Consider the following 114,685-nt stretch of genomic DNA (forward strand, 5'->3'; position numbering starts at 1 on the left):
GACGCTTAACCGACTGCGCCACCCAGGCGCCCCTTTAATGTGCTTTTAATTCTTACCTGGGCACTGGAGCCGTCCTCTAAACCGTGGGCCTGGCCTGAAGCGTCTCACTTTGGAACCTTTTGTCAGAAGCTGGCTGTGAGCGTCTCACCTAAGAATGTTGGTTGGCAAACCCTAACTACCTGTAACCACATCAGAACCACACCTGTATTCATGTGGCTTTCTTCCTGATGCCCGTGTGAACCCGCGATCTGGCTTATACGATGTTAGGTTTCTACCTTCTAGAGGAATAAAGCAAACCAAAACATTTAATGCAAAAAGCCCACTTTGAAAAGTCCGAGGAGTGCGACTAGCGGTGCTTTTTATCCAGCAGAAAACAGGAGCCAGAGAGCCCATTGGGAGACTGGGTGCAGGGCCCACTGTACAGCCTGTCCCTGCCGGCAGGCTCTGAGGCCTGAGGACCTGGGGGGGGCAGGCAGGGGAGCGGTGTCTGGTGCACCAGGGCAGTAACTTCCTGCCAGCTGGAGAGAGAAGTGAAGGAGGGCAGGGGAGAGGAAGAGAGGGAGATTGGGACGCCGGGGCTGCTAAGCCTTAACTGACCACCCTGAGTGTGCAAAGTTGCCTGCTAATCCAGCAGCCCCGCCAGGTTTTGGACTCCACCCCCACAGCCTCCCAGCAAATCCAGGCCCTGGAATGTGCTAATCAGCTGCCTCTGCAAAAGGGGAAAGGTACGGGTGATTCACCGCCGCTCCCAGGAGCACATGACACCGTGCTCCCGCCCGGTCCCAGCTCTCCACGCGGAGGGGCCTGGCTCTGGCGCAGTTGGGTCCACAGGGTCACCCACAGCGGTCGCTGGGGCAGGGAGCACAGGATTGGACCCCGCCTCCCCCTCCCCCGCGGCAGCCTCACTCTGTGCCTGCCGGGTTTCCTCCTCTGGAGGCTGGAGGCCGTGCGCCCCCTGGGGGAGCAGCTCCCATTTTGGAGGGCAGGGCCGCCGTCCTCCCACTGAAGCTGAACGGCGCCAGCTCACCTTTCCGCGGCTAAGCGTCTCGTTGTGCCAGCAGGACGGAGGCACCGCACACCTGAACCCGGGAGCGGACCAGCTGGAAAGCTGCCGGCACAGGCCACCCGAGACTGGAGAACGGGGGAAGGAAGCCCAGCTATGGGCAAGGCTCAGCGCGGGCTACTGAGCTGGAGAGGCAGCACAGGGGTCTGGTCGGCGCTGCCCAGAGTGCTCACACCGGGTGCTCCCTGCCCGCTGGCTGGCTGTAGACCGTTCGCCTGGGGTGGGGTGGGGGGGGGGGGCGGGAGCAGCGCCTCCACCTGGTGACCTACAGGCGGTCACCACCTCGGGCTGACGACCCAAGAGACTCCCGTGGCTCCCGTGTTGGCGCCACGTGCCAAGCAAGGCCCTGGCGAGAGGCCCCACCCGAGCCCAGGCCCCGGAGGGACCGTAGAGCAGAGACAACGAGAGGTAGTAAAATTTCAATTTTATTTGGCCAATGTGTTCAATTCCAATATTGTGGTAGAAATGCCTGAAAACTGTCAACGTTTGGTTCGGCTCAAGCACTCCTGACCGTTTCCCAGCCTGGAAATGGGAGGTTCTGCCTGGCACGGGCCTCAGGTTACCCTGGAAGTCACAGAACGGGGGGCCTGGCTCGGCCGGCACCCACCACCCCTCCGGGCACAGAAGGCCCCCCGCCTTCCCCACCGTGCCAAAGCGTCCATTTAACCAAACACCGGGAGAACCACGCTCAGCCATGGCAACACCGGCACGTGGAGAGTGGCTGTCCAGGCCGGCCGGGCCCCTCCCCGAGCAGGGGACAGGAGTCTCCGGGGAGCCACGGCCAGAGTGGAACAGACACCCTGACGTCCAAAAATGTCTAAAAATCCCACCGATGGCATGTTCAAAAGTGACAGTATAAACCTAACAGGAAGGAGGCTTCACCTGCCCGAGATCCCAAGACATTTTAACGAGCACTTTGGACAAAACCATGTACGAAAAAGTACATCACGATTTAAAAAAAAATGGCCCAGAAGATGGGCTGGCCTGGAGATAAATCCCTTTCCAAAGATTGAAAAGCAAAGGGTGATGGGTTTCGATTTACACGTGTGTTAGAATGAGTGTTGCTTCAGAAAGTTCCCTGCATTTCCGATGGACGTTCCCTCCTTCCGGGGAGGGGCCCCAGCTTCCGGAGGCCGCGCCGCTGGGTGTGCGGCCATGAGGTGCCGTGTCTGGGCGCCAGGGTCTGGCCTCCGTGTCACAGTTCATCCTTCACAGCTTTCTGATCGTCATCTTCCTCCAGGTCAGGCTCTTCCGCCTCTTCCAGGTCTTCCAGGTCCTGGGGCGCAGCAGGAAGAGGGAGGGAAGCAAGCACATGGGTCGGGAGGGGTCGGGAGGGACCGGGAGGGACCGGGAGGGAATGGGAGGGACCAGGAAGGACGGGGCGGGGCCTCGGTCAGCCAGACACTGGCTGGCCCTTTGGGCAGAAGCAGCCAACTGTCGGCTCTCAGAGCTTCTGCCCACAAAACGGTGCAAGGGGAGCCCGGGACCCCAGCCTCCGGGGTTTGTGGGGCCACCGACAACCCGCCGACCATACCCCACCGAACTGACCACTGCCCTGGCCCCCGCCCCCACACCACCCTGCCCTCTGTCCTGGGCACAGACCGGCCTCCACTCTCCCCAGCCGCCCACGGCTGCACGGACAGGCCCAAGCTGGTGTCCGGCAGGACGCCTCAGCCAGCGGCCGGGGAGGAGCGTCCGGGTCCAGCGCAGTAGGGAGCCTCACGGGACGAGTAAGTCTCTTAAGCAAATGGCAGCATTTAAAGGCCCCTCTCGGGTGCTCCGTACTGCGTGTTCATCAGGGAGGATGGCTCTGCGGGGCACGGTGAGGGCTTCCCGGCAGCCCCCCAGCCCGGGTCCCCGTGCCTGCCTCAAGTGGCGCCCACGGAAGCCTGTCCCACGGACTACAGGGTGTGACCCAGAGGCTGGCCGGGCGGAGCCAACGTGCCACTTACATCGTCGTCTCCGGCCCCGTCCTGCCCACCGCTCTCCAAGAACTTCTTAAAACCGTCTAGTGTCCGCTCCCCGTTGTAATCAATGACCTGGGGGGGGGGGGGGAGGGGGGGAGCGAGAATGTGAATCAGGGAGCCGGTCCTGCGCTCCCCGGCCCTGCCCCCCTCCTCCCCCAGCCCCCGGCCGGAGGCGCACCGCTCTGTCGGTGCCGGCTGGGAAGAACTTCAGCGTGGGGAAGCTGTGCACTTTCACGGCCTCCACCTCGTTAGCCGTCGAATCCATCTTGGCGATGACGACGTTTTCGTGGTCCTTGTACGTCTCTCCCAGCTTGTCCCAGATGGGGGCCAACTGTTTGCAGTGCCCACACCACGGGGCATCTGGAAGAGAGCAGCGGAGTCCCCCCCTTGGGCCGAGGAGCCGCTTTCTGCCCACCCCCGGCCCGCTGGCCCTCGTGGGGGACACGCGCACGAGCGGAACAGGCTCCACTTACAGAATTCCACAAAGACGTTCTTTTTCTCGTCAAAAGCAACTTCTTCGAAGTTTTTCCCGACCAGCACTTTGACGGGCTGCTTGTCCCAGTCTTCGGGCAGCTCCTGGCTCATCAGGTGGGGCTGGAGGGCAGGCAGAGCAGGGTCAGGGATGGCTCAAGACCCCACTGGCCCCCAGGACCCCCACCCCGGCCTGAGACACACAGGGACCAGAGCTGCTCACGGAGCCTCGGGAGAGGGCCGAGCCCACGGGGTCGGGGCTGCTCTGGGCTCCCCAAGCAGTGGGACCACTGCGTCTCTCCCCAAGCATCTTCACGCCATCTGGGGCCCCGTCCACAGGAGTCCACGCTCAGCTCGGACACCTTCCAGATGCAGCCGCAGGGAGCCCGGGACCCCAAAGGCCGAGAGGCCGGCGCGGGCCGGCTCCACCTCGGGATGTGGCTCCCCCACCTTGATCTTGCCCTCCAGGAAGCGGTGGCAGAACTCTTCAATCTTCGCCGCCGTCAGCTCGTCCGACTCCGGCTTGTACTTGGTCATCTCCTCCTCCAGGGTGATGAGGCGCACGGCGGGGCACTCCTCCTTCTTGAGGCCGAAGAACTCCAGGATCCGCTGGTTGTCCGTGTGGTCGCTGTCGATGAAGATGAACAGAATCTAGGGAAGAAGCGGCAGGTGAGGCGGGGGGCCGCAGGCAGCTTCCGCTCCCCTGCCTGGCTGCTTCCCGCCACGCACACTGTGCAGACTCGCACCGCCACGGCCTGGCCCTCCCAGAGGGACCCGGGAGCCGCAGAGAGCCCCGGGCCACCCTGCAGCCTGAGTCACTCGAGCCGCTCACCTTCCCCTTGAAGCGCTCGGCGGCCTTCTTGAAGTTGCTCAGTTTGCTCTCATAGTCAGACACGCTCTTGGGCAGGAATAGCAGGATGTGAGTCTTGATTTCACCTCCGAAAATCTTCGGGGCTGTCTGTGTTATAAACACAGGTTACTGGGTCTGAGCCACGAACTAAGCCATTTACACAGAACATTCTCTCAACGGCTGCAATGCCACCGCTGCAACGATCTGTACGTGGGGGTTCCCGGGGTCGGGACCCCACGACCTTCCCACACCGCCCCGCCCTCAGGGCGCAGGACCCACAGGAGAGCCGCACCTGCTCAGTGAACTCGATGACCAGCGGCAGCTGGTTGTGCTTGATGAAGTCCAACAGCTTGTCTTTGGTGATGTCCCCCTCGAAGTTGTTCCGGCCTTCGTCAAACTGTGGGCACAGAGAGGGCTGCAAGAACCTGGTCCTCCCAAAGCCTCCCATGCCCCCCCCCCCCCCCCCGCCCCCAGAGCCCAGGTTCGGCCCGGCACAGCAACCCGGAGTTGCGACAGCAGAAGCCACACGCCTCTGTCCACCGAACAGAGCCGGATGAGGGCCGCAGACAGCAGCCTCTTCCGGGCACTGAGCCACAGCGACACCAAGGGGAGAGTGTGGGGCCCTTCCAGGACAGCTGCAATTTCATGCTCTTACTCAGAACACGCGTTCTCCCGAGTGTGTTATGCCCTCAGATCAGAGTGACAAGGGACGTCCCGACAGACTGACATCAGCCAGGTCTGCCCTCCACAAGGTGGAGGCTAGAAACCAGCAGAACCCGAACACGCTCACCACTCAAATGCAGTTGTCTGGGAAAAACTAACTTTCACAAGACCTTCTGATTACACGTAACTGTCACTTAGACGGACGAGTTCTTATTTAAGTAGGCTCCATGCCCAATGTGGGGCTTGAACACACAACCCTGAGATCAAGAGTCACTCACTCTACCGACGGAACCAGCCAGACACCCTAGACAGTTAGGGTCTTGGAAACATTTCTCGGTTCTGATTCCTGACCTGGTGAAGATCAATAGATAGAATCCACAGCAACAGAATCTCTTTGGGATCCCCAGTAATATCTAAGAGTTTCAGAGGTCCTGAGGCCCCGAAGCTGGAAGGCTGTTGCTATAGACCAGAGAGGCCCACGGGCAGCTGTGCAGCGAAGCTGCAGCCCTGGCTCTGGGTGGAGCGCAGAGACCACTCCCAGCACAAAAACGATGCTGCGTCTACACCTGTTCACACGAGCATCTCATCCTTCCCTCTGAACTCTGGAATGAGTCCCACAGAGAGAAACTATTCACCTTTTCTTCCCAGTCATTTCCAGTTACACTTCCCCAAAGGAACTTCCAGAAAAGCAGGTGGCCGCTCCCTGCTCCCGCCAACATCACATTACAGCCTGACCTTCATTCAGCTCAACTATGACACCGGCTGCTAAAGTTAGACCAGATCGAGGGCCAGGTGCCAGGGGCCACGAGCACAGCACCCCCAGGAAAAGCTGAAGCCTGCTCTCTCTTCCCCAAACCCAAGAAGAGGGGAAAGGGGATGAAAAGCCAAGGCCAGGGGGCCCGGCTCCACCAGGCATGCTCCTGAGCCCCTACAGGGGCACACAAGCCCCCACTGCTCCAGAACCGTACCGCCAGCCCCTCTGAGCAGTGAGCGGTGTGCCCAGTTTCATGCCCAGAGGCCCAAAGAACAGAGTTGCCGCACGCACCTGTCTTGAGACACAATCTTTTTAGTAATGGGGTCACGTCACGCTACAGTCCCCCTCTACTTCAGTAAAAAGCACACAACCAGCCTTCATTCAACCAGGGACAGTAAGTAGTGAAGCCCAGCCCCGTCAGGCCACAATGACAAACATCCCCAAAAGGCTCAACGCTGCAGGCAGCGGAGGACAGGCCTGGCCCGACACCTACTCCTACCCCTCAGTTTCAGGAAAGAAAAGCAAAGTAACCACCAGGACGAATAAAGACACAGAATAGCTCTCAAACCAGAAGTCCAACTGCCAGTGACCCATGACCCAAGCCACCATCCGAGCCCCCATCCTTCCCAGCAAGTGGCCTGCCCTGTCCCACTAGGGAGGTGCCTGACTCAGTGAGGCTGCCCACAGCGGCCCCTGGACAGACCCAACACGCTGCAAGAAAGGGGATCGAACAACCTAGAGAAAAGGGAACAAGAAAGACTGAGGAAACGGGCATGATGGAGAAAACGGGGGCCGGCCCAACAGAGCCGGGAGGGGCCAGACTCGAGCCTCCTCCTTCTCGTCCGTACGACAGTCTGTGACTGCAGCTGGGAACCATACTGACCCACGCGGCACAAAGTCCCCGGGGTCCTGCCAGGCCTCTGCTCGAGGCTGCCCCCCAACTGGCACCAGACCCAAGGGGTCACGTCACCCAGGCCGTGCCCAGTGCCCAAGACAACGGGGAGCCGAGGCCGGAGGACGCATGAGAACTGGCGCTCTGGATTTTCAGGAGGTAGGAAAGCACGGTGTGGACGCGGGATGGCACATGGGTCTCGGCGGTCTCTGAGACACCCTCCCCCTCCGTCAGCCTCAACCTCAGGACCCAGGACTCTGGCCACCCGCAGAGGCCCATCCCACCTAGTCCCACCCAGGCCCCCCACGGGGGCCTCATAGCCCCTCCGTTCCCTCGCGGGGGGCGGGCGCTACGAGGATCTGGAATTGTTTTGAGGAAAGCAAGACTACAGAAACACTGGAGTGGCAAGGACGCTGGAACAGAGCCACCCGGAGCCACCTTGGTGTCCCCAGTCGACGGAGGCACAGCCACCTTGGCGTCCCCAGTCCTCAGGAGTACAGCCGGGAGACACCCTCACCCCTCCCTGCCAGCCCCTGGCAAGGTGCCAGATGCGGCAGTTTCTACACAAGGTTACCTGTCTTCAGTCACTCGGCCCAGATGCCCTACACGTGGGGCGCACACGCACAACGGCCTTAGACCAGAAGCCGGCGACCTTTCTGACCACAGGGTTTCCTGCTTTGCTGGAGTTCCGAACCCGCCCTCTTCCCACCAGGACAAAACAGGAGCGAAAGGCCCGATCCTCATCCCCGAAGACACGCCTCCTGCCCCCTGCCCCTCTCTCCTGATTTCTGCCCTCCTCTGCCTGCCACCCGCACGGCCTCCATTTCCAGGGATCAAAAAGCTGAGCAAACAGGAGCGTCGGCCGCACGGCACCATCAACATAACTGATGCCTCATACTAAGAATCGCGTGCTTAGAAAAGGTTAAGGCGGCAGACCTTCCCGGATATTTTGCCGTTTTCTTTTTTTCGGAAACACTAAACACTCCAGAGCAGCTCTGCCTTCGTCAAACACGGCCCTGGAGCTGCCACTCGAGCCGGAACAACGGGCCCACAGCGCAAAGTCTGAAGGCCACTGTCTGAGCGGCTCCTATGGTCTGACGTTGCCAACATGCCCCCGATAAGTCCAGCTGGCGGTCCAGCGCCGCCCGGGCAAGGTTCTCAGGGGCTGGAAGTGATAAGGAAAGCAGCCCCCCCGCGGTGTCTCCATGCCCTGGGCGGGGCTGCTGGACGGCCACTTACCTTCTTGAAGAGCACAACCCCATCCTTGTCCAGCTGGTATTTGGAGAACACGTCGCCGTTGGACGTGATCCCAAAAGGTATGTCATCGACGGCCTCCGCTGCCAGCAGGAACTGCTTGGCAAAGTCCGACTCCACATCCTACAGAGAAGCAGCAGAGGTGGCCACTCACCCAAGCACCGAGGGTCCCGCCCGGGCCGCCAGCAGCTCAGACAGGCAGTACCCAGACCACAGGGAACCCTTCCCCGACGACGGGGCGCAGTGCCGAGGCCTCTACCTTGAAGAAGCCGATGACGGTCACCTCGCTGGACTCCAGCAAGGCCTCCGCGGCGGCCCTGTCGGGCAGCGTGCTGGCGGCGGGGCCGGTGCGTTTCTTCAGCCAGTTCACGATGTCCTCAGCTTCTCTGCCAGCTGCACCCAAATACAGGCGGGTTCCGCTGAAAACCAGGGCCCACCCTCCCTGCCCGTTCTCTGAGCTCTCTGCCAAGACCGGGGCTCAACACTCTCCTTCCGGGAGGGGAACCTCGTCTACGCGCCTGTGCAAATCCTAGCGCCAACAGCACTATTCTGTCTCTCAAGAAACCGGGACTGGGTGTGAAGCAGGGGAGACGCAGCGGCTGCCCCCAGGGTAGCAGAATCACGCCGCCGCCCCCTCCTCTAAGCCCTCTGCACTTTCTAAGTCGCTTGACGCTTAAATTCATCAAACACACACTTTCCCCCGGTGGCCTCACTCTAGGCTCCGTCGTAATTAAAGATGTGATGGAATTCAAAAAAAAAATAAAATAAAAAAAGGCTGCTTGGTAAATCAGCTCGACCCCCGCCTTCCCCGAGCTCTAGCTGGCCTGGGACATGCGGGCCGCTCAGGGGTCCCTGTCCTCGGCCTGGCCCTCCCACACGCCTCCCAGACCAGCAAAACGAGAGCGATCAGGCTCCCGCACGCCACCCGGAGCTGACAAACCGAAAAGGTAGAAGCCTGCTCCTCCTAGGACTGAGGCCAAGGAGGGCCTTCCTCCCCTCAAAGCATCTGGCCACCTGGCCCGGCACGAGGAGGGTGCGAGGCTCACGCTTAGAAGGATTCTCCTAAGTGGCAACGAGATGCTGACTCATCAGTTCCAGGTGGAGTTAGGAGCAGCTGTCTCATTCACCAAACCTAAGCGCGAGCGATGGGACCGTGGGAACTCTGCACTTCCCGTCCTGAGAGCGAACCCAGGCGAACGTGTGAACAACAAAAGAGCAGCCTAGTAAGAACACCAGAGCCGCAGACGTCAGAATCAACGAGGCTGCTCGAGAGCATTCTGACAGAAGAGCCACAGAACCGGTTCTGTGGACAAAAGTCTCTCCTCTTGTCCCGGTACCTACCGGGCTACAAAGGGGCCCAGGCCCCAGGAGGCAGCCTGAGGGGCCAGGCCTTGCACTTGAGCTCTGCCAGGACAGGTGAGTGACGCCAGCCTGTCACCCAGTGGCTGTCAGCCTCAGCCCTTGCCCTGGGGAAGGCCCTGGGCACTTGGCTTGGCACACCGGACAGTCCCAAATCGCTACACCTGTTGCTCCAAGTGGGCCCGAGGGCCCCAGCCTTCCTCCTCTCACTGGTCAACCTTAGGACAAGCCTGAGCTTGCCACCCGCCCCGGGAGGATGTCCCTCTCTACCTGACGCACTCTTTAGGGATGGGAGCACTTTCCTCACGAGAGCGTCAGAGGCTGACCTCGACTGAGATTCCAGTCTGAGACCAGGTTCCCCGCCTTGCCTCTGAAAGCGGGCCTCCCCACCTCTCAGGTCTCTCCCAAAGGCTGCAGGCACACCCCTGTCTGCAGGGAAGAGAAGGGCGGTGCGGCAACCACACCTGTGTACTCTCTGGGGGCAGCGGTGTCTCCGTTCTTGAAGAACTTGATTGTAGGGTAGCCACGCACGCCGTACTGCTGAGCCAGATCGGACTCCTCGGTGGCATCTACCTTTGCCAGTCTGATCTCCGAGCCTTCCGCCTTCAGCCTGCCAGCTGCTTTGGCATACTCGGGGGCCAGAGCCTTGCAGTGGCCACACCATGGCGCATCTGGAAAAGAAACGGATGCTGGAAAGCAGCGTCGACCAAGTTCCACCGCTTCCCCCACCTTCTCCTGGCACTTCCTTCCATAAAAATCTTATCTACTCGCCAAGATAACCCCCCCGAACCCACAGGGCTGAGCTGATAGCTTGACGCTCTTAGGCAATATTGGTACAGAGGCCACGAACGACAAACTGACACCAGACCCCAAGCTGCTTGGCACGGGACAAACGATGGGTGACTTCCCATCATCTGCAGGCAGTGAGGACGGTCACGTCTCTGGGATCTCCCAGAAAAGTCAAGAAGCGAGCGCCTCGGCACCTGTACGCTCAGCAACACCTAGTCGTGAATGTGCAACGCACACCTGTGCACACCTGCCCCAAGACTCCCACTTAAAAGCGACTCTTTGCCAGCTCAGGTTAGCAGCTCTGGCGGGCTGGAGCTTTCCACCCCAGGTAGTGCTTACACACTTATAAACACAGACGGCGGGGCTGAGTCTGGGTGACAGCACTGCTAAAGCGAGCGGTATGGGGTTGAAGGTGGGGCGCTCTGGGATCAGTCCTGGGGGGCGGTCAGGGGGCTGGACCCCGGCGTGCTCCTCTGTATTGGTGGCAGCTCACACAAGGCTAACGGAGGGCCCCTGCCATGTGGACGTAAGGCACAAAGCATGTCCTGGCTGTCGGCCTGCGGCCAGCCTTGGGACCCGGCTCAAGCAGGAGGGATGCCCCCAGGACGTGGGCAGCGCGGGGACGCCGACAGCAGCTCTGCGCGCCGCACCAGCCCGGGACTGCGCCTCCTGAGGGGGGGCTGGATGCTGACAGCCCCGGAGACCCCCGCCCGTCCCGCCGGCCCCCCCGCGTCCCCGCCCCGCCACGGCGAGGCCCGGCCAGGCCGGCGGCACTCACAGAACTCCACCAGCAGGTACTTGTGGGCCGCCAGCGCCTCCTCGAAGTTGCCCTTGTGCAGCACCAGGACGTGGTCCTCCTCCTCCGGAGCGGCGGCGCCCGCGCGCGTCAGCACGGCCAGGGCCAGGCAGAGCAGAACGCGGCGCAGCATGTCGGCAGCGGGCGCGGCGCTTCGGTTGGCGCCGCCGGGACAGCGAGGCCACGAGAGCGCGCGCCGGCCGCCCCGCCCCTATAAGCCCGGCCGCCGCCGCGCGCGCGCCCGCCTGCGCCCACTCTCGATTGGCTGGCGGGCTCCGGGGCCCACCTCCAAAGCGTTCGCATTGGCTGTCCGTTCTGGCCCCCGACCCCGGATTCGAAATCGCCATGGGGGCTTCCCTCGCCCTCGCGCGAGATTGGCCGAGGAGCTCGCGCTCGCACTCTACCCGGTTTTTTCATTGGCTCCCCATGGAGAACTTTCTCTCCCTCGACTTGTGACTGGTGGCTTTCTCCTACACCTTCCGCGGGTCTGGAATGGCTGCTACCTTTGGAGGCCAGGATCTGCGGCTCCTGATTGGCCAAGAGATACGCGCACGCCCGCGCGATCCGTCGTCAAACGTGGCAGTGGGGCGGAGCTCCCGAGTGAAGGGCGGAGCTGCGTCTGCGCCTCTGAAACCCTTCGTGTTGCATTCTGATTGGACGGCTTGTCCCTAACTGACACCGCCCCCCCAGCTCCGCGAGTCGGCAGGCGACCCTACGCAACTTCCGGTGCGCGTGAGGGTCGGGCGGTGCGTGCCGCGAGCCCAGCGCCGCGGGGCTGGCGGGGTCGGCGGAGCTCGGCCGTCCCGGTCGGTGCCGGCGGCGGGTCGGGGCGCGGAGGCGGCGCGCAGGTGGCGCGGGGGACGCCGAGGCCGAACGTGATACGGCCGGAAGGCCGGCGAGGAGGCCCACCAGGACGGGCGCAGGAAGAGGGAGGTTGGGCCGCTGCAGCTGAGGGTCCAAAAGCGGGGGACTCGGGGTCCCGGGGGAGGCCGACTCGGGGGGCCGCGCACCTGCCTCCCCGCCGGCTGCCGATTCCTGCTGGCTGTCTGCGAGCCATCCCGGGCCCCCGGGCGCTGCCCTGTGCGGCGGTGACCACCTGCCACCGAGGCGACGGGAACTCCCGTAACTTTTTTATATTCAGATGTTGCGTTGGTATTTTGTATACGTTGGGCTAAATTAAAATGTTTGACTAGCTTCTAGAAATTTTAAAATATCGGTTGTGCCTCCCACCCTATTTTTGCTGGACGGCGCTGCCCTAGCCTGATCCGCCGTCCCTTTCCGTCACTGCTCAAAGCCTCTGCCAGCACGTCTGCCTTTCCCTGGCAGCCCGCCCCACCCCCACCCCTGGAACAGACCGTTTGTCTCCAGGAAACCTTCCTCTTCATTTGTATTCGCTTCCTCTGTTGCGAAACGCCACCACCAGTAGCTTTGAGACTTCTCATCAATTTAATAACATGGCAGGAAGAAGAGAAACACGCCCACGTTAAATGTACACGTTGGCTGTAATAACATCCTCATTTCAGAAATGGTAAGACAGAAAAAAACATGCTTTCGTGCTTTTGAGAGTTCACATTTGTCGAGTGGTTGCTTTTGGAGGGCAGGGCATGTGTTCCTGTCTCTCCTGTGTGGGGCTGCCTCAACGGGTGTATGCACTCCTGAAGGTCAAGGCCGTGTTCTCTGCTCTTCCCCCAGTGCCAGGGGAGCAAGGTTCACAGAGGTGCTTGTACCTGCTGGCGTCCGTGTCTTCACAGGGACGACTTGACAGGAGCTGGGACTTCGGGCATAGAAAGGCGGTGAACGTGTGCCTGGCAGGTGCCGGCCTGTGCCCCAGCTAGGGGGGCATGGGGTGGGGGAAGCCCTGGCCTGGGGCTTCAACGGGTGAATGACAGCTCTTCCTCACAATTGCGAGCGGAGTCCTCCCCCTCTGCTCTCTGGGTATGGGTGGGGATTGCCTCATTGCTGCACTATCTCCTAACGTTCTTATGATTGCCACAACCCTTATTTTACAGACCGCGGGGCCTGATATAAGGGTTATTTGTATCCTGTCTAGATTTCGGAAGCGCTCGTGAGACCAGGGTTTAGGTGCCTAAAGAGCGGGGTTTGAGTTTCTTCTGCTGGGGACAGTGAAGAGATCTAGACACCACGACGATGAGTTTGTGCCAGCACGGAGGCAGCTTCGCCCCAGAGCATACAGTCCCGACAAAGATGAGAACGTTGGGATCAAGGGGAGAGTGAAGCAGACAAGGGTGCAACGGCCGCGAATGAGCCTCACTCTGGCCGAGTCTGCCTCCATGGCTGCAGCTGAGGGCGGCCGAAACGCACCTCGAGGCGGGTGACTGGCCTCTGGCCTGACCCAGGCCCGGTATTCCGATACCTCAGCCACACCAACGTGCCTTCGCCTCAGGATGCCTTTGCTCAGCTTGAATTGGCCTCACGTACCAACCCGTGCAGGAGCAGCAGAGCGGGGGTCTCAGCTGGAAGGAGGCCTGGTTTGGGGGAGGCCCGAGACCCCCTGTTTCTGTGGGGTTGGTCCCGGAACGCAGGCTGGTTGACTGAAGGCCTCTGCAGGCCTCAGCTTTGAGGGGAGGGCCGGCTCGGTCTCATTCTTCCTAAGACCCTCTCACATACCTTCCAAAATCAGCTCCAGAGAGAGGCAGTGGGGCGTGTTCACCTTGTGCCCCAGGCCATGGGCCGGAATGTGCCCTGGGAGGTTGGTGCCCCACCTGCCCCTGTGGTTGTGTCTCTGGGGACCCACACAACTACAGGACATCCTCCAGGCGTCGCGTTCCCCGGAGAAGTTGCCCATTAAATAGCAGATGTTTTGATAAATACCGTTCTCAAAAGCAGAGTTCTCAGAATAAAACTGCCTTCCAATGCGTGATAGGGTTGGAAGGAGGGATAGGGTCGGATAGGGTGTGTGGAGGGAGTTATGGCAGGTTCACGGACACCCCAGAAGTGCTCGCTGGGCCACTGAAATCTGACTAGGTTCCCGGTCAGGCACTATCCCGCGGTCCTCTTCCTGTGCATGCTGGGGGCGAAGTGGTGAGCATGCCCCCGGGGTGGGGGCTGCAGGCGTCCTGATCGTGGAGTGGGACTGCACGGGGGCATGAAGATTATCCTAAACCACAGTATTCGGTGATCAGTCACATCAGGGGTCCTGACCTGGTGACCACGGCACCCTCCTCAGTGGAGGGGAGGGCCCATCTTGGAGTGGATGAGGAGGTGGCAGCTTGGGGATTTCTGGGGGACGTGCAAGAGGACGGAAGGGAAGAGGGCCACAGACACTGGCTCCCAGACCGTAGACAGGTTCAGGGTGGAACCAGGAGGGTCAGATTAGACTTGGGACCCAAGAGCCACGTCCTGCAGGCACCACCCTGTGTTGCCCCTCAGCGGGGGCGGGGGACAAAGTCCTGGGGATTGGCAGTGTGCCTGTACAACTGGGCACTCTGGGTCCCGAGTTCACATGTCTAGTAAAGCTGGGGAAACCCGAGAGCAAAAGTAGGCGGCCTTCTGGCCTGACAGCCTCAGAAAACCCTGGCCCAGGGCGCTGCTGACGACACAGGATTTCCCTGGGTTTAGAGGTTTGCACTGGACCTTTCAGGAAGTGTACTGGGAGAGGGGAGGTGGTGGCCCCAGCGCTATGGACTGACTGAGATGGGGCTTTCTGCCTCTGGGGGTGGGGATGAGCGCCAGAGGCAGCCGCGTCCGGTTCCGTGAGAAAGGCCTCAGAGCCCGGAACTGGTCTCACTGCGGCTCCCTGCCCGAGCCTGTCCCACCAGGCCTGTCTTGGGGCTGCGCGGCTCTGGCTCTGGGAGAGGTGGGTTAGGGTCTTTGACCCTGTGGAATCAAGAACTGGGGCCCAGGCTGCTTCCTGCCTGGGCTCTCGGGTCTGTGTCTGGGCAGGAAGTGCCATTTCCTCATGCCATCGAGCACGGGGCCCCCATAAGGAGGGTTGAGGTAGTGACCAGCCCTGTAGGAGCTGTCCTGGCACGGGCATGTGGCCCAGCCCAGCTGGCGATAAGCTGCCCGCTGAGCACACTGTGCTGGAAGCAATGGAAAGAGGGGCAGGCCGCCTTAGGTGTGGCCAGTAGAGGCTCCAGGAGAGCAGTCCCGCGTCCCCGCTGTGTGGCACCTGACCGCTTTTGTAACCCACGTGGGACAGGTAAGAGGGTGTGTGGAGCTTAGGTTGCCCACCCGCCCTTTCCTCACCCTGGGGTTGGGGAGGGGCGGCAAGGTTACTGAGTGCCCTGGGGGTGGTGCCTCTCCACTCCCCACCACCCCAGGCCCGGCAGAGGCCTCGCCGGTCCCCGGGATTGGCTGTTACTCAGGACTCTCCTCCGGGCACTTTTGCACCTTAGGCGGCACTTTTGCACCTTAGGCAGCGAGGGTCCTCTAGCCTCCTCCAGTCGACCCCCGCTTCACCCTTTCCACCCTTGGACCGCTGCTCCTGCCTGTTCCTGCAGCCCACAGCACCGACTCCCCCCCTCCCCCCCCAGCACTACCGGAGGGCAGCAGGGCCCCTCCCATCCCCCACCTGCATGTCTTGCCTGTCTTGCCTGCCGCACAGGCCTCAAACCTCCAGCGAGGCTCCCCTTCTCCAGGGTTGGGGCGGTTCCTGAGGAGCCGGTGCTCTAGACCCCGAGACGGGCCTACCGCGCCCCCTCCCACTGCCCCAAATCCGGGGGAACTTGGGCACTTTGGGGACTCCGGTTCCTCACCCACAGTGAACCCTGGCCGCTCGACATTAGTATGAAAGTGGTCACAGAAGCAGCGGCCACCACCCAGGGAAAAAGCATTCCTGCTGCCTTCCTGCCCCCGCCCGCCAGGAGACAAGCAGCGCACACCCTGGCTCCTTTGGGGGAGTTTATTTCCCGGTCAGAAAAGGAGAAGCAGGTTCAGGCTCCTGGGCGTTCTAGGCCCCGTCCTGACGGGGAGGGGGGGTGGGGCACGGGGAAGGCAGGGGAGGGGAGGCACAGGGGAGGGCTCCGACTGTGCGCGCTTGGTCCCACGGTTGTCCTGGCTGGGTGTGGGGAGGGCCTGCCGGGGACGGTGGCACCGAGCCTGGGGGCAGAGGTGGCAGGCCAGGGGGCCCAGAGGACGGCACGTATGGAGGCAATAAATACTGACGGGCCAGGCACGCGACCCCGGGCCGGCAGGCCCGGGTGGGACACATAAGGCTCGGCCGCTGGCTCTGTCCGGCGAGGGCTGTCTGCTGGGGCCGTGGGCTCCAGCGCCGCCCACCGGGACAAGGAAGGCAGAGGCGTGGGGACACCCGGCCTCCCGGATGGGAACGGAGGCAACTTCAGTTTTGGCAATTTGGCTTTCCCAGAGCCCCTGGAGCCGCCCCACAGCCCTGGCCGGGGGAGGGGGCCGGCTAGGCCCTGGCGGGCAGGGGAGCAGCGGCACATCCCACACACTTCCCGGGGCCACTGGGATCGCAGATGGGGCGGGGACCGGGAGACCACATGCTCATGCAGACACGGGGGGGGGGGGGGGGGGGGGGTTAGAGGTTAGTGACGGCCCCCACGGCACACGTTCCACATGTTAAGGCATCATGGTTAGACGGTTACTGACAGCGATGGATGAACTGACCGGGGACAGGTGAAAGCAGGAGGGTGGCCGGCCCCCAAGAGGCCTCCAATCATGCACCCCACCCCACCCCACCCCACCCCCGAAGAACAGGATTCAGGGCAACTGCCAAGGCCACGAGGTTCCCTTGGAAAAGCCGGGGCCTCAAGTCGGGTTAGGACGGGTGGGAGGGAACCTGAAGGGGTATGGAAAGGGAGGTGGAGGCCTGAGGTGCAGGCTCCCTCCCCTCTCTACCCCCCCAGCGCAGGCAGAAGCAGCAAGGCAAGGCCGCCGAGGAGGAGGAGGCCGGGGGCCCGCGGGCGGGTGGGGGGAGGGGGGCAGGCCTGTCAGCACTTTGGTAGGGGGTTGGGATGGGGTGGGGGCGGTGGGGGTGGGGCACGTCAGACAGGTCCGTCCGTCCGTCTGTCCGAAGGCCCGCCCCCCGGGGCTCAGTCCTTCCAGTCCTTCTTGATGGTGAGGCTCCACTCCCACGACAGGTGGTCGGTCTTGTCGTCGTCTGTGAAGCGGGACTTGATGTTGTAGCTGCCTCGAGCCAGCATGCCCTTGGGCGCCTCCTCCATGGGCGTCAGAAACTCGTACTCCTCTGCCCGGGGCCCGTAGCTCCCCACCATGTAGTCGGTCTTGTCAACTGCGCGTAGGAAACGCACAGGTCACCAGTGCCGCCCGCCTCCACCTGAGGCCGGGGACGCACACCGCTTCCTTCCTCTCCCTGCTGATCCCCGCGCCCTGGGCGGCCACCTCCACCTGCCCCTTCCCACGGGCCCGCCAGGTGGCGCTCGCCTCACTCACTCTTGACGCCTTTCCTGTACGTGTGCTGGATGTACTTCATGCCGGACACGATCTCCCGGTTCACCTGCAGGGACACAACCCAAACACGGCTCGGTGGGGCTCTCCAGGCCCAGCTCCTCCCAGCACCCCCCGCCCCCCAGCGTCTGCCTTACTCGGAAAGAAATTTTTATCCGGTACTCCACGCCCTCCTTCAGCACAAAGGACTGCTTCTTGAAGCTCTCCAGATCACCTGTGCCGAGGAAGAAGCTTGTACTGAAAGGCTCGGCTACAGGAAGCTGCTCTGACCTCAGCATGTCCCCCGTCTGCAGCTGCAGGGGCACCCCTTCCGCTCCCACCCTGACCCAGGCGGCCCCGGGTAGCCCCGCCCAGGACCCAGGCCTCTCCAAAGTCAGAGTCCACAAACACTTCCTGGCTGCACTTCTCCGGCCCCCCACAAGAGGGCACCAGCATTCCAAAAGACTACTTTCAGCAGAGCCGGCAAGGTGCTGGGCGGCCTGGGCCGCAGAGGACCCCCGGATGCCACTCACCTGTCAGGTCCAGCTCCAGGGGGCCGGGGGCTGTGCTACACACCAGGGTCAGGCGGGTCACAACAACATTGGGGACGTTGGGGTCTGCGGAGTGAGAGCAGGTTAAAGCTCTACCCCACTAGTGACTTGCAGGATGGGGGAGGCAGCAGAAACCCCAAAGTGACAGGTGTCCCTCTCAGCACTGCCTCAGCCCACTTACCAGCAGACACAGCTACACGGCCCAACAGGGCCTCCTTGTACTTGCGCAGACTCTCATCATCCTTGTCCAGCTCCTGGATCTCCTGGATACTCTTCTGGGCGGGGGGCTTATAGTTGACCGAGTGCTCGTCCTCCTCATTCTCGGCTGCAATCTGTGCTAGCTGCTCAGCTGTGGGCTCCTGCTCGGCCATGCTCACTTACTCTAACTGGGTCTGGCACACCTGTGGGCAGGGACAGGGCTGTGGCAGCCTGAAGGGACCCACAGTGTCCACCTCTTCTGCTCCTCAGCGAGCCCCACAGCGAGCACAAGTTCGCTGTTGAAAAACCTCTGCAGGTAACCAGACTCTATAGTTGGACCCCGGGGGATAGTTGCCTTCTGGAAGAAAGCAGCTCCTAGCAGAGCTTTGCAAAAGGCCCAGACACAGACTCCTAAGGCCCAGAGGGAACCACACTCCTTGCCCTGCCCACCTCGGGGACCCGCTGGGACAGTCTGGACAGGGCATCCAGAACTAAGTGGGGCCTGGAGCCCGCTCCTCAGGGAGACCTGGCACACCTCTCCCACCCTGGGGAAAGAGACAGACCACCAGGCCCAATTGACAGGGCCCCTGCGGGGTCACTTCTAAGGTCCTGTTGTTCTTTTGGAGCTGCCTAGACCCTCTCCCCAAGGGACACCTCCTCCTGGGTCTCCCTGACCAAGCACACTCCTTCGGCCTTGTTCTAACAGTGAAGCAAGGCCTCACCTTGCAAACGCAGGGCTCTCCTGGAGCTCAGACGACCTGGCCAGCCTGAGTCCCACAGGTGGGTCCCAAAAGTCATGAGGAACCCTAACCATCGGCTAATGTTCTTTCCAACTGTGAGGGTTTGTGACCTGCCTATGCTTTCAGGACCCTCGTTCTGGATCCTGGCCCAGAAGAGCCTGGGACAGCGCTGTGAGACCAAGGAGCAGTGCGTGAGGCTGGCTTCAGTTAGGGATCCCCATCGCACCCCGCTAGAATCTGAGAAGTAGCGGAAACCACTCAAGTCCTTCTGGGCGGTAAGGGAAGTGGGCCACAGCCCGGTCAGCGCCAGACCTCAGGTTGCCCCAGAATGATCACCAACGCCTCTCCCCACGGGACCAGCCTAGCAGCCCGGAGCTGCCCGAGCAGCAGACCTCACAAAGGGCCGCTGGGAACCCCGAGCCGGCCGGCCAGCCGGCCGCCACCGGTGGGGTGGGGCCCGCCCGCTTTTCCAGGCCTCACGGCCGCTTCCTCTTAAATTCCTCTAAAATGCTCACGCCCTAACGCCACCCAAGTGCGGCCGCGGGCGACAGGCTCCTCCGAGTGCGATGGCCGCGGCCCACACTTCCTTCCGCGGGGCCCCGCAATCTGGGCGGGCAGGCGCGCCGCGCAGGGTGGGGTACTCGGGAACCGGGCAGGGGCGCGGTGCCCACGCTTCCCTGGCCGGGTGCCGGGCCCACCACCCCCGGGGAGGGGCCGCCGGGCCCGGGTCCAGCCGGCACGCATCGGCGGGGAGGGGGCGCCGCGGGACTCGGGCGGCGGCCCCAAAGGAGGCCCGCACCGGCCCGCGCCCACCCCCGGCGGGCGGCGCGAACAAAGGCACCGCACCCCCGGCCCCCGCGGCGCCCCCTCCCCAGCCCCGCCCCGCCCCGCCCCGCCCGCCGCCGCCGCCGCCGCCGCTCACCGGAGGCTCGACCGCGCCGCTCTCACGCTCCCTCCCGCACGGAATGACGAACGTCGCCGCCCCGCCCGCGCGCGCCCGGCCCGCCACTTCCGGGGTCACGCGACTTCCGCTCGCGCCGGGCGGCGGCGGAGGGCGCATGCGCGCGCGCGGGCTGCCGGGAGCGCGCCGCCACCATCTTGTGGAGCCGGCCTCGTGGGCGCGTCCCGCGGGGGCGGGGCCGCCTGGGGGCTTCGCGCCCTTCGCTGCCGCTGTTTTCCGGCCCGGGGCGGTCCTCGGGGCTCGGCCGCTCACCGTGGGCACGGGACAGTGTCGCAGCCTCCCGTGCGCCTTCCCCCGGCGCCCGTCCGTCGTGACATGTCCACGAGGTGCCGCGCGGGGGCGAGCCGGCGCTGTCGCCCCACCCCCGGCCGTGGACGCGCGCCCCGAGCCCCCGTGCCGCACGGCCGGCGCCGCGGGAGGGGGTTCGATTCGGAGGCTCCCGGCGTGCGCGGTCCGCCGCCCCGGACGGAAGCGAGCCGGTGTCCGAGGCTGGCCGCGCGCCGGGTCGAGGGAAAGTTCGTAGCAGCGGGAGGGACCTCGTGAAGCGCGAGGCCTTCTCGCGGGGCCCGAGTCCCTGAAGGATCCCCCATCGGGGGCGCGACCCCCGCCGTCGCCCCCTCCCGACCCGCGAGGCCAGGCGGGGAACCCACGCGCGGGGCGGGGGGGCGCGGTTTCGGCCGCGAACTTAATGCAAAACACTAACCTTCGTTATCTTTTGGAGATTCTCTCCTATTTGAGGAACATTTGCGAATTTTGTGTAACTTAAGAGTCGCGCTGGCGGCTCCTTGTGCAGAGAGTTGAGCTGCCCCGAAGCAGAGCCTTCTGCGGCTCCCTGTCATTGGAGACCCAGGGTACCACAGACCACCGCCCCGCACTGCTGGGTGGCTGGGTGAGGAGAGCGCTGCCCTCAGGTCACCCAAGTGCTGAAAAACAAAAGCAGAAAACCTAGTGTGGAAAATTCCAAACGTGCATCTTGTTAGCAATCCGTGTGAGAACGTGCCCTGGAATTTAGCAGCCGCACACGCTTATTCTAGGGTTTCTGAGGATCAGGGCGCGGCTGAGCAGGTGCTCTGGCCCCCGCCTCTCAGGAGGCTGCAGTCCAGCACGTGCTGCGACCAGGAGGCCCAGTTCCTCGTGGCTTGGGGAGTTAGTGCCCTGTCACCCGCAGCTCCCGGCTGTGCACAGGGCTGCTCCCGGGTGAGGCCTCGGAGACAGACAGATGGACAGAGAGCAGGCGCAAGGGAGCCGGCAAGCACTCCAGACGCAGCCGCGGCGTCTCTTAGAAGCAAGGTCGCTTCTGCCCTATTCTGGTCACACGGGCCTGCCCTAGTGCAGTGTGGGCGGGGACCACCACATGCACCAAAGTGGAAGGAATGGGGTTGTGAACCCGGTGGGCCCGCTGCCTGGCTTCAGTCGTTTTCAGCCGATGGCCTCTCTCGTTTCACCCGTGCCCTCCCCTCCTCCCCTCACATGCAGCCAATTTGAAGCGAACCTCAGAGGTTATTTCCACCATAAATATGTCAGCACTTCTTGTGGTTTTGTTTTGAGAGAGAGCGTGAGCGAGGGGCAGAGAGAGAGGGAGAGAGAGAATCCCGAAGCAGGGCTTGGGCTCACCCGATGGGGGCCTTGAACTCACAAACTGTGAGGCCGTGACCCGAACCAAAGGTGGATGCTTAACCGCCTTGAGCCCGGCGCCCTGTTTCAGCACGTATTTACTTCGAAGGAAAAAGATCCTTGGTGGGGGCAAACAGTAGCCGTGGTGCCACTGTTTCACCTGTCCCACGTCTCTGCTGCTGTGGACGGAACCACTCCAAAGCGGAACGGTTTGGAGCCGCGGTTTACAGTTCTCTGGGTTCGGTGGGCTGGGTGAGCTCAGCGGGAGCTCTGCTGCAGCGGCAGCCGGGTCGGGTCCATGCTGGGGCCAAACAAGGCCGGGCCGCCTAAGACAGAGCCACCGTGTAGCGCCCCGCCGAGGCTGCCGGCCGAGGCCGCTCCACACGACTCCTGTGGGATTGGGGCAGCCGGACCCCAAGAACCAATGTTCTGAAAGGCCCGCCCACGAGTCTTCGTGTGAACCCACCGGGAGGTGCCAGCACCAAACTTCTGCGGCCTTCCGCCGGTCAAGCCCGAGACTTGAGCCGGCCTAGGTTCAAGGGCAGGGAGTTAGACTCCATCTCTCGCGTGGCCTCTGATCCAGCCACAGTGACCCCCACCCCCCTCTGCCAAGACACTGCCTCCCAGCACCCCCAAAAGTCTCATCCTACTCTGGCTTCAGCTCAGGGCACAGGTGAGAGGGCACAGGTGTGGTTTCTCTTCATCTGAAACCTGGGGCTCGAGACCCGGAAGACCTGCCCCACAGCGCCCCACGAACCACCCATCTCGCCCTGACCTTCGCAGTCCGCGAGCGTGAGATAAAACGGTGTTTGCTGTACGCTAAGTTCTGGGTAATCTCTCACAGAGCAGCTGGCAGCTGGAATACCAACCAGGAAAAGTTAACGACGGTCCTAAACAGAATTAAAGATCCAAACGGTATTTTCCTTGATTGCATCGTGAGTTCTTTCACGTTTTATTTGAACCTGAATCGAAGTTACGTGCGTTGCAGTTAGCGATACGTTAATGTCTCAGTCGATAGAATCATCCTCTCTCTGCTCCATGTGGTGTCGTGTTGAAGGATCCCGGGGTCCCATACAGTCTCCCGTGGCTGAGACCCGGCTGGTGGCCCCACACCACCGCCCTGACCAGTCCCTGTCCTCCGTCCTTCCTGCGGGGTGCAGTTCAAACCTGTGGGAACCAGACCTCTTCAAATGTGGTGTGGCGCATACTTCGCACCGTGACAAGGGAGCAGTGACACTATTTTGAACCTTTTATCAAGTTAGCAAAGAGAGGCGCCCGAGTGACTCGGTCGGTCGAGTGTCCGACTCTTGACTTGGCTCCGGTCATGATCTCATGGTTCATGGCATCCAGCCCCGCGTTGGGCTTTTGCTGACAACGTGGAGCATCTTTGGGATTCTCTCTCTCTCTCTCTCTCTCTCTCTCTCTCTCTCTCTCTCTCCCCACCTCCCTCAAGCTTGCTCTCGCACGCTCTCTCAAAATAAATGAACATCAAAAAAAAAAAAAAAAGACAAATTAGCAAAGGACCTAAGGGATGTGAACACCCGGTATAACAGCCTGGCCATACCTGACCCGGGGGTGGCTGGTGGGGCTGGGAGCCTGCTGTGAAAATAAACCTTCCACCTTAGCGTAACCTTCAGGTGGTTTGGCTCAGCAAACAACATTTTTTGTAATCTTAAAGTTTGCTTATTTATTTTGAGAGAGAGCGTGCGTTCATTCGAGCACGAGCAGGGGAGGGGCAGAAAAAGGAGGGAGAGAGAGAATCCTGAGCAGGCCCCGCGCCAGCAGCACCGAGTCTGACGCTGGGTTCAAACTCACGAACGAACCATGAGCTCATAACCTGAGCTGAGGTCAAGAGTCAGACACGTAGCTGACTGTGAGACACCCAGGCGCCCCAATCACATTGAAAAACCTACCCCGAGGAAATCACAGGGGGTGTGAGCAGAGGTTTGGGTACAAGACGGTTGGTTACTGCAGCATTTGTACGGCAGCAAACATTTCCGTAAAAGGGATCGAAAGGCATGGTCCAGCTGCAGAAATGTCCCTGGATGGCCACGTGTCACAGGAATATCTACGTGGTAATTCATAAATACTAATACATAGTAATTAAAAAACCCTCTGAATTAAAACTTTTCATGATTTAAATAAAAATGGTTAACATAGAAAGGTAAACCAATTTTTACAGCTTTTTAAAAATGTTTATTTACTTATTTTGAAAAAGAGAAGGAGGAGCAGAGAGAGAGAGAGAGAGAGAGAGAGAGAGAATCTCAAGCAGGTTCCACACTGTCAGCGCAGAGCCTGATATGGGGCTGGAACTCACGAACCGTGAGATCACGACCTGAGCTGAAACCAAGAGTTGGTCACTCAACTGACTGAGCCACCTAGGTGCCCCTACAGCTTTTTTTCCCCAAATGTTTATTTATTTATTTTGAGAGAGAGAGAGAGAGCAGGAGAGGGACAGAGAGAGAGGGAGAGAGCGAATTCCAAGCAGGCTTAGCGGACATTGCAGACCCAACTCTGGGGCTCGAACTCACAAACCGTGAGACCATGACCTGAGCCGAAACCAAGAGCTGGTTGCCTAACGCGCCGAACCACCCAGGTGCCTTGTTTACAACTTTATCGAGGTATAATTGACAAAATCCGCTCATGGACAGTTTATCATTCAATTATTTTTTGGTAAATTTGTCGGGTTGAATAAACATCATTACAGACTTTACCTTGAGCTCTTTGTCACTGATGCGTGCCCCCACCGTCACTCCCAGACCCTGGCACCTCTGTCCTGCTTCCTGTACCTATATATTTGCCTTTCCTGACCATTTCATGTCAGTGGTATTATACAACGAATGGTCCTACGGTGTCTTGTGATCCCGCCTAGAGCGATGTTTGTACATTCCATCTAAGGCACAGGATGTGCATGTTGTCCTGTTTATTGTGTAAGTATACCACACACATTTGTCTGCATTCCTTGGTAATTGATGGACTTTTCACTTCCGTTTGTCTGTTACGAACATTTGCATTTATCTTTGTGGGAACGTATGTTCATTTCTCTTGGCTAGATTCCCAAGAGCGGAATCCCCCCTGATTTCCAAGGTGGATGTACCATTTCACAATCCTGCCAGCAATACGAGAAGGTTCCACTCAGGCACACCCTTCACAATACGTGGCATTGTCTGTCTTTTTGATTAAAGCTGGGTGTGACGCGGTGTCTCCTTGTGGGTCTGCTTTGCAGCCCCTGATGAAGGGGCTTCTTGGTAAAACATCTACTCAAGCCTTTTGTCCATCTTTAAATTGGACTTAGGTATTCAGTTGTCACAGTACTTACACATTCTGGAGAAGAGTCTTTTCTCACGTGTATGATTTGCAAATATTGTCCGTGGCGTGACTTTCATTTTCTTTTCTTTTTTAATTTTTTTTAAATGCTTTATTTTATTTTTGAGACAGCACGAGCAGGGGAGCGGCAGAAAGAGAGACACAGAATCCGAAGCAGGCTCCAAGGCTCTGAGCTGTCAGCACAGAGCCCGATGTGGGGCTTGGACCCGTGAACCGCGAGATCACGACCTGAGCTGAAGTTGGACAGGTGCTCGACCCGCTGAGCCACCCAGGCGCCCCGACTTGCATTTTCTTGATAGTGTCTTCTGAAGACAAAACCTTTTATTTTAATGAAGTCTAACGTCATTTGTTTTGTTTTGTGTTTTGTTTTTTATTCTTGTTTTTGCTTTTTTTCGTGGCTCACGCTTTTTGTGTTGCGTCTCAGAACTCTTTGCCTGAGCCAAAATTGTAAAGATTTCCTCCTCTATTTTTTTTTTTTTTTTGGTAGTTTTAGAATTTCAGCTTCCATTTAGGCCTGTAATTCATTTAGAGTTTATTTTTGTGTATGGCATCAGTTAAGAGTCAAGGACCAATTGTTTTGTTTAGGGATATGTAATTGCTCCCATACTTATCGAAAAGACTAATAATTTCCCCCATCAAAATGTCTTTGTTGGGGCGCCCGGCTGGGTCAGTCGAAGAGCATGTGACTCTTGATCTTGGGGTCTTGAGTGCGAGCCCCGCGTTGGGTTATATAAAAATGAATATATACATAAATATATTATATAAAGAACAAATAAACTTTAAAGTACATATGACACCCAGGGAATGCTCATCCCAACAAGTGCCCTCCTTAATGCCCATCCCCCATTTAGCCCCTCCCCCTCCCCTCCAGCAGTCCTCAGTTTGTTCTCTGTATTTAAGAGTCTCGGGGCGCCTGGGTGGCGCAGTCGGTTAAGCGTCCGACTTCAGCCAGGTCACTATCTCGCGGTCCGTGAGTTCGAGCCCCGCGTCAGGCTCTGGGCTGATGGCTCAGAGCCTGGAGCCTGTTTCGGATTCTGTGTCTCCCTCTCTCTCTGCCCCTCCCCCATTCATGCTCTGTCTCTCTCTGTCCCAAAAATAAATAAACGTTGAAAAAAAAATTAAAAAAAAAATGTTTTAAAATAAAAAAAAAGAGTCTCTTATGGTTTGCCTCTCTCTCTGTTTGAATCTTATTATTCTTTCCCTTCCCTTATGTTCATTTGTTATGTTTCTTAAATTCCACATATGAGTGAAATCATATGATGCAATATTTGTCTTTCTCTGACTTATTTTGCTTAGCATAAGACACTATAGCCATCAGCATTATTCTTTTCAAAATTGTTTTGCCTGTACAAGGTCCTTAAAATGTCCATATAATTTTTTTTAATTTTTAATGTGTATTTATTTATTTTTGAGAGAGAGACAGAGTGTGAGCAGGGGAGGGGCAGAGAGAGAGAGAGGGAGACGCAGAATCCGAAGCAGCTCCAGGCTCCGAGCTGTCAGCACAGAGCCCGACGTGGGGCTCGAACCCACGAACCGTGAGATCATGGCCTGAGCCGGAGTCAGACGCTTCACCGAGCCACCAAGGTGCCCCTTTAAGATTTTATTTATTTATTTATTTATTTTAAATTCTTTTTTTTTTTTTTAACGTTTATTTATTTTTGAGACAGAGAGAGACAGAGCATGAATGGGGGAGGGTCAGAGAGAGAGGGAGACACAGAATCCGAAGCAGGCTCCAGGCTCTGAGCTGTCAGCACAGAGCCCGACGCGGGGCTCGAACCCACGGACCGTGAGATCATGACCTGAGCCGAAGTCGGATGCTTAACTGACTGAGCCACCCAGGCGCCTAAGATTTTATTTTTAAATAATCTCTGTACCCAATGTGGGGCTCCAACTCACAGCCCCGAGATACAGAGTTGCACGCTTCACCCACTGAGTGCCCCTAAAAGGGCACATTCTCCTATTTCTTTTGTGAACTGCCTGTTCACGTCCTTGTGCATTTCCCAATGTTTAGTTTTCTTAGGTATTCTTTTTATTTATATAAGTTTTTAAAAGCCCTCCCACCCTTAACTTTTCTTTTTTTTTATTTTTATTTTTTAACTTTTAATTTTAATTTTTGGGGGGCCTCCGCCTTCTCCATTTCACCTGCCAAGATAAGGACTCATTTTCAACACAACGCCACCAGTAACACACCTACCAAAATTAACAGTGCTTCTTAGTATTATCAGATACTGAATGTTCACCTTTTCCCGGTCTCAAAACCCCTGTTCAGGCTGGTCTATGTACATCAGGGTCCAGATGGAATCAACACCATGCACTTGGACAGCGTGCTGCTGTGATGTTTTTCTTACACCGACCGTCCGAAACCACCCGGGTATCCCACGGTTCAAGTAAATTCTGATGCTCTCTGGAGTCAGCCCAGACCCTGCAGGCTCAGTGCCACAGAGGGCCCGGAGTCCAGACGCCACAGGAGGGGTGCCCAGGCTGCCCACCCTCTTGCCAGCAGACTGCAAATACATGGGCTCCCATGACCCCCCTCAGGTTTGGCTACTTGCTAAAACAACTCGCAGGACTCAGGAAAACACCTTATTTGCAGTTACCGGTTTATTATAAAGGCTGTGACTCGGGAACAGCCGAATGCAAGAGATGTAGAGGACTCGGTGGGGGCGGGGGCTGGGGCGTCCGTGCCCCCTGTGGGTGCAGTGCCCTCCCAGCTCCGCCCAGTGCCCACCAACCAGAAGCTGAACCCCGTCACTTGGGGCTTTTTTTAGAGGTTTCATTAAATGACAGGATGGATTAAATCATTAGCCATTGATGATTAACTCCATCTCCAGACATCCCCCCTCCCCAGAGGTTGGGGTGGGGTGGGGCCGAAAGTCCCAGTCCCCTGATCATGGCTCAGACTTTCTGGTGACCAGCCCCCCACCCCGGAGCCATCCGGAGGCCCCTAAGAGTCATCCCGTCAACGTCGACTCTGGGACGGTGGAAAGGGGCTTGTTACAAAAACCGCTCCAATCATTGAGGAAACTCCAGGGGATTTGGGAGCTCTGTGCCAGGAACCGGGGACAAAGACCAAATGTGTATTCACTATACCTCAGTCAAGTCACTTTCGTCTCCTTTTCTGTGCCTGTGGCGCTTAGGTGCGGAGGAAACCAACACGCTTGTGGTTGAGAATTTCCCATGGCCACTTCTGGATTTGCCAGACCGATCCCTCCAGGGCTGGTCCTGCGTGCCCCAGCTGATCTTCAGAGGGCTGTGGGCTTCCCACCGCTTCCCCTCAGGGGACCCTCTGTTTGTCCCACCTGTAGTGAGGTCCAGCAGGCTCCTGGACGTCAGGCTGGCCCGCCCCTCATCAGTCGCCACATCAACCTTTCATCCAATGGCGTCAGCAGCCTCTGAGGATTATTTTTGGCGTGTATTATTGGGCATCATAAAATGGTGACTTTCTAATACTTCTGCATTTCTTAGCTAGAATTCTTAAAAAAAAATTTTTTAACCTTTATTCATTTTTGAGAGACAGAGTATGAGCAGGGCACGGGTCAGAGAGAGAGCGAGACACAGAATCGGAAGCAGGCTCCGGGCTCCGAGCTGTCAGCACAGAGCCCAACGCGGGGCTCGAACTCATGAACCGTGAAATCATGGCCTGAGCCGAAGTTGGATGCTCAACCGACTGAGCCATCCAGGCGCCCCTTAGCTGGGATTCTTAAAAAGAAACCTCGAGTCATCAGCTATTTAACCCCTTCAAAATATAATTTGTATAGAAAAAAAAGATTAAATTTTGATTTTCTCCTGTCATTTTGCACATTCTTAGAAAATATTAGAGCCCAAGTAACCTCCAAAGATGGACATTAAGTGTTTTTTTAAAATAACTTTTAGGGGCGCCTGGGTGGCTCAGTCGGTTAAGTGTCTGACTTCAGCTCGGGTCATGATTGCACGGTTCGTGAATTCGAGCCCCACATCGGGCTCTGTGCTGACAGCTCGGAGCCTGGAACCTGCTTCGGATTCTGTGTCTCCCTCTCTCTCTGCCCGTGCCCTGCTCACACTCTGTCTCTCAAAAAGTGCATAAACGTTAAAAAAAATATATTAAAAATAAATAAATAAAATAACTTTTAAATTTTATTTAAATCCAAGTTAGTTAACATATAGTGTAATAATGACTTCAGGAGTAGAATTTAGAGATTCGTCAGTTACATATGACACCCAGTGCTCATCCCAACAGTGCCCATCCCCCATTTAGCTCATCCCCCCACCCAACATCCCTCCAGCAACCCTGTTTGTTCTCCACATTTAAGAGTCGCTTATGGTTTGCCTCCCTCTCTGTTTTATTCTTATTTTTCCTTCCCTTCCCTTATGTTCATCTGTTTTGTGTCTTAAATTCCACATGAATGAAATCATATATTTATCTTTATCTGACTGACTTATTTCGCTTACCACAATACACTCTAGTTCCATCGCTTTGTTGCAAATGACAAGATTTCATTCTTTTTGATCATCGAGTAATATTCCGTGGTGTATATATATATATATATATATATATATACCACACTTTATTCATTCATCAGTCGATGGACATTTGGGTAGATGTTTTTTTCTTAAGTATGAACACTTGGTGGGGCGCCTGGGTGGCGCAGTCGGTTAAGCATCCGACTTCAGCCAGGTCACGATCTCGCGGTCCGGGAGTTCGAGCCCCGCGTCTGGCTCTGGGCTGATGGCTCAGAGCCTGGAGCCTGTTTCCGATTCTGTGTCTCCCTCTCTCTCTGCCCCTCCCCCGTTCATGCTCTGTCTCTCTCTGTCCCAAAAATAAATAAACGTTGAAAAAAAAAATTAAGTATGCACACTTGGATGTTTATATATTTGACAAGAACAACATCAAAAAGAAATGTTAAGTTTATGAAATCATTAATGGTACTTTGAATGGCTTGTTAATGATGGATATGTTCATCAAAAAACCTGGTGCGCTCACGTTAACATGCTAAACATTTTCTAGTTTCTTTTCACAACTTGCATAGGTTACATGAAGATACGACCATTAGCGTAGGCTAAATGATCACAGACAAGTTGGTACGTTTAAACATTTTTTTATTGTTTATTCATTTTTTGAGAGCGAGATGGGAAAAGAGCTTGAGCGGGGGAGGGGCAGAGAGAGCGAGGGAGACACAGGATCCGAAGCAGGCTCCAGGCTCCGAGCTGTCAGCACAGAGCCCGATGTGGGGCTTGAACCCACGAACTGGGAGATCATGACCTGAGCCGAAGTTGGATGCTCAACCGACTGAGTCACCCAGGCGCCCCACAAATTGATACGTTTTAAATTAATGAGTTGAGGGGTGCCTGGGTGGCTGAGTCAGCTGAGTGTTGACTCTTGATCTCAGCTCAGGTCTTGAGCTCAGGGTTGTGAGATCAAGTCCCATATTGGGCTCCATGCTGTGTAGCCTACTTAAGAAAAATGAAATAATAATAATTAATTAATTAATTAATGAGTTTATTTCTTGGTACTCTGAAGGTTTTATTTCTGCATTAAAATCTTTAATGACATATAACTTATCGCTATTTTCCCCCAATGCTCAGTTGATCTCAGAGTGAGTCATTAATAACAGTGAATTACTGTAAGTCAGATAAACAGTTATGAACATTACACAAACGTGTATAATTCCATAACAACTAATATGTAAAATGCCAAAAAAAAAAAGTCAACCAGGATACGTGGGGTAGCCACAGTGGGACACCAACGGTAACAAATGAACGTAACTATAGTACAAATTACACCAGAGGGGCAGAGAAGACAAGGACTCACCTGAGCGACTCTGGAAGCTGGTACTTTCACTGGATACTCTATGGCTCAACACGGAAATAACAGAACTCAATACCGTACCCTAGTTAGGAACTGTGTCTCGTGGGGGTGGGGTATGGAGCGGCAGTTCTGAAACTAAGGTAGAGGACTGGCATCATATAAGCAAACAATGAGCAGGTTCCCCCTCATCACAGAAAGAAGTTACAGGAAGGAAAGGGGAGGCAGGGCTGTTGGTGCTGGGTTGGAATCAGAGGCATCGGTAAAACTCACGGTTTTCTGCCACGTTAGCTAGATAGGGAGAAGACGGTAGGTGTGTGTGCACGAACTCATATGTACATCTCCTAGCCCCGTGCTGGGAAGGCCGAGGAGCACCAAGAGCCCGGAGGCAATGAGCACACCCAGCACCCAGATCTTGGTTGCTAAATACCCGTCTCCGTGAAAGTTGCCGGTCAAGCTGAGTCTGGAGCTCCTCCTGGTGTCAGAAAGTCAGAAACAGCTGAGGCAATGACATGGGACGTCAGAGGGCACAGGAGGGACCATGATAGGCTCCTGAGGGCCGAAGCTAAAACAGTCCGAGCAACAAAACAGCAGCTACCAGTTTATGACTCATAGAATCAAATAAATATCCACGAGTCCATCCTGATATAAATAGCTGAATAAATGGGTGGAAAGGGACTTGTCTTTCTTAGAAAAGGATCCCGATTATTGTTGAAGGAATGAGGAGAATATAAAAACTCACCGTGAAACAGCACGGCGATCATGTTTGCACAACTGGGCACAATTGGGCAGAACTTTGAGAAACGGGTATTCACTTAATCCCCAAATGTCTCCCTCAGTGGGGTGCCTGGGTGGCTCAGTTGGTTAGGGATCTGACTCTTGGTTTGTGCTCAGGTCATGATCTCACAGTTCACGAGTTCGAGCCCCGCATCGGGCTCCGCACTGACAGCACAGAACCTGCCTGGGATTCTCTCTCTCTGCCCCTCTTCCACTCTCCTTGGGTCTTCAAATAAATAAACTTAAAAAAAATGTTTTTTTAAATGTCTCCCTCAAGATAGTTGTGGGTTACAAAATGCACAGTAACTCTACAGTAGAGAAGCAGACAGCTCCCATCTGAACTAAGGCCGCCTCACCCACAATAAGACAGACAGACGGCCATCGTGCACCCCAGAGGGAGCACTGAAATGGAACAGTTCATCTGTGTATCTTACCAAGGATACATAAGCCTGGTCTAATCATAAAGAAGTGAGACCACCCCCGACGGGACCGACCTTCAAAAGTGTCGAGGTCAGGAAAGAGAAGGAAAGCACTACCGGGTTAAGACAAGTAGAGGCATCTCGAGGTCAGTGGACCAGGCATCAAAGAAAGAAGCATCTACAACACGGACTGTTAGGACAACTGGCAACGTCGAATCAGGTCTGTAGTTCAGATAATGGCACTGGGTCAATGTTAGTGTCTGACTATGTCAGAGAATATCCTTGTTTTTATTATTTATTTATTGATTGATTTTTTTTTTTAATTTTTTTTTTCAACGTTTATTTATTTTTGGGACAGAGAGAGACAGAGCATGAACGGGGGAGGAGCAGAGAGAGAGGGAGACACAGAATCGGAAACAGGCTCCAGGCTCCGAGCCATCAGCCCAGAGCCTGACGCGGGGCTCGAACTCCCGGACCGCGAGATCGTGACCTGGCTGAAGTCGGACGCTTAACCGACTGCGCCACCCAGGCACCCCAATGATTGATTGATTTTTGAGAGAGAGGGAGAGAAAGAGAGTGCACAAGTGAGCTAAGGGCAGAGAGAGAGAGAGAGAATCCCAGGAGGGGCAGAGGGAGAGAGAGAGAGAGAGAGAGAGAGAGAAGCGGGACTCACCTATTTGGGGGGCTTGTGTGAATATCCTTGTTTCAGAGAAATACGCAGAGAAAGAATCAGGGGTAAAGATGCATCGTGCCGCACTCACTCGCGATCAGTTCAGAATAACACGGACAGGTGGAATGCCAGCATCTGGGTGAGGAACACGAAGGAACTCTCTGTCCTGTTCTCACTCTTTTCCTATCAATCTGAATATCAAAATTACAAAATAACACCCAAGAACATTCACAATGAAATAGAGAAATAGGCTGACATTAAAAGAAATGATGAGGATTGGGGCGCCTGGGTGGCTCAGTCGGTTGAACGTCCGACTTCGGCTCAGGTCAGGATCTCGTGGTTTGTGAGTTCGAGCCCCGCGTCGGGCTCTGTGCTGACAGCTAGGAGCCTGGAGCCTGTTTCAGATTCTGTGTCTCCCTGTCTCTCTGCCTCTCCCCTGCTCTCTCTCTCTCTCTTTCAAAAATAAAGATTTAAAAAATTACTTACAGAAGCAGGCTCCAGCTCCGATGTGGGGCTTGGACCCACAAACCGCGAGATCGTGACCTGAGCCGAAGTTGGACACTTAACTGATTGATCCCCTCAGGCGCTCTGAGCTTACTTATTTTGAGAGAGTGAATGAGGGAGGCAGAGAGACAGAATCCCAAGCAGGCTCCTTGCTTTCACCAAAGAGCCCAGCATGGGGCTCGAACTCACAAACCATGAGATCATGACCCAAGCCCAAACCAAGAGCTGGATGCTTAACCAACGGAGCCACCCAGGAACCCTTTAAAGGTAAAATCTTAAAAATAAAAGTAAAATAAATAAACCCACTGTGGTACCAGGATTTTGTCTGGAGAATGTGGGAAGGCAGTTCTATCTGTGCCATCACACTTCTGTGCTGACTGAATGTATTATTATTTTTAATCTATTTTTAAAGTAAGCTCTACACCCAACATGGGGCTCGAACTCACAACCCTGAGATCAAGAGTCCCACTCTCCATCCATGGAGCCATCCAGGAGCCCCAAATGTGTTATTTTTTCAATTAAAAAAAAAAACAAGTTTTTTTTTTTTGTTTATTTTTGAGAGAGAGAGAGCGAGAGAGCGAGCACAAGTGAGAGAGAGGCAGAGTGAGAGAGAAAGACACAGAATCCGAAGCAGGCTCCAGGGCTGTCAGCACAGAGCCCGACGCGGGGCTCGAACTCATGAACCGTGAGATCATGACCTGAGACAAAGCCATACATTTAACCAACTGAGCCACTCAGGTGTCCCCAAAAAACAAGTTGTCTTAAAAGAGCACCTCATAGTCAGAGAAAGACAAAAATCCTATGACTTCACTCATATGAGGACTTTAAGAGGGAAAACAGCTGAACGTAAGGGAAGGGAAACAAAGAATACAAAAACAGGGAGGGGGACAAACCAGAAGAGACTCATAAATATGGAGAACAAACTGAGGGTTGCTGGAGGGGGTGTGGGAGGGGGGAGGGGCAAAATGGGGAAGTGGCATTAAGGAATCTACTCCTGAAAACATTTTTGCACCACATGCTAATTTGGAGGTAAATTTTTAAAAATGAGATTAAAAAAAAAAAAAGAGCACCTCATGTTCCATTCGCCATTAATATAAAACTACAAAACCCACTCCATGGTCTCTGCCCTTCATCCACGCTGAGCCCCCGAATTCTGGGCCCAGGCAGCCTTTCCCCACACGCTGCCTTTTGTTCAGGGTGCATCTCTGGCTGATGTCCCCCCAGGGCTCCTTCCTTCACCCCAGCAAAGAGGCCAAGTAGTGAGGCCTCACGGCACCTGCCCCCTCCACCCTGGCCACTCTGGGGTCCCCGAGCTTTCCCGTGTTCTCACCTCAGGGCCTTTGCCCTTGCTGTCCTCTCTGCCGGCAAAACTTTCCCCTAAATACCCACATGCCTCACACCTGCACCCCCTGCCTCCTCAGCAAGGCCTCTCCCTACTCCTCACACAGCCTTACCACCATCTGACACCCTTGAACTTTTTAAAAGATATTTATTTTGAGAGAGTGTGTGAGCGCTGCACACGTGTGTGAGCGGGGAGGGGCAGGGAGAGGGGTGGGGGAGACAGAGAATCCCAAGCAGGTTCCGTGGCGTCAGTGGAGTCCAATGCTCAGCTCGATCCCACACCGTGAGGTCACGACCTGAGCTGAAACCAAGGGTGGGGCCCTGAACCCACGGAGCCACCCAGATGCCCACCTATTATCTTTCTTAAAAAAATATTTTATTTCTTTTTAAGATTTTCAGGTTTTTTTAAGGTTTATTTTATTTTTCTGAGAGGGAGGGAGAGCGTGCACACCCGCGTGGGGAGGGGCAGAGAGAGACTCCCAAGCAGGCTGTGTGCCGTCAGCACGGAGCTCCGTGTGGGGCTCAATCTCACGAACTTCACGATCGCGACCCGAGCCAAAAACAAGAGTCGGACGCTTAACCGACTGAGCCACCCGGGCGCCCCTGACACCCTGTATTTCACCTTTCCCCATCTCTCCCTCATCGGAGGGGCCAGTCTGAGGGCAGGGATTTCTGTGTCTTGTTCCCCGTTTCCCCCAGCACATGAATGGTGGCTGGCGCGTGGCAGGGACCCACATACTTGTCGGAGGAGTAAGTGTGCTGTTTTCTTTAAACTCTGAAATAAAGCGATCACTTCACTGGGTTCTTGGGACGATGGGTGACACGCGCAGGGGACGCCCAGTAACGTGTGGGTCACGGGCCCTCAACAGACGCGTGGTGCACATTCCGCAGCCAGTGGCCCACGCGGGGCCTCGCTCACGCACCAGCTCCTATCGCGGTTATCGGGCCGCATTCCAGTCTCCCGGGTCGGTTTCCTGCATCGGACCGTCAGCTCCCCAAAGGCAAGAGCAAACCTGTCCTCTTCCTCAGGAGCACAGACACACAGCGGGTCCCAGGGTGCCACAGGGGTGTGCGAAGCGCGACGCTCGCTCAAGGAGTCCGCCGCCCCGGCCTCTTCGGGCTTTCCTACAGTCCGCAGGGACAGGTTGTTGCTTCCTTCTTATTCCAGATTCCTCAGGAACCACAGGGATCTTTGCTCAACCACCCGAAAGCCAAGCATATGGGTTGACTGCCTCTTCCCCACACGAGCCACCGGGTAAGGGTCAGGCTCCAGGCCCAGGGCCTGCAATCCGTGCGGGTTCACTGCCTCTCCTCCCTGGTGCCGGCTTCTGGCCAAGCGAATCACCTATGAGCTTCTGGACCCACCACTGAGCTTCCGTGCAGACTGAGGGCCAGGAAGAGGGCTACCCGGCGTCGGGTCTGGGCTAAGGGGGTGGCCTGATCCATCTGGTCGGCTGTTGACAGGCGCTGGCCAATCGCAGTTCGGCGTCTGGGCGCAGTGCAGGAGGGACATGCAAGACTGCTAAGTGTCACTTTGGCTTTGTCTCATTCGATTGGTACTCTGGGGGACGAAGGGTGCTGGCCAGTGCAGGGACGCCTGGCACTGTCCCTTAGGTGGCCAGATGCCTGGTTTGCCTCGGACCACGGATGCTGTCCTGCAAACACAACAGCCCCCCGCCCCCCGATTTTCCTCTCAAGAGCTTCCCGGCAGACACAGTGACAGAGTCCCCCAGCCCTTGAAATGAAATGTCCCCAGGGAAAGCGTCGGAGGCTTCTTCCGGCTCAGGAGTCTGGCCAGCAGACCCCCACCGGACTCACCTGCAACGTCTCGGGTCTCCTTATTTAGTCCTCCTCCCCCTCACTGGCCTCCCCGGCCCGTGACGTCACCCCCTCTTGCATCTCCTGTCACCTCCAGCCCTTCCTGGGCCACGCCACTGGCCGCGGCCTTGCTAGGGTCCATGTGCCAACAGCCGCCAAATTGACGACGTCCAACTCCAAGCACCCATGGGGTCCCAACTCCAGGCCCGACCGCGTCCGGGGTCTCTGCTCACCTCCCGGATCCAACACGGAGCGGACCCTTCCCCTGCTTTTCTCCCGGGCCTTTCTCTGCACCACGGCACCCTCGGCTACTGTTCTGATGCCTCTGGGCCGCCACCCCGCCCTCCCCGTCCCAGTGGCCGTCAGTTCCATACTTGTGGCCTCTGGCCTGGGCCTCCCCCCACCTCCACCAGGTGTTCTCTTCGGGTGGCCCACCACCTTAGCCTGGCACCACCTCCCAGGGACACTGTCCCACTGCACCTGGACGCTCCGACCTCCATCACGTCCGGGCCTCCCAGACACAACACCAGGGCCGGGCACGGGCCGGTCCTCTCCCCTGCTACGCTGGGCTCCCCCAGGGCTGAGCCGGCCAGGTGAGTCACTCTTCTGCCCAGTCCCCAGTATGACACAGGCCGTTCCGATGGCGGCCACTGGCTGCGGAGCAAGAGCTAGAACCGACAGCGAAAGGGCCGCTCCCGTACACGCTCCTTTCTCAGGACTCTGGAGCACTGTCCCGAGCGTGGAGGTTGACCTGAGCCACGGGCTGTGCTCTGGCCAGTCTTCCTGTTGCAACCGCCCCCTCCTCCCTGTCCCCACTGTGAGGCTCGGGGACAGCTCTAGGGCTGTGCTCCCCACGGCTCATCCGGGTCTCTTCTCCACGGCCGCACCTCGTCCTCCCTGCCCACAGCACCTGGGTCCGTGCCCGCAGGCCGCAGAGCCGGGGCCCTCGGGTCGCACCGGCTTTGGGGTAGAACCGGGTCATCCACAGGCGCCAGAGAGGAAGGTGGAAAATCCTGAAGACTCCAGACAGGTCTCCGTGCCCTGCCTCCCACTGGGACCCGGGCCTCTTCTGAGCCGCAAGGTATAGGGAGTAGAGGCCAGTGACGTCACCGGCTTGCTCTGTTCTGTCCCAGAGGGGGGTCCAAATGGGGCACCTGTTCTTCCAGTCCCTCCAGTTCTCTGCACGTCAAACTGGACTCTGCCACAGCTCCCCAAGCTATCTCACCAGGCACATCCCGGTCCTCTTACGAGAACGCTTTCTGGCTCGTCCCTTAACATAAAGGACAGAGAAAGCCACGGAGGGATCATGCTGCAGTCGCTGCTGAACCCAGGCTTCTGAGAACCAGAGCACCGGAAGGACGGGAACGGCCCAGCCGGGGCACGTGGAGTCTGGCAACAGCGTGGGGCCCGCGGTCCGCCCCTGACGTCCGGTGCAGGTGGCAGAGGCGGCTGCTCCCAGGTCCTCCCGCCCAGCACCCGCCTGGAGCACGGACTCTGGCGGCCGTGCCAGGGCTCCAGGTGTCCGTGGGACTGTTCCCCACACACTCTCATCCGGTCGCGACACCAAAGTTCCAGCCCGAGCAAGGAGTCCGACAGCGGGACAAATCAAATGGTTCCAGTTCTACACACGTTTCTATTTTATTATGGCAAAGGTGAAAACGCCACCTTCTCCACAACAGCAACCGGTAAAATTTATCCCAAAAATAACTCGGTACAAAACAGGTCTGTTTCAGAATTTAAAAAAAAAAAAAAAAAGAAAAAAAAAAGAAAAAAAAAGAAAAAAAAGAAAAAAAGAACAAAAAACCTTTACATGAGTTTTTAAATCCTATTTTAAAACATAAAAGAAACAAATCCGTCATTAGCCGCACAGCCCCGGTCCTCCACCCCCCTCCCGCCAGGGAGCACGGAGGGGACGTCCGGGTCCTGCTCCGCTCGAGGATCTGCCGGTCTGTTTAACTGGTGTCCATCTGAAACACACAAAAACTTCTCACTCCAACGAGCCCCTCCCACCCCCAGGCAGTCTGTGGCCCCGCCCCCCGGGCCCCGGGCCTTACTCTGGCGTTATAAGCGTCCAGCTGGGCGTCCAACTCCTCGGCGGAGAGCTGCTGCTTCGAACTCCTGCCGGTGCCTCTGCCCCTGCCCCGGCTTCCTCCGCGAGCGCCTCTCCGGGTGCCGCCACCGCCCCCGAAGCCTCCGGAACCGCGGTTTCTGGTCATCCCGCCTCTGTTTACGCTGGCAAGGAAAACGGACCTCACTCACGTGACCTGCAAAGGCCCGCGGGACGAGCGGCCACGTGCCACAGGCCCCCAACTCACCTCTGTGCGGGTCTCCGCTGTGTGTCAATCTGTGACGTGACGAGCTGAATGTTCATGGGGCGGCCTGTGGCAAAGCACACAAGAGGGCGCGCTCCAGTTAGAGGGCTCTGAGGTGCACCCGCGGGGGCACCGCACCCCGGTCTCCATGCAAGCGCTGGAAAGGGGCCGTGTGTCTCAAGTGCTGCCCGCAAGGGGAGCGGCCGAGTGACACCGGTAGGAGGGCGAGGCGGTGCCGATGTCAAGCCCGCCAGGACCTCCTCGCTCCTTCCGAGTCCAGGTCAGGTGGGTGTCTGCTCAGGTGTCCGGGGTGCTCGTGGGTGGAAAGGTGTGGGTGACCTGACGGAAGAAGGACCGGTACCTTTGTCTTTACGACTACAGCCCCGCACTCAGAGGTGTACTATGGCGGCTCTGAGAAGGCTTCACAGAAGTGAATCTTCCGGAAGGAGCTGAAGGAGGGGAGGGATGTAGCTTGCTGGATGGGGGTTCACAAGAGGTTGGTCCGGATGTGTGGGGCAGCATGAGAGGTGGCAGAATGGAAGAGAGAGACAAAGGGGCGAATGCAAAGTGTCCTCAGCCACGGGGGTAAGCCACATTCCTGCACGGACAGCTGCCAGCCCCAGACTCCACAAGTAGATGCGGCCCCTCTACCATTCTGGGTCCAACCTCGGACGCACCATCCAGGGGGACGCCGTTGTACTGCTTCATCGCTTTCAGGGCATCTGCCTTCCGTTCAAAGTGCACGTCGGCTGTTCCTAAACTGCGCCCAGAGCGGTCGTAGTGTACGGCCGCCTTCTTCAGAGTTCCGAACTCAGCGAAGAGCTCCTGGGGGCCGGAAAGTGCGGCTGTTAGCAAAGCGGCTCCCCTTCCTGGGGGGCCCAGGGCCGTCCCTGGGAGTGTGAACTTCTGGGGGGCGGGGGGGGGGGTCTTTCCCTGGGAGGCAGACACGTATGGGGGCAGGGCAGTGCAAACTGGGGGGGAAGGGAGGGGCGGACGGGACAGCAACTTCCGGGAGCAGCTGGGCCTGAGGGCTCCTGCCAGCGTGGGGACCTGACACCGGTACCAGGAGGCAGGTAAAGGACCGCAAAGCCCACCAGTGAAGGGCACGAGATTAAGTCGCTATCTTCTTCAACAGAGGAAAATTTCCAACACACCCAAGGACTGTACCAAGAAACAGCAAAGGCCAAGATCACAGAGCAAGGGACGCTATCCGTCATGTGGACCAGCTCACAGGGCCCGTTGATGCGGGAGCCCTGACCCAGCCCCTCCCCCAGGGCAGATTTCTGGCTCACCTTTCCCTCTCCTCCTACTCAAGCCTGCCGCAAAGGCTGAAGTCAAGCGCTGCCATGGAAACTGCCCTGACCTCAGGCAGGCTGGGAGTTGGAGAGGGAACCCAGAGTGTGGGGCTACTCCGGCCGCAGGCACACAGCGGGAAGTGGAGTTCACCAAAAGCGGTTTCCAGTGGATGCCAGAAACCACCTTAAAAAAAGTGTTGAGACACCGTGAGTGCTCACCGGCCTTGCTCTGTCCTCCCATGGTAGTCAAACAAACAGCGGGGCTCTGGGAAACTGAACCCAGGAAGGCCCAGCACCCTGACCCAGCCATCTCTGGGACCGATCCTCAAGGTAGCTTTACTTAACCAGAAAATAAGTTTATGCGCCTTTGGAATTCAATCAAAAAGAAAAAAAGGAAAAAGAAAGCAAACGAAAGAAAACACAGCTTCACACAAGGATGGGTTTGAAATCATGTCACTAGAAAGACGGGGGGGAAGCCGGAGGCAAGTTCCGCGAGACACGGAGCTTGCAGCTCGAGGCAAACGGAGCAGGAAAGCTGCCCGGCACCATCCTGTGTCTGTTTTGTCTACCTGTTTCCATGAAAAAAAGGTCTTCTCCTCCCAACAAATAGCTAAAACAAATACAAAAGAAACCAAAGAAACATCCCGGCTGAGTCAGTAACGCGAGACACACGGGAGAGCCGCCTCTCCGGCCTGGCTGGGAGCTCTGGCAGGGGATCCTCACTGACAGAACGTCTTAGAAGGGCGGCAGCTCCTCGCGCCGGGCTGGGGGCCTGGCTTCCAACACACTGGCCTACTTGCGGGGCTGGCGACTAGCGTGACCTCTGCTCTGCGTCCCCGCAGCTCCTCACGGGGGCCGGGGAGGGCTCACTGGTCTACGGTGCAGGAGATTCAAGACCACGTCCCGAACGGGACCGAGTCCGTGAGGGGTCAACTGCGCGCCAAGAAGCTCCCGTGCCTTACCTGAATATCAGCGTCCGATACTCCAAAATCCAGATTTGACACCAGCAGTTTCCCACCCGTCTCGACGCCTGCGCCGCCCCCGAAACCGCTGTCGAAAAGGTCGTGTTGCCACTTGTCAGGAAGTTGTTTCGGCTGAAGGGGAAAGAAAACACGAGAACGGACCCGGACCCGTGAGCGGCTCTCCAGGACTCTCCTTCGCCCTCACAGTCCGGGCACGACACTCGGGGCCCGGAGGGAAACGCACACGGACCCGCGCGGCCCTGCCCTTCCCGCCCACGCCCCGTCAGGCCGCAGCCGAGCCCCCGGGAGCCCCGGGCCCCGCAGCTCCTCGGTTCCCTCCAACTAACTTCCCGCCGCCGGCGCGGCCGCGCCCAACGCCCCCTCGGCCCCGCCGCCACGAGGTCCGGCGCCCGGCCGAGACAAAGGCCGGGAGGGTCTCCGCCTCCCGGGCCCGGCCGGCGCGCGGCCTCCCCGCCCGGTCGGCGCCCGCGCCCACCGGCCCGGCGCGGCCTGCGGCCCTCCCCGCCGCGCGCCGCCCCCGCCGGCCCGCTCCCCACCGAGGCCCGCCGCCTCCGCACTCACCCTGCTGTAGGGCGCCGGCCGGTTCCTGCCGCCGCCGCCCGCCGCGCCTCGAGCGATGGCCGCCGGTTCCGGATGGGCCCGCCGCCTCGGTTCACTCGCGCGGCGGCCTGCGCCCCGCCGCCGCGGCCGCCCTGGGAGCCGGCCCTGCCGCGGCCCCGGCCTCCGCCGCGGCCGCCTCGCTGGCTCCGGTTCAGCTTAATGATGTCGTCCAGAGACATGTCCATTTTGTCGGCCATGGCGGGCGCGGAATCGGCCTTGGCTCGAGCCCGCGCGTCAGCACGCCGGGGCGTCACTTCCGGGGCCGCGCGGTGTCTTCCGGTGCCGAGTCCTCGGAGAGGCCGGGGATTGGCTGCGGGCGGGCTGTGGGCAGGCTGCGGGGGCGGGGCGGCGCGTGCGCGCCGAGGCGCGACTTCGGCGGGCGCAGCTGTGAGGTGCCGGGCCGTGGCCGCGGTCGTTTTTATACCTTCCCGCGCGGGCGCTGCCAACGGAAGGCGGGCGGGGCAGCGCGCGGTTAGGCCGGCGGAGGTGCGACAGCGCGGGGCGGAGCGCGGCCGTTGGGGCGGGCCTGGCGCGCCGCCCCTCCCCCGCCCCTCCCCACTCCGAGCCTTGAACCCGCACCTTTCACCCCGCCCACACCCTCTCCCGGCGCTCCCGCCTCTTCCGCGCGCCCTCTCCCCGCCCCCGCACTCCTGCCCCGCACCCCTTCGCCGCGCCTCACACCTTCCGCCTGCTCCTGCCGCTTCCCTGCGCCTTGTCTCCGCACTCGACCCCCATCCCTTTCCCGCGCTCTCAACCCGCGTTCCTCCTTTTCTGCGCCCTCACCCTTTTCCCGCGCGTTCCCCTCTCCCCGCGCCCCACCGTCTCCCACGTCCGCCTCTGCGTCCTTCTCCGCGCCCCACCTTCTCACCGAGCCTGAGCCCCGGGTCCCGGCCCGCCTCCCCCTACCCAGCAACCAGGTCCCCTTTTGGTGGCGGTGGTGGCGGCGGCGGCGGGGGAGGAGGCGGCACTCAGCTTGCCTAGCTGGCGACCGGGACGCGGGCTGAGTGGTTGTTCCTTGGCATGACCTCCTCGTTAGCCGGGTCTGGGTCTTCATTTGTTAACCCCAAGTTAGTCTTATGCCTTTGGAAAGCACTGTATGGCACGTTTTTGGAAATATTGTTGAACGCCCATGCACCCTTTGGTGGACGCAGGGTAGACTGCGGATGCTCTGAAAATGTAGGGAGCCTAGCTCTTGGGGCGCTTGGTCCTCCCAAGGAGGTCCCGGTCCTGCCCCCGCCACCTTGTAGGCAGATTTGTGCTCACTCACCCCTTTGGATTTCTCAGCCTGGGCATCGGTTCCTGACCCTCTTGATCCCTGGGGGCCTAGATGCTGTAGCTGAGCAGGCTGAATGTAGCCAGCCGATCTCTTTCCTCTGCTCGCAGGCTCCACCGCCATGAAGGTGAAGATTAAGTGCTGGAATGGCGTGGCCACTTGGCTCTGGGTGGCCAACGACGAGAACTGTGGCATCTGTCGGATGGCCTTTAATGGCTGCTGCCCGGACTGTGAGTGTCCCCTGTGTTCCCTCCCTCTTGAGCTTTGCCTGCTGGCCTGGTCTTGGCGTCTCCCCGGAAATAACCCGCACAAAGTGCCTGGGTTTTGGGGCCCCTGTCCTCAAGAAGAAAAGTTGGCAGAAGAAAGCCAAGTGGTTTGGTCACATGTTTGTATAGAGATCCCATCAAAAGTTTTGTAAGAAAAAGGGTTGTAGCCCTTTATTGTGATCAAACTCAGCTATGAAATACGTGGGGCAAGGGGGCGCCTGGGTGGCTCGGTCAGTTAAGAGTCTGACTCTTGATTTGGGCTCAGGTCGTGACCTCACGGTTCATGGATTGGAGTCCCAAGTTGGGCTCCGAATTCTCAGCTTGGAGCCTGCTTGGGATTCTCGATCTCTCTCTCTCTCTCTCTCTCTCTCTCTCTCTGCCCCTCACCTGCTCATGTATTCTCTTTCTCAAAATAAGTAAACTTTAAAAATACGTATTTTTGAGAGGGAGAGAGCATGTGCATGCGTGCACATGTGCACGAGCAAGCAGGGGAGGGGCAGGGAGAGAGGGGGCAGAGGATTCCCAGCAGGCTCCGCACTGACAGCAGAGAGCCCGAGAGCCCGACGAGGGCCGACTCAGAGGTCCAACTCATGAACCAGGAGATCACAACCTGAGCTGAAGTCAGACGCTTAACCGACTGAGCCACCCAGGTCCCCTACTTAAATAATGTTTAAGGGGCGCCTGGGTGGCTCAGTCGGTTAAGCGTCCAGCTTCAGCTCAGGTCACGATCTCGCGGTCCATGAATTCGAGCCCCGTGTCGGGCTCTGGGCTGATGGCTCAGGGCCTGGAGCCTGCTTCCGACTCTGTGACTCCCTCTCTCTCTGCCCCTCGCCCGTTCATGCTCTGTCTCTCCCTGTCTCAAAAATAAATAAAAAACGTTAAAAAAAAATAATGTTTAAAAAAACAAAAATACACGGGGTACAAAGATGTGTTAAAAGTCTTTAAAGATTCTCAAGCGAACAAAAAGTGGAATATTATAAGGATACCCCTTCCCCGCATCCAGGATGCATCCGGGATGTAGGATAACAATGCCTGAGGAAAGTTTCCATGTTTGCCTCAGGGTTTTCAAGTGTGTTATGGTAACATATAAATAGGATGTTTCACTGGATTCCTGCAGAGTCTCTAGCTGTGACTTGGGTTTTTTACCGGCAGTGCTGTCGCGTCAGACGTGGGGATAAGTCCTTAGCGTTACCCCTGTGCTTAGTCCTTGCTCAGATTTTTCCTGCTGTCTGTCGTCGTCTCTGTCCTTGATGGTGTGAGCAGGATCGGTGAGTGCTTGCTTGCTTTGCTCTGCCTTGGCTGTTGAATCTGCAACAAGCCCCTGTTCCCCCCTTCTCTTAACCTTTCCGAGGCAGCTGACCCTTTAGCAAAGTCGTGTTTTTCACACTGTGTCCACTGCCAGGTTTTATCCGATTTCTTCCTTGTGGTGTTTTTTTTATTGATTTTTTTTAATGTTTATTTATTTTTGAGAGAGAGAGAGACAGAGTGTAAGCAGGGGAGGGGCAGAGAGAGAGGGACACACAGAATGGGAAGCGGGCTCCAGGCTCTGAGCTGTCAGCACAGAGCCCGACGGGGGGCTCGAACTCACGAACCGCAAGATGACCACCTGAGCTGAAGTCAGACACCTACCCACCTGAGCCACCCAGGTGCCCTTATTTCAATCATTCTTAAAGGGCTACGGGAGCCTGGAAGGGCATGCGTTTGCAGCTTCCTCCTAAGCAACAGACTTACCTTCTGAAAAGAAAAGTCTGGAACATTGCCCTCGACTGGGTGTGGCAGAGTGAGCCTGTGTCTGACAGGTGGCACTCCCACACAGCCCACAGAGGGCAGGTTCCCCTGGGCCTGTAGCCGGGCATCTCTGCGTTTAAGGGGGTGCTCCGGTTTTGTGGAAGTGGGTCTGTTGCTGCAGAGAGTAGGGGATTTAACGTTTATTTATTTTGAGAGAGAGAGCGAGAGCGCACACGAGCAAGGGAGGGGCAGACAGGGACGGAATCCTAAGCGGGCAGCGCAGAGCCTGACGTGGGGGGTAGAACCCACAGATCCTGAGACCGTGACCCAAGCATCCCAAATGACTGAGCCCCCCAGGCGCCCCAGAGTGGGGGATCTAGAGTCTGGTGTTCAGACTCGAGCTTAAGTGTGAGAGCTGGTTGTAACGTGCAGAGTGTTTGACAAGCCTATGGTGCTCTTTGTACAGATTAAGGGAGGTGGGGTTTCTCTTGCTAAAATTGAGCTCTCGTGGAGAACCCAGGGTGACTGAGGCTGTCTTAAGATCTGCTCCCTGTCCCTGAGGGCTTTGGGAGTAAAGGTCTCCTTGTGGGGGCTTTTCATTACAAAGGACACCAGCCAGCCCTTGGGTGAGTCACCGACCTTGTGCTCAGGTGCCCGTCAGGGCCTGAAGCAGGCTGCCTGCCTGTGGGGACAGGACGGAGTTCTGGAAGCGGCCCCTGCCCTCGCCCTGCCTCGCGTGGACGGCGTGGCCCGTTCCCCCCCCCCCACCCCCCCCCCGGAGAGCTAGCTCCTGCCCCCTGTCTTGGATCCTCTTTTCCAAAGCGACTCTAATTTCATAGGGGTGATTCCAAGCTGACCTCTGCTGGGCTTGGGAAGGCCTTGGGGTGGGGGTGGGGTGGGATGTAGTCTCCATCAGGTGTCATACCACATGGGCTCCTGGCACAGGGTCCTGCTCACCCCCCAGCACCTGTCCCTCCCGTGCCTGGGGGGGCAGAGTGAGTTCAATAATTCCATACTCGCTAAGGGTATGATTTTCTGGTTTTGTCATAAAAATTTCAGAAAGGGAATGATGTTTTGTTAGAAAAAGGAGTTTTTGCCCCAAACAGGTGAAAAAGGCATAGCGGTGGCTCTTTTCTGACTTGGTGGGGTGCACGCGCCACTGTGGGGCGGGGGCTGCGCAGGGACAGGGGAGCTGATGCTGACAGTAGACCTGGAAGGTTCCTGGCCTGGCACCCACACCGGCTGCCTGGCTGGGCTACTGCTCCGCAAGTGGCCGCCGCCCTGATACACCCTGTGCCCTGGCCTCCTGTCCGCCAGGGGGGGGTGACGGGCAGGCCACAGAGCACCGCCGGGCCCCCAGCCCCAGGTCAGCGGGAACAGAGCCCGGTGGGAGCGCTGTGATTTTGCAGGGTCGAGCACCTCTGTTTGGTGGCGAGAGGAAGGGCCGTGGTCACAGGAGTCCAAAGGCAGGGTCTGTGCTCAGAGAGCCCCCAGACTTGCGTTTAAGATACGCGTGGAAACAGCTGTTGCCACGACAGGATGTCTTGTGTGTCCTGGCCCCAGTGTGTCCATCTGGCCCCCTGCGTTTGTGCACCAGTGACACGTGGACACAGCATTCGGTATGCGTAGAGGACCCCCAGGGCAGTGAGGTGGGGGGACGGCCACCCCAGGAGGGGTGGGGATAAGAGGCCACAGCTCTCAAGGCCTGGGGGGGACCTCGACCCGGGCCTGCGGAGGTCGTCCTCCTCTGTTGGCACCAGCTGTGTGATGGGATTTTCTTGATTCTGGGAAATCAGAGGGACCCGTTTTTGTCCTGATTTGGGGCAGTGTGGACGTCCTCTCAGTGAAGGTAGGTGGAGGTGGCTTGTCCCGGCAAAAGCCAGCGGCTCGCGCCTGGCCTTGGAGGCGGGGCCCTTTCGGACCAGAAATGAAAAAGGGGTGGGTGGCAGCACTGTGCTCACTCCCAGGTGCTGACAGGCAGGGCGGTAAACGCCACAGGGTCCCCCCCACCCCCTCTTCCTGCACTGGGTCACTGCCGCCTGGGAGAGGAACCTCTGTCCCAGTCCCAAGGCCCCAGCTCTTCTCTTGATCGGGAGAAACAGCTCACTCTTCAGATGGGTGGCTCTGGGGGCTGGGGGGACGGGTAACCTAGACGCGTTCCTGCTGTGATCTCCTGTGGCAGGTTACGTGGCAGAACTGTGGTGCGTCTGTAGATGGTCTGCTGGCTAGGCCAGAGCGCTCCCTGGAACTGAGCCCCCGCAGGGGAGGGGAGGGTGGTTCCCGTGGGGGTCACTGCTGACCTCTGTTGGGGGACACACCGCAGAGGCGCGTTAACGCTCCTGGTTTCGGGCTTTCCTGAAACCCAGCGTGTGACAGGCTCGGGACACAGACCCCCCCCTCCCCTCCCCTGGGGCTGCCACGGTTGCCTGACATCCCTAGCCGCCCCCCCGCCCCATGTGACGTGCACGGTCCTCTTGTCCCTTCCACAGGCAAGGTGCCGGGCGACGACTGTCCCCTGGTGTGGGGCCAGTGCTCCCACTGCTTCCACATGCACTGCATCCTCAAGTGGCTCAACGCACAGCAGGTGCAGCAGCACTGCCCCATGTGCCGCCAGGAGTGGAAGTTCAAGGAGTGACGCGGCCCCTCTGGGCCGTGACAGGGTTGACGCGAGGACTGGAGCTGCGTTTGTTTTTCATCACGCGTTGACGCTTTTATCCAATAAATAAAACTCATTGAATTGCCTGAGCCTTGCTGGAGGCCTCCTGTTTGCTCGGCGCTGCTGCAGCCCCGCTGGGCATGCCTTGATAGGAAAACTCATGAATAAACATCTAGATGATGCCACCCAGGCCCTGAGTCACCACCCCGGGAGGAGAAGGAGTGCCGGACCAGCCAGAAGAGCCTGGGGCAAGAGGGACTGGGGTCTTGAAAGGCCTGGTGGTGCAAAGGCCCTGGGGTGCGCGTTGTGTGCCAGCAGGAGGGACGAAAGAACGGTGGAGTGGAGGCCTGTGGCCTGTCATCTGGCCCCTCACCCGCTCGAAGCTGCCAGCCACCCCACGGACTAGTCTGTGGGCCTCTGACTGCACAGCTGCCCGCGGTCCCTCCTGAAACGCTGTACCTGAGTAGGTGCTGGTGATCCAGTTGGAGGCCAGCTCGTCGGGGCTGTGACCCATCCAGTGTAGGTCATGTCAAGGGCATCTGTGTCCCTGGGTGTCTGAGATCCTCTATTTGAGGAAGGACAGCCTCTGGGAAGCTCCTTTGGACACCTCTGTTAGTCCACAGCTGCTGGGGAGGGAGGTGGGGGGCCCTGGGGACTGTGTCCCAGCCCTGGGAGTCTTGACCGCTTCTGGACAGAGCCTGCTGTAGGCTGCATGTCTCTGGGAGCTGCAGGGAGTCACTTGGCACTGGCTCCTTCCAGTCTGTTCTCAGTGGACCCTCCCCACCCCCCACTGGGGTCCCTGCCCTGTGCCTCGTGGGTGTCTATCTGCCTAATGGGTGGCTAGTCGCTGAGCACTTGTGACACTACTTGTTCTCAGCTCCCAGGACAGAAGACTGGTGGTTCACACAGAGGGGCTGGCCTCCTGGTCACCTGTGTGACACCCTACTTCCCATCTGGATGTTGTACCCAGAGGAAAAGAAGAGGCCCTGGGGACCACCACCCTTACCCAAGCTGAAGGTCACATGCCTCTTGTCCAGAAACCTAGCTGCCAGGACCTCCATGCTGATATCTGTCCTGGGGAGGACACGTGACCGGGATGTTTAGGGACTGAGTGGGAGGGATGCCTGGGCTCAGCCTCTTGGGTGCACCCCACAGCCCCTGCAAACAAAGTTACATCTGGCCGCTGGGGTCCGGGCAGGGGGCTTCGTGTCTACAAAGCGTCTGGATTCGTATCCGGGGAGTCAGGAGGAGGGGTGGTCTGCGGCACCGCGGAGGGCCCTCCTGGGCAGTCTCCTGACCTCGCCCTGGCTTGCCCCCAGCCCACCTCCCCTGCCTGGGGAATTTTCTCCTGTGACAGGAAGTGCACACGAGGCACGGGGACGTGTCTGTACGCTGGAGCGCCGGGCCCTGAGTGCAGCCTCCCAGGTTTCCCAACCTCGCCGCCTCCGAGGGCTTGCCAACTTGCCCAAGGTCACAGCCCCTCCTCCAGGCTGTTCCCACTGACCTGCCACTTGGGACTTTTCTGCAGTGGGCTCCAGCCTGGTTCTCCCCGGGCCCGCTGGGCCTCAGGCTGAACACGTAGCTGCCCACCAGGCCCTGCTCACATCCAGCCACGTGTCTCTGCTCAGGACTCCCTAACCTCGGGCTGCTCTCCCTCCTCCGGGAGGCACTCGCTCATCCCACCTGCCTTTGCAAACTCTCTCCCTCCAGTGAGCCACTCTGCTTGCCCTCCAGCGGCGGCGGCGGCGGCGGGGCGGCTGTTTTCCCATCTGTCTGTGGCTTGAGGCAGGGACTGGGTCTGATTCATCTCCTGTTGAACACTGGGGTTCACCGAGAGGCCTGAGGCTCCCGAGGCCACCCACGGCTGGGGCAGAGCTGGGTGGGAAGGGCCTGCGGATTCTGGTCAGCTCTCCCTGGGTCTGGTTTTCCCGAGGTCAGGCCTGGCCTTGCCGCCCACCTCTTCCTAAAGGACCTCAGTGGTAGCAGCCGTGTTAGTAGAACCTTCCCCCGTGGGTGTGGGGCACCCAGGCCCACCCAGGCTTTGATCCCCTCAGGGAGCCCTGGCCCTGGGATCAGTGCCTCTTTAGGGCAGGATAAAGTGTCTCTAGGGCACGGTGGCTCTCTCCCCAGCCTCGAGCACTGAGGACCTCCAAGGGGTAGAACTCTTAGGGCCGCGCGCCCTCCGGCTGGTTGGAGGTTCAGTGCAGTCCCGCTTGCCCCTGCCCCGGCGGAGGCTCTACCCAGGCAGGACTGTGGGCACGGGGAGCGGGCAGGGGTGGGGGAGGATGGGGCCCCGATCCCCGGCAGGCGCGGAGGCGCTGCCCAGCACCGCTGCTCGCTCTGCGAGGCGGGGCCCGCCAGGTGCTCCGCGCCCGCCCCCGCGCCCCGCCGGCCACAGATATAAGGCGGCCGCGGCTGGAGCTCCGAGCCCCGCCGCCCGCCGCCGCCCGCCGCCGCCCCGCGTCCCCATGGCCCGGTCCGCGCCGCTGGTGGCCGCCGCCCTGGCGCTGTGCCTGCTGCTGGCGCCGCCCGGCCTCGCGTGGTACAAGCAGGCGGCGGGGCCCAGCTACTACTCGGTGGGCCGCGCCGCGGGACTGCTGTCCGGCTTCCGCAGGTCCCCGTACGCGCGCCGCTCCGCGCCCCCCGTGGGCGCGGGACCCCGGGGCCGGGCCGGCGCCTTCGCGGAGCCGCGACCCAGCCTGCGGAGCCTCGTGAGTGTGGCCGCCGGAGGGGGCGCGGGCGGCGGGGGGCGTGGGGGTCGGGGGCGGGGCGCGGGCGGCGGGGGCGTCGGTCGCTCCCTCAGCCTCTTCCCGCCCCCAGACCGTGTGTGTCAAGGACGTGGCCCCGAATCTGCAGAGCTGCCAGAGGCTCCCCGACGGCCCGGCCACCTTCCAGTGCCGGGCGGACGTGTTCCTGTCGCTCCGCGCTGCTGACTGTCGCAGCGCCTAAGCCCGGACCACCGCGGAGACCTGGACCTCATCTGGCCCTGGCCGGTGCCCCCAGTGCCCCCTCCGTGCCCGCAGTAAACGGCTAAATGAATAAATGAGAAGCGCAGCCGACTCTGAGTGGGGGTAGAGGGGCGGGCGGGTGGGCTTGTGGAGCCGCCGCGCGACCTGCAGACCTGGCCCGTCTCCAGACGCTCCCGGCCCCCACCCGGCTCTGGGCCACCAGGCTGTCGTGAGATAGCCCGCACAGAGGCACCACCCCCAAATCCACACCGCCCTCCTGGGGGCACTGGAAGCCTAGCCCCACGCCCCGCTCCCGCTCCCACTCCCGCCCCCGGAGGTGGTCTCCGCGTCCTGCCTCTCCAGCCCCTTCACCTCCCTGCCTTTGTCCACACAGCTCCCGGGTTCCCCTGGGAGGTGCTGCCTGAGTCGTCTAAGCCAGTTCCAGTGTCCTGGTCAGAGAATTCCTGTGTGACCGCCCTATCCCAGGGGGGACGGGGGGGGGGGGAACCCTCCTGCTTCAGGGATGCCCACTCTGGCTCTGCCTTGCGTCCTGGCTTTCTCGAGGACAAAGCTGTCCCTTGCTGGAGGGGCGGCTCCTGGGTGGTTCCCCAAACACCTCAAAGTACTGAGCACAGGGCAGTGGGTCCTTGGGTTGAAGGAACCAGCAAACAGGCCAGGCAGCAGGGGGGAGGCCGCCAGCGGCGCAGCATCTCGGGGCTGGTCTGGGCTGCTCAGAGGCCCCCGCACCAGAGCTGCGCGCGGCCCAGGCGGCCCCTCCTGAGGCCTGGGAGCCCTGCGTTCACCTCTCCTCTGACCCACAGCGAAGCACGTGGTCCCCACCCTCGAGGAGGGTGCGGCCGGGTCTGCAGCGGCCTCCCCCACACTTGCCGGGAGTCCCGGTGGATTCCTGTCCCCCTGCCCCAGGGAAGCTGATCTGGACCTCCCTTCACAGGATTCAGCCTGAAGCATCTTGGGGTCCTAGACTGGGGAGGGGGGGAGGTTCCTCGCTGCCACATTGCCTGCTGCACCCTCAGTACGTGGATGGTGGGGCGGGGGAGCGGGGCCAAGAGCCCAACACAGAGTACCTCCCACCAGGTTTATTGGGTTGTGCGCCAGCCAGTCAGGTACAAAATCAAGAACAGTCTGTGGGGGAGCAGCGAGGCCGGCCAGGGAAGTGGGGGGCACAGTCCCCAACAGCCAGGCCCAGCGCACCAGGGACGTGCCACGGGTCAACAGGTATCCACGCAGGAGACGGCATGGTCTGCACCCTGAGACGGAAAGGGGGTGCCCCCCTTGGCTCTCTGCTCCCCTGAAGCTGGCTTCAATGATCCCAAGGGCGGAACGGGCACCGCCTCGAGCTGGGCAGCAGGGCCGTCCCGGGTCTGCGGAGCTTCGGGGGCAGGGAGAGCTGAGCTGGGCCTCCACCGGCACACAGGGCAGCGCCCCTCCAGCCGCAGGTGCCCTCTGCTCACCCTGTTCGCTGGGCCGCCCCACCCTGCTGCAGGCCCTCTCTGTGCGGCTCAGCGGGAAGGGCACCTGGCCGGAGGGGTGGGAGGCAGCGTCCTCCACTCTGGCCCTTCCGAGACGGGGCCAGTCAGAGGGAACACTGGAGGCTTTGTTAAAACCGCGGGAGCCAAGCCCTCAAGGCGCAGGGAGCAGAGCGGGGGGAGGGCCGGCACCCGGGCGCTCCGGTGACCTTCCTCTGGTCAGAAGTCACAGTCACTCTCCCTCTCGGGATGCACCTCCTGCCGACGCCTGGCCTCCAGGAAAGCCAACTCCTTGGCCTCCTTCTTCTGGTTCCGGGCCTCGTACTCTAGCCTGGGGGCCAGGCCAGGGTGAGCCGCGTGCCCGGGCCTGGGCCTGATGGCTCTCTGCGCCCCCCCCCCCGGACCCCCCCCCACCTGTTCTTGATGATGCGCTGGACGATGAGGTCCGTGGTAAGGTCGTTCCCGCTGTCGATCTGACAGAAGATGCCCCTTCTCTTGGGCTCCTGGGGGCCAGCGAGGAGGGGAGAAGATGAGGACCCTTCTCTGGAACCTGAGGACACTGCCCAGCTGCCCAGGCCCAGGGGGCCCTCAGGAAGACCAGAACGGGTGCCGTCAGTCCTGCCTGTTAGCAACCTGCCTCGTCATAGCGGGGTGCCACGGGACTGGCAGTCCTCACCCGGCATGGGTCCCAGGCGTCGTGAGGCCCTGGGGACGCTAGGTGGCTGAGAAACCTCCCGCCCGGTGCAGGCCCAGCACAACCCACCTGGTAAGGGTCTGAGCCGTCCTTGTCGGGCACGATCTCCGTCTTCCCGTGACATACCAGGTCCACCTGGGGAGGGAGCAGGGATCAGGGAGCACGCCCCCCCCCCCCCCCCCCCGCTGGCACTCAGGGCCCTCCTAGGGAGAGGCTGCAGCCGTGTTCTCAGCCTGGCCTCCCCTGTGACCTGGCCCGCCAGCAGCCTCACCTTAAAGTGGTCCAGGAGCTCCGCTGTGACCGAATACGGGGCCCCGATCACCACTTCCGACACGTACTACGCAGACACGGAGCACAGGTGGTTAGCTAGGAGCCTGCCCGGCCAGAGGGTGCCGGGAGAGGGCTCTCGCCGCTAAGGAAGCAGGGCCTGGGGCGGCAGCATGGTGGGGCTGGCCGGCCGGAAGCCCAAGCCTCCTGGATGCCCTGGGACCATGAGCCTGGGAAGGAGACACCACCCAGGCCACCCGCCTCGGCACGTACCCGGCAGGCCAGCACGCTGAGGGTCCGCTCGTGCAGGTTCATGATGGGGTAGTTCTTCCCCTTGTAGTGGTTGACCTCCTAGGGCCAGAGCGAGGTCGGGTGAGCAGGCAACCCAGGGCGGGTGAGGGCTGTGATCCCCCAACGGTCCCCTGTGGGTGGGGCCGCCCCGGTCCCCAGAAGAGGCCCCGGTTTGTGTCCTCCGCCTCCACCAGCATCCAAGGCCTCACCTCCTGTGGGCCCCCCGACCCAACCTCCACCCCAGGAACCCCCGCGGGCCCCCACACCCTATCCGCTGTCCAGGGAGTGAGACCTGGTCAAAGTGCAGGCCGGCGATGACGTAGGGCCTCTCTGCCAGGCCGTGCACCTTCTCCAGGAAGTCCACGTGGCCGATGTCCGTGCCGCAGTTAAGGAGCAGGTAACAGAACCGGGGGCCCCGGCCGGCTCCCTCACACTCCACCCCAGTCTGGGGGCCCGTGGAGTCAGTGAGGCCCCTCTGGGTCCCGTGGCCCGGTGGTACAGACGTGGCTATGCAAAGAAAAGGCCCAGGACGGGGGCGACCCTCCCACTAGGTCCCAGAGGATACGGAACAGGTCAAAGGCGCCAGCCACGTAGATGACCGTCTCCCCTGGCTGGGGTTCTTTCCCAGAAGCAAACTGGATGATCTTCTGGGACGTCTGCAGGAACTGTGACACCCCCGTCCAGGGGTTCCGTCCCCCCGGGCACTGTAAGCCGAGAGGGGTCTGGTCGGTGACACGCCTCGCAGGCACGTCCTTCACCTGTCCCCACCCCCGAGCCCCTCCTCTGAGTCTGGGGCTGCCCACACCTGCCTGCCTGGCTGTTCTGGGAGCCGGCGGCAGGGACCGTGGACCAGAACCCGAGCCCCAGCCGCAGCCTGCCAGCTCGCTCGACCGTCTGTGTGCCGGACGGTGGGGGCCCGGCGGGCCATGCCCAGTCCATTCCAGGGCCAGGCTGGGTAAGGTCCCTGTGCCCAGCAGGACACGGCTCCACCCCATGGCCACGGCAGGCACTGCGGCCACCACCGCCGCGGCCTGACAACTGGCCCGCCAGTGGATGCGGCCCCTGTGGGGATCCAGCACCCTGAGGCCACCTTCTGGTCACCTGGGAGGAGCCTTCGGAGGAAAGCGTCTCCTTCCTTCCCGGGTGTCGGGAGAGGGGGTTACAAAGGGAGAGAGGACCGGGCCGTCCAGTTAGAGGCCACCAGACAGGGGCCGCTGTGACCTGCCAGTTTGCCAGGCCCGTTGGTCAGTGCCCAGCCAGGGCGCAGAAGGCAGCGGGCTGGGTGAGGGGCCTGGCCGGCCTTTCCCCAGGGGCGGCCCGGCGGGGGGGACGTCAGTGCTCACCTTGCCAAAGCTGTCTGCGTATTCCCGGTACTCGGAGGACATCTCCTGAACGGAAGGATGCGGGATGTTGAGCGGCCTCGCCCTCCAGACACGACCAACCCCAGGACCCCCGAGACTCACTGTCCTGGAGCCCACACAGGGGTCAGGACACGGCAGGCTGGGTGCTCCCTCGCTCCCAGCGGTGTCCTCAGCCCCGGGACGTCGAGGATGCCACCCAGGTCCCCCACAGACTCACCTCACAGCTGTGATGCGCCTTGGTCACCAGCAACATACGGCCGACGAGGTCTGTGGTGGACACGCCCTGGGTGCGCCTGCACTCTCTGGGGACAGAGGTGGGGTCAGGGCTCGCGTCCTGGACACGGTCGAGAGGCCCCACCTCCGGCTCACCCCAGCCCCCCGCCGTGCCGCGTGCAGACCAGAGAGCGGGAAGGCCGCTGTGCTTTTATCAACTGAAGGAAATGACAGAATAGAGGAAAAACGTTGCTAAACCCCAAGCGTGAGGCGCTGGGTGGGCAGGCCAGCCTCAGGGAGGCGGCAGCTCCGGCCCCCGCCGCACCCCGGACTCTCAGGTCTCGCCCTGCGGCGCGTTCTCTGCCAAGGGCGTGCCGGGCCGCGCCGGCCTTCTGGGTTAGTCACCGGCGACAGAACCCGCTCCCCGGTCACGGCCCCGTGCGCCTACTGTAGCCGCCGCGTGGGGCGCCGCAGGCCTACGACACGCCAGCCCCCCACGCTGCGGCCCTGCCCGCTAGACGCGGGCCACGGCCAATTTCCTCGCGGGCAGCCAGAGCCCGGGGGGAAGCTTCGAAACCCCACTCCTCGAGAAGGCGGGACCCTTGCTGCGGCTCACCTGTACCTCCCAGCCTGCTTCACCTCCTCGTAGGTGTCCCTGCCGTCTACGGTCAGTGTGATGTCATCTAAGGGGCAACACACGCGCGGGAACGAGGATCCTCAACCCAGAGCCACGCAGACTTTTGGGACCCCCAACCCTCCTCCCAGGCCCGCCTGGCACGCAGGGACTCGCCAGTGGGGAAGGAGCCAGGGCTTTCCCAGATCCCCCGAGGGCTCGGTGCTGCTGCCCCAAGTGTGCGGAGGTCCCAGAGCCCCAGCCCCGCCCGCTCACCGCCGTGGACACAGAAGTCGCAGCTGTACTTGTCCAGCGTCTCCAGCGTGGTGACGTAGGGAGCGGCTGGCACCACCTCGTCCACCCACTTGATGGCCCGTACCATCTTGTATCTCTCCTCCTGAGTGAACACCGGGGGCCCCTTGTGCTTGGAAATCTCCTCTAGAGCCGGAGAAAGGACAAGGATGAGACCCGTGAGCTCTGGGGGGGCTGGGCCACAGGAGCCCCCGCCCGGCACCGAGCAGTCTCTGACCACGCGTGAGCTCCGTCGCGGGCAGCTGTCTCTGTCACTGCGCCCTCGGCCCACAGGGCAGGAACACACCCAAGCGGACACCGCTCTGTCCTCTACAGGCCAGCGCAGGTGATCACGATGTGTCTGCTGGACAACTACAGGGTCCCTTCATCGGGTTCCAGGTAGTCAAGCGCTCCCTTTGACAAGTGGGTGCTCAGTCCTCGAAGGCCCTGGGAAGCAGGTCGATGCGGATGTGTGTGTGCAGTGGGCGGCAGAGCCGGAGGCTTGGTCCGTTGGCTGCACTGCTCAATGTGAGACGCACAGCGGGAAAGCCCTGGGGGCGCTAAGCCTGGGTCTGGAGTCGGGGTGAGCATGCTGAGCTGTGATCTTCAGAAAGACGGCCTTGGGTCTGGTCTCACCCCTTGCAGGGCCCTGCAGAGTTAGTGAAAGGCGGCGGCCCCAGCTTACCATCGGTGTGCACACCCACGATGAGGTAGTCGCCCATGGCCCGTGCCTGGCGCAGCTGGTTAGAGTGGCCGTAATGCACCATGTCGTAGCTGTGAAAAGGACAGGGTGCTGAGTCCCTGTGCTGAGGACACGCAGTGAGCAGCTGGAAGCGGAGGTGTGGGGGGTGCAGCCTCTGACAAGCCGCCACTGGGAGCTGCTCCCGGGGTCTGGGCTGAGCCAGGGCTTTCAGGGGGAGGCGGGTACCCGGCTCTCCACACCACCGCACCCTGGGCCACATTCGGCAAGCATGACAGGGGCCGGACTGTGCCCAGGGACAAGGCCCGCTGGTCCCCAGGGCCGGCGAGCACACGGCACATACTGTGCGCCCCAGACCTGCCACGGAGCTCTGCCCTTTGCTCTCAGCCCCTCCGCTATCCAAACGCCAACTGTGGCAGGCAGTCCCTTTAAGCTTTAAACTGACAGTAACTTAGGAGTGGGCTGGACTCTGTTCCACTCTGAGGCAGGTGGACAGTCTTGGGGCCAACACAAAACAAAGTCCAAAAGTGAGCAAAGGCAACTGCTAGCTTCGGAAATCCTGCTTGTTCCCCCCTGGCCTCCGGAAACTCAGCGAGCCTCTGCTCTCTGGGGCCAACCACCACCTCCCTGGCCTCTGGTTGTAGAGCTCTTATCCTTTGATCTAGGCCTGGTTAAGAGTAACTTCTCAGCTGAAGACTCACGGGCTCCCCGCGTGGGCCGAGGGGAACCCGCATGTTTCTCTGGGGGCCCCACGTTAGCCCCACAGGAGTTTTGTTTCCTTCTAGCTTCATGTTGTCTCCTGAGTAGGTGACACTGCCCCCGCTTCTCCAGGTGACCCTCTTCCACTCCATGCCACCTGCTACTCCCGCCACAGTGCACCAGTCCCGGCACAGAAGCCTGTGGGGTCACATGGCTCCGGCCCTGGGGTGAGGGAAGAAAAGTCCAAATCCAGAGGCACGACTGGTCCTTAAGCTCACTGCACGGGCTGGGCCAGGGGTGCAGGGTGTGTCCTAGCTACTGTGGCCCGTGTGGCCATGGGTGGCCTGCTGGGGTAGGGGCCGGGCCCGGCCAGGGCCAAGGTCAGAGTCCACCAACAGAAGCCACGCTCCCTCTGCCCCGGGTGACTGTGGTGCAGCTGCAAAGTCACGGCAGCCCCTCTTGCTCTCCTTGGAAGCTGTAAGCTAGCAGGGATGGGGACTGCCCTCTCTCGGATTCCATTAAGTAAAGGTGGGAGAAAGCACTCTAGGTGGCAAGCCCTCAGTAGAGGTCAGTCTTCCTCTTATCTGTTGACAGCCCCAAACTTATCTTGAAACAAGTCCAGCTGTCTGGCTGGCCAGAAGAGAGAAGGGAGGGGGCACTGTAACCCTCCTGGGATGGCCCCGGGGACCTGGGGGGCCTCACTGGGGGTCTGGGACACCAGCAAGTCCTGCCCTGATCCCTGCCCAGACAACCCAGGGGAATCTCTCCGATCTAGCGATAGGCGAGCTGGGCAGCACACGGCTCCTTCCGAGGGGGCGCACCTCACAACACCAACGTGATTCCTGTCGCGGGGACCGGACACCCTCGCCCCGCGCTGCCACCGGCCAAGATTCGGGCGGGCGGCTTAGCGGCGGGAGCGGCAGCGCCGGGGGGCTGTGGCCCACAGCCGTCCGCGGCGGGGCGGGCGCGGGTCGGCCCCGACTCGCTGCCCGCCCCTCGCGATCCACGGCCGCCCCGGACACCGGGCGCAGGCCGGGCCACAGGCACGTCTCCGGGCGGCGGCCCCAGCCCAGCCGCCCCCGCCCCGGCCGCCCGCGCTCACCAGCCGTCGCACCACACTCGCACGGCGCGCCTGCCCCCCGGCCCCGGCGGCTCGGCGCCCCGGGTCGCCCCGTGCCCGTTCCGGATCATGGCCCCGCAGCGGCGGCGCGGCCCGGCCGGTTCCCCGACTCCCAGCGGCCGCCGCCCGCCAGCCCCGCCCCACCCGGCGCACGCGGCGTCACGCGGGTCTCACCCGCCGCGCGCGGCCAATGGCGAGCACCGTCCCGCCCCCCGGCGCCCCGCCCGCCGCCCATAGCGCGCGGCCAATGGCGTGAGCTACGGGGCCGCCCCGGAACCGAGCCCCGCCCCTCGGCGCGTGGCCAATGGCGTGAGCCGCCACCGCCGAGCCCTGCCCCCGCCCCGCCCGGCGGCCTCCAGAAAGTCCGTCTCCCCCGCGCGGCCAATAGCGTAAGCGCACCTGGCCGAAGAGGCGGGGCAGGGCCACGTGGGGCCCAGCGTCCCCGCCCCGTCCCCCAGCCCCACGAGCCCGGCGGGGCGCCCGCCCCCCACCACGCGCCAGCTGGACAGTCACAGGACACTCGAGGGACAGTGCTGAGATGTTTAATAACAATAAAAAGGGCTGCTGAGAGCCGAGGCCCAAAACCACCCCTCTGCCGCAAACCCCACATGGAAAGAGGTTCCTATAAAGTTAACAGGTTTCAGTACGAAGTAGTAGAAAGAGGGTTGAGGCCCCTGAGACTAGCCTGGTGAATGAGGTAAGGCAGCCGCGCTTCCTCTCGGCCGGCCAGCTGTGCAACGACCCGAGCTCTGTCCCCAAAGAACGGCACGGCCGCCGCCGCTTTATGCAGAGGCTGCACAGGCGAGGCGTCCTCCCGGAGACGCCCACAGCGGTGCAAGGGGGCTTCCGGCCAGAGGATTCTCGCTGGACCCCGGGGCAGTCCTGGCCGGGCCCCCCACGAACAGGCGTTCCGTCCTCTGCAAAGTGCCAACTGTTCCCGTCAAGCACCGGGTTACGTTACTTTCTTCCTTTTTGTGCGTTTAGTGCAGCCCCTGCCAAACCAGCCTCCCAGCACCGGGGCGGAGCTAAGTGGCGCAGCTCGCTCTCCGGGCGGGGGCTCCTCGCGGCTCCTGCACAGCGACTTCCGACTGTGGGTGCCTTCTTCACCCGCACGCAGCGGAGTCGCCAGGGCGAAGATCGGGTCCTGCCACCTACCGAAAAGGGAAAGCTGGGTCAGACGTGCCTGGCAGCCCCTCAGTCACAACCTGCCCCAGGGCGGGAAAGCTGACTGCGGTCACCCTGCTGCCCTCCCCTGGGGTCTGAACTGTGGCCAGGCTCTGCCTAGCGGCAGTTCCATCACACCCGAGCTACAGAGCAGCTGCCGGACGGCTAAGGTTCCTGAGTGATTCAGACCAGCTCGGCCCCCGAGAACTCAGTGTCCTTTCTGGTGATCGAGCAGGCTGTGCGCGCCCAAGGTTGGTCACTAGCAACTCTGGGTCCCACCTTTCAATTGTACGGTCAGGGGTGGGTGGGCCAGACCCTCTCCCTCTTCCCAGACTGCCAGACCTGATGGGGGGGGTGGGGGGGGGCGGGAAAGGCCAGCTGACTAGGGAGGCGCGGCCTACAGACTACACCGTGAAGAGATCATGTGTCTGACGGAGATGTAGAACCACATATCATAAACTTAAGATACAGATAAGCACTGATAAAGAAAATGAGCTAAGTTAATGTAAAAAAAAAAAAAAATACAGTACACAATAGGCCCACATTACAGAACAGCACAAACATAACATACAAGAATTGCCAGGCCCAGAAGGTGAAGGGATCCTTAATTCTTGAACCCTTTGATTAAAAGAAGTTATTGATTTCCCCTATAAGACCCTGAAAATTCACAGAGAAAGAAAGTGTAAACTTTTTACTCAATACATACACCACGTCTAAATTATCACAAATTCTGTATTAAGGTACAGTTTAAGCTTCCCCAAAGTACGCCAGCTCCCCGAACCGAGTGCACCGAGATCCTGTTTGGAGATGCCGAGACCACGTCCCTTCAAGGCACCTTCGCGTCCAGGCTGTCGGAGGTAGGAGGGGGGCTCTCCAGGCACACACTGGCACATTCTCTCTCCCCACGGGGAGTCACACCAGCCAGGGGGCCTCAGCTGATGCCTCTGCCACTCCCCCTTGCTGGCAGAGGCCACCAAGCTGGGGTCACGCCTCAGACACCCTCTGCGACAACTCAGAGCATTCTCTACACTCAGTTCACGAGAAAAGACAGACGCGGTCCATCCACACAGGGCAGGGAAGGGGGGGGATGCACCCGTGCCCCCCTCACCTGCTGTAGGGGGGGATCTCCAGGCCCAACTCGTCCATGAGGAGCTGCATGACGTCATCACACTTCCCATGAAGCTTCAGGGCAGCCCAGTCATCCTTCGGGGTCCACTGGGGACAGGGGAAGGCGAGTGAGGATACCTCACTTCTTCCCAATGGCCCTTTCTTGCCATATCTCTGTGACCCAGGACACGAACATCCAGGAGCTCTCTGGTGCTCCTGTTCTAAGGCCCAGGTCTAAGGAGGTGTCTCTGGGTGCTCAAGTTACCTGCAAGTTTACAATGTAGAGCTTGGGCCGCCTGCTGGGGGGCTTGGTCATGCACCAGAGGCGTGGATACTTCTTTAGAACCTGCAGGAACGGACAGACGGACAGAAAGACCACATGCACAACAGCGAACGAAGCTACAGGAAGCTAGCTTCTAACACTGAACTGGCCAGGGACTGGCAGTTCTCCCCTCCCCTCCGGTCCCGTCCGCGGCGCTGTTCACGTACCTTTAAGCTGGAACCTAAACACAGGATCGTGTCTGCCTTGCTGGCAGCCTCAGTGGCTGCCTCCCAGTTCAGAGGCTGCCCCAGCGTGCCCCGCTCCCCAAAGTGCACAATGGTGTCCCGGAGCTGGGCCCCACACTTGTGGCAGGCCCGGCCCGTCTGGTGCCGGTGCAGGGCGGTGCGCTCAGTCACATCAAACACCCTCACGTATTCCCTGTTGGGTGTGCAGGCTGTACAGACCTGAGGAGGAGAGGGCGCCGTGAGCAGGAGCCGCTGGCCCGCACAGGCCCGCGAATCCCAGAGGGACCGCTCACTTCAATGTACATGTTCCCGTGGAGCTCCGAGATGGCCGTCCGCGGCAGCCCGCTCCGCAGGTGGAGCCCGTCACAGTTCTGAGACACCACGTGCTGCACCTGCGGGGCAAGTAAGGGCAAGTCAGCAGGTGGCCTGAGAGGGGCTGTGCTCAGTAGTGAAAGCAGTCCTTGACCCTGCCCAGAGTCCCCAAACCAGGGCAGCTCCGACCCCGTGTGGAGCCTCACAGGCAAAACCGGAGCGGCAGGCCGGTCTCAGCAGCAGGTCTAGGGGGGTGGGGGGGGGGGGGGGGGGGGGGGGGGGGGGAACCCAAGCTGCCCCCGACCAACCCGGAAGCACTTAGCGAGCTGGGAGTGCAGCTGTTTGCTCTCGGCAGGGAAAGGGCTGGGGCCCGAAGTGACACTCTCTTGGGTCATTATGTTTCAGGTCACTGAAGGACCAGGAGGACTGACCCTTCCCTACTTGGTTGAAAGTGCTCGGCAGAGGGTCTTTAGAGTTCCCACAAGCCTCCCCTGTACCTAGGTGGCTTCTGAGGTCTGTGGGGACAATGTGAGAGAAACACAGGGGGGAAAAGCCACCAGCGGCTCTTGGCCTGAGGCCGGCCCTACGATTCACGCGAGAGACTACCCTTCTCTTGAAAAAGCAGCACCGGAGTCTAAAACGCTCTGTGGGCACTTATCCCAGGGGTCCCTGGGACAGAGGTATGATGCAGTTGCCATGTGGGCACAAAGGTGGCCCTCCAGGTCCTGTGCCAGGGACCCGGCAAGTATACTAGCTAGCCACACCGGGCTCTTACCAGCTTTTGCTCGTGTAAGCGGGCGATGCTCATGTGGGTGAGGGTTGGCTCGGCCTCACTCAGGTCAGCAGCACTGCCAGGTGGAAGGGAAGCAAAGGCGTGGGGAGCTGTGAGGTCAGGCCCAAGCTGCCTCTGCTCAACTGGCTGGGAAGGCCGCATCAGGCTGCTTACCTAACGCTTCTCCCTTTCTGAAGCAGCGTCCACACTCCATTAGGGCCCCGGTAATCTGGGATAGAGGCTGCCTGCATGTTCAGAAGGACGAGGCCAGTGAAAATGCATCACTACGGGAACTGGCAAAATTCCCCCAAACGAAAACTCAACGTTTTTCTCTTGATGTGTTCCAGACTCGTCTGTGCCCTGGCCTCCGTTCATTCCACAGGCTCAGCATTTCCTAGTCCAACCTGCCTGAACCCAGATGGAGTGGCTCCTTCCCTCTGCCCGGACCCCTGCCCCAACCCGGTCTAGCTCCTCCCTCCGGCTTCCAAGGAGTCCTGCCTCCTCCGGGAGCCTCTCCAGCACGAGCACAACCTGGGCTCTGCAGCCCCATCTGTCCTCCAAACCAAGGGAGAGGACGGGTCAGGCTGATCTGTGAGTCCCCAGGGCCGAGCCAGTGCTCAGGAAACACTTAGCAAATGGTGGCACCCTAGGTAGGAGTGCTGGCCTGTCCCAGTTCTGACACCCGATACGGTGTTTCCTGACCTCCCTTGACAAAGAGAGCCAATCTCTCCAGACGAGCTAAACACCCTGAATGTCCCTACTTCTCAGTGCAGAGAAACGAAACCACCACGAGAGAAGACAGAAGGTGTGCTCGGAGCAAGGAGTCTTACATTCCCTAGGCTGTGAGTGACATCTCTTCTGGGGAGCCCTGTCTCCTCCCTGCGGCTTAGGCTCAGAAAAATGCCCACCCCAAGCAGTGTGGTTCTGAATCACACTGAAAAGAGAAACCTCAAACAGTGATGCTCAGAGCAAACTAAAGAGCAGGACTTTCAGAGACGACAGGAATGACTGGAGGACGGAGACCCGACCACCAGACTCTGCAAGTTAGGACGGTCAGCGCCCCTTACACGATCGCACTGGATCTTCCCCTGGCCCTCTCCTGTAAAACCTTCCTCAACCTTCAAGGCCCGGCCTCAATGCCGCCTCGCACAGAAAGCAAGCTGGATGGGTGTCCCAGCTCTCTGAGACCGCGGAGGGCGTGTCTGCATGTCGGCTCTGGCAACCCGGCCCGGCCAGCTACTGCCATCCCCTCATCACCTGCGGCCTCCCCGAGGCCAGAAATCCTCAGTGTTCACCTCTGCCGGGCCCACACGTGGGTCACACTCGACAGGCACCCATTAGGTGGACAGGTAACACTCTCAAAGCTAGCCGTGTTCAATGGCCCGAGATAGCTTCTCAATAAAATGTCCCCAAACCCAACGCCTTTCTCTTCTTTACCTGGTGTACTCTAATTCTAACTACCTCGCGTTCTACTTACTTTCCTTCAACATTCAAAAAATAACAACGAACGCGGAATCAGGAGACGGTCTGGGGCTTCACTCTCTACCCACATAACCTTGGGACAGTGAGTTAACCTCCCGGACTTGAAACGAGGAGGTGCCTGCAGGCACTAACGTATTATGTCCTGTTTCACCCCTCTTCCCTTCTCGCCTCGAACGGGGTATCACAAACACTGCAAGTGTTTACACGTATTTATGCCCTCAACGAAGTTTGAGTCCTTTCGAGCTTCTCGACTGTGCTCTCCGCGGTCCTGGGGTCAGTCACCCAGAAGGGGGCGCCCCACACCCGCCCCCGGCGCTCCGGGTTTCTCCCGGCCCTGGGAGCCGACGCCGGGGCGCGGCCGCCCACGCCTCGCCGCCGTACCGTGCTGATGCCGGCGCCCGTGTAGACGACCAGGTACTTGGCGTTCCGGACGGCGCCGGCCAGCTCCCGCACTTTCCTCCGCAGCTCCTCCGGGTCGTCGCACACCTGCCGAGACGCCGAGGCCGGCCGTAAGCCCCGCCCCCGCCCCCGCCCGGCTACAGGTCCGGCCCCGGCGGCCCGCCGACCGAGCCCCGCGCCGACCGAGCCCCGGGACTCGCCTCCTCCTGCCGCCGCTTCAGGCCCTCGCGCCGCCTGCTCCGGCCCTGCAGCTCGGTCACCAGGTCCTCGCTCTCGGCCAGGAGCCGGCCCTCCTCGGCGCTGCGCTCCGCTGCCGCCTTCCTCAGGATGCGCGACACCTGCGGGCGCGGGGCAGGCGGTGAGGGCGGCGCGGGGCGGGGGCGCGGCGCGGGGCGGGCGGCGGCGTACCTGACGGAGGCGCTCCCGCTGCTGCTCCTCCCGCAGCCTCCGGACCCGCTCCGCCGCCTTGCGCTCCGAGCGGCTGGGACCCCCGGCTGCCATCGCTCCCGGGAGACCCGCGCTTCCGCTTCCGCCTCCCGGCAGGCCGTGCACCGGCGCATGCGCGCAAGGTCCGCCCCGCCCTTCCGGCCCCGCCCGCGCGGCGCGCAAAGGAAGCACCTGACGGTCTCTTTAAAAGGTGTTTATTGATCATATACAAAATAAAGAAAACCTTATATATCACAAACATACACTATGTACAGCAATAAATACCCGGGGTCCGGCCCAGTGCCGCCCCCCCTGGACAATAATTTAGCAATAAATACTGCACAGGGCGGGGTGAGCGCTGAGGCCACAGCCCGCCCCAGGGAGGCCCCTCCTCACCTGGATCTTCCACAACCCCTGCCTGCCCCGACAGGTCCCAGGGTACCACCACCTCCCCCTGGTTTCAGCCCTAGGCAGGACAGGCAGGGTCTGATCAACTCCGCTTGGACCTAGCCTCTCAGCGCCAGGAGAGCACCAGAGCTGGACGCACTGGGCAGCCCTTGTCCTGTTGCCCTAAGATGCCAGGAGAAGGCTTTCTGTACCCACTCCCGTTTGGTTAAAGGCTTCAGGGAGTAGCAAATTGAGGGGATGGGGAGAAGGAAGGGGCTGGGACCCGAGGGTGCTGGAGGGGCCGCCCCCTCGCAGTCCATCAGGGGCACACTCTTCTAACACTCCAGCTCACCAGACACCCGCGTACCAAGGCTGCTGTTCCAGCGTGGGGTGGAAATGTGCGTGACCGGCCCAAAGGTACAGCCCACGCGCAACACACACAGGCCAGAAGCAGGACAGGCCATCAGTCTCCAGGGCACACCCCTGCCTCTGTGTGTCCTCCACTCTCCCCACCTGCTCCAAAACTAGACGGCCAACAGGAAGGCAAAAACGCGCCAAAAAGAATTATTCAGTGGCTTCTGGGGAAAAAAAAAAATCGTTACTGTGTTGGTTCCTTTCACCAAACCACAGCCTAAAAAAGTAACTTACAAGATCCCAGAGCGGAAACGGTGCTGCAGGCTGTGGCTTGGGCTTCCCAGCTGTGGATGGGAGCTTTAGCCAACGGGCCACCTCTGAAAGGGAGGCCACAGGGACAGGAGGGGGCTTGACCAGCCATCCGAAAGCAGGCTACAGCTGATCGGAGCTGTGGGCCCAGGAACTGACCATAGAAGCTGTTGCTGACGGGCAGGGTTGTGCACACAGACCTGAAGCCTGGACCAAGGGCAGAAAAGCCTCCGGGGAGACCTGGTATCCGGCAGAAACCAGCACACCACACGGCCGAGCAGCCGTGTCTTCCCACCTTTACAAACAGTGGTGCCGCCCAGAACAGCAGCCAGGGCCATAGGGAAGTCTCCCTGGGGCCACACTCAGGGCAGGAGCTGACCTGTTCCCACAGGGTTCTCCTCTGAAATCTGAGTGTCCGTGTCGGGATGAGGGGGGAGTAGGGCTCAGGCCCGATGGGAAGGAAGGTACACGTCATGGTTTACTTAGCGGACCAGTTTGGGAGATTTGGCCTCGGCCAAAGCCCTCGATTCGCTGTGTCAGAAAAGTCGAGGATAAAAAGAACACAACACCCTCACAGTAGGAAAACTGAATTGACAAGAGTCAGAAAGACACCAACCAGTCACATGTGGACACAGGCTCTACTGTCAAGAAACCAAGGGGAAGGGGGAAAGGGCAGAGTGCAGAGCGGCCCCGTGGGGCTGGCTTGATGGGAACAGGATGTACTCCCAGACCCGAGGAACAGCTGCTCCAAATCCAAAAACTCCAAAGGGAAGCATGGCCTCAGTAATTCCAGAAGCTTCTTCCAATACCTACACCAAGGACCCGCAATTTCTCTTCCGTCTGTGTCCACCCTCCAACCCGCCTCTGGACTTCCAAACCCACCTCCTTTCTCTCCTCTCCACGTCTCCAGCCTGCAGATGGACAACTACCTCCCAGCAAGGACGAAAGTGTCGGGACCATAAGCGGATATGGAGAACATGGACGTGACCCCTCTTCAGTGATTCTTATGACGCGATTCCAGCTCACTGCTGCTACAACCAACGTCAACAACTTTCATCTAGACCCTAGGTAGACAAAGCCAGACAGCAAGGAGGGGCAGGAAGCCACTAAGTATTGAGAGCCAACAGTCAAAATCTCCATCGCAGGCCGACCCGGGTACAACCGGGAATGACTGAGCCTCTAGGGCCAAGCCCATTAACACGACAGAAATTGACAGCGTGCCCCTGCTCCTACCCCACGGGCACACTGGGGTCAGACTCTGGGATGAAAATCCTCCCTGCAGCCCACGAGGTCACACCCTGCGAGGCCGCACAGTGTTTCTTTTCGCCAGCCCACACTTCTGTGCTTTACAGGGGTTCGTTCGGGGCCCCCAGAGGAGCCAAGGCCCATGTGGCCAGAGATGGGGCAGTAGCCTCTTGAGGGCAGGCACCGCAGGAGGCCTCCGAGGAGCTTCCCAAGCCCAGTCTGGAAGACTGGCTGCCTCTGCCGAGGGGCCACGGGAAGGTAGGCTCAGCCCCGCAGAGGAGCACCCCTTGAGCTGAGCAGCGCATCCCTGGAAGACACAGATCCCAGAGGCGAAAGAAGGCCCAGAGCCCAGTCAGGGCGAGGTGAGAGATAGGACCCGGCCCTGGGCACTGGAGCCCTTGTCTGGCACCGGCGGAGACCCCCCCCCCCCCCCCGCCCCCAGGCTCATGGGCAGGGTGAAGGAGCCGCCCCAGGTGAGTCCTCAAACCACCTGGTTTTGCCTGGGAAGCTCCACTTCACAGCACAGCAGCACTGCCAGGACACGTGGGCAGCAGGCCTCGTGACCCCCACGTGGGCTCCACGGGTCCCGATGAGGCCCCCGTGCAGCCCACAGGAACAAAGCTGGGGTCGGAGGCCAGAGCCCAAGCACGTTGACCAGAGGCCAGAAGGAAGACACCCGGGGGTACCCTCGTGACTCCTTGGTCCCTGCAAATCTGCCACCCCTGGCCAGAGGCGGTGGGCATGGAGGCAAGGGGCGCCGTCTGGGATGGCCCCCAGTTTTACCTACCCGGCCATTGGATCAGCCCAAGCCTAGGACAGACATGCGAAGCCAAGGCTGTGCAGGGGTGGGAGCGGCAGAGCCCCCAATCTGCTCCTCTGGGGTCCCGGGTCAGGCACCGAGGCAGAGGCGGGGGGCTGGGCTGCTGGGGAGATTCCCGCGTTCTGCCGGAGCGGGAGTCGCCCAGCGCCCCAGTCCGGGCTGGCAAGCTGGCAGAAGCAAACACACAACCAAATCCAAAAAACAAACACAGGAATAACAGACACAAGAAGTGACACCCACAGGTCAAAGGTCACCAGAAGCACCAGCACGTGACGCTGCACAAGACCTCACCAGGCACGGACGACACCACGGCACCGGCAAGAGACGGAAGCAGGAAGGGCAAAGGAGTAAGTCACTTTCGGTACAATTGCAAGAGAGATAGCAAAGAGGGCGCCAGGATGCGCCTTGTGGTCGCCCACAGCTTGGCTTTTCTTTTTTTTTTTTTTTTTTTTGTCTTTTTTAAAACTAAGTTTTATAAATAACGTCTGATAACTCTGTGTATATAAAAACTAAACTCCAACAGCCACAAAGACTTGTCCATAAGTTTACAAGAAAGGGATTTTTTTTGTTTGTTTTTTTCTTTTGTTAAACTAGCAAAGTTTCTATTATACTTTCTTCCCTTTTCCATATATATGGTCAAATTTTCTTGCTTGTTTTTTTTTTTTTTAAAAAGACAGTTTTATAAATACTCTGCAGCTCTTTTTTTTCTTTAGCTTTTAAACATATAATTTAATAACTTCGTAAAAGGAACTCCTCTCTTTTAAATAAAGGGCCACGTAACCACACAGATAGGTCATGTAAACAGTGACACGGGACCCGTCGCAGGACACTGGACACACCCTTCACGAATGTTCACAACCAGTGATTTGGTCTTGTTCAGTGCAATGCGTCAGGCTTGAGCGCCGTGGGCCCTGGCCCGAAGCCACATAACGCCCCGTCCCTCCCAGCGGCCGTAGCGCCCAGGCTGGTGGCCCGCCCATCCAGGCCCATCCAGGGCCCCCAAGGACACCCTACTCTTAGGAGCAGAGCCCATCTATGCCTGCTGGCCGCGTTGAGAGTGAATCACAGCCCCCTGCCAGGCAGCAGCTGTCGGGGCCTGTGGGCCACCCAGGAGCGGACAGCAGCCCTCCCTACTCAGAACCGCGAGCCCCAGAGAGCTCATCCGATCTTTCTCTGTTGCCACAGGGCCAACTCTGGACTCCAAGCCTGCACGGCCTTGGTACAAAGGGGGCCGAGGCAACCCCACGTCACCGCCGAACTGACCAATCCCAACGTACAAAACACACGATGACAACGACGAGATCAAAGGGGCTCAGCCCGGCGCCCCAGGGTGCAGGTTGTGCTTTGCAGGGAAGGGAGGAGGCAGGAGAGGAAGAGGAGGAGAGGAGGAAGAAGGGGACAGGGCTGCCAAACTCGCCATGCGCCTAATGGCCCCTTGCAGACCCGCCCGGGCAAGCGCGCGTCCCTACGATCGGGCGTCCGTCTTGGACTTTACTATCGTGATGACGCTGGTGGCAGCCACCTTGCCAGGGACGAGGGGCCCCAAGCCGGCCGCGAGGGGGCCCCGGGCCGGTGCCACGGGACTGCGGGCCACCGTCCTGGCGAAGTTCTGCAGGGCCTCGTACTTGGAGCGCAGCGCGTCGAGCTCCAGCTTCATGCTGGCGTTCTCCGAGGCCAGCTTCTCCACCTCCTGCTGCAGCTCCGCCTTCTGCTTCTCCAGCTCCTCCTTCTGGGTCACCCGCTTCACGCGGCAGCTGGCGGCGTAGCCGCGGTTCTTGAGCGTGCGCCGGCGCTGCTTCAGCTGGATGATCTCCTCCTTGGACAGGCCCCGCAGGTGCTGGTTCAGCTCCCGCACCGACATGGTCACCAGCTCCTCATCGGTCAGGCTGGTGCCATTCTCGCCTGGCTCCCGCTTCACCTGGGGGCAGGGCAGTGCACGGGGTCAAGGCTGAGCGGGGGACCGCCCACCCTGGAGGCACCCCTGCCTCGAGACTCCATCCACCCCGCTGCTCACCTTCAAGGCCTTGTTTCCTTTATTGGGGGTCGTCATAACCCGGGGGCACAGCACGCAGGCACTCTGCGAAACAGGGAGCAGAGGTCAGGACCCTGGAGAACACCCCGCTTTCCCTCCCCAGTCCATACGGAGCCTGGGGGGGAGGCCCAGCCGCCGCCCCCCCCCCCCCAGCCTCGCCGCTCAGCTGACCGTCCCCAATACCCCGAGGACCGCCCGCCACCCTTTGGCTAGGCTGTTCCCCGTCCCCCTTGTCCCTAGAGAACCCAGCAGGTCTGAGGCGGGCAAGGGGAACCGAGGCGCTGTTAGAAAGGCAGAGACCAGGAAAAGGGGCTTGGGAAGAGTTGAGACGGATGCAGGAGGGGCCAGCCTAGAAGGAAGCCGGGAGCTTTAAAAATAACCCCAGTGTGCGCCCCGGAGCACGGCTGTTCCTGCCCAGTCACGCTGACTCAGCACATTGCTCCCGCTCCCGCTCCCTCACCGGCCTGGCCTGGCACTCCCCAAGGCTGCCAGCCAGCCAACACAGCCCCAGGGGACCCGGAGCCTGAGCAGAGCACCGCCGGGCCAGGAAGGCCAGCCTGGCCAACGGCAGGTAGGGCTGGGGCCGGCGACCCCGCACACGTGTACTCCAGGGTCCTACCTGCTGCAGCCACCTCCCCTCAGCTGGCCCTGCCCCCACGAAGGCTTAGGAGTCAGCGGGGACTCAGGCCGAGAGGAAAATGCAGGAGAGCCCTGAATCTCCCACAGACTTTTCACTCTGAACAGCTCAACTCTTTCCAGCACTGGTGGGAGCCCCCCACCCCTCCAGGTGGCAGGCACTCCAGCGCGGGCCGCACACAGCCCACCTCCGCTGCCGATGAAGCAACCTTCCTGTGGCCTCAGATTGCAGCATCTTGCGCCCCTGCCCCACCCCATCCTCGCTGTTTCATAAGAGTGCCCGGTTAGCCACGCGGGGGCCTGCTCAGCCCCTTCCAGCCCCCCACCTGAGGTCACTGCCCACAGTGCAGGGGACAAAAACAAGAGGGCTGGGGGGCTGGACCGAAGGGCCCCCCCCCCCCGGCACCCACTCAGTTGCCCCTCCCACACTCTGCCCTCACTTTCTGCTTCCTGAAGCCCTGCCAAGGACACTTCTGTGCACCTAATCCTGGCGATGCTGGCTCAGCCAACCCCCCCCCCCCCACCCACCCACCCCTAGCCCCCTGCTCTCCAGGTTAGACGCAGAAAAAGACGTCAGACGTGGCTGGAGGACTAAGCCAGACTGCAGTTTCCCTGCTGCAGGAGAGGTCTCTTACCCCACTGGGGAGATAAAGCATGGGCTGGGAGGGGGGTGGAGGTGCAGTTGGCTCCAGGGTGGAGCCCCCGCCTCACCCAGCCTTGCCCCAGGTGGTGCCTCATCACAGCCAGGGCATCCGGGCTCTCAGGCCCTGAGGCTGGCGTCTCACAGATGTTCCAGAGCAGAGGATGGAAAAGATAGGAACTGGAGGTCAGAAGAGCCTCAGGGGCCCCAACCCACCCTGGAAGCCGAGCCCTCATGGCAGAGCTAGAGGGGCGCCCCCAGTCTTGAGTCTGAATCAGGGTGCAAGGGCACCGCCCTGGGTCCAACCACTGTCAGCCTGAAGGAAAAGGCCTGCCACCAGCTTTTCCCACTCGCCGTGCTCCCTCCCCTCCAAATGCTGAGCACGACGGTGACTTCCTGAAGAGATCACACAGAAAAGTGCCGAGCGTGGCGGCTGGGAGCTGAAATGTGCCTCCTCGACAGATTTCGCCCTCTGCAGAAGGCCTGAACTCAGCACAAGCACAGCCGCTCGCCTCCCAGTCAAAGGTGCGTGTGCGTGTGCGTGCTGTGGGGGAGGGGCAGGCCTCTGCAAAGCCGGGGCCTCAGCCCCCTGGCCCGGCCTCTGTCCACCGGGGGACACACACAGATGTGACAGAGACAGCCTTTGGACATAGATGGCTAGGGATAGCTCAGGCCACCTCTAGAAGCCAGACAGGGAGTATCCCAGAGACGGAACTGAGGATAAGCTTCCTCTCCTCCCCATCAAGGGCCGGTCCAGAGCTTGGGCCTGGTCATCCTTCCCAACTCAACTCCCCCAGAGGCCGGGCCACCCTGGGGAGAGGGCACGGGCAGTCTCCAGGGCCTGAAACCACCAAGGTACCCTGCGCCACCCACTCGGGCTGAGAGCCGGTTGGGATGGGAAAACAGGTTCCGAGACTTCCGTCCCCTTTACCCGGGCCCGAACTCTAGGATGTGGACGCTCGGCAGGAGGCAAGACAGCCCGCCCCTGCTCCTTTTGGTGGCCTGCAAACTCTAGTGTCCAAATGTCCCCAACAGGCGTGGCCCCAACCTAGCCTAGCCTTACTCCCGCCCTGCCCTTCAGAACCACCTTCTCCAAAATCTCTCAGCCACTGAAAGCGATTCTGAAAAAAGTTTCAAACTTCATTTCCACCTAAGCATAAATAATGACAAGACTTACAGAAATACCCCTTTAGGAATCTGCATTTTCCTAAGGTAGGAAGAAATTCCAGCCAAAAGATGAGCTGAAGTGTTACACAAAGCTGCCTCTGTGTGTGTGTGTGTGTGTGTTGGGGGCAGGGGTGTCCCTGAAAACAAACCACAAGGCGGCCCGACCTAGCCATGAACCCCTAGGTTCAGCTCTGATCTAGACAAAACACCCCCCGTCCTGGAGGCCAGGAAGCACCCATACATTTAGGAAAGGTGGCCCAGGCCACACCACCCTCAGGCTGTCCCCCTGAGGGCCCCCCCCCCCCCCAAGAGGCCCAACATCCATCAGGGCCACAATCTTTACTAACACCTGCTCGACACTGAGCTCCAATCTCAAGTAGGACAATTTTGGGGTGACTGGGAACCGCATTCTTCCACTCCATGCCTTCCACACCAGCCCGCCTGCTGTGCCCCAAAGGCTGGGCACCCTCAAAGCCACCACCACCTGCAGCTTTGACCCAAACCCCAAAGCCAGGCTGTGCAAAGGGGCAGGGCCTGCTCACCAGACACCTCACTCCCCAGATGTCAAAGTCCTGCCGCTTCCTCTCATTGGCAGTTTCCTGGTACAGCTGCACCTGCTTGTCCCTGCCCTGTCCACTGCCCTCCAGGACTTGAGTAAAGGCACCCCTCTTTCTCCCACTGACTCCCTCTCTGGCCAGGGTGTATTCCTCTCTTTCTTCCCCGCCCAGGGGCTGCCCAGCCTAGCCAACCAGACCAGTCACAGGGAAAGCCTGCTTCCCAGCCTGGCAAGCACGGCCCCCCTAAGCTCCTCCCCTCCTCTCACTCAGAGAACTATTTCCCAGTTTGGGGAACTGTCCCAGACGCTGGTCAGGGACCAGCTGCCTGAGAAGAGAATGCCTGGGAGGGGAGGGGATGGGCAGGCCAGGGGCTTCACATTCTGCCGGGGGAAGAAAACCTACCGCGAGGCCCCTCCACCGTCTCCTCACCCACTCCTCCTTCAACTCGCATGCCAGCCCAAACTTGAACCGGTGCCCCAGTCCCTGGGCCTGGGCCCTTCCCCAGTTTCCCTCCTGCGCCTATCTCCCGGCCCCTTAGACCCCAGGCCCCTTGCTCAAATCCCCCCCAGACATCAGAATGAGCATCGAGTGACCTCATGCTGATGACTCAGCAAGTCTCCCTCTGGGCTCTGGCACGCGTGTGACGGAGCGAAGCCGCCGCGGGCAGGGTCTTCCCGGCCCCGCCACGTGCCGCCCCCTACCCCCCACCCGCCCCGGCCCGCCGAGGACCCCCGCGCCCGGGCGGGCGGACACAGACACCTGATGAATCAGCAGCGAGAACCGGGGCCCAGAGGCTCTTCCGCGGAGCCCTAGGCGCCCCGCTCGACCCCACCCTTTCCTCCCGCCACCGCGGCCGCCCCTCCCACCGGGACGCCCCGGGCTCCGCCGAGCGAGCCCCGCGTACGCCCCGCCCCGCCCTCCTCCGGCCCCCGCGGCCCACCCCCAGCAGCCCGGCGCGAGGGCCGGGAGCTGCTTCCGAGCCGCGGGGAAATCGAGGCACGGGCCGCCAGCAGGGCGCGGGGCAAACCCGAAGCCGGGAGCGCGCGGCCCGCGCCGCCCCCGGCCCTCCAGGAGGAGCCGCGGCCCCGCCCGCCCCACCCCGGGCCCGGAGCCCCCCGCCCGGCCCGCCGCCGCACTCACCCACCACAATGCGGGCCCGGGCGGCCGAGGCCGGGGCGGGCGGGGCGGGGGGCGCTCCGAGGCCGCGCGGGGGCTCCTGGGCCCGGGTTGGGGGCTCGCCGCCTGCGCGGGCCGGGCCGAGCGCGCTGGGAAGGTCCGGGCCGGATCAGGCTCGGGATCCGCCGCCGCCGCGCCGCCGCTCCACAGACGTCACATGATGTTGGTCACGTGGGCTCCATTCATGAAGCGGCGACGCGGCCGGCCGGGGCTTAAAGGGGAAGGAGCGGCGGCGGCGCGGCGGCGGCGCGGCGGCGGCGGCTGCGCGGCGCGCGGCGGCCGCCGCGGCGGGACGCGCCTGCACTGCGCCTGCGCGCCCGGAGCTATCGCCCCGGCGATGCCGCCGCCGTCCTGCCCCCGGCGGGGTCTCGCGGTAACTGGCCCCGGGCGCGCGCACCTCCGCGGGCCAGGCTCCGGCCTTAGAGCGGGGAGCCTCGTGGACTGTCCCGCCGCCTTCCTGCCCGGGGACCCGTGCGGACCTGCTTCCCGGGTCAATCGTCAGGCTGGGTCCTCGCGGGGCTTCCCAGTCTGCCTGGCTGCCACTTGCAGACATGACCTCGCCTAATTGCGAGCCGACCTCCGCCCTGCCAGGTAGCCGCGGCCTGGTTCACGGAGGACCCGACAGTCTTGTCCAGGAGGCAAACTGAGGCGTGTTCAAGGCCGCCTCCAAGATCCTGCGGGAGGGTGGTCTGGCTTCAGCCCAACGCCCGAGACCCCACACCGAGCGACGGGCAGTCAGGCAGCCAGGAGTGGGTGCGCCGTAAACAAGTGTGGAGTAGTTGGTGCACCAACTGCTCCTTTCCGTTCCATCCACATCTGCTGGAGCTCAGCTCACCGGAGTCCGTGGCTGCGCCTGCCTTTTCTCTAAGGACTTCTCGCTGCTGTTCAAAACTCCCAGAGAACGAGGCAACCCAGGGCAAGAGGGGAAATTGGAGGGATCCATCCCATTTCCACTTCCAAGTTCTGGATTTCCTTTCTCGTGTGTAGAGTCAGGAAGGGTGACTCACCCTGCCAGGCGGGTCAGCGGGACTCAGCTGGCAGAGGGAGGAGTGAGGGACAGGTGGCCGGGGCTTCACGGGAACTCAGTGCCACTGACGAAGGCCACTGGAGGAGGCCCCCAAAGCTGGGGGCAGAAGGGCACCACAGCACCCCCTGCCTGCCTCAGTAACCTCTCTGAATCCCACAGTGCCTTGTCACCAGCGTTGCAGGTTTGGGCGTGGTTGTCTTAATCCAAGCTGCTCTTTAAGGGCAGGGCGTGACATTGTACTGGGCTCCACTGGAATCTCACATACTCCAGGGCCTTGAGATTATATTTGTAATCTTTACACCCATCGTGGAGCTCGAACTCACAACCCCAAGATTGCATGCTGTACTGACTGAGCGAGCCAGGTGCCCCAGGGGCGTGACTTAAAGTCAACTCAATCCACAGAACAACAAAGGCTTGCCCCTGAGGATAAGAATGCAGTCCTGTGGGCTCCAGCTCCTCCAGCCTCCTCACCACCGGATGTCAGCGCCGTTCTCCTGGTCCCACTTGGCAGGGATGTGGGGTCTGAGCTACTGTTGGACCTTAAGAGCCAGTCCACGCAGCAGGGCCCTGGCAGGCCACATGGGGTTGACTTGGTGCCACCCAGCTCACGCCAGAACCACGATGCCATCAGGAAACACCGGTGATTGGCCTGGGGCTGGGGGTCACCATGGGTGGAAGCTCGCTGGCTAATCCCCACTCGTCTTCCCACACCCCTGACTCCCCAGTCCTCATGGGAGGGAGTCTGGCTGCCATTGACATGTGGGAGGTGACTGAGAGGCTGATTTATCAGTCATTCGCGTTCTGCTCCTTCTCACCAAGTGAGCAAGGAGTCCCCTCCTCCTCCTCCCCACTGGGAACACACCCAGCCACCTCTTCTGTCTTGGAAGAGGGACAAGCAGGCATGGGGATGCACCCACCCAGGGCCATCAGAGAGGTCGGGAAGCGAATCGGGGCCCAACTCACCTGGAGGCCAGTGACAGTGTGGATGTCAGGGATGCTTCCCACAGAGATGGCCCTGGGCCCTGAGGTCAGCCCTCTGGCCATGGGATGGGGGTCAGCTCTAAGGCCCTGGGAGGTCAATGCTCCGGGAGACGACCCAGACTCTTTGCTGCCCCCCTCCCAGACTCTTCAGGAATATGGGAGAGTATGTGGAAAAGTGTCCTGACCGCCTGCAGAATAACCGATAGGGGGTTTGTTTGCATGTCTGGGAGAGGCCACCGAGGGAGAGGAGGTGCCCTGTTGAAACAGTCAAGATAGCCAAGCCCCCAGCACCTGTACTAGGGTCCAGCTAAAGGCCCCAAGAGAGTGCGTGCTTGCTCCCACCTGTCAGAAGTCTGGCTGACTGCCACCCACGGTGCAGGACATTTGTCCCCCGGGAATAGCACTACAGCCTTGCGGGGGAGTGATACTGCAAAGGAACAGGCCCAGGTTTTAGCATCCCTGCTGGTCCACGCGGCACCACCTTGACCAGCTTCCAGATCTGCCGCTAGGGGGCAGACGCTTAGACCTGGCTCTCTGGTCTGGCCTGGCCTGGCCTGGCCCTCTCTGGGCCTCAGTACGTTGCTTCCTGCAGCAGCTGAATGCTGGCACCACCAGCCCCACCCCACCCCCCATGTCCTCCAGCCCCACAGCCCCCCTCCAGGTTGAACCCTCCGTGGGCAGATCTTAGACCCCACTGGCTTCTTCTGGAGTTCAGCAGGCCCCAACCTGACACTTGGAGGAGGCCCCGGGCATATGGGATGTGGCTGGTGTCCAAACCCAGACTGACCGGCCCTGCTGCCACTGGTGTCCAGGTAGGGAGATGGGCCCTCACCAGGGCCCTCCTAGGATGGACGTCTCCCTTCTCTGCCTGGCCAAGGGCTGCTGACCTGTTTGTTCTGGAGCCTGAGCCCAGTTGGACAGGGGTCAGCCTGGTACGGGAAAGGACAGGCACAGAGGAGCAGGGCAAAGGCCCCATCCGGGCAGGCAGGAGCCCAGGGCAGAGTTGCAGTTAGGAAACTGAGGCAGAAGCTGGGTCAAGCAGAGGGAGGTGGCTCTGCCACCAGGGCTCACCTGGCCCATTGGGCAAAGGACAGTAAATTCATTCCAGCCTCTGCCCCATCTGGGGAGGCCCAGGGCGTGGTGGGTGTCAGAGCTAGCAGTGACAGGGACCAGGAAGGTACGCCAGACTGACCTTCACCCGCTGAGACCCCTGTCAAGGCTCCTGCTTGGACTCATTGCAGGACCGCAATGCTTCCCACCTGGCACTTGTGGGCCCCTGGCCCTTGAAGCCCGTCCGCCTCCCTGACCTGCTCTGACGCATGTACAACACGTCCCCGAGCCCCTCCACAGTGTGCTCCCGCTTACAACGGCTTCCCTGGACACCTGTCCCCACAGGACCCTCGGGGCCTCACCCGCCTTCCTGCCCGGGCCACTCCCCTCCCTCAGGGTCATTTGCCCTTCCTGCTTCCCCACCTGTGGAACTTTGGCTTGATGAGAACCACAGATGGAAGGCTCACGAGTCCTGCCTGCTGGAACCCAGCACATTCTTCGTGGGTCAGAGTAAAGCCTCCCTGCAAAGCTCGTCTGGACCCCTGTGCCTCCTCCTAGGCCGTGATGTGCCTCTTCCCCTCTTCAGACTCACCAGCTCACTTTCCTCGGGCCCACAGCACGGGGCGGGGGGTGGGGGGCAGCACCGCCCCTCGTCGTATTGGCCGGTGTCTAACACACAGCAGACGCCCAGTGAGACTGGCCTTGACTTGAAGGGATTAGCTGGGGACCAGCTTTGGTCCTGGGCAGGCCTGTGGCACCACCTCTTCTGAGAACATCTTTTTCCCAGGAGGAGGGTGCCAAGGTGCTGTCAGGGAAGGGGTGATTCTGGGCGCTCACTGCCCACCCCTGCACACACAGGGCCTATGATGGGGCTCACACCTTAGGAGGGACCCACAGGCATTCCAGGCCCAGATGTATATACGTCTACTAGTCCTGTTTCTCTGGAGAGCCCGACATACCTCCGCAGGGGGCTCCTTCCTCACCTGCCCCTGCCAGCGTGGGTCGAGACATGTGCCCCCTGCTACGCTGGGAGATGTGGAGGGTGCAGAGGCCGGCGCCCCTCCCAGAGCAGGGCCCGCCAAGCCCAGCCTTCGGTGCCGGCCTCTGGCCACAACCCTCATGATGGGGGCCCAAAGCAGTACACTCTTCCCCAGAAGCTCCCTCCACCGCTGCTGACTGGGAGACCCAGCCCCCCCACCCCCCGCCCGAGCCAGAATGCCGTGCAAAAATAGGGCTCCAGGACCTGTGGGCTGCCGATGGCCTCTAAGACTACACCCAACAAGGACCCTCTAGGGCAGCTGGGGCCTTCCCTCCACACACGGTGACAGAGGTAGAATCGAGGCACTGACTTGGAAACCAATGTATTTAACCTAAAAGGTCAGGAGAGAAGTGACAGGCTTGTAAGTTGGGTCAGGAATGGGAGACAGGGGCCTTAACGGTCGGGACTACCGAAGAGCCCTTTTCTCAAATGCCAAACGGAGATAAGGGGCAGTGGTCCTGCTCCCTGGACTGAACCCTCTGGTCCTTCTCACACGGAGGACGAGGCATCCCCCCAAGTGGAGGTCGGGAAGGGGCAGGAGTGGGACGAAGTTCTCTCCTTGGCTGGGCCTTCACGGGAGTCGGGGGTGCGGGGCGGGGGAGGGGGACTTGACCTTTGTACTCAGCAAGGGGCCAGGCCCCAAGCCAGCTGACCATGGGGAGTTAGCTCAGGCCTCCTGAGCTCCAGAGGAAGTGATCCTGACCCGGTGTGGGGGCAAAGGAAAGGTAGGCTGAGGTCGGAGAATCCAGTTCTGTTCTGGGGAGGAAGCCCTCAGTGACTGTGGAGATTCCCACTGGGAAGTGACGTGCCCCATCCCGGGTTACAACCCCAGCTGACCCCCGAGCTGACCAGAGTCGTGGGTGGCAGGCCCCTGCGGTGACACACTGAGGCCCGGGGCTAAGAACACACAGCCTCAGGGTTCCAGGCCCAGGAGGGAAGAGGAGGGGAGAGCAGCGCGGGCTTGTCCGGCACCTCAGTTCCTCTTGCCTGCCGGGGCCAGGCTGTGGGGCGGCAGCTTGGAGTGGCCGGAAGGGGCCAGCGAGGACCCTGGAGCAGACTCCAGCTTCACCTTGTCCAAGATGGTCTTCTTGATGGAGGCCGGTGAGACCTTCTCCTGGTCAGCCATGGACTGCAGCTCCCTGAGGAGGCAGTGGGGAGGGTTAGGTCCGAGGCTCTGTCTCCCTCCTGAGCCCGACCGTCCCCCGGGGAAGACGAGCGCCTGCCTCCCCGGCTCTGCTGGACAGTCACACCCACCTCGCGGCCTTCGCACCCACGGTTCCCTCCACCAGCCACCGGTCTGCCAGATGGCCATCTGCCCTCCCTCGCCCCTCCTTCAGACCAGCTCAGGGTCACCGGATCCACTAACAGCACCCAGACCCCAGCCCATCGTGCCCCAAGTGTGGGACGTGTGCCTCATCTGTGTCCCCTGAAGGCTGGGGCGGGGGGGGCTGCATCCCAGCTCTGCCGTCGTGTTGTGGCGCCTGGAGAAGTTCTGGGTTTCGGCCGTGGCCGGCAGGGACGTGAGAGGGGTGCCTGTCCATCCGGCAGATCCAGACTAGGGACAATGGCTCCGAGCCAAGATACTAACCCTGCCGCCCTCCTCTCTGATTTGCTTCCCGGTCTCACCGAGCCGGTGCCAGCGCACAGAGGCACGTCCTGGGCCCGTCCTGCCGTCTAACTTGCTTAATCTCCCCAGGAGGAGGAGCTCGGGAGGAAGGTGTCGTCAGACCCCCAGGGATCCCCTCCGGTTCCCCCAGGCCTGCCTCCCCGGCTTGGACGCGACCCCCCCCCCCCCGCCCCCCGGTCTGAGGGCCGCAGTGGGGAGACTGTGGGGAGCAGAGTGCAGGCGCCGAGGGCAGCCCGTCCTCACAGGACAACGGATGGTGAGGGGCACGGCCGCCAGGCCTCGATAAGCATCCGCTGAGCGATGGCTGAGCACAGCGTGCGGGGGCTCCTGTGCCGGGGCGCGCAGCCCCGAGTGGGCGGCGGCGGCGGGGGCCCACCGTGTGCGGGTGCAGGAGGCCTCCACGGCATTGATGAGGAGCGAACGGAAGCCCCCGCTCTCCAGCACGTGCAGGGCATGGATGGTGGCCCCACCGGGAGAGCAGACGTTGTCCTTGAGCTGGCCAGGGTGCTTTTCCGAGTCCAGGAGCATCTTGGAGGCTCCCTGCAGCCAGAGAGAGAGCTGGCTGCCGCGGGGGCACCCCTGCCCCCGGCCCCCCTGCACGTCCACTCTCCACCCGCCCGCCTGGGGGCGACAGCATCGGGCCTGGCAAGGAGTGGCCCCCACAAAGCGTCAAGGAAAACACTGACCAGCAGAGCCTGGGCCCCGAGGCGGATGGCCAGGCGCCGCGGAAGCCCCATCTTCACGCCGCCGTCGGCCAGGGCCTCCAGGGCTGTGAACGCCTGCAGGGAGAAGGCGCCTGAACCTCCGCCCTAGGCCTTTCCTCCTTCTCCTCCAGGCGACGGTGGGTCCAGCAGCTCTGCCCACGGCAACCGAGCAGGGAGGAGTAGGGAGGATGTGCCCTGAGGTCCCCGCACTGCCCACCGCCACCAGCTGCCACCCATCCCCAGGCCTCACATAGGCTGGGCCGCTGCCACTGAGCCCCGTGACGGCATCGATTAGGTCCTCCTCCACCTCGGTGCAGAAGCCCACACTACTCATGAGCTGCTCCAGGAGCCTGCCGTCTTCCACCTGGGCGTGGGTGCCCGTGGCGTACACGGTGGCCCCCTCCCGCACCACGACAGGTGTATTGGTCATGCAGCGGATGACTTTAGGGGCTGGCCGGAACGCCGTCAGCTTCTGGAGGAGAAACCGGCCGTGGGTCCATCCCACCCAGCAGGGTGTGCCGGGCACGCGTGTGAACGCGCTCACGCAAGTAGCGTGTCCCCACTCTCCCCGGGGGCCGGGCCAGCGCGCCCGTTTCACAGCCAGAGCTCCTGACCACCGGCCAGCATCCGCCTCCACCCGCTCTGCAGATCCCACCGGCCTGGACCCACAGGCCCACCTTCTCGATGGAGCTGATGGTGACACCAGCCGCGCACGACACCACGATGTGCCGATCTTCAACGTCGGCGCCAATCTCGTCCAGGATGAAGGGGATGATGTGCGGCTTCACGGCCAGGAAGAGCACGTCACTGTGCCTCACGGTCTCCTTGTTGTGGGACGTCAGGTTCACGCCCATCTTCTGCGGGGAGTGCAGACGTGGGCTCAGCCTGCCCCCCCCCAGTGTCCTCCCCAAGCCCCACGTAGAGAACAGCACAGACGCTGCTGAGAATGTAGACGGCCAGGATCGAGGGCTCGGGGTGTGGAGCTCTGCCGGCCCCCAGCCGCCCTTCCCGCCCCAAAGTGGAAGAAGCACTCGGCCCCGGAACAGGTCCCCTGTGCAGACAGAAGAGGGGTGCCGCATCCCTGCCACAGCCCTGACCCACCCTGCCTCGGGCTGCCATCCCCCAGGTGTCCGGGTGGGAAGTCTCGAGCCTGCAGCCCACCCCACCCTTGGACCTGGAGCCAACGTATTCAGTCCCCAGATGTGTCTGACCTGGCACCCACCCTCCGGCCCCCGCAGTCCCTGTGGAGGCCCCTTGGCGAACCCCTTTCCAGACCAGCACACCCTCCCCACCAGCGACACCTGGGTCCCAAGAGCTAAGCAAGAGGGGCTATCAGCAGGCCAGGAGGCAGGGTCTGTGACATGCTCCCCCCAAGGCTCTTCTCTCATGAGCGGGGGAGGGGGGCAGGGGGGGGAGGTGGCATGGTGTCTCCCGCGGGGACCTCCACCCCCGGCCCTTAGGGTCAAGGCTATCACACACTCTCCCCAGACACACTGACTAGCCCCTTCAGCGACTGCCTCCCTGACCCCCTCCACCCTGCACCTACCCTGAGGGCAGAAACCGTGGCCAGGTCCATGTCTGGGGAGCTGGCCATTATCTTGTGGGCAGCCAGGATGCCTGCGGGGAACAGAGTTCCTTCCTCAAGGCCTGGCCCGGCCTCCCTCCCTCACATTCCCAGGAAGGAAAGTGGAAATCCCACCGCTCAGAGTAAAACAGCAATCCCTGAGCCACCCCAGACACCCCAAGGCTGCCACTTCCCACAGGACTCAAACCCCTGCCTTCACCCGCCCCCTGCACAAGGGGCCCTCCCGGCTGAGGAGCCTACCTGCTGCTGTGAAGCCCTTGGCCAAGGCGAAGGCCAGCTGGCCCGCCCCGATAAAGCCCACGCTCATGCTGGACGCAGGCCCCGCCCACAGCCCTCGCAGCTGGCACCGGATACGCAGGGGCAGCTGCGGGGCGAGATGGGGCAGGATCCAGAGCAAGAAGAAGTTAGGTGTGCAGTGCCAGGCTTGGCCACTGGGCCGCTGGCCCTGCGCCCATTCCCCCCCCCCCCCAACCCCTCCATCCCAGCTGGTCCAACTTTCCCCTCTGCTGCCCGGCAGCCCCGACGTGGTAACTGCTCCAGTCTCCCTGCCCACGGTGCCGTTTCCGACCTGCTCCCGCGGGTCTCGGACCAAGGAGACAGGGAGGGGCGCGCCGACCTCCGGAAGGGGTCGGAGAGGGGCGGGGGGCGACGGATCGGGCCCGGAAGCTCCCCACGTCCGAGCTACCCCTCCCCTTCCTCGAGCCGGTGTGCGGATGCGCAGCCCCTCCCTGCACCGCCGCCCCCGCAGGACCCCAGCCCGGCGCGCGCTCACCCAGTTACCCCGCGCAGGTCTCCCGGCTCCCCAGAACCGCGCCCGCCACGCGGCACCCGGGCCCCGCCGGCCCCGCCTCCGCAGCTGCAGCCAATCGGCAGCGCGGCCGCCAGGCGCCGGCCAATCGAGGGGCGCGGGAGGCGCCGAGGGGCGGTTGCATCAGCCGCTTGCCCCGCGCCCCCGCCCCCGCCCACCCCGCGAGGTCCCCGCGCGCCGGGTCTGCGCGCCCCCGATTGCGCGTGGGGCCTGGGGCGCCGGGACCGCCCGGCCGGAAGCTCTGCACGCGGGGTCTGGGTGGACCACGCGAGCTCGGGCACGCCAGGCTGGTGTCCTAGTGGCGCGGCGGCTGATCGCTGCTACTGGATCATCGTGTTTGGAGACGCCCAACCGTGTAACAGTTTTGCTTGTTTGCTTAGGGATTTTTTTTGCCCTGGTTTTTGTTTTTGTTTTTGTTTTTTGTTTGGTGGGAGAGTTGAAAACAATTTGCAAGATGGAAACATTTAAAGCATACAATTTTGATAGTGTATTTTGTCGCTTTAAAATATTTTTATTGTAGGGGCGCTCGGTTAAGTGTCTGACTATGGCTCAGGTCATGGTCTCGTGGTTTGTGGGTTCGAGGCCGGTATCAGGCTCTCTGCTGGCAACCCAGAGCCCGCTTCTGATCCACTGTCCCCCCCTCTTTGCCCCTCCCCTGCTCATTCTCTCTCTCTCTCTCTCTCTCTCTCAAAATAAATAAACTTAAAAAAAAAGGGCAAAAATTTCTCTATGTACCAAGAGGCTTGGAAACTGGAAAGGATAGCCTAAGCCTTTTTGGGCTCTTAAAGTTAAGGGGCGCCTGGGAGGTCTAGGTCAATCCCCTTTGACATCCAGACCCTCTTCTTCCCAACTGGGGTTTTCTCTGGGAGTCTCCTCTAGGGCTCTGGGGTGACAGAAGCCACAGGCCCGTTACCATGTAAACCGCTCCAAACAGGTGCTTCGGGTGGGTGGTGATAAACCAGTAAACAGAAGATGAGATCCCATAGTGTTCGCCCAGCTCCCATGGAGCACCCCCAAGTCTCCTGACATCTGGTCACCTGAAATCCTGACATCTTTGGCCCTGCATTTGGAAGAACGAGTCGTTTTCCCCCTGAGGACTCGCTCAGAACTCGTCCGAGTTGAGTTTGCGTTTGGGTTTCGGGATAGTCCAGAGTCTCAGTCAGCAGCAGAGTTAAGGGCAAAGTAAGAAGTCGTCATCGTTGGGGCGTCCGGGTGGCTCAGTCGGGTGAGCGTCCGACTCTTGATTTCAGCTCAGGTCATGATCCTAGGGATTGAGCCCCACATCAGGTTCCCCACTGAGCATGGAGCCTGCCTAAGATTCTCTCTCTCCCTCTCTCTGTCTCCGCCCCCCTCCCCAGCTTTCTCTCCCTCTAAAAAAATGAACGAATAAAAGAAGTTATAATCATTGACAATCCGTCCTTGCCCCCAGCCCCGGGGAAGGGGTGAGCTGCTCTATTTTTTCAGTTCTGTGTCTTCAGTGGTGACAGATTGCTCTAAAACCTGATTTCAGCATCACCCGATGTCGTGCCTCGGAAGCAGGTCTGTGAGCTCTTGTTGACAGAGCGATGACTGACGATAACGCCACCAGACCACTGTGTGCTGACCGTGTGTGCGAGGTGGACTTCCTGGCCTCCTCCGCACGCCTGCATCTGGGCATTTAGCCCTCACCCTCTGAGGGAGGGGCCGTCGTAAGGAGCCCTTCCCCAGTCGCCGCCCCCAGGCTCCATGCCCACCACACCTCTGACCCCCCGGAACCCCTACCTCAGGACCCACGTGCCCCTGACTCCCGCCCACCGACATCTGCCCCTTGAGCCCACTCCTCTTGTCCCCCGTGGACTGTCTGGGGGTGGCCCAGACTCAAACCCATACACAGAAAACCCAGCAGTCCCGCTGAGTTTTGCCTGACTGTATAATCAAAGGACAGAACCCCCTCCTTTGGAAAGTACTGTTTTTCAAGTGATAAAAACAAATAACTCCCTCCTCCAAAATGAGAAAGTCCTCTTGCCCGGGGGGGGGGGGTGACTCTTGGGAGAACATCCCAAGGCTCCTCCTGGGGGACACCGCCATGCTAATGCTGAGTCCTGGCTCCCTCCCCGCCTCTGTCTCCCTCTCAGGACCTTTGCAATTGAGGGTGGGTGGTGCGCTGGGGGCACAAGGCCCCTGGGCACTGAGGAGATTGGGGAGTTGGCGACAGATGACCATTTCTGAAGTGTGGCTAGAAAAGGAGGGAAGACTGGTCGGTGTCCAGGCCTCCCTGTGGGCCAGGAAGGACGTGGCCCCCATGTTCCTTTGTCACCTGGAGGTGTACCCTAGAGGGTACCATCTAGCCCCCACTCTCCCTCACTCTCCCTCAGCCCGTGGGGGCCGTCAGGACACTCCAGGACACAGAGGCTCCTGGCCCCTTTGAGGATCTCCGTTGAGCCCTAACACCCGCGCCTCCAGGTGAAGGACCCCTGTCCTGTCAGCCGCCTGTCTCACACTCTGCCGGCGCCAGCGCAAGGGAACCCTGGGAAGCCCGCCTAAAAGCTGCTCGGGCTCGGCTGCCCCGGCACAGCGGCCCCTCTGCCCAAGGTTGTGCCCCTGGCAGCCCCCCGCAGCGGTGTGGGCGGTGCGACCCGGAGCCCCACCGGGAGGGGGGAGACGATCTTGGCGGCACCCTCACCCCTCCCACTGCCCACTGAGGAGGAGGAGGACACTGCCTGCTTCTTCCCCAAGAGGCTGTCCCCCGGCCACGTCCTCCCTCAGTCAAGCCTAGTTTCAGCCCTTCTTCCGACTCACGTTGGAGGGATGGCCCAGGAGGTGCCCTTGGCCATTGTCCCCTGGGCAGAGACTGCTAACCAGAGCCAGGACGCGGGTCAACATTGGCGTTTATTTCCTGCTCGAGGCCCTAGACCCCTCGCTGGGCCAAGGGGCTGCTGTACTCTGGGGTGGCCCCGTCTGGGCTCTAGAGCAGGAGAAGCTGGCTAGAGCGTGGAGGGTGACAGTCCCGATGGGCTCTGGTGGTCAGCGGCCAGGTGAACGGATACTTGAGTGGAGGTCATGGGCCTGGGAGTACCAGGGAGGGACCCGGGGCCCAGGCGCTGTGGCCGAGGGGCTGGGCCCTCCCCCAGCGGTTCCAGACTAGCCTCCCTGGGCCCCCCCACCCCCCCCCCCCCGCCCCCGCAAGCTCTGCAGAAGCTGATTCCGGGGGCTGATGGTGAGCGCCTGGCGGGCACTCCCTCCCTGGGTGGGGACCCACCTCCCCGCCCCCCGCCCCCCGGCATTCTGTGCTCATTGTGGTGCCTCTGAGGCTGCCTTGTGTGACCACACCGTGGCCCTTGTCCCTGTTATAACCGCGTGGAGGTGGGCAAGGTGGGGCCCCAAGTCCTGGCTCCTTCTCTTTGAGCTGGCGCACACTGACTCCCCAGCAGGGCCCTGCTGAGACAGCCTCCTTCCAGGGCTCTGGGGACCCTTCCCTCAAGTCTACAGGAGCCAGGTCCCCTTGTCCCTCTGCTGGTCCAGCTCTGGCCCTCTCCTGGGCTCCTTTCCATCCCCTTCCCAGACCTGCAGGAATTGTCCCCTTTCCAACTCTGCTTAGGTCACACAGCCTGAGTGTGATCTCCAGACGCTGACGTGCACGTGAGGCGGCCTCCAAAATCCTAGCCTCAGTGTCCCCATCTCTAAAGTGGGTCACCACAGCGCCTACTTCAAAGGCTTCTTGTGTTACAGTGGGTAGCGCTGAGCCAGGGAAAGCCAGGAAATGGAGAGAGGGAGACAGGGAGAGAGATGGAGATAGAAAGAGACAGAGAGGGCTGGGAGCTATCTCGGGGAGGATGCTCGCCTATGTCCTGCTCAGGGCTGCCAGCCCGTCTGTCTTCCCTCCCTCCTCCCCAAGCCTAGCTGCGGAGCACTGCCCGAGGTCCAGGAGCACTTGTCCTGCCTGCCTCCCTCCAGCCTGCTCCTTGGGGGTCTGGGTTCACCCGGGCCACCCCCCGAGGTGCCGGGAGCCCCCGGGGAGCACAGGTGGGTGGACCGCTGCCCACAGGGCTACAGGGGGGGCACGAAACGGATCCTCTGGGAGTAGGCGAGGTCGGCGACGTAGAGGAGCAGGTTGACGTAGGTGAAGGTGGCCACCACCAGCTGGCTGTCCCAGAAGCAGCCGCCTCTGGGGCAGTCGGGGGGCCGTCCGGGCTCACCGTACTTGGGGTCGAAACAGAAGACGGGCCAGATGACCGCGGCACTGAGGTAGAGGAGCACGGCCAGGAAGGTGTAGACCACCACCAGACGGTCGAAGGGGCAGCCCAGGCCCCCCGTGTGGCCCGTCACGCTCAGGACCACCACGGCCACCGTGGCCAGGAAGCACAGGCTGTAGACGGCCACGCACCACTGGGTGGCCACGTAGCGCCCGTAGCGGCTGTCGTAGACCAGTGCCCCAAAGATGATGCAGGCCACGAAGGCCTGGACGATCTTGAGGAGCCCTGACACCGTGGCCATGTAGCTGGCCACCTGGCCCGGCCGGGCCCGGGTCAGGGCCACCTCCGCGGCGTAGGCCAGGAAGAGGAGCCCGGCCGAGACGCTGGCTGCCAGGCGGAAGTCCCGGGCGGCGCAGCCCGCGGGCTCGGGCGGGCACTCCAGCCGGGTGAAGTACAGCGGGTAGATGACGGCGGCCGTGGCCGACAGCAGCGTGGCCAGCATGGCGAAGGCCGCCGTGAAGTTGCCCCAGGAGAGGTGCAGACAGCTGTGGAGCCGGGTGAACTCACAGGCCACCACGAGGCCCGAGAGGGCAAAGCAGAAGCCCCAAGCGGCCACGCAGAAGGTGCCCTGGACGCCCGCGAAGCCGCCCCGGTGGGCCACCAAGCTGAAGGTGGTGCAGCCAAAGGCCAGCTGCAGTACGCGGGCCGTGCCCACGGGGGACGTCACAGCGCCGAGGTGCAGGTACCCGCCCCCGGGGGGCTCCATGGTGCTGCCCATCTGGCCGGCCACGTCGTCCTCGCCTCGCACAGTGCCCGCCGGCGCTGGGGTCCCTGCGGGGCTGCGGCCCCTCCGTCTCCTCCGGCAGCCGTGACAGGTGCCGGCAGCCTGCAGCAGCCGTGACGCCGCCGCCGCCGCGGCCGCCTTGACATTGCCGCAGGACAGCCTCGCCGCTGCCCGTGTGGGGCGGGCCAAGGCTCCCCCCCCCCCCCCCCCCAGCACTATAAATAGGTGGTCACGATTTGAGCCCCGGAATAGCAGCCCGGGCGTGCCCGTCCCCGTCCCAGAGGGTCATCTGACCCCTGCGTCCCCGCCAAGCCCCCGCTAGCACCGTCCTTTAACTCCTTGGCTGCGGGCGCTGCCCCGCCTCCGGAGCACCTGCGTCTGTCTGTCGGTCAGCTGGCTCCAGGGCCCGCGGGGGAGGGGAGGGAGGAGGGGAGGGAGGAGGGCAGAGCCGAGAGCGGAGGTGGGCTTGGAAGCCTCCGGGACCACCTGCTGGGGAGGATCTCCGGGAGGCGGGACCGCAACGCAGAGGGAGGAGGGGCGGGGGAGGGGCGTTGGGGGCGGGGGCTCCGCGGGCTGCCCCCCCCCCTCCCCCCCCCTCCCCCCCCCCCCCCCCCCCGCCCCCCGCGTCCCCCTGGAGGGAGGCTCGGCTCAGAGCTGAGGTGGCGTCAGGGCGGACCCTGCTGAGAGTGTCCCCCGGCTCCTGCTCAGCCTGATCTCCTGGAGGTGCTGGGGCTGACCCTGGCGCAGAGTTTTTGTTATATTTGGGGGTTCATCACGGAGCTCCTCGCTTGTCTTGTAAACTAGAGAAAACTCAGCTCTCCCATTTTGGGGCAGAAGTATTCATAATGTGTGAGATGCTTTTGAAGATGGAAAACAACTTTCCAACTGTAAAAGTAGTACCTTGCAGGCCCAGTCAATACAGGAAAAGACAAAGAAAAATTGCCCGTAATTCTGTTGCCTGACCATGAACGTCTCCTGTATGTGTGCCTACTTCTCTTGACTTTTCATTTAAAAAAAATTTTTTTTTCAAATTTTATTTATTTTTGGGACAGAGAGAGACAGAGCATGAACGGGGGAGGGGCAGAGAGAGAGGGAGACACAGAATCGGAAACAGGCTCCAGGCTCTGAGCCATCAGCCCAGAGCCTGACGCGGGGCTCGAACTCACGGACCGCGAGATCGTGACCTGGCTGAAGTCGGACGCTTAACCGACTGCGCCACCCAGGCGCCCCTCTTGACTTTTCATTTAGAAAATTATAAAATTTGGGGCTCCTGGGGGACTCAGTCAGTTGAGCGTCCGACTTCCGCTCAGGTCACGATCCTGCGGTTCGTGGGTTCGAGCCCCGCATCGGACTATGCTGAGAGCTAGTTGCCTGGAGGCTGCTTCAGATTCTGTGCCTCCCTGTCTCTCTGCCCCCTCCCCCCCTTCCCATGCTCTCTCTCTCTCTCAAAAATAAATTAAAAACTTGGGGCGTCTGGGTGGCTCAGTTGGTAGAGGGTCCGACTTCCGCTCAGGTCACGATCTTGCGGTTCACAAGTTCGAGCCCCGCATCAGGTTCTGGGCAGACAGCTCACAGGCCGGAGCCTGCTTCGGACTGTGTGTCTCCCTCTTCTCTCTGCCCCTCCTCCACTCATGCTCTGTCTCTCTCTCTCTCTCTCAAAAATAAATAAAAACACTAAAAAAATTTCAAATTTATGGAAGAATTGCAAGACAACACAATGAACACTCAGACACCTAGATTCAAGAATTGTTAATATTTTGCCCTATTTGTTCTCTTTCCCCACACCAGTAATAATTAATGATATCGACTAATTCTGCAGATATGACAATTTGCCCCAGACACTTCCATGGGCATCTCCTATGAACAAGGCCATTCTCCCATAGAACCCGAACACAAGGGGATTTAAGAATGATCACTTCACACACGGTCCTTATTCCATTCCCCCCCCCCCATATCCCAAAATACACTTAAAATCTTTTAAAATGTTTGCACCAGGATCTGATGGGGATTATGCATTGCAGTGGTCTCTCGCGTCTCCCAGTTATTCTAGAATAGTGTCCATTTCCCGCCCCACCCCCACATTTTATTATTTCTTTATTTACGTACTTTTTATTGTTCAAAAAAAAATTTTTTTTTGATGAAAGAGAAATAGAGAGTGAGTTGGGGAGGGGCAGAGGCAGAGGGAGAGAGAGAGAATCCCAAGCAGGCTCCGCACTGTCAGCACAGAGCCTGACTCGGGGCTCAGACCCACGAACCGTGAGATCATGACCCGAGCCGAAATCAAGGGTTGGACGCTCGACTCGCTGAGCCACCCTGGGTGCCCCTGACACCATCTTTTTGAAGATTCCGGGCCAGTGCTTTTACAGACTGTCTTTCAAAGTGTATTGGCTGTTTCCTCGCGGTTATAGATTCTGCTAAATGCTCTTGGCAGGAAAACCACAGGGAGACGCGCGTGGCCTCAGGGTGCCCGTCGAGAGAATGGTGACGGGATGAGTCCAGAGCGGGAGGCCTGGCTGTCGCGGGGGTGGTGTCCCCAGCGCGGGTCTCCGTGGCCCCCGCGGTCCTCCCGGGCTCTCAGCAGCCTCTGGAGTCTCTCGCGGGCAGCGTTCTCCGTGAACACACACCCCCTTTACAAGTAGCCTCGTAGCGGTGCTCTGACCTGATGTGCCTGTTTATGATTTTTCTGGAAGAGTTAATATTCCCGTGAAAGAAGGGACTCGTGCTGGTTTGCAGGTCGTGGACCAGGGAGCAAGGGGACACGGGCCTCCGGCTTGGGAGTGCAGGGAAGGTGGGTCAGCCCCCACCGCCCTGCGACCCCAGGGAGCTGGAAGGAAATCCTCTGCTCGGAACAGTTTCATTTACCACGAGCGGACCGTGCTTTAGCCAAAGTTCACGGCTCAGCAAGTGGTAACAGTGAACCAGGCCGCGTTCCTCAACCGCTCAGTCGGTGGCTGGGGCACAACCCCCCGCACCCTAACCGAAGGGGTCCAGCTCGTCGCACGCGAAACCCTGAGCATTTTGGGAAGACCAGGTTCGGCGTGGCCAGCGCCGCGGGGCGGCCCTGGGCGCTCAGGGACGGCCAGCACACCTGTGCGGGCGGCAGGCAGCCTCCCAGGCACCCTGTGGCAGGCGCGGTGAGTGAGGGGGCACCGCTGTGGGCTTCGGCAGAAGTCGACTCCCTTCCCGAAGACCGGACACCGCACAGACCTTGCTGGGGTTTCCAGCTGCCAGCACGGAGATGCCTGGAAATCAGGCCAAGATGCAACGAGAGATGCTGGAGAGGGCCGGGCATGGCAGCAGCGAGAGTGTCCCGGCAGGCTGGGACATGGCCTGATAGTGGCCATGGAGTCCAAGTAGGGCAGCATCCCGGGGCCAGCGTCCGTGGCTGTCCCACGTCCCCCCGCCCCTGCGGCCCCCTGGCCCTAGCGGAGCACGGGGGGCCTCAGCGGCCCCGCCCGGGAGAGAGCTGTGGCCGGTGTGGCCCGGGCGGAGCAGCTGTGTCTGAGCCTGGGTGAAGCCCCTTCCGGCCACTGAGTCCCGCATTTCCCTAGCTCCCTGCGGGTGGAGCCCGGCCCTGAGTTCTCTGTGCAGGCGGGCCTGAAGCACAGGCAGGGGCAGAAGAAGCGGGGTGGGGGGTCTGCTCAGGGGCAGCCCCCGTGCCTGGGCCCTGCAAGCCTCCCCTTGCCGGTGCTTAACCGCTCCCCGCCCGGAGGGGCCTACAGAGCTGGAGAGATCACAGCAAAATCGGCTTCCTTTGCTTTGCAGTCGGGCTCTGCTCATAGCGGGAGACTCGGGCCGCGTGGCCACGCTGGGGAACAGAGGCCAGGCTGGGCGGCTGCTCCGTGGCCGGGGCGGTAGCCGGGACCCCTGGGAGCCCGACATGGGACACGTTCCAAATTCCAGACACAGACTCCCCGACTGCTTGGCGCAAGGCTGCTCGGCGGTGACGTCTTCTGTTCCCAAGCCTCCACTCACTTGTCACAATTAAAAAAACACCGAGAGGGCGCCTGGGTGGCTCAGTCGGTTGAGTATCTGACTTCAGCTCAGGTCACGATCTCGTGCTTCATGAGTTGGAGCCCCGCGTCAGGGTCCGTGCTGACAGCTCAGAGCCTGGAACCTGCTTCACACTCTGTGTCTCCCTCTCTCTCTGCCCCTTTCCTGCTCATGCTCTGTCTCTATCTCTCAAAAATAAATAAACATTAAAAAAAAAAAAAACACTGAGAATCTAGCTTCTCGTAGTGCGGAAATAGCGACTAAATGTTCAGTGAATTTAGCCTTTTTTGGGGGGTCAGTGAAGGCCCCTCTGAAGAGGGGACAGCTAGGCTGTGAGCTGAGCGAGGCCACGAGCACGTGTCCACACGACAGAAAGGCAGGGGTGGCTGCTGTGTGTGCTCAGGGGACACGGGGGCTTGGTAGCTGGAATTTGGGCACGAGGGCCGGTGGTGGGGGCAGGACAGCTGGGAGGGAGGCTCTGGAGGTCCCAGCCACTCTGATGGCAGCCACGGGGAGCGTCCGCGTGCACATCTTGCCCGTGCTGTCGGATATTTTGGCTTTTTTTTTTTTTTTTTAACATTTCTATTTATTTGTGAAAGAGAGACAGAGACAGAGCGTGAGCGGGGGAGGGGCAGAGAGAGGGAGACAGAGAGTCTGAAGCTCAGAGCCCCACGTGGGACTTGAACCCACGAACTGTGAGATCATGACCTGAGCCGAAGTCGGACCCTTGACCAGCTGAGCCACCCAGGCGCCCCGGATCTTTTGGCCTTTTTTTGAAGTGCGGAGTTGAAGCTCCAGGCGTCAGGTCCCGGGCAGCAAAGCTGATGCTCTGGTCATCACGTACCGGGAAGCTGGGCCATGGGTTTGGAGCGAACGCTCTGGGCACTTTTTTAATCAACTTTTTACATCTTAGAGCAGTTGCAGGATCGCAGCAAAACTGCCGGGAAGGTCCGGAGCCGGTCCGCGTGCCCGCCCCTCGCGCACAGCCTGCCCACGTACCCGCCGCGGTGCCGTCGGAAGCCTCGTGCGGGGACGTTTCGCCTGCTCGTCCCTCCCCCGCCCCGGCAGCCCTGGATCCTTGTCCTGTCCCCACAGCTCTGCCTTTTCCCAGGGTGCCTGGCACTTGGAGTCACACAGCCTGGAGCCTTTGCGGACCAGCTTCTTTTACTCGGTAATAAGGTTCCTCAGCATTTAAGGTTCCTCTAGGTCTTTTCCTGGCTCGGTAGCACGTTGCTTTTTAGTGCTGAGTAATAGTCTGTCGTTTGGATGGAGCACAGGTTATTCAGGAATCCGAATGAGCCCCCCAGGCGCCCCTGGTTTTTTTTTTTTTTTTTTTTTTTTTTTTTTTTTAGGTAGGCTCCACACCCAATGCGGGGCTTGAACTCACAACCCTGACGTCAAGAGTCAGTCGTGTGATCTATCGACTGAGCCGGCCAGGAGCCCCCAACCCCCCTGTCTCTAAAGTATGTCCTGAGCATTTTTGTTCCCATGGGAGAGTAAAAGCAGCACCATTTCTAGAAAAGCCGAGAACTCAGTGTGGAGGGCGCTGCGTGTCACTTGCTGAGTACGGAGGTTTGGCCGCCCCACGGTCCTTGAGTGTCCTGGGCTCGTGTTGTCACTGGTCCGGCAGTGAAGCACAGCCCGGACAGGCCACTAGGCCGGTGGTGGGTCTCATCTCTCTCTTCTTCCTTGTCGGGAACGCGTGGAGAAGGGTTTGTTCATTTGGTGACAGAAACCCCGTCGGGTATAACCCACAGGTATGACGTTCAAAGGTGCACAGCGCATCCGAGGAGCTGCCTACTCACCCCCCCCGCCCGCCTCGGACATGTGTCCGATGGTGCTGATGTTGCCGCCCCCGCTCTTCTCTGCACAAAGAGCTGGGGTTTAGACGGCGCCGCTCGAGTCCCCTGCCCAGCTTGACTGTGGCCCCTTCCAGTGAAGCCCCCCCTGTCGGGCCCTCCCAGCCCCCTCTCCCACCGGGAGCCCCCCATCCACGGGGAGCCTGAGGAAGGGCCGCTCTCCCGAGCCAACAGTCCCCCCTGGATTCCCCTTCTTCCGTCTACAGCCCTTGCCCACCCCATCCCTGAGCTCACTGTCTCCTTTGCCCTTGGGACCGCACGGGTTCCCACAGAAGACCATGGGGCCGCGGTCCCCGGAGACCCCAGGTGGGCTGCTCGGCACCACCTGGGGAAGCCAACATTGGTGATGAGCGGGCCCAAGGTGGGCTGGGAGGGGCCGCGGCGCTGCTCGGCAGATGACACGGGCCCTCCGGTTCTGCCCCGATCCCTCTCCGCCCCACGGTGGCCCTGATGTGTTGGCAGAGCTAGCCAGACCCCAGGGCACGGCCCCCGACTTTGCTGGGCCAGAGGGTGCCGGGCCTCTGAGATTCTCCTGGGAACAGGTCTGGGCTCCTGACATGTGTGGTGGGTGTGGAGCCCATGCTGCCTAGCAGGGATCCTCCCTCTGTCACAGGGGTGGCCTCTCTGGGCCTCAATTCCTTCATCTGTCACTTGGGGCTTGTAATACTTGAGGGCAGCTGGGGCGGTGGGGGGGGTTGTCACCATGCAGGTATGCTGGGGTGCCCAAAGCAGGGAGTGCCCAGCTCCCCTCAGTAAGCCCTCCGGGCTCTTTGCCCCCCCCCCCCCGCCCCGCACGAAGTGATGTCTGTCGTCCAGCCCGAGGCGACAGGAACACCACTCACAGCTCTGTGGGCCTCAGACACGGTCGGTGCGTGGTGAAAACAGAGGCCACAACAGAGGGTGTGCGTGCGTGCGTTTGCTGGGGTGCAGGGTCCCCGGGACGACCCACGGGAAGACTACCCCTGTGTTCTGGGAGGCAGGGTGGGGGCTGGGCCCAGCGGGTTCCGCCCGGGGATTCTGCATCTTGGCGTGTGCACGGGTGACCTCATAAGAACCAATAGGAATCTGCATCTTGGCGTGTGCACGGGTGACCTCATGAGAACCAATAAAGCAGTGCAAGCTTTTAAGAACGCTTTAGCGGGATAGGGAGTGTTTTTCCGGGGTGAGACAGTTTGGAAACGAGATTACTGGGGGTGGTGTGTTGCCGAAGGGGCAGGTGCCCCGCCAAGCACTCTGAGTGGCCTCGGTGCGCGCCGTGTGAACGTCCCCAGACGGGAAAACAGAGACATGGGAGCTGTGATCGCCATGTTGGAGTCTCACGTGTGCTGTGCCCGTGACTGGTATTTGCTGAGTGGACGAACAGGACACGAGGTGGGGTCCGTGCCCCCCACCAAGGGGTCGGAGGTCAGGGCTCCCTATGGCCCCCGCCCCCAGTATCCCTGCTGCCCTGGGGATGGGGGAGGGGGTGTGAAACGGGCAAAGTGCCCATTCAAATAAACACGCCTGCAGGGGGAGGCTCTTTTGTTGTCTTTTTTTTTTTTTCATTATTTAAAAAAAATATGTTACAAAACAATATCATTAATCGTATATTTCTTATTTTCCTTTTTTAAAAAATTAAAGTAATAAAAAAGTCATTTTATAAAATAATACAAAAGGCCAGGAGAGGCTGAGGCTGGGGCTGGGGCTGGGCCAGCGGGCTGGAACCCGGCGCCTCGGGCTCCCCAGCGAGGGCGGGGCGGGAGGCAGGGCTGGGGCTGGAGGGCAGGTCCACGGTCTCGCCCGGCTGGGTCCCCCCCCCCACCAAGGCAGTGGTAGAGGGGCAGCGAAGGCTGCTGGGAGGATGGCCAGGGCCCTGTCTGTCCTAGCAGGGGCAGGAGAGGCCGGGCAGGTGGCCCTGGGGTGGGGAGCCCGTGGCGGCGGCCGGCCCTCAGTGCCAGCTCCCGGGGCGGGACCCCTAGCTGCCGCTGCTCAGCATCCCCAGCAGTTTACTGGGCTCCAGGCCCTGCTGCTGCGCCACGGTCTGCACGTCAAAGCCCATGTGCATGAGGAACTGGGCCACGTTCATCTCCTGCCCCGTGAACTGGTCCCGGATGGTGGGGCAGGAGGGGTTGCAGTGGGGCCAGGGGCAGCTGTCCACCAGGTGGACGGGGCAGCCCTTCAGGGGGGCTTTGCCGGCCTTGTGGCTGTCGTGCAGGCTTCTGTCCCAGCAGTGCAGCGCCCGCGGCAGCGAGGTCCCCTTCACCTGGACGTCCGTCCAGTGGCTGCAGACAGAAATCCAGGTGGGGCTCGCTCGGCATTGCTACCACCGGAGGCGGGCTGACTCTGAATTCTTGCCACACAGCTGGTTGTGTAAGCGGCATCGGAAGCCCGACACAGAAGCCCTTCATACAGAGCCAGAGAAGGCAGGTGGCGGCCAGGTGGGGGGTGGGGCTGTGGACGTTTGGAGCGAGAGCCAGGGATGCGATCTATCCGGGGCATGGGGACACTGACCTTCGGATGATGATCTCGTGGGAGAGGCAGGCGGGGGCGAAGCTGGCCCTGTTGGGGAGCAGACAGTCAGCTCACAGAGAGCGCCTCCAGCATCTTCCCCACCCCGGTGCCCACAGGTCCTGACGCTCCAGCCCACCCCCCTGGGCACCTCTCTCTGGCTCCCACCTCCTTCCTGTACCTACTGCTCTGGACCAGGCCTTGTCCCCACCAACCCATGGGCTCCCCTACAAACCCTTGTCTCTTTCTGCCTCCAAACCCGGCACAGAGTCCACCCCTTCCAGGCACGGCCACCTGGGCCATGGTGGGATGCTGACCCGGACAGGTGAATATTTTGCTGTTTGTTTGTTTGTTTGTTTAATAGGCTTCATTTCTAGATTCACATTAAATTTTTTTTTAACGTTTATTTATTTCTGAGACAGAGAGAGACAGAGCATGAACGGGGGAGGGGCAGAGAGAGAGGGAGACACAGAATCGGAAACAGGCTCCAGGCTCTGAGCCATCAGCCCGGAGCCCGACGCGGGGCTCGAACTCACGGACCGCGAGATCGTGACCTGGCTGAAGTCGGACGCTTAACCGACTGAGCCACCCAGGCGCCCCTCTAGGTTCAGGTTAAAACTGAGTGGAAGGTATGGAGATTTCTCACACACCCCCTGCCCCCACACCTACAGCCTCCCCCATTATCAGCATCCCCCGCCAGATGGCGTGTCCGTCACAACTGACGAACCTTCAGTGACACACAGCTATCGCCAGTCCAGAGTCACGGTGCGCTCTCGTGCTGGACATCGTAAGGGTTTGCACAAACGGATGCTGACGTGTGTCCATGTTACGGTCTCACACCGAGTAGTCTCACTGTCCTAGGAATCCTCTGTGTCTGTGCATCCCTCCCCCTTTCCCCAACTCCGTCCTTGGTGCCGAATGAGCTTTTTACGGACCCCGCGGTTCTGCCTTTTCTGGGATGTCACAGAGTTGGAATCATACGCTATGTGGCCTTTCTCGGACTGGCTTCCTTCTCTTGGCTACGTGCGTTTACGTTTCCTCCACGTCTTTTCAGGGCTCAGAAGCTCATTCCTGTTCAGCGCTGGGCAATACCCCTGCGCGCAAGGCCGCTTCCGGTTTTGCCATCCGTGAGGCCGCTATCTTTACGTCAAATGGTTTACCGCCTACCTAGAGGGGCGGGGGTGGGGTGGGGTGGGCAGGACACTCACGGCACATCCTTGAGCGTGTTTCGAAGCTCGCGGCCCAGGTTCTGGATGTACAGCCACTGGCCCTCCTGCACCGGCTGTCCCGTGAGATGCACGTTGTCCACAGTCAGCTGGGCCTCATCAAACAGCCACTGCACCACGAACACGGGGCCTGGGGGGCACAGCTCAGCTGGGCCTTGCCTCGACACTCTGCCCTCCACCCCGGGCTAAGGGCCGCTGAGGGCCAGCCAGCTCCACGGCAGGCTCACAGGCCCTTGGAGTGCTGGCGACCGGCCCCCTCACGGTGTGCTTGTCTGAAGAAGTACCTTGTTACCTCCCCCACCAACCTTGGCCTGGCTCCCAGGGCGTGCACTGTGACCACAACTTGGTGGTGGTGTCCCTTCAAGTGTGGGACTGAGGAGGGACGGCCGAGGCCCACCGAGGGCGGCACTAGGATTCAGCTGCCAAGCACATTCCTAACTGTGACTGTGGACAGGGTGACCCACTGTCCTGGTCGGCCTGGGACCGAGTGCACTTTCAGTGCTGAGACCAGGCAAGTCCCAGGCAAAGCTGGACGGCTCAGTTCCCCCGCCCCCATGTGGGTGGCCTGCGGTCTCTGCACCCAGCTCTAGACTCCAGGCTGGAGGAAGCCTAGACCCACACCCCCTGCTCCCCACCCTGCCCCGCGTGCCCCGCCCGCAGCCGGCCCCTCACAGCGCAGGGTCGGGTAGACTTTGTAGCCAAAGAAGCAGTTCCACTCCTCGCCGTCCTTGAACTGGTGCCGACAGCGCTCCGGGACCACCCCGTTCCAGTACCTGCGCCAGGGCTGGGGGTCAGGCAGCCCCGCCCCGCCCCGCCCCGGCTCCTCCCCCCCCCGCAGCCCCGCCCCAGGCCCTCCGCCCCCGAGCCGGCGACCCCAGGAGGCACCCCCGGGTCTGGCACCTGATGCCGCGGCGTATGGCCTCCGTGGGCGCGCACGTGACGGTGTCGACGCAGTCGGTTCGGCGGTACTGCTTGTTGTCCAGGAACCAGCCCGAATCAGCCAGGCCCCGCACCTGGATGGCCGGGTAGCCCAGCTCCTCCAGCTGCTCGGCCACGCGGTCCACGTTCAGCAGCACCCCCGTGCCCCCCGCGCTGGGGAGGAGGCAGTACGTGAGGCCGGGTGGCCGCGGTGGGGCGCTGGCCTCCCCGGAGCCCGCCCTGCCCCAGCCTAGGCCCGAGAAGGGGCCGGGATCCTGACGCGTCCTGAGCTGCCAACAATGCTCCGTGTTCCACATTCGTGTGCAAGACCCACAGGCCTTTGGGGGTCACGGAGGCACAGGAGGGGCTGGCAGAGCTCCCGACACTGAGCTAAGTGGCAGGTCACCCACTTCCTCCCCCTCCTCTCTCCCTTCCTCTGTCTCTGACTCGGTTTCCTTATCTGAAAACGAAGACCAAACATGTGGCCTCAGACCCCCTCAGGTATTCTACCGATGGCCTCGGGGCCCTGCGTGCCTGCAGGGGTGCAGCCACCAGGCGTGATCCCGCTTGCAGGGGCCCCAGGCCTTGGAGAAGGTACACCCGTCCACAGCTAGCCCCTAACCGACTACCTAGGCCACCGTCATCCAAGGCTTCCCTGGCATCCAGCAACCTCGGAGTCCAGAAGCATCCTCCGGACAGCTTCCAGCTACACAGCACTGTGGAGCGGAACCCCTGTGACGCTCCAGTAACACAGACCCTCCTAGGTGCCCTCCCAGGCCTGGAGAGGCGTGAGCTCCCTGGAGCCCAAGGCACGGCCCCTCCTCGCCCTCCACACCTCTAATCCCGCCACACCCCCTGCACACACAGGCCCCCACCCTGCCTGGCCCACCTGCTCCCTGCCAGCAGCAGCACCTTGGCCCCGCTCAGCCCTTTGCCCAAGAGCTCTCGGACCACCTCCTGGATGATGAGGGCACCCATGAAGGCATACTCGTCTGCAAGGAGGAGGACCGTGGCTTCAACGGGGGGCCTGGACAGGAGCAAGGCCTCCCAGCTCCAGGTTGGAAGGAGGAAGAATTCTAGCTGGGGGTCTGGAGTTCCTTCCGGGGGATAGGGTCAGGGGCTGAGGTGAACTGAAGGGAGGTTGTCAGGTGCGTGAGGGATGGGGCCCCTCCCCAGGGGACACGCAGGAGTGAGGACCTCCGAAGGGGCCAAGCCTGCCCTGGACAACAGGCAGTGGGTGCTTGGGGCAGGCATCCCGGGACACACGGTCAGAGGATTAGAAGGAGTTACAAAACAGGGGCCCTGTCCTTCCTGCCGTGTCCTTCGGGGCAGAGAACAGAAGTTACAGCAAGGGACTCACTCTTCTCAGACTTGGACGAAGCCCCACTCCAGACATCGCTGGAGCAGTAGGGGATGAAGCTGTGACAACGGACGGTGTGAGTTTGCCATAGTCCTCTGCTGCCCAAGGCCCTCAGGAAGGACCCCTCCCCAGGAAGGGTCCTGAGGACAGGACCGCCTGGGAAAAAACCTCTCGGAGGACAAGATCCTCCCAAGGACAGGACCTCCTGGGAAGGACTCCCCCCAAAAGGAAGGACCCTCCCCAGGGAGGAACACCCCCCATGGGACTCCCCTGGAAAGAACCCCCCACCCACCCAAGGACAGGAATCCCTCATAGGTAGGAACCCTCAGGGAGAATCTCCCCAGGAAGGACCCTCCAGGTGGGACCCGCCCCCAGGAAGGACCCCCCCTAGGAAAGACCCTCCCCAGGGAGGAACACCCCCCATGGGACTCGCCAAGAAAGAACCCCTCCCAGAAGGAGCTCCCCCCAGGGAAGGACCCTTCTGCTCCCTCTTACACCATGTTGGCATTCCACCAGTGGGGGTTTTCCTCTGGCTGGGAGGACAGGATCCCTGTGCCTGTGGTGTCGGAGGGCAGAGGCAGTGGGTCTTTCTGTTGGGAAGGGGTGTGTGGGGATGGGAGCTACGGGAATGTGTGGGGTGTGGGGGTCCTACTTGGCCACGACAAGGGAGGTAGGCCAGACTAGTCATCTGGACGTGACCCTCGACCTCCACCACCCAGCACTGGCTGCTGTGACCTAGGGATGAGGGGTGTGGAAGCAGCCATAGTAAAGCCCCCTCCCCCCGCCTCCGGAGATTACCTGTGGAACAGAGTGAAGGATGATAGGTGGGTGCCCCCTGACCTTAGGAGGGTGGGAGAACTGGGGGGTGGGCGCCGTGGGGGCTTTCCTAGGGCTCTAGGGAGTGAGGAGGGCAAGGGTTCTTCCAGAACTTGGAACTGTCAGCCCTACCCTACCCTGCCCTACCCCTCAGGCGGGAGCTGGGGTGGGGGGTGGGGTGAGGGGGGGATCGGCGACTTGCTGACCTGTGCGGGTGCGTGGCCAGTCTCTGGAGCTCATGAGGCGCCGCATGGTGTCATAGCGGGAGTCGCAGTTCTCCCGGTTGAAGCAGTACCAGCCACCTGCGGGCACAGCCACCATGTCAGGGCCCGCACGCCCAGGGGCCTCCGCCCTCCTCGCCGCCTCGGCTCCGGGGACGCACCTTCCAGAAAAAGGAGCCACCGCCGACTGCCCTTGGATTCCTTCAGGTAGTAGCTGCAAGGAGGGGGAGGGGGACGGGCGGAGCGGATGGTCAGCTGGGGCCCGCAAGGACCCAGCTCTGGGGAGGAAAGGGTCATTCCACCTGTCGCCCGGCGCACGCGCCGGCCGCACGGGGGCGCCAGCGGCCAGGGCCCGCGGAGCGCGCGCGGCCCCGCCGGCGGTGGCGGGTCCCGGGAGGTGGCGCTCGTGGGGCGGGAAGGGCCTCGAGGGGCTGTGTGGTCCGTGGAAAATCCCCACGGCCCGCCCCGCGCGGGACCCGCTGTAACCTCGGCGCCGGCGGCGGGGCGCGGGGAGGGGTGGGGGCGGTCTTGCTGGGCTCGGGATCTCCCGGGACCCGCAGTGGTGCTTGGAGACCGAAAAGCACCCTCTCTAGAGGAGCGTGCACGTGGGGCGGGGGCCCTGGGACCGCCAGGAAGGCGTGGAAGGGCGCGAGTACCACCGAGGCCCGACCTAACGTCCGGTCCTCGGGCTGTCGACTTAGCTGAGGGTGTGGTGGCCCCGACCCCTCCTCAACCCTCAGCCTCACGTCCTTCCTTCGTATACATCGGGGCTGGACAGGGGTGAATGCCGCAGCCCAGGTCCTTCGGTCCCACCTGCGCTCCTTCCCCGTCCCTCTGGCTGGCTGGGATCTCAGGTAGTCCCGGCAGCAGCAGGGGGCAGACAGGGTCGTTGTGGAGCTGGGGTGGGGGTGGGGTACCGCAGGACTCTCCCCGCCCCGCTGCGTCGCCTCCTGCTGCTGGAGCCAGGGTCATCTCCCCGCCCAGAGACCGAAGGACGCGAGCAGCGGGGCAGGGCACCGGTGGCCGAGGGGTCAGTGCCCGGCCTGGCCAGAGGCCAGCTCGCCGAGCGCTGCCCCCACCCCACCCCACCCCACCCCCGCTGCGGGTGCCCGCCCCGGGTCCTCCGCAGGGCCAGCTCCTCTGCGAGCCCGACGGGAGCCCTCTTACCCCCCACCCCGAGGAGGGGGGCGGGCGACCAGCGCCGAGACTCCGTGCGTCCGAGGGGGCACGGAGGCGGATGGCGGCCGAGCCCGGCGGGGCGGCCTGCAGGGGCGCGCCGGTCGGGGCGGGCGTGCGGGCGGGCGCAGGCCTTACCCGGCGGGGCTGCCGTCGTTGCAGGTCACCGACGTGTTGAGCAGGAGGTGCAGGCGCAGGTCCTCGTTGAGCTGCTGAGCCGAGCAGGGGTACAGGGACTGGGCCAGGCTTTTGACCTGCGCCATGAAGCTGTCCATGTTGCCCTCCACGGCTGGTGAAGTCCAGCGGGAAGATCTCAACCGGCTGCCCGGCGCGGGTGCCGCCTCGGCACGAGGCGGGGAGGGCGGCGGGGCGGATGCTGGCCGCGGCGCCGCAGGTCTTCCGGCCCTCGACGCCCCAGGCCAGGCAGCAGGCCCAGCAGCAGCAGCAAGCACGCGACCACTCGGCACATGGCCGCGCCGCTCGGGCCGCGGCCAACCTGCGAGGAGAGCGGCGGCTTGAGGCAGGCGGCGGGGGTGGGGGGCGCCGGGCCGGGGGCGCCGGGGCAGCGGGGCGCCGGCCGCGTGCTCGCCAGGACCGGCTTGCCCGCGCTGGGAACGGCGGAGGAAAGCGCGGGCGGTCGGCGTCGAGGCTGGGGGCCGGGCGCCGTCGGCCTGGGCTGCTCGGGCTCCGCGCGCGGCCGGCGAGGGCAGCGCAGGGTCTGGGTGCGCTGGCTCCGGCCCGCGCCAATGAGCGGCGGGGGCCGAGCCTGGGCGTAGTTTGCGGGGGCCGCGGCGGCCCGGGTGCCCGCGCGTTAGATGTGCCGCCGCCGCCGCCGCCCGGCTCGGCGGAGGGGGAGGGGGCCGCGCTCGCTCTTTTCTTGGCGGAGGCATCGCCTTTTCTTCCCAAACCGCAAGCCTGACGGAGGGGCCTGGCCTACCCCGCCGCGGCCGCCGGAGGCGCTCCCGGCCCGGCTCCGTGGGGGGCAGCGCGGCCCCCGCGGTCCCCGGCAGCTCCATTCCCCCCGCGGCCGGCCCGGCGCCGCCGCCGCCGCCGCCGCCGCCGCCCCCCTCACCCCCACCCCCGCCCCGGGGAGGCTGGAAGGGGCGGCGGGGGCCGAGGGGAGGGGGGACGCCACGGGCAGGAGCGGGGCTTTTCCGCGCCGGGACTCCGCCTGCCGCGCAGGGGCCGGGCCCGACGGGCCTGGGGGCGCAGGGCGGGCGCGCTCACCTGAGCCGCCGGGGTCCCCCCTCACCCTGCTGCCCAGGCCCGGAGCCGCCGGCGGGCGACCCGGGCCCCGGCCCGCACCCCACCCCCACCCCCACCCCCTCCCACCGTCCGCCCCGAACGCGCCCGAGCCCCGCGCTCACCGCGGCCGGCCTCGCGGCCCCGGCTCCTCGGCGTCGCTCGCCCTGCGCCAGCCCGCTGGGACGCCGGCTCGGCTGCGCTCCCCCTCTGGCGCTGGCGCGGAGCCGCCCGGGACTTTTATCCAGCGGGGCCCCCGGGATCAAAGCGACGGCGGACACAGGGCCCCGCGCCGAGGGGCCGGCAGCAGCGGCGCCGGGGCCTCCAGGAGGAGCGGACAGGTGTGGCGCGGGGCCCCGGCGCCCTCGGCGACCTGCGGGGAGGCACCGGGCGTCCCGGCACGGCGCCACGGGGGAGTCGCCCGATCCTGCGCCCGGATGGACGGATTCTGGGCGGCCCTGGGAGGCAGTGGGGCCAGAAGGGGCGCTGCCACTTACCGAGGTCGGCGGGCCTCGGGGTGGGGTCCTGGATCCTCCCTGCGTGAGCCCTGGCTGAGCGCTCCACGCCGAGGACCCCCAAGAACCTTTCCCTGCCCCAGCCGCCACTGGGAGATGGGGAGGGGAGGGGGCGAGGATCGATGAGCCGCCGGCTCGGTCTCCCCTCAGTGACCCCCACGCGGCCCAGTCTGTCTGGCCCATCACCTCACCTTCCCAGCGCACCTCACCGAAGACAGAAGGAGATTCTTTCTCAGAAATCAAAACGGGGTGTGTGTGTGGGGGGGCAGGTGTTTGCTTAGGAGGCTTCTACGGGTGGGTGGGGAGAAAAAAAGCGTTTCTTCACCCTCCACACCCACAAAGTGCTGTGGACTGCTTTAGTAGACCTTTTCTCCTTTCCCCTCCCATCTACAGTCCAGCGGATGCCATCACACCCATTTTAAAGATAGGGAACAGGCCTTGCCTTTGGGGACAGGGGTCCAGAACTGGGTTGGGGGGGGGGGCTTCCTGAGTCCCTCTCCTAATTCAGGGCAACGGGGAGGCTGTGTTCACCCCCCCCCCCGGGAGGCACCTGCACCCCTCCTGGGGCAGGAGATTAGAGGCTGCCACCCCACCCCAGCCCCCCTGGATTGCTGCTGGCCCGACTGCTCTCTGTCCTTCTCACCAGGCCTGAGGCTGAGTGCTGAGCTGTACCCACAGCAGGCAGCTCTGGCTGGGCTCTCAGGAAGACCAAACAGGGCCCCTGAGAGCTGGTGTTCGGTCATCGAGGGATGTGAGGTGTGTAATGGAACCCTCAAAGCCTAAGATGAGTCTTAGGGGCCCCAGAGGTTGGCCTGGGCCGGAGTCATTCAGCTAAGAGAGGGCAGGCTGTGTGATAAGCACGGGTCCTCCCCGCGGGCACCTTCAGGGAAGCTGTGTACCCGTTTTCCAGATGAGGGGGACTGAGATTCAGAGAAGCTCACAGACGTGCTGAGAGTGAGCTCTGTTCGCTCAAAAATCCACACTGGCCGTCCCACCCCCACGTGGTTGGGTCCGTTTAAAGGCTTGGGACTGGCCGGCCAGAGGTGGTAGCTTCGCACAGATTCCATCCAGAGGGATTCCACCTTCCCGCCCCCGCTGACCTAGGTATTGGGGAGAACCTGCCTGGGAGCCCCCTACCTCTAGGAGCCTGTTGCTCCAAGTCCCAGGCGGGGAAGGTCGGCTTCCAGCTGGGTGGCATCATCGGGTTGGGTCGTGCTCCACACTGACCCGGCTCTGAGCCGTTTCCTGGCTGGGAGATCCAGGGCAGGACCTGTGACCTCTCTCTGTGCCTCCGTTTCCTCTTCTTTAAAGTGGGGTAATGACCGTACCTCTATCAGAGCTTCTCTTGTGGGATTATGGGAGCCCATGCGTGAAAGTGCTCAACACGGTGGGCGGCCGGGACGGCAGCGGTGATTGCCAACGAAATTCCGGGACGAGGGGAGAGCATGCGTGTTGTACTCGCCGGTGTTTGCCGTAATGCGTTTTAGCCTGCACATTGAACCAAAATGAGTTCTTGTTTTGGTTTATTCGACATAACTAGCAGAAGCGAAAAGCTTTCCCCGGAACGTTCCTGCCCGTCTGTCTGTCTGTGTCTCCGCCTTCGCCATTCCTGCTCCGTGAGACCCTGACCTGCCGCGGCAGTTGGCTGTGACACACTGACTCTGTCCTCTCCCTGCCGGCCCCCGAGGGGCCAGCTGTACCTCCTGCGCCCCAGACTCCCGCACTCAGAGATCGCAGCGCCTGAACTCTGCCGGGTCCTCCCAGGACAGCCGGCCCTTCAGGCTGCCCAGCGCTGGGCCTCCTCTTCCAGGCAGACGCACCCAGCCCCGAGGCCACGGAGGAGGGCAGACCCTCGGCTGAGCAGCAACGGGTCAGATACCATCTCGCAGCCAGGAGGACGGGCCGCGGTCAGAAACAAGGGAAAGGACAGGCATTGGCCGGGGATGCACGGAGGACGTGTGTCCGCCGCTGGCGGGAACGTAAAATGGGGCAGCCGCTGCGGGAGACGGTCTGGTGGCTCCTCGGTGGGTTAAACGGAATTATCGTGTGATCTAGCCATCCCATGCCCAGGTATATTCTCAAAACAATTGAAAACAGGTGTCCCAACAAAAGCCTGTATGGCACCGTCCGTGGCGCCAGTACGTACAGTCGTCAAAAGGTGGAAAACCCGGACGTCCATCCACGAGGGAACGGATGGACAAAACGTGGTCTATACCATTCAGACATAAAAAGGAAGCATCGACACGCGCTTCGTAATGAGTGAATCTTAGAAACGTGAAGCCGAGTGAGAGAAGCCAGATACAAAAGGCCACATATTTTAGGATTCCGTTCGTGTGAAATGGCCAGAATGGGCGAATCCACAGAGCCACAAAGCAGACTGCTGGTTGCCAGGGCACGTGGAGGAAGAGGGGACGAGTGACGAAAATATTCTGGAATCGGTCGAGGCGGCAGTTGCACCTGTGCGTGAACTCAATGCCGCGGAATTGTATACTTTAAAGTGATTGGTTTTAGGTTATGTGAATTTTACCTGGGAAAAACAAACAGACAAACCCTATAGCTCCGATGGGTGTGACCCATGGTGGTCACCAGGCTGGACGTAGGACACCACGTGACTGAGGATGTGCTCCAGGTAGACTGAGTGTCCGGATGGGACATTCTCCCAGGACATGTGATGTGCACCCCCCAGCTTGCTCACTAGATGGACGTCCAGGGGCCCCACATGGTGGGGGACAGAGCAGCAGAACCCCCAGCACCTGCTCTCTGCCCCCCCCCCCCCCGCCTGGGGCTGGGTCTTGGATTGCCAGGTTTCTCACTTGTAAAGTGGAGACAAGAACAGCACGTGCCTCCCAGGGTTGTGGGAACAGGAAATGAGGCAGGACCAGCAGAAGCTAGGGGGCATGTGATATATGATGGTTATTACTTTGGCGTGCGTGGTGGCCATCCCCGAGGGACCAACGTAGACTGAGGTCATGGGCACCAAGGGCTCATGGAATGTCTGCAGGGTAGGAACTTAGGTTTGGGGACGAGGAGCAGGAACAAATCATCCTCCTGCGGTGGCCCACGGACCAAGGACGCCACAGATGCTGGACGTGGGGCTCGCCCTTCTCTGGCCTCTCCCCACGGCCACGTGCAGTGCAGTAGACTTTGCTTTATTCCTGCCTCTTGGCTTCCTGGCTCCCATTCAGGGGGGCAGGTGCTCCCAGCTAAGCTCAGATCTGGCATATGCTCAGCTGCAAGGAAACTGGGGAACTGAGAACCCGGAGCGGGGGGGGGGGTGTTCTTTTCTTTAGGAGGGGTATCCCCAGACATGGTTTGGGGGTGCAGGGGCTGCCGCCTGGGCAGGAAGACATGGGGGAGGGAGCCGGAGACCTCAGGTGAGTACATGGGTAACTGATGGGAGCTGTGTTCCACGTGTCAACATGTGCCCAATTCCTGGGAAGCGGCAGGCAGAGAATGAACGAACGTTTTGGGAAAAACAGAGCTAGGGCCCAAGCTGGGGCAGGTTCAGGGCCCAGGCTGGCGGAAGCCACTGAGGGAGAGGGAAGAGGGCGCGGTGGAGGGCAGTCCGTGGTGCGGGGTCCCACCTGAAACCCCGTGTGAGGCCTTTCAGACCAACAGCGCGGCCAGAGGGCCGGGCCTCCGGGACCTCCGGTCATGCGGCAGCTGTGGACCCAGTGCCCTTGCCCAGATGTGGGACCGCCCTACACCGCACGGCTGGCTCCCTCCTGGGGCCCCTTGAGGGCCCTGAGTCTGGCTTTGCATAGCAGGAGGGCTGCTCTGAGCTCCAGCTGTGGCCTGCCTGCCGTCTGGGGCCCAGATGCCGCCTGCCGGCCTCAGCCGCCTCGCCTCGCTCTCCGCCACCTGGGCAGCTCCGCACCCCAGCTGCTGGCCTCTGAGGCCCCAGAGGGCAGACAATCCTGCTCCCCCCAGGGGCTTGCTCTGAGAGGAGGCCTTGCTCCCTGGCCAGGCAAGAGCCCATCTCCAGCTCTGAGCCAGGGAAGGGGCCTCAAGGCCAGAGCCTGCAGTCAGAGAATCTGAACCCTCTTTTGGGTTCCCCCAGGGTCCCCCACCCCCATTCATTAGCAGGAAATCCCCCCTGGCCTCATACTCCCAGACCTTGATTAGCAGAACGGCTTGCCTGGTGCGGGGGTGTGTGGGTCTAGGCCCTTTACAGACACTTCTAGGCCCGATGCGGGGACATGTCCTCTCCCGAGAATCAGGTGGCCATTCACAGGCCTGCCCTGAGCAGCCTTGGGATCACCTGGCAGAAGGGACCGTATACACCCCTTATCCTGGGATTGAGAGAGCCCAGGAGTTAGAGCCCCATTCACGTAGGGGTGAGGGCCCCCAGGGCTGCGAGAGGAAGCTACATCATAGTGTGACCTGTGACCACCTCCCATCCCATCCCATCCCATCCCAGCGAACAGAGGACCAGTGCAGGCTTTCCTGGCCCCAGACTCAACCCCTGAGGGCCTTGGGTCCCATGCACGGTCATTTGGCAAGACCTGCTTGCCTCTCTGCGCCCCTCCCCCGTCCTGCCCACCCCCCTCCCCCCCACCTCCCCGCAAAGCCTCAGCTGCCTGGTGGATGGTCCTGGCTGGAGGACCCTCCCGGATGTGGCTGCCCCCCGGGCTAACTGGAGTGTCAGGGCCCACCTGGGAACGGCCACCCTCCAAAGCTGGCAGGAGGAAGGGGATGGGGATGGGAGGTGCTTCCGGAAGATCTGTGGAGATGGGGCTTCCCAGGGTGTCGCGGGTGTCCCCAGGGCGCCAGCACGTGCCCCACCCCTGCCGTACAGGTGAGGAAGGGCCTGGGGAGGTCAGGCCCCATGGGGAGGGCCAGAGCCGGCTCCCCCTCGGCTCTGCCAGCTGCTGGCTCCTTCGCACCCTAATGAGCTCCAGGCCAGCTGGTCCCCATCCGTGCAGCCTGCTGGTCCCCAGTGCCGGCTGCAATAGCGGCTGCAGGCCAGGGAGGCCGGGCCATGTGACCTTCGGCCAGTCCTCCCTCCCACCCTGTGATCTGCACGTGGCCTCTAGGGAGGCAGAAACAAACCCTCAGATCTCGTCACTGGGAACCTTTCAGCGCCAGCGACATCAAAGGGGGCAGCGGGGGCGGGGGCGGCAGATGCTTCTCTTAAAGGGCCACACCACTTTTTAATTCAAAGCAGATTCTGGGAACAGCTGTCTTGCTACCGCGTCGTTGTCGGAGGAGCGAGGACAGGGGCCAGAAGGAGCGGGGAGGCAGCGATCCCTGCCCTCCCAGCCCAGGGCATTCGCTGCTCAGAACCCGTGAGAGGGTAGGTAGGGACAGTGCTGGGGCCCCTCCAGATTTCAGAAGAGGGCACTGGGGCTGAGTATGTCACTTTGCCAGCCGGCAGGGTGGCGACTTAGAAACTCAACTGTTTCATGAAATCAATACTCTGATCATTCTAGCACGTGTGTGTGTGTGTGCGTGTGTGTGTGTGTGTGTGTGTGTGTGTGACGTTCTTAGTGCCTGGGGACCACCCACCTCGCTCCATGCGGGGGGGAGGGGGGCGGCAGGGACCCTGTTGGCTCACCTGAGCCCTGTCCCTAGGCTGTCTTCTGGGGGGTGGGGCAGATGATAGGAGAACAGCTGCCCCAGGACCCTCATGACTCAGAGCAGAGTGGTGAGTGTGGAGGTCGCCCGGAGTCATTGTTTCATTCTCTGGCAGTGAGAAGTCACTGCCTTAACGATACCACAGATAATTTCCAGAAAGATCTATGTTGGAAAATAGATGAGGCTGGTTAAGTTAAAAATGCCATGTAACCACGATCGTGTGTGTATGTGCATGTAAACACACACATAGGTACATATATTTTTTAAAGTTTTTTTTACTTATTTATATTGAGAGAGAGAACAGAAGGGGCAGAGAGAGGGGGAGAGAGAGGATCCCAAGCAGAGCCTGATGCGGGCTCAAACTCACAAACTGTGAGATCATGACCTGAGTTGAAACCAAGAGTCGGACACCTAGTCGGCTGAGCCACACAGGTGCCCTTATACGTATCTTTTAAATGCATTTTGCTGAATTGTAAGTATGGCACGGGGCAGGGCCGTGCCTCCCCCAGGGGCCCAGCACAAGGTGAACCCTCAAAAACTACTTGCTCCTGGAGGTAATAGGAGCTTTGTTTCCCAGGCCAGCCAGGCGCTTGTAACCTACAACATATGACCTGAGGTCCTAATAAAACCACATCATTTCTTTGAGCCATCATTTCTCTGGAAAATACAGCCTTGGCCCCATTTGCAATGCCCAGGAAGGTAACCTGTACTGCTCTCCTCCTCCCTCAGCATTTGGGTTGGGCCAGGCCAGGAGATTCTGTGCCGCCTGGGGCGAGGACCCCAACCTGGTCTTGTGGCCTGGCTCAGGGCCAGCGGAGGCCCACTGTGGGGCACTCACTGCCTGTGATGTGCTCTATGGCTTGGCCCCGTCTCCTCGGCAGTCAGGGCTGCTGCCGCTGTCCTTTTACAAGTGAAGAACCAACCCCCACCCTCCATGCAGCCCGGAGTTCGTGTCCCGACCCCTCCCTAGGCTGTCCAGCTTGTGACCTCCCCTACAACATCCACTTGGGGACGCTCGGCACTCTGGGTGTGGTGTACGAGGTCAAACTGGTCCTCGAGCAGGGTCATGTGGGCTGCGGTGAAAATAACACACAAGGGGACATCCGTGCCACCCGCTGGGTGAGAAGGAAGGAGGGGAAGAATTTACACCCATGTCCCTTAGCATTCCGATACATGCACTTGCTTATCTTTGCAAAAAGAAACACGGGAAGGCTACCCCAGAACTGAAAGAGGATGGTTTTCTATGGGGTGAGTAGGAATGGACCAAGAGGAAGTGATCCTTTCTGGCTGTCTTGTGTTATACTTGTAACTTTTGATGCACATAAATATCTTGTATAACCAAACATAGCATTCAATCAAAAAAGGTGAAAAAAAGACCCTAAGATTCAGAAATAAATGAACCTTTGTACCGGATGACCGTAACTGCACAGAAAAAGAGAATTAATTCAAATAAAACTTGAACACTATACTCTGTACTTCTTTAGGGGTATCTGTTCTGAGGACAAAAATAACTACAAAGAGATCTTGAAATTTCCTTAGTAGGTCGGTAGTTAATAGCCAGATTGCTGTGGCTATTTGGAGGGAATTTTTGTTTGTTTGTTTGTTTGTTGCTGTTTAAAAATTTTTTTTAATTTAACATTATTTATTTTCAAGAGAGAGTGGGGATGGAGGAGAGGTAGAGAGAGGGAGACAGAGGATTCAAAGCTCGATGTGTGCTGTGACTGCAGAGTCCTACGTGGGGCTCGAACTCACGAACTGTGAGATCATGGGCCAAAATCAAGAGTGGGCCGCTTAACTGGCCAAGCCACCCAGGAGTCCCTTGTTTTGTTTTTTAAAGTAGGCTCCATGCCCTATGCGGGGCTTGAACTCATGACCCCAAGATCAAGAGTCACATGTTCTACTGACTGAGCCAGCCAGGTGCCCTAGAACAGAGAACGTCAGTAAACACACTGATGTTACTGAAAACAAGCATTGTCACTGTGGAGAAAGGGACACCTGGTTGAACTGTGTAGATTTGCTTTTTTTTTTCTTTTGTAGAATAAAAAATGGTTGAATATTGGTAATTCCATATTGTTCAACCAAATATAAATATGGAATGAGGGGAGAGGAAGAAGCCTGAGGTGTGGTTTGGAGGGAGAGACATTCTATGCCATCAGGATGCCAGCTCTGTCCCCGGCGAGGTCGTAGAAGGCAGAGGGGCTCCATAACGCTGAGCACGTTCAGCTCCAGGCCTTGGCTCCTAAAGCCCACTCCCTTCTCATGGAGACCGGGGCTTCCTTGAGAAATGGCAGATTTAAATGGCTGGGGCAGGGAACATCCTGGGTGAACCTAGGGCATCTTGAGTGGCAGAAGTGAAGTGCTCAGAGCAGAATGGAAACACTCAAAAGGATGCAGGGAAGGTGTCACTGAGAAAGGTGCCTGCAGACCAGCTCAGAGTATGGTACCCATGTTAGATTTCCCAATGGCGTGTAGAAGTTCGGTGATTTGTAAGAGATTGGCTTGGCTCTTGGAAATACACACCGAAGCACTGAGCGGCAAAGGTGCACGGTATCTCCAATTTATTCTTAAATAGTTCATCAAAAACGTATGCATCTATATCTACAGATAGAGAGAGATCATAAAACAAGTGGGCGGCATGTTATAATTGGTGAGTCTAAGAAACACACAGGAGTTCCTTGTGTTGTTCTTGCAACTGTCTTCTCCTCTTCCTCCTCCTTCTCCCCTCCCTCCTCCTCCCCCCTCCTCCTCCTCCTTCTTTTTTTTTCTTTTTAATTTTTAAAAAATGTTTTTATTTATTTTTGAAGGAGAGAGGGAGAGACAGAGCATGAGCGGGGGAGGAGCAGAGAGAGAGGGAGACACAGAATCCGAAGCAGGCTCCGGGCTCTGAGCTGTCAGCACGGAGCCTGATGCGGGGCTCAAACTCATGAGCTGTGAGATCGTGACCTGACCTGAAGCCGGACACTCAACCAGCTGAGCCACCCAGGCGCCCCCCTCCTTCTTCTTTAAAAAGTGTTTTATTTATTTCGAGAGAGAGGGAATGAGTGGGGGAGGGGCAGAGAGAGAGAGAGAGAGAGAGGGAGAGAGAGAATCCCAAGCTGGCTCCTCACAGTGAGCAGAGAGCCTGACGCGGGACTGGAACTCACCAACCGTGAGATCGTGACCTGAGCTGAAATCAAGAGTTGGACACTAATCAACTGAGCCACCCAGGTGCCCCCTTGCAACTTTCTTCTAAGTTGAAATAATATAAAAATAAAAGTCATCCCCCTTCAAAAAATAAATAAATAAAATAAAATGGGAGCATAGGAGCCAGCTTTAAGGAGGTCTCACTGGCTAAATTTCGATCAATTTGACCATCAAAAAGAATAATTGAATGGAAAAAGAATCTATGAATTCATATCAACATTTAAGAATTTGTTTTTAATTTTTTTAATGTTTATTTTAGAGAGAGAGAGAGACAGATAGACAGACAGAGCATGAGTGGGGAGGGGCAGAGAGAGAAGGAGACACAATCCGAAGCAGGCTCCAGGCTCCCAGCTGTCAGCACAGAGCCTGACGTGGGGCTCGAACCCATGAACCGCGAGATCATGACCTGAGCCAAAGTCACGAGCCCAAACGACTGAGCCATGCGGGCGCCCCAACGCTTAAGAATTTTTTTGGCATTTCTTGACCAAGAAAATGCCTAGTAAATGTGAAGGAAATGATAAAATCAGAAAGTCATGATTTTGCAATCATAAATGTAACGACGGATTCAGACAATAACCGTCAACTGATGCTAAAACCATTGGGTAAATGGTCATTGAAAAACATATTTACAGTCTCAAGGAACTACCCCACACATGGTTTATTCACTCTATGAGGGACCTTGGCCACGGAGGAAGCTGGCAGAACCCACCCTGGCCGAGTGTTCAGACTTCACTCCCCACTAACAGGACAAGCTGATGTCCTGGACCTCCTGATGGGCTGTCGCCTTTGCTGCCTCACTGATCCGAACATTTAATCCCGGAAAGGCGGAGGCAGAACCAGACTATTGAACAGTCTAAAGAAAATGGGTCTGGGTTCTTACCAAATGCAAGTGTCATGAAAAATTAAAACAAGCAAAACAAAAGATCGAGGGTCTGTTGTGGATTAAAAGAGTGTAGGCAGATGTGATGAACAGACACAATGTGACAGCCAGCAGTACAGGACTATTTGGGGACAAGGGTAATTCGACAGTGAGATGTGTATTAGATAATATCCTTCTGTCCATGACTGTCTGCTTGGCGGGTGCAGGGGTGGGTTATTGTTAAGTAGGGCAAGGTCCTGCTTCTTAGGGGGTGCTGCTGAGTTGTTTGGAGGAAAGTGCCTGGATATTGTCAACTCACTTTCAATATAAACAAATATGCAGATATATACATTTGTTTGTTTGTTTATTTATTTACTTACTTACTTATTTGAAGAGGGGGTGGGGAGAGAGAGCACATGGGGAGAGGGACAGAGGGAGAGATTGAGATTTTTTTTTTTTTTTTTTTTTTTTTTTTTTATTTTTTTTTTTTATTTAAATTTTTTTTTTTCAACGTTTATTTATTTTTGGGACAGAGAGAGACAGAGCATGAACGGGGGAGGGGCAGAGAGAGAGGGAGACACAGAATGGGAAACAGGCTCCAGGCTCCGAGCCATCAGCCCAGAGCCCGACGCGGGGCTCGAACTCACGGACCGCGAGATCGTGACCTGGCTGAAGTCGGACGCTTAACCGACTGCGCCACCCAGGCGCCCCAAGATTGAGAATCTTAAGCAGGCTCCACACTCAGTGCCGAGTCTGATGTGGGGCTTGATCCCCCGACCCTGGGATCATGACCTGAGCTGAAATCAAGAGTCGGACGCTCAAGTGACTGAGCCACCCAGGAGCCCCAGCACATACGCAAATATAAATGCACAGAAAGAAGGCAAATGTGACATGATGTTAGCAGTGATGCATCTACAGGGATGTGTAGAGAAGGGCTGGAGAGCAGTACTTTATTAAGTGTTTAGCTTGTCTATAGATGTCCTTTATTTTCAGTTTTCATTTATTTAAGTAATCTCTACACCGAATGTGAGGCTTGAACTCATGACTCTGAGATCAAGAGTTGCATGACTGAGCCAGCTGGGTGCCCCTAGAGGTCATTAAAATTATTTATTATTTATTATCTTTTAATGTTTTATTTATATTTGAGAGGGGGGGAGGGGCAGAGAGAGGGAGACACAGAATCTGAAGCAGGCTCCAGGCGCTGAGCTGTCAGCACAGAGCTTGATGTGGGGCTCGAACCCAGGAACTGTGAGATCATGACCTGAGCTGAACTCGGACGCTTAACTTACTGAGCCCCCCAGGCACTCGCAGATGTCATTTTTTAATTGAGAATTTTACTGAGGCGATTAGAGAGTCATGTGGAGTCATAAGAGATAATACAGAGCTATCCCTCGTGCACTTTGCCTGCTTTCCCACCATCGTGGCATTTGGCAAAACCACGGACGAGATCACAACCAGGACGGGGACGTGGGTACTGTGTACCCCCCCTTCCCATTTCCATGAGGGTCCCTGGCATTGTCTCCCTAGATCTACACCGGCTTCGTTCCCTCCCCCAACCCAGTGGCCCTAACATCTGGCAACCCTTCGTTTGTCTACCATTTCTAAGATGCTGCCCTTTCCATAGAGCTGCATCCATGGAACTGGGATGCCCGTAGCCTTAGGGGACTGGCTTTTTCTCACGCAGCACACTGCCCTGGGGAGTCGCCCGGGGGGCTGTACCCGGAGCTCGTTCTTCCGGATCGAGGGGTGGTGTTCCGTGGCGTGGCCGGGCCTCCACGTGCTCAGCCGCTCACCCACTGACAGACATCTGGGTCTAGGTTTGGGCCATCACAAATAAGGCTGCTGTGAACACTGATGTACAGACCTGCCCTTTTCTGAGATAACAGATTTGGAAAGAAAAACACGAACTGTAAAAAGATGCCCGAGAGAGACCTAAGTAAAGACCCCCCTTCATGGCCTCGCATACCTCCCAAAGATGCCCTTTGACCCCGCAGTCTCCTCCACGGCCTCCACTGTGACTGCTCCCTGGAATCTGGGTAGCTCAAGGCTGTGCCTGAAGTGCCCGTAGGAGGTGATGGAGCCCTAGATAAGTGTGCTGAGGTGCAGAGACGAGCTGAGGGCGGCAGGCACAGAGAAGCAGCCTCCCGCCCAGTAGAGCAAATACACGGCCCTAACGTGTGTGTTCAACCCTGAGCGTGCACACACGCTGAAGGCAGGTGAGGGGTCTTCCTACTGTGGTGGCGAGCTAGCATGTG

The 114,685-nt window shown here is 60.5% G+C and overlaps 11 protein-coding genes and 2 long non-coding RNA genes across 31 annotated transcripts; 3 read left to right on the forward strand and 10 right to left on the reverse strand.

The window, feature by feature from the left end:
- Window positions 1-1,470: 1,470 nt before the first annotated feature.
- On the reverse strand, window positions 1,471-11,038 carry P4HB (prolyl 4-hydroxylase subunit beta). The gene is made up of 11 exons (XM_030295678.2): window positions 10,841-11,038; window positions 9,738-9,944; window positions 8,174-8,307; window positions 7,900-8,037; window positions 4,644-4,748; window positions 4,334-4,459; window positions 3,952-4,152; window positions 3,504-3,624; window positions 3,209-3,390; window positions 3,016-3,102; window positions 1,471-2,339 (listed from the first exon to the last, which is right to left on the reverse strand). Exons 1-11 carry the CDS (start codon window positions 10,989-10,991, stop codon window positions 2,259-2,261), a joined length of 1,533 nt encoding a protein of 510 aa, XP_030151538.1. The 5' UTR covers window positions 10,992-11,038; the 3' UTR covers window positions 1,471-2,258.
- A 627-nt stretch (window positions 11,039-11,665) lies between these two features.
- On the forward strand, window positions 11,666-13,704 carry LOC115501592. The gene is made up of 2 exons (XR_003964852.1): window positions 11,666-12,386; window positions 12,909-13,704. It is a non-coding gene; the product is annotated as an uncharacterized LOC115501592 (long non-coding RNA).
- Window positions 13,705-15,707: 2,003 nt separating this feature from the next.
- Window positions 15,708-19,729, reverse strand: ARHGDIA (Rho GDP dissociation inhibitor alpha). Its single transcript, XM_030295859.1, has 6 exons — window positions 19,642-19,729; window positions 17,963-18,182; window positions 17,764-17,847; window positions 17,389-17,465; window positions 17,237-17,300; window positions 15,708-17,075 (listed from the first exon to the last, which is right to left on the reverse strand). The coding sequence occupies exons 2-6, from the start codon at window positions 18,150-18,152 to the stop codon at window positions 16,876-16,878; spliced, it is 615 nt and encodes a 204-aa protein (XP_030151719.1). The 5' UTR covers window positions 18,153-18,182; window positions 19,642-19,729; the 3' UTR covers window positions 15,708-16,875.
- Window positions 19,730-37,545: 17,816 nt separating this feature from the next.
- ALYREF (Aly/REF export factor) lies at window positions 37,546-42,518 on the reverse strand. The gene is given in 9 exon segments (XM_030294633.1): window positions 37,546-37,899; window positions 37,987-38,164; window positions 38,248-38,311; window positions 38,922-39,069; window positions 40,502-40,633; window positions 41,084-41,145; window positions 41,148-41,561; window positions 41,804-42,044; window positions 42,390-42,518. Coding segments are annotated over 9 exon segments (1,383 nt in total). The 3' UTR covers window positions 37,546-37,884.
- On the forward strand, window positions 41,723-47,122 carry ANAPC11 (anaphase promoting complex subunit 11). The gene is made up of 3 exons (XM_030296006.1): window positions 41,723-42,189; window positions 42,506-42,625; window positions 46,879-47,122. The coding sequence occupies exons 2-3, from the start codon at window positions 42,517-42,519 to the stop codon at window positions 47,022-47,024; spliced, it is 255 nt and encodes an 84-aa protein (XP_030151866.1). The 5' UTR covers window positions 41,723-42,189; window positions 42,506-42,516; the 3' UTR covers window positions 47,025-47,122.
- Window positions 47,123-49,513: 2,391 nt separating this feature from the next.
- On the forward strand, window positions 49,514-50,060 carry NPB (neuropeptide B). Its single transcript, XM_030294552.1, has 2 exons — window positions 49,514-49,756; window positions 49,866-50,060. The coding sequence occupies exons 1-2, from the start codon at window positions 49,514-49,516 to the stop codon at window positions 49,992-49,994; spliced, it is 372 nt and encodes a 123-aa protein (XP_030150412.1). The 3' UTR covers window positions 49,995-50,060.
- A 1,015-nt stretch (window positions 50,061-51,075) lies between these two features.
- Window positions 51,076-57,832, reverse strand: PCYT2 (phosphate cytidylyltransferase 2, ethanolamine). 4 transcript variants are annotated; one of them, XM_030296402.1, is made up of 13 exons: window positions 57,712-57,832; window positions 55,896-55,984; window positions 55,196-55,357; window positions 54,923-54,989; window positions 54,311-54,395; window positions 54,076-54,120; window positions 53,298-53,436; window positions 53,025-53,107; window positions 52,715-52,792; window positions 52,446-52,511; window positions 52,244-52,309; window positions 51,895-51,983; window positions 51,076-51,811 (listed from the first exon to the last, which is right to left on the reverse strand). In XM_030296402.1, the coding sequence occupies exons 1-13, from the start codon at window positions 57,798-57,800 to the stop codon at window positions 51,700-51,702; spliced, it is 1,170 nt and encodes a 389-aa protein (XP_030152262.1). In that variant the 5' UTR covers window positions 57,801-57,832; the 3' UTR covers window positions 51,076-51,699. The 4 variants fall into 4 exon arrangements, with proteins under 4 accessions (XP_030152262.1, XP_030152263.1, XP_030152265.1 ...); XM_030296403.1 differs by lacking the exon at window positions 57,712-57,832 and adding an exon at window positions 57,431-57,506; XM_030296405.1 differs by lacking the exon at window positions 57,712-57,832 and having other exon boundaries at window positions 55,518-55,979.
- Window positions 57,833-58,255: 423 nt separating this feature from the next.
- On the reverse strand, window positions 58,256-64,019 carry SIRT7 (sirtuin 7). 3 transcript variants are annotated; one of them, XR_003964928.1, is made up of 11 exons: window positions 63,881-64,019; window positions 63,673-63,810; window positions 63,455-63,559; window positions 61,766-61,836; window positions 61,595-61,667; window positions 60,801-60,899; window positions 60,490-60,726; window positions 60,266-60,346; window positions 60,002-60,108; window positions 59,465-59,550; window positions 58,795-58,880 (listed from the first exon to the last, which is right to left on the reverse strand). XR_003964928.1 is itself a non-coding variant. In XM_030297081.1 (10 exons), the coding sequence occupies exons 1-10, from the start codon at window positions 63,971-63,973 to the stop codon at window positions 58,682-58,684; spliced, it is 1,203 nt and encodes a 400-aa protein (XP_030152941.1). In that variant the 5' UTR covers window positions 63,974-64,018; the 3' UTR covers window positions 58,256-58,681. The 3 variants fall into 3 exon arrangements, 2 of the variants coding, with proteins under 2 accessions (XP_030152941.1, XP_030152942.1); XM_030297081.1 differs by lacking the exon at window positions 59,465-59,550 and having other exon boundaries at window positions 58,256-58,880; window positions 63,881-64,018; XM_030297082.1 differs by lacking the exon at window positions 58,795-58,880 and having other exon boundaries at window positions 58,887-59,550; window positions 63,881-64,018.
- Window positions 64,020-67,860: 3,841 nt separating this feature from the next.
- MAFG (MAF bZIP transcription factor G) lies at window positions 67,861-73,204 on the reverse strand. Of its 7 annotated transcripts, none has more exons than XM_030297097.1 (3): window positions 73,186-73,204; window positions 69,028-69,090; window positions 67,861-68,931 (listed from the first exon to the last, which is right to left on the reverse strand). In XM_030297097.1, the coding sequence occupies exons 2-3, from the start codon at window positions 69,061-69,063 to the stop codon at window positions 68,479-68,481; spliced, it is 489 nt and encodes a 162-aa protein (XP_030152957.1). In that variant the 5' UTR covers window positions 69,064-69,090; window positions 73,186-73,204; the 3' UTR covers window positions 67,861-68,478. The 7 variants fall into 7 exon arrangements, with proteins under 7 accessions (XP_030152957.1, XP_030152956.1, XP_030152952.1 ...); XM_030297096.1 differs by lacking the exon at window positions 73,186-73,204 and adding an exon at window positions 72,805-72,830; XM_030297092.1 differs by lacking the exon at window positions 73,186-73,204 and adding an exon at window positions 72,031-72,682.
- A 4,420-nt stretch (window positions 73,205-77,624) lies between these two features.
- PYCR1 (pyrroline-5-carboxylate reductase 1) lies at window positions 77,625-82,062 on the reverse strand. 8 transcript variants are annotated; one of them, XM_030297090.1, is made up of 8 exons: window positions 82,007-82,062; window positions 81,475-81,598; window positions 81,196-81,266; window positions 80,327-80,506; window positions 79,900-80,121; window positions 79,632-79,724; window positions 79,322-79,485; window positions 77,625-78,457 (listed from the first exon to the last, which is right to left on the reverse strand). In XM_030297090.1, exons 2-8 carry the CDS (start codon window positions 81,539-81,541, stop codon window positions 78,292-78,294), a joined length of 963 nt encoding a protein of 320 aa, XP_030152950.1. In that variant the 5' UTR covers window positions 81,542-81,598; window positions 82,007-82,062; the 3' UTR covers window positions 77,625-78,291. The 8 variants fall into 8 exon arrangements, with proteins under 8 accessions (XP_030152950.1, XP_030152951.1, XP_030152947.1 ...); XM_030297091.1 differs by lacking the exon at window positions 79,632-79,724; XM_030297087.1 differs by having other exon boundaries at window positions 78,290-78,457; window positions 79,322-79,724.
- Window positions 82,063-84,897: 2,835 nt separating this feature from the next.
- Window positions 84,898-87,021, reverse strand: MYADML2 (myeloid associated differentiation marker like 2). The gene has a single exon (XM_030295933.1). The coding sequence runs from the start codon at window positions 86,990-86,992 to the stop codon at window positions 86,069-86,071; it is 924 nt and encodes a 307-aa protein (XP_030151793.1). The 5' UTR covers window positions 86,993-87,021; the 3' UTR covers window positions 84,898-86,068.
- Window positions 87,022-94,511: 7,490 nt separating this feature from the next.
- On the reverse strand, window positions 94,512-101,523 carry NOTUM (notum, palmitoleoyl-protein carboxylesterase). The gene is given in 14 exon segments (XM_030296879.1): window positions 94,512-95,111; window positions 95,341-95,388; window positions 96,546-96,693; window positions 97,236-97,336; window positions 97,464-97,655; window positions 98,371-98,473; window positions 98,842-98,900; window positions 99,337-99,397; window positions 99,864-99,959; window positions 100,040-100,092; window positions 101,193-101,344; window positions 101,346-101,386; window positions 101,389-101,424; window positions 101,427-101,523. Coding segments are annotated over 14 exon segments (1,494 nt in total). The 3' UTR covers window positions 94,512-94,804.
- Window positions 101,524-102,797: 1,274 nt separating this feature from the next.
- On the reverse strand, window positions 102,798-104,475 carry LOC115501752. Its single transcript, XR_003964897.1, has 3 exons — window positions 103,949-104,475; window positions 103,003-103,099; window positions 102,798-102,900 (listed from the first exon to the last, which is right to left on the reverse strand). It is a non-coding gene; the product is annotated as an uncharacterized LOC115501752 (long non-coding RNA).
- Between the last annotated feature and the right edge of the window lie 10,210 nt (window positions 104,476-114,685).

This window comes from Lynx canadensis, chromosome E1 (assembly GCF_007474595.2).
Source record: "Lynx canadensis isolate LIC74 chromosome E1, mLynCan4.pri.v2, whole genome shotgun sequence".
NCBI classification, from domain to species: domain Eukaryota; kingdom Metazoa; phylum Chordata; class Mammalia; order Carnivora; family Felidae; genus Lynx; species Lynx canadensis.

Bases quoted from the DNA above. Each gene is read 5' to 3' on its own strand.
- P4HB (XM_030295678.2), bottom strand. From the start codon at position 10,991: ATGCTGCGCCGCGTTCTGCTCTGCCTGGCCCTGGCCGTGCTGACGCGC. The intron at 8,308-9,737 runs GTGTGGTTGCCG...ATTTGGGTGCAG, and splicing joins TGCCCCCAGAGAGTACACAG to CTGGCAGAGAAGCTGAGGAC. The intron at 4,749-7,899 runs GTAAGTGGCCGT...CTGTGCCCACAG, and splicing joins GGGTTGTGCTCTTCAAGAAG to TTTGACGAAGGCCGGAACAA.
- ARHGDIA (XM_030295859.1), bottom strand. From the start codon at position 18,152: ATGGCCGAGCAGGAGCCCACAGCTGAGCAGCTAGCACAGATTGCAGCC. The intron at 17,466-17,763 runs GTGAGTGGCATC...TCCTCGGCACAG, and splicing joins CCTGGAGCTGGACCTGACAG to GTGATCTGGAGAGCTTCAAG. The intron at 17,076-17,236 runs GTGAGTGAGGCG...TCCTACGCGCAG, and splicing joins GTACAGGAAAGGCGTCAAGA to TTGACAAGACCGACTACATG.
- ANAPC11 (XM_030296006.1), top strand. From the start codon at position 42,517: ATGAAGGTGAAGATTAAGTGCTGGAATGGCGTGGCCACTTGGCTCTGG. The intron at 42,626-46,878 runs GTGAGTGTCCCC...TCCCTTCCACAG, and splicing joins TAATGGCTGCTGCCCGGACT to GCAAGGTGCCGGGCGACGAC.
- NPB (XM_030294552.1), top strand. From the start codon at position 49,514: ATGGCCCGGTCCGCGCCGCTGGTGGCCGCCGCCCTGGCGCTGTGCCTG. The intron at 49,757-49,865 runs GTGAGTGTGGCC...TCCCGCCCCCAG, and splicing joins GACCCAGCCTGCGGAGCCTC to ACCGTGTGTGTCAAGGACGT.
- PCYT2 (XM_030296402.1), bottom strand. From the start codon at position 57,800: ATGATCCGGAACGGGCACGGGGCGACCCGGGGCGCCGAGCCGCCGGGG. The intron at 54,121-54,310 runs GTGAGTCTGTGG...CCTTCCGTTCAG, and splicing joins AGGCGCATCACAGCTGTGAG to GAGATGTCCTCCGAGTACCG. The intron at 53,437-54,075 runs GTGAGCACTGAC...CTCGGCTTACAG, and splicing joins ACGCAGACAGCTTTGGCAAG to TGCCCGGGGGGACGGAACCC.
- SIRT7 (XM_030297081.1), bottom strand. From the start codon at position 63,973: ATGGCAGCCGGGGGTCCCAGCCGCTCGGAGCGCAAGGCGGCGGAGCGG. The intron at 60,727-60,800 runs GTGAGCGGTCCC...TCTCCTCCTCAG, and splicing joins ACGGGAACATGTACATTGAA to GTCTGTACAGCCTGCACACC. The intron at 60,347-60,489 runs GTACGTGAACAG...CCGTTCCTGCAG, and splicing joins GTTTAGGTTCCAGCTTAAAG to GTTCTAAAGAAGTATCCACG.
- MAFG (XM_030297097.1), bottom strand. From the start codon at position 69,063: ATGACGACCCCCAATAAAGGAAACAAGGCCTTGAAG. The intron at 68,932-69,027 runs GTGAGCAGCGGG...CCCTGCCCCCAG, and splicing joins AAGGAAACAAGGCCTTGAAG to GTGAAGCGGGAGCCAGGCGA.
- PYCR1 (XM_030297083.1), bottom strand. From the start codon at position 81,541: ATGAGCGTGGGCTTTATCGGGGCGGGCCAGCTGGCCTTCGCCTTGGCC. The intron at 80,507-81,195 runs GTAGGTGCAGGG...CACTCCCCGCAG, and splicing joins CCACGGTTTCTGCCCTCAGG to AAGATGGGCGTGAACCTGAC. The intron at 79,486-79,631 runs GTCAGTGTTTTC...CTCTGGCTGCAG, and splicing joins TCGGGGCCCAGGCTCTGCTG to GGAGCCTCCAAGATGCTCCT.
- MYADML2 (XM_030295933.1), bottom strand. From the start codon at position 86,992: ATGGGCAGCACCATGGAGCCCCCCGGGGGCGGGTACCTGCACCTCGGC.